We start from the raw sequence: 112,601 nt of genomic DNA, 5'->3' as shown, positions 1-112,601 counted from the left end.
AATTACAAGAAACATAAGAGAACTCAAGAGTACTTTGGAAGGTAGAAAGAATCACTGGACTTTTGAACAATTGGTCCTGTGAGAGCTGAGATGGCCTCCTAAGTTTCCTGCCGTCAGTGGTTGGTGTTACCATCTATGAGATAGGAAATAGAGGCAGAAAATCAGATTTAGTGAGAAAGGCACTGAGCAGAAGTTCAGATCTATTTGCGATAATTTGGTCTGGAACTCAGGAGAGAAGCTTCTGTTGGAGAACCTCCTGGGAAACACTGACAAGTACTGATAGTTGATACCTGTGGATGGGATCAGTTAGAAAAGGTGCAGAGAGAAGGGTGTTTTTTTTTGTTTGTTGTTGTTTTGGGGTTTTTTTTGAGATACAGAGAGTAATGAGAGAGAGAGAGAGTGAGCAGGAGTGAGGTGAGGGGCAGAGGGAGCAGACACCCTGCTGAGCACGGAGCCCCATGCGGGGCTTGATCCGGAGACTCCAGAATCATGACCTGAGACACTTAATCAACTGGGCCATCCAGGTGCCCCAGAAGACTTTTTCTTAAGAAAAAAGTCCTAGAGATTCCTGCAATTTAGCACAGGTGAACAAGGGAGACTGAAAATAGTCAGTTAGTGATCAGACAAGAAATTGACATTGTGATCAATTTGAGAATGGGTTTTAGTGTATTCGAGCTGCTTTAACAAAGTACTATAGATGAGGTGTCTCATTAACAAACAGAAAATTACTTCTCACAGTTCTGGAGGCCGGAAGTCCAGATCAGGATGTCAGTATTGTCAGGTTCTAATGAGAACTCTCTTGCAGGTAGCAGACAACTGATTACTTTGCCTTGTATCTTCCCATGGTGGAAAGAGAATAATCAAGTTCTCTGGCCTTTTATAAAGGGCACGAATCCCATTGATGAGGACTCCACCCACATGACCTAATAGTCTCCTGTAGGCCCCACCTCCAAATACCTCACATTGGAGGTTAGATTTCAACACATGAATTTTAGGGGAACACAAATACTCAATCTGAGAGTTGATGAAGATATAGGAAAGGACGTCAGTAGAGTGCATAGCATGAGAAGCCAAACTGAAGAATAAGAGGCATTTCTTCTTTCCTTACATTCACCTCTTCCTTCACCCATCACTCTGTTGCTGCTACAGCTGCTCAAGGCTCTCAGGATGGTGTTCTTTATTTAACTGGCCACTTTCAAGAAAGAGGCCTGTGTAAAATGGCCTGACTCTACTCTTGCTTAGCAAAACTTACATCATTTATGTCTTAGGACTCTGAGGTTAATGAAAAGCCCACTGTCAATAAAGATGAGCAAGAAAGGGAACTGGTATAAATAGCCAAGAGCATTCCGTAGTATATGAACCCTTTGCCTAAAGAAACTCTAGGTCTGTTGACCATAATTTGGCCCCAATCACAGCTGTGTCTTGTCTTCACAGGCTCATATGAATTAAAAGAAAAACATCTAAAATAGCTTTGAGATTTATTTGTGTTTTCTATATGAATCTCAGCGCATATTCTAGACTTTATCTGTTAGCTTTTGCTGCTTAATAAACCACCCTAAAAACAAAGCAATGGAAAATGATCCCTGGAGAGTTCTTCTGGGCTGGGCTATTTAGGCTGAGCTGGGTGGTCCAGGATGCCTACTCATGCTGGAGAGGACAGGCTAGGTGGTCTAGGGGGACCCTTGTTCACAAATTTGGACATTGGCTCCATGTCAGCTGAGCAATGGCAACATAAGTCTCATCGTTTATCAGTCTTGGCCAAGCTCCCTCCCATGGTGGCCAAAGGGTTCCCTGCAGCAAGGGAAGGCAAGTCTCAATGTACAAATGCTTTGCAAGTCTCTGTGTAAGTCAAGTTTTCCATCATCCAACTGGCCAAAGCTAAGTTGGCCACACAGCCAAGCACAAAGTTAGGGAGGGGATTAACCAAGGGTGGGATGTAGAGAGATGTGAACAAGTTAGGGCCATCATCACCATAATATACCACAAAGAACGCATGTGCATTAATACCTACTACAGAGTTGAAGTACCCGTTTCTTTGAACATTTTTTTTTGAGAGACTTCATTTTTGTGAATTTCTGCAATTCTTCTTTTGTATAATTAAGATAAGGCTCTTTAAAAATCTAGAGAAATGAAGTTTAAGTCCAAAGTCAAAGGCTATTTAGCAGGATCTCAATCTGACAGTGAGAACAGATAGAACAAATGTGATTTGTTCATCTTTATTTTTATTTTTTTGAATAAAGAATCCACTCACACAGTTCAAAATTCAAGTACCAAAGAGTGAAAAGCCTCTATTCTCTGTCCACCAGGTCCTCTTCCCAGAGAAAATTGTTAGGACTTTCAAAGGGCCTTCTAGAGATGTTTTGTACACGTGCATGTGAATATGTATATACATTCCCTTTCAGATATGATTTAGAAACCTTCTCAGTTTAGTTCCCAGCAAGGCTCTCAGGATATCAGGAGAAAGAAGGCAAAATGCCAAGAGGTCTGTCTTCTAAAGAGTGTTACATATGAATTAACAGGTAATTGAAAATGAGTGTGGCATCAGAGTTGTGGTATTATTAATCTATAATACTAACCATGCACAAGTCAGGGAATGAGATTAACAACTCAGTGAAAACACACCTGAGCTTCTCCTATTTATCATCTATTTTATAAAAGCAAATTGGTGGATATATGGCCAAAATGATAAATTATCTAACATTACTTGAAAGTGATTTTAGATTTAAAAAAGAAAAGGAAGTTTTCTAAAAAGACTAAGACAGTTTCCTGTTACCAAAATGTTCTTTCTGAAACTCTAAGTGTAAGAAGCACATGTGGGGTGCCTGGGTGGCTCATTGGTGGAGCATCCGCTTTTGGCTCAGGGTGTGATCCCGCAATCCTGGGATCAAGTCCCCTATTGGGCTCCCCACGGAGAGCCTGCTTCTCCCTCTGCCTATGTCTCTGCCTCTCACTTTCTGTGTCTCTCATGAATAAGTAAATAAAATCTTAAACAAACAAACAAACAAAAAAAGCAAATGTTCCATAGAGTTAAAGCTTATATTTATTATTTATTTATTTTTTATTTTTTTTATTTTTATTTTTTTTTATTTTTTAAATTAAACTTGTCCTTCAGGTTAGACAATGGTATATGGGAAAATGAACTGTATAGTTGCCTACTGGTTGCATATAAATGTCTTTCTGCAAGGTCTGAAGAACCTCTTCCATCTTCCCTACTGGATTAGGATCTCCTACGCCTAGCATATGGTATAGCTAATCAATAAATATTTCTCCAGTGAGTGACCAAATAGCTAATACATAAAAGATCAAAGGAGACGATCAGTGTGGTGACCTGTGCTCTCTCCTCCCCAAGGGTTGGGAGTGTGTGCAGGACGGGGGTGCAGACTCTGGCCTGACCTTCCCCTCCTGCCCTCTGTGTCGTGGTGTCAGAGGCCTGGTGCTCTGTTGCAGTGGACACTGGTGCTGCCTCTGCCTGCTTCCCCCGAGTGGCCCTCCCGGGGGTGGGGGTGGGGGGTGAGGGCTGTCCTGCAGGTGCTGCTCACCACCTGGGCTCTAGCTCTGTGGTCCCAGGCAGCGCTCCAGGTGGATTGAATTCAGGTGTGGGAGCCCAGTGCTGATGTCATTTCCGCTCCCAGTGATACACCCTCACCCTCACCCCCACCCCGGGATTACCACTGATGCTGGAGTGCCCAGGAGTTGGATGTACAGCTGGTAAGGGAAGAACACCTGGCCCCTTGCCTGGCCAGGTGCCTCATAGTCCTACTGTGTGTGTGTGGGGGGGGGGCATTGACTTGGGGGGGGGGGCGCACTCTGTGTACCTTTGTAAGGTTGCATGCCCACCTAAATTTCAGAAAGACCGGGTGCTAACCCTTGTCTTCTTCGACCTCCCTGAATTTTAAAGGCGTAGTGAAAAAAATATTGATGTTGGTATTAGAGCAGTGGTCGAATTCTGGGTTTACCACTTAACAGCCATTATGAAGTCAAGTGCTTCTTACTTACCCTTCCGCATCCAGAAAAGGATAGTGATGTTTCTTACTAATGTTAGGTGGTTGTTTTGGGGCAGGATGTCTATAAAATTCCTTGCAGAGGGGCGCCTGGGTGGCTCAGTCGGTTGAACATCTGACCCCTGGTTTCGCCTGGGTCCTGATCTCACAGGTTCGCACTCAGTGGGGAGTGTGCGTGGGATTCTCTATCTCCCTCTCTTTGTGCCCCACCCCCCACTCTCTCTCTAAAATTAATAAATCTAAGGGAAAAAAACCAAACTCCTTGCAGAAACAGATCCTTAATAAATGGTAGTTACTGTTGTTACTCTAAGGGGTCAGAAGAAAGTGTGAAAAAGGAAGGAGGACATACCCCAGTCTCAGGCAGGAACCTTGGAAAATTATGAAGGGCTTCTAGCAGGAACTGAGACGGCACTTTGTCTAGTACTTCCCACAGCAATTTCCTCCAAAATGTGCTATCAAATAAATAATCTTCAGCTTTTTTTCCCTTCATTTAACACTCCTGCTTGAAATCTTTTTATCTCCCTCAATGTCTCAATAGGAAGTTCATGTCTGTTCATAAGCTGTTATTTTATTTTTTTCAAATTTTGCAGTACAAAATCTCTATTCCTGCTGATTGGCTTGTAGGAACTCTTTTCTTGGGGCCCCTGGCCGGCTCTGTTGGTGGAACATGCGACTCTTAATCTCGGGATTGTGAGTTTGAGCCCCACATTGGGTGTAGAGATTACTTAAAAATAAAATCTTAAAAAAAACAAAACCAAACCGCACAACAAAATTCTTTTTCTTGTCCACTTCTAGGCTTCCGTTCCAGCTGTCCTCCTGCCTTGCCCTGTGACCTTCACTAACCTTTCCCTGCCTCCACCCACTCCAATAAAAAATACCAAACAGCAATGCCCTCCCCCCATAAGAGTTGAGAACTGCTGCTTGTTTTCTTTTTTTATTGATTAATCATTTTTAAAAATTTTTTTAACGTAGAGTGCAATATTGGCTTCTGGAGTAGAATTTGTCTCTTGTTTTCTGAATTCTTATTGACATACTGACTTTTGTTGTCATTTAACTTCACTGGTCTTTTCTTTTTTTTAAAATTTTTTTTTTTAATTTTTATTTATTTATGATAGTCACACAGAGAGAGAGAGAGAGAGGCAGAGACATAGGCAGAGGGAGAAGCAGGCTCCATGCACCGGGAGCCCGACGTGGGATTCGATCCCGGGTCTCCAGGATCGTGCCCTGGGCCAAAGGCAGGCGCTAAACCGCTGCGCCACCCAGGGATCCCTTCACTGGTCTTTTCAATAAGTTTTTCCTCAAGGCAATGATTGTATTGTTATACTTTTGGTGTCCAACCAAGATGCTAATATCTGTAATTTATGTTCCTTAGAGAATTCTACAAAAGGAGTCTGCAGGTCCAATTACCCCTTCACTGATAATTCTGATAATGCATCTAAGGAATTAGGACTTTCTTAGCTAAAAACCACATGGGTCTATGGTTCCCTCAGCTATTTCTGCCAACAGTATTATTTTTCCCAAGGGATTATTCCTCTGTAAATCACTCTATTTCAGGAGCGCCCCCTATTGGGTAAGAGGCTATCAGGCGTCATGTGCTACCTGAAATTCAGGGGCAGCCTGACTTCTCTATACCAGAGTTTCAATCTACAAGTAAATGCAAGATGCTTAAAACAATGATGCAGCCTCAATATAAATTATAGGGCTTCCCCCCCGCCCTCCTAATCCCATTGTGCCCCTATGGCTCTTGATGACTTTTTAAAAAGAACCTTATTCAAATAATGTCCTTGAAACACATGGATTCCAATCCTTGTTTAATTTTCTTGACTTCAAAAGTTGACTCAAGTAAAGCCAGGATTCCATTCTTACACTGCACTTTTCGTCCCCTAGGACTATATAGTCAATTAAGCGATCCTTTCAAGAATGCTAAACACTCATTAACATTGTTAATCATTTTTAAAGTACCAGTGGTTTGATTTCCCCTGGGAAATACTGTGTACTGCTTTCAAGTGATTCTCCTATCAGGTCTACTAAGAAACCTTTCCTAGGGCCACATGCCTCTGCTCAGTTGTCAAATGTGCCGAAGCTCAAAGTCTGCTGCTAATGGAATGATGACTTTGGGTTTTAGGTAGTTTTGTGGCTTCATCAGTCACTTGAGACTCAAGATTTGGATATGGTTCTTTTTTCATTTTTTAAATTTTTTTTTTTTTTTTAATTTTTATTTATTTATGATAGTCACAGAGAGAGAGAGAGAGAGAGGCAGAGACACAGGCAGAGGGAGAAGCAGGCTCCATGCACCGGGAGCCTGATGTGGGATTCGATCCTGGGTCTCCAGGATCGCGCCCTGGGCCAAAGGCAGGCGCCAAACCGCTGCGCCACCCAGGGATCCCTCTTTTTTCATTTTTTAAAAAAGATTTTGTTTATTTATTTGGGAGACAGAGAGGGTGTGAGCATGCATGCCCACCCCATGAGCGGGAGGAGGGGCAGAAGCAGACTCCCACCTGAACACAGAGCCCCAGTGAGGTGGCTCCATCCCAGGACCCTGGGATCATGACCTGAGCCAAAGGGCAGACACCCAACCAACTGAGCCATCCAGGGCTCCGATGGCTCTTTTTTAAACAAAAGAATATGGTTATTTTTTAAACAAAATTATTTTAATCATAACTGAGCAAAAAGAATGTTCATTAACTAGAACTAGATTAAATTGGAAAATAAGATATACAGTTGCCAGTAGCAGCAGTCATATATTCCTTCACATCTCGCCATTTTACTGATAAGAAACTGAAACTCAGAGAAGTTCAGTAATTTACCTTAGGTCACTCAACTATAAAGGTCTGAGCCGGATCCCTGGGTGGCGCAGCGGTTTAGCGCCTGCCTTTGGCCCAGGGCGCGATCCTGGAGACCCGGGATCGAATCCCACGTCGGGCTCCCGGTGCATGGAGCCTGCTTCTCCCTCTGCCTCTCTCTCTCTCTCTCTCTCTCTCTCTGTGACTACCATAAATAAATTAAAAAAAAAAAAAAGAAGAAGTATGTTTAAAAAAAAAAAAAGGTCTGAGCCACAGTTCAAATCCCAAGGTGGGGCCCTTGGCTGGCTTAGTTGGTAGGGCCTGTGACTCTTCATCTTGGGGTTGTGAGTTCAAACCTCACCTTGGGCATAGAGATTACTTAAAAAACAACAACAACAAAACACCAAGGCACTGTGGACCGAGAGTTATTTCTCTTAAAAACGGTACCGGCTCAGTTGGTGAAGTGTCTGCCTTTGGCTCAGGTCATGATGCCCACATCCTGGGATGGGGTTCCCTGCTCAGTGGCAGCCTGCTTCTCCTCCCTCTGCCACTGTGCCGCGCTCTCTCTCTCTCATTTACTCTCTTGCTCTCTTTCTCAAATAAATAAAATCTTTTAAAAGAAAAACGGTGCTGGAAAGGGACATATCTGTGAGATAATAGACCAAAATTTAGATATCTCTGCAATTTCACGTGTACTATATTCAAAGGTAAAATTGAGGCCACCGGCACCTCCTCAGCTTTTGAGCAGAGACTTTAAGTGGTTAACTTTCTAATGGAACTGATTTAATGTAAACATCTCATTTGTTCATGGTCCTGCCTGTGAAATATCTGCAAATAAACACACCTGGAGATGCCAGTTGACTGTGCCAGGTGTGAGTCTCTAGTACTTAACTAGAGGCAAGGTTGAGGGATGCTGGGGTGGCTCAGCGGTTGAGTGTCTGCCTTTGGCTCAGGTCATGATCCCGGGATCTGGGAGCGAGTCCTACATCAGACCCCCTCAGGGAGCCTGCTTCTCCCTCTGCCTATGTCTCTGTCTCTCATGAATAAATAAATAAAATCTGAGAGGCAAGGTTGAATAACTTTGTGACCCCTTTTCCCTACACTCAACATCACATTAGCCCAAGTGTTTCCAATTCCCACTCTAATTCAGATCTTAGGGCATACAGACTTTCAGAATTTGTTTTCTGACGCATCTAATTTCTGTATTTGTTGATTTTATTAGTTTAGGAGATCATGGTAACTATTTTGTTATTTGTTGTCCCCTCTGTAAGAAGAATCATGTTTAAAAAATTATATTACACACTGAAATTATAATACCATGCAGCCATTAAAAAAGAGTGAGGGAGACTGATCTAGGCCCTGCTGCCACTACTGTTACCTACTACCTACCCTAGTCCCGCCTCCACCTCCACTACTATTGTTCATATTGGAAAAGTCTTAACATGGCATTGGGTTGAGTTAGGCAATGTTCTAAGCGCTTCACATGTGTTAACTCTTGTAATCTATAGGCTGTCTCTCAAAGGAGATGTAAGAAATGGGTAGTTGTGGTTCCCGTAGAAAGGGAATCTAGCGTAACTAGAATCTGGACTAGGGACTTAGGTTTCACTTTGTCCCTTTACATTGGTTTGAAATCACAAGGACACGTTGAACTTAATATCAACATAATTTTAATGTAATAACAATCTCATGAATATTAAATAAGATGGAAATACAGAATAGAAAATGGTTAAGTGGGAAAATAACAGCAAGCAGCTGTTTATCATGCATCATGTGCATGATGGCTGCAACTCTGTTTTATAAAGAAATAGCCAATTACTGAGAGGCACAGCTCCAGGCTCCTTTCAAGAGAGACGCCCTGGGGACGCCTGGGTGGCTTGGTGGTTAAGTGTCTGCTTTTGGCTCAGGTCATGGTCCCGGGGTCCTGGGATGGAGTCCCACCTCAGGCTCCCTGCAGGGAGTCTGCTTCTCCCTCTGCCTGTGTCTCTGTCTCTTTCTGTGCCTCTCATGAATAAATAAATAAAATTTTAGAGGCAAGGTTGAATAAATAAAATAATAAATATATTCATTTATTTATAATAAATAAAATCTTTAAAAGAAAAAAAGCACTTGATGGGATGAGTACTGGATGTTATACTATATGTTGGCAAATTGAATTTAAATTAAAAAAAAAAAAAAGAAAGGATGCACTGTCCAGCTGCAAGGAGAAAGGTGAGTTGACCACCTCCGCGAGGTGTCCAAGCTGATGCCATCCCCTGTTCCAGTGCCCCCGCTGATGACCAGGTGGTAGAACAAGGGCCAGGCCACTTCCCCCAGGGTCAGACTCTTCTTGACCCTTGCTCCAGAGCCCCCCACACTTGGCAGAGGGGAGACTTGTCTGCAGAGCTTCCCTCAGCCCCATCCTGCCTTCCCCACTCTTCTCTCACAGGTCCCCCCTCCCCCGCCCTCCGCCCTGTCCATCACCATTGGTGCTCCTAACTCACTCTCAGTTTGCGTGTCCCAAACACCTGAACCAGCACATATATCCATGAGGACACAGAGGAGGAAAAATTCTCCTCCTAGGGTCTCTGGCTGGGCCTGATAATTAGGTCGACATGGACAGGCTGACAGGAGGACAGCATAGGTCCTATGACACGTTGACGTGTCCATGGGGGTCTGTGTAAGGGGGTGAAGGCCCAACGACGTGCCCAGAGCAGAAAGCTTTCATCCCTTTTAGACAAAGAGATGATACCTTTGTGAGGAAATGCCAAGACAAGAGAGTTTGGGCTGGGGACAGTAAACTGGGAGGAGTGACTCTGAGATAAATAGGGGAGAGGCACACCTAGCGGAGGATGAGGGTGGTTTTAGCAAGGTTTTTTGTAAGATCCATTCCGGGGTCAGTTCCCAGGCTCTGGTGCTGAGATCCTCCTGGTACAGGGAGGGCACCTTTCCTGTAGGAAATGCCATGGCCTGTTTTTAGGTAGAAAAGGGGGGCCCATGAGCCCTTGGTGATCTGTGGTTTCTCACATGCCTTCAGCTCAAAATAATCACTATGCCGAAGTGGCGTATTTTGAGGTGGCATGTCCTGAACTCCTTCAAGGACAAGGACAGAACTGGAAGAAAATGTACAGGATTCCTTTTGTTCCTTAAAATGTGTTCATGTTTTTTTTCTTTTGCAATTTTAATTTTAATTATATAGTTTATTTTGATTTTTTTAAAGATTATTTATTTGAGAGAGAGAGAAAGACTGGGGGGATGAGGGCCAGAGGGACAGGGAGTGAGAGTCTTTTTAGGCAGAGTCCAGGGATCCCTGGGTGGCGCCGCGGTTTGGCGCCTGTCTTTGGCCCAGGGCGTGATCCTGGAGACCCGGGATCGAATCCCACATCGGGCTCCCGGTGCATGGAGCCTGCTTCTCCCTCTGCCTGTGTCTCTGCGCCTCTCTCTCTCTCTCTCTGTGTGACTATCATAAATAAATAAAAATTAAAAAAAAAAAAAAGGCAGAGTCCACATTATATGTGGAGCCCTTCCAGGGGGCTCAAACCTACGACCCTGAGATCATGACCTGAGCCAAAACCAAGGGTCTGATGCTCAATCACCTGTGCCACCAGGTGCCCTCGATTTATATAGTTTAAATACACGCACATAGTTCAATTTCATAGATGTAGTTTAAAGAATCAGCCGGTTCCAAAAAACTTGCTGAGATAAACTGAAGTCTCTTCTCCTTTCACTCCATTTTTCTTTCCCTAGAGGCCACACTTTCAAGTACTTTGATTCTTGATTTTAGCTTCCATATTGCTAATTGAACATGCTTTTATTTTTTCACATTAGACCTGGCTTTCCACTATGAAAGAATTGAGCTCTCTTCCTTCTCTCTCCCTGTCTCTACTATGCATGAGCACCCCCTAAATCTCCCAATATTTTATTTTATTTTTAAAGATTTTACTTATTTATTCATGAGACACACACACACACACACACACACACACAGAGGCAGAGATGCAAGCAGAGGGAGAAGTAGGCTCCCTGTGGGGAGCCCGTTGCAGGACTCAATCCCAGGATCCTGAGATCACACCCTGAGCCAAAGGCAGATGTTCAATTACTAAGTCACTCAGTTGTCCTTCTCCCAATGTTTTAAAAATCACTATAATAATATTGTTTAGATTAATATTTAATATTCATATTATGACTATGAAAATTGTCATTCACAGCCCAATCATATAGAAAACTATACTTTTCCTTCCTTATGCCATTTTCTATTTTTCCTAAAGTTGATTTTTCTTGTTTTTCTTAATTGGTGGCATTTCTGTGCCCTTGGGGAGTCAGGATGGAATTATGGTTAAAGGAAGTCTCTAGAATCAGATTGCCTGGGTTTCAGTCCCCTTGCTGCCTCTCACGAGCTGTGTGACTCGGAGCTAGCTGGTTAGTCACCTTTGCCTCTTTCTAATCTGGGAAATAGGGGCAGCATATGCATCCATTGCATAAAGCTCATGTACCATGAAGAGTGTCTGCCTACGCAGTCAACACACCATGTTGTCTATTATTGATCACTAGTTCAGCCCCAAACATGGTCAGTTTGCTGGAGTCTCTTAATCTGATGTCTCGCATTAGGGTGGTTGTCAATCTGATCTTTGTGGAAGTGTCTCCCAGACCCTTCCCGCCTGCCCCACGCAGAAGTGCTCTCTCTCCCCTCCTAGGACAGATGGGGCAAGTGTATTCAGAATTTCCTTTTATCCTCTCATCCCTGCTCCTACTTTTGGTCTTTGTCTTCTGGACTCTGTATCTTCTTCTCTTTGTGGCTTATGTCTGTATTTTAATTAAGCTTATCTATAGCTTCCTGAGAAATAGCTTTTTGGGAAGTATCTTTTTTTTTTTCAGTTGTGTGTCTGAAACTGTCTGTATTTTATCTTTATGCTAGCTCATACTTTGGACATAGGATTCTAAAATAAATGCAACGTGTCTTCAGAATGGGGAAGTCATTTTTTCACTGTCTTCTTGTCGTTGAGAGATCTAAATCTGCTCTAATTCTAGATCCTCAAGTATGACCTGTATTTTCTCCTTCTCTAGGCCCTTCTCTTTGATTCTAGTATTGTGAAATTTCATGATAATGTGTTTAAATTGGAAAAAAAAATTGTGGGTTTCTTCTATAAAATATAATTCACGTTATGGACTGTTCTACTCTTTGTGTTTTGCATGTGCGCATTTTGATTTGTTTTGTTTAGTTTACTGAGTCTCCTGAGATCTCAGCATATCCGCTGTCCTTGCAGGAAGGCCTGTCTCACAAAGCATGGTAGGCAGAAATGAAAATTTTTGTTTTTAAGATTTTATTTATTTACTCATGAGAGGCACACAGAGAGAGGCCGAGACACAGGCAGAGGGAGAAGCAGGCTCCATGCAGGGAGCCCAATATGGGACTTGATTCCAGGACTTTGGGATCACACCCTGAGCCAAAGGCAGATGCTCAACCACTGAGCCACCCAGGTGTCCCCAGAGATGAAAATTTACTTTTAGGGAAAGCTCATCATGAGTGGGGCAGGGGCGGGGGAGTCTTTAAATAATAAAAATTGTTTAAAAATATATTTAGTAAAGGGATCCCTGGGTGGTGCAGCGGTTTAGCGCCTGCCTTTGGCCCAGGGCGCGATCCTGGAGACCCGGGATCGAATCCCACATCGGGCTCCCGGTGCATGGAGCCTGCTTCTCCCTCTGCCTGTGTCTCTGCGCCTCTCTCTCTCTCTCTCTCTGTGACTATCATAAATAAATAAAAATTAAAAAAATATATATTTAGTAAAAAAGAATGATAAATTGTATACACCAAATATGTGCAGTGTTTTGTATATTAATTATACCTTGATAAAACTTAAAAAATTTAAGGATTTTGAGCTGACTTCAAGTCAGACTTGATTTGCTTGTTATCGTTTTTGCCTTGAATGTGACTGACAGAGAGCCTGCAGGACGGTAAGTGCCTACTCTGCTGTTTTTGTCATCACTATCCTTGTATTTGGATTATCTTCACTCTGCGTTTCTCTTAAAGGAATCTTTTAAAGTCATTTGGCCATTTAGTCACAGTCACTTGGCAAGGCACACATAAACTGCAGAGAATTTCAATAAACGAAGAGTATTGCTACTGTCTCATGCACTATCTGGTATGCAGACTAAGGAGGTACCGATGTCAACCTGAATATTAAATATTAGTATTGCTCCTTTTTTTTTTTTGAAGATTTTATTTATTTATTCATGAGAGACATAGAGGAGAGAGAGGCAGAGACACAGGCAGAGGGAGTAGCTGGCTCCCTTGGGGCGCCTGATGCAGGACTTGACCCTAGGATCCCGGGATCACCACCCAAGCCAAAGGCAGATGCTCAACCTCTGAGCCACGTAGGTGTCCCAGTATAGTGTCCCATTTTCCTTTAAAAAATGTGAATAGAAGTTCTAATTTCTCTCCCTATGTACCAAAGGACTATTTTGCAGACATCCAGGGCCAAACACCTCAGTGTGAAGACAGGTATGCTGGACTATCCCATTCTTTGTCATACAATTATGGTGTGTTGCCAGAAAAGTACAGAATTTCTGATATGTGCATGTTATTATAGTGCTTGTTTTTGACCTTCCTCTCTTAACCTGTTAAATGTTTCGTCTCTCAGACCTATACACCTGATAGAGTCACAGTTTATCAAGTCTGTGTTTGAGGTTAACACAGGTAGTGGATTTTATTGGGTTTATGGCACTACGCTAGTGCTATAGAGCATTGTTTCTTACATTTTAATCACATTGAAAGCACTTGGAAGTTTAAATGTAGATTCTGATTTAGTGTGTCTAGGATGAAGAGTCCTTTTTTTTTTTTTTAATGAATTTGAGAGAGAGAGAGCATGAGAGAGTGTGCACAAGCAGGGAGAGGGGTAGTGGAAGAGGGAGAAACAGACTCCCTGAGCATGGAACCTGAGGGGTTGCTCAACATGGGGCTTGATCCGGGGACCCTGAGATCATGACCTGAGCCAAAGTCAGATGCTTAATGGACTGAGCCGCCCAGGTGCTCTAGATTCTGCATTTCTCATATGCTCCCAGGTGATGACAATGGTGTTGGTCTGTGAAGCACACCCTGAGCTCTATGGCTGGGATGCACAGAAGTGTACAATCTGGTCTCCACCCTTAAGGGATTTATACTATAGTCAAGGATGAGTACAAACACGAATAATTAAACAGCATAGATTTATGTAATTGTGATATAGCTCTCTGTTTTTAGTGTCCTTATAGTTTCATGCTCCTCAAGGCCACCAAATTTTATCCATTCTCTTGGACAAAAGCAGCATGTACTGTATGTTTCAAAACTCATTTGTGCTCCCTAGGGGCACCTGGCTGGCTCAGTTGGTTAAGTGTCTGCCTTCAGCTCAGGTCATGATCCACGAGTTCTAAGATAAAGCCTGCATCAGGCTTCCTGCTCAGCGGGGAGTCTGCTTCTCCTCCCTCTCCCTGCACTTGTGTGCTCTCTCTCTCTCTCTCTCTCTCTCTTTCTCTTGCTTGCTTGCTCACTCATTCTTTCTCTCAAATAAATAAATAAAATCTTTAAAACAAAACCCTCATTTGCATTCCCTGATTATACTCTTCCTGAGGTTTTGCCCTTTGAGAATGAATATATCAACCTATTGCTTTAAAATGTGTGAATGTCTATTAATATCTCTTAGATATTATATTGAAATTTGTATCACATGAATAAAAGTTGGCTAATTGCTCATGGTGAATTTTTTAAAGGGTTATGTATTATCAGATGACACAAACCAAGGATGTCTCCAGGAGGAGAAATTATAAGACTGGGCACATGCTGGAAAATAGGTTGTGAGACAGTTCTGGGAGCTGGGACAAATCTACCATGCAGTCCCCTGATTAAATACTTAGGGACACAGCATAGTCCCAGAAAGTAAGCATTTCCCAAATGAGCAGGACTGTGGGCGTGATCCACAAAGAACAAAGAATGCAAGAAAAGAGCTCTGTTAACCTCATGAAAGGATTAATCATCAATGATAAATGTTCATGGTCCCCAAAGAGCTGAATGTGTTGTGCTATTCTGAGCAAATTCCATCCATCACTGTTGACCCATAATAGCTATCCATCTATTATGCTGACTAGTAAGGATCTGTACCCGACGGAGGCAGCTTTATGACTTGCTTGGCTCCAGATTACCACAGTGGGTGTCACACTGTTGCTGTCACCAAGCATCCTTTTCTTCACCATAATTGCCAACACACAAACACACTTACCTCTTCTTCATTCCGAAGCAGAAAAGAGAAATGTAGTTGCATGGTTCTCCCTGAGTCTGCCTGTCAAATTTAACTGAGTGAGTAAAATAAAGGCTTTCAAGTCTAATCAATTATTGAACACTGATTACTGACTTTGTTAAAGAAAAAAAAAAACTCTCAGGCTCCTTGGGGAATATAAAGATACATAATACATGGTTCATATCTTCACTGAGCTTATATTCCAGTTCTGATAATTCATAATCTTTTGAAAATTCACTATGAGCAATTGACCAAGTTTTGTTCACCTTTGCATTTTCTCCCTGCCTGGGAAAAGTGACTGGCAAATAGTAGGTGACCAAGGTGTGTACTGAAGAGGGGTAATTAAATGATGAAATTAAGCAACAGCTTTAGCAATAATGAAGAGCTCTCACAGGTCGTGACACAAGTATTTTCAAAATGGACAGTGCAGACAATGTTATAGGAATAGTGTTTCTCAAACTGGGTACACAGGTTTGTTTCAAGAATATTTTTTATTTTATAAATAGATGAGTCATACACTTGAGGAATTTATAACTGGTTTCAAGTTTGTATTTAATTGACAGTATAATAAAAATGATTTGAAGTAATATTAGAGATCCTCAGAAATATTATCTTTTTAATAGAAAATTATTCAATGAAAACTATAAATCTTTTTTGAATATTCTTTCAAACTGCAAAATATTTTATTTTCAAAAATTTTTTTAAAAATATTTTATTCATTCATGAGAGAGAGAGAGGCAGAGACGCAGGCAGAGGGAGAAGCAGGCTCCCTGCAGGAGCTCAATGTGGGACTCGATCCCAGACCCCAGGATCAGGCCCTGAGCCAAAGGCAGATGTCCAACCACGGGGCCACCTGGGTGTCCCAAACTGCAAAATATTTCAAAAATCATGATAGAATAAGGGAAATCTATTTACTGGATAGTTGATAACCTTAAGAAATTATTGCTATTTTTTATTGTTTTTTTTTTTAAAGAATTCTTGTTTTAAAAACATGTACTGAGGGGTGCCTGACTGGCTCTGTCAGAAGTATGTGTGGCAGGACGCCTGGGTGGCTCAGTGGTTGAGCATCTGCCGTTGGCTCAGGGCGTGATCCTGGGGTCCTGGGATCGAGTCCAGCATTGGGCTCCCCACAGGGAGCCTGCTTCTCCCTCTGCCTGTGTCCCTGCCTCTCTCTGTGTCTCTCATGAATAAATAAAATCTTAAAAAAAAAAAAAAAAAAGTATGTGTGGCTCTTATCTCGGGGTCATGAGTTCAAGTCTCATGTTGGATGTGGAGAATACTTAAATAAATAAACTTAAAAAATAAAAAAAAATACTGAAATAGCTATGAGTGAGATGCTGTGATGTGTGGGACTTCTCTGAAATAATTCAGGGCTGGGGTGATAGTCTGTGGAGGTATAGATTGTGGAAGGCAGAATAATGGCTCCCCAAAGATGTCCATGTCCTAATCTTCAGAAATCAAGGCAGCGGTTAGAATTAAGGTTGCTAATCAGTTGACCTTAAAATAAGGAGATTATCATAGATTAACCATGTAATCACAGGGGTTCCTCGTATGTGGAAAAGAGAGGCAGAGTCGGTGTTTCAAAGTGAGAAGGACATGGACTGGTCATTGCTGGTTGAAGGTGAAGAAAGCCACAGACCAAGAAATGGAGGCAGCCTGTAGAGTCGGGAAACAGCAAATAAAAGGGTTTTCCTCTAGAGTTTTAAGGAAGACACTCAGTCCTTCTGAAACCATGATGTTAGTCCAGTGGGACCCATTTTGGATTTCTGACTTCCAGAGCTGTGAGATAATAAATTGGGGTTAAGGTTAATATAACCCTTTTACCAAATTTAGAGTGTTTCCTTCTATTATCACTATGCTTAGAGTTTTTGTTTTTGCTTTTTAATCATGAGTACTGAATTTTGTCAACTGTTTTTTCTACATCGATGGAGATAATTTCATCCCTTTTTTTGTTGTTTTGATTTTTTTTAAGGTTTTTATTTATTTGAGAGAGAGAGAGAGAGCATGAGTAAGGGGTTGGGGAGGCGGAGGGAGAGGGATAAGCAGGCTCTTGCTAAGCAGAGAGCCTGACATGGGGCTCGATCCCAGGTCCCTGGGAGCTGAAGGCAGACGCTTAACCGACTGAGCCACACAGGCACCCGTGTTGTTTTGATTTTTAAGTGTTAGATCTTCCTTGTACTCTCTAGATAACTCCATTTTGGTCATGATATATTATCCCTTTATATACTGTTGATTTCAATTTGCTTGTAATTTATGCAGTATTTTTTGTGTCTATGTTCATGGGAGCATTATGTTGACCTCAAAAAATGATTTGGGACAGGTTTCATCTTCCTCTATTTTTCTAAAACAGTTTGTGCAAGGTTAGTATATTTCTTACTAGATAGTTGTTTAAGTTGATGTTTCTGGGAGGAGATGAGCACCAGAAATTCCCATATTGCCAATTTGCTAACATCACCCTCTTTTCTCTCTTGGCTGCTTAAATACTTATTTCTATTTCATACTTTAATAGTTGTTTAGGGTTTACATTATGTATCTATGATTTGTGATAGTCTACCTCGAATTAATGCATGACTTCTACTAAGTTATGTATAAGAACAATATATTTCCACTTACCCCACCAAACTTTGCAGAATTACTGTCATATATTTCAAATCTACATATGTTATAATTCCTAATATATAGTATAGTAGTATTATATTTGCATTAAACAATCTGTTGTCCTTTTACAAAGAATATCTCCAGGGCAGCCCCGGTGGCTCAGTGGTTTAGCGCTGCCTTAGGCCCAGGGCATGATCCTGGAGACCCAAGATTGAGTCCCACGTCAGGTCCCTGCATGGAGCCCGCTTCTCCCTCTGCCTGTGTCTCTGCCTCTCTCTCTCTCCCTGTGTCTCTCATGAATAAATAAATAAAATCTTTAAAAAAGAAAAAAATATCTCCCGTGTTCTTCATTATATGCTGTAGTACTAAGTTTCTATCTGGTGTCATTGCTGTTCAGTCTGAAATTTTCCCTTAGCATTTCTTGCAGGATAGTTCTGTTTGTAATAAACTCTCTGTTTTGTTTTGTATTTTTTATTATTGTTAATTCTCCAAGTATATGCTGAGCACAAATATGAGCAAGGCACTAAATAATTGTCTAATGTCTTCGTAAGGAAAGCGGTTGTTTTGATATTGTTTTGAAATTCTATTTTAAAACACTTTGCTTTTAGTATAGACTGAAAAATAAGCAGCAGCAATGCCAGCTGAGAAACTGAAATTCAAGTAATTTCATGGAAAGGAAAAGTGATTCATCCAAAGAAATCTGAGTTAACAACAACAAAACTTAGTTCATTAACATTATCACTATCTGTACACTTAAACTTTATGATTTAGAATTAGAACAGTTGTTTTAACAAGTTATTTTCAAAAAGAAGCTGTAAACAGTTACTGATTTAAGGCCACAATGGCAAATAATTGGTTCAATAATTTTAGGATTATTGACATTTCTACGTAAATAAGAGATAAGCAGTAATTTCAAAGTGTGTGTGTGTGTGAGAGAGAGACAGGGAGACAGAGAGAGAGAGACAGCAAGAGAGAGAGAGACTACTAAAATATGGAAGAGGCAAAAGAATATGCCTATAGCACCTTATTTTTAGGTTAGGAAAGTTGTGTTGTTGTTTTTAATGACCAGGTTTTTATAAATGTTTGGGTTTTGTCCCCTCCTACTCACTATAGAAAGTAGAAAAGCATATAAGAGTCATAGTAATCACTACCAATCTTTTTGGCTTACTCAGTTCATTCGTTCTTTTCTTTTTAAAGATTTTATTTATTTATTCATGACAGACACGAGAGAGAGAGAGAGAGAGAGAGAGAGGCAGAGACACAGGCAGAGGGAGAAGCAGGCTCCATGCAGGGAGCCTGATGTGGGACTCGATACCGGGTCCCTGAGATCAGGACCTGAGCAGAAGGCAGATGCTCAACCACCGAGCTACTCAGGCGTCCCTAATCAGTTCTTTCTTAAGGCATAAAGCCAAATCTGACAGTATCTGCTACTTTATCTTGTCAGGTATATTTTAGTTTGAAGTAAAACAAACTTTATGTTTATGATGCAGAAGTTTTATGGTACATCATCCCAAGAATTCTGGCTGCTTGCCACTACACAGAGTTTTAGGGATTGGAAGTAACTGGCTTAGACACATATTCATTCATTCATTCATTCATTCATTCATTCATTCACAATCGAGTCTAGTTTTAGAAGTATCTTTGTAATTTCTTTTCTCATTTTTATGACCATCCAATTATCCATTACATTATTATCATTATTTTTTGAACCATGTATGTTGAAATTCTGATTTAAATTTATGTACAAGGATTGAGTATTGAACTGGATGTACCCTCTCACATAGGGATAAATTATGCCACATAGGAATCGAAAACAGAACTAACCCAGAGAGTGATTTTTGACATCTGATTTTTTTCTAGAGGTTTCTTTAGTCCTGGTCTTTGGAGAGAAGTCAGAACAACTCAGGACAGCTGGGGGATATGGCAATTTTATAATGAGTAAATTCAAATTTTATATTGAGTATCCAAGCTGATCACTTGTTAGTGGGAACTTCTGAAAAATCAGATCATGTTCATCAATCAACATTTAACAAGCGTCTCCTTTGTTGCCTGACACTGTTGCAAATACTGTGAGAAACATAAAAATCTGTAAGACGAATAGAGGACCCACATCCTGTTGGAAAAGAAATACAATTGTCAAGAACAATCAAATGCTAAATGTTGTAGTGATATACTAATCATAGGTTCCATAAAGAGACTCTGTGGATTGGAAAAATTAATGAGGTTTCACAAAAGGAAATAGGGAATCACTTGAAAGCTTATTAACCTTGGTTCTAATCTGGATGGGATGACTATGAAGCAAAAACAACCAACCACCCAGATTTGTTTGTAGAAATGACTTAGAAAACCTAAGGAATGAGTGGCGTTAGCCTCAATTTGAAGGAGAGATGTTCAACAGATTAAATTCTGGCCTGTGCTGAGCTATTGCACTAGTTTTCTATTGCTGCATAACAAATTACTACAAATTTACCGGCTTACAACAGCACATATTTATTAGCCTATAGTTTCTCTGGGTCAGGAGTCTGGGCACAGCTTCCCCCTGTTCAGAGATTCATAGGGCTGCAATCAAGATGTTGATTAGGCTGCATTCTTGCCTGGGGGCTCAAAGGGAAGTATCTGCTTCCAAATTCAATTAAACTCTTGGCTGAATTCTATCCTTGGGGCTTTGTGACTTTGGGGGTTGTCATTGGTTGCGGGCTGGAGGTCCAAGAGGACACCCAAATTTCCTGCAATGTGAACCTTTCCGCAAGCAGTCACAACAGGACCGTTTGCTTCAAGGCCAGCAGGTCTTGGTCTTGGTCTTGGTCTTGGTCTGCTAAGAGATCATATGATCTTAGTGATTCATCTGTGTATCTATCTGTGTGCCACAGGTCTCCTGAGATACAGATAGACAGACAATAGCTAGCTGACTAACCTAGTCATGGGATAACATCCTAACGCTTTTGGCATGTATTTTTTGGTTAAAACCAACTCACAGGTCCTTCCTGTATTCCAAAAGAGGAAAACTCATTAGCTGTCACCTTAGGGTGTGTCCACCTACTATTAAATATGAAATAATATATTTCTATCATATTTTATTGTGATATAAATAATATCTTAAGTTGGTGATCTTAAATAATCTCTTTCTCCTCCCTAAATCTCAATGATCTTAAATAATCTCTTTCTCCTCCCTAAATCTCAATGTTGAAAGACAGTTCAACATGTGTCTCCTCACACTTCTGCACATCTTCTGAGTAAGGCATTTGTTCTGTTTGCACAGATGTTTGTATAGCTAATGTCTCCCCTCCAGGGCAGATGACAGATTTGCTTCTTGACCATGGTGATAAGATAATTTTTCCTTCCTGGAAAACATTAGGCAGGTTTGTTAGTATCGTCACTGTAAGATTGAGAAATTCCTAAACTCAAGATTCCTTGGCTATGACACAAATCCACTGCATGTGCAGCATCCACCAGAGTACATCACCCTGATGAGACTTGGGAAGCAATGGGAATCAATTTGGACATGAAGTTCATATTGCCTGCTGTGCCCTGGATACTAAAGTGCTTTGTCTCAGACACAGGGGTCTTGTGTCTTTGCCAGCATCTATGAAACTTTGGGCAGGCTAATGCTTTAATGCTTGTAAGCAGGGCAAAATCTTAAACCCTTCACAATTCTTGGCACTCGTTTTTCCTCTACGTGATTTAAGAGATTAGGGTGAAGTTATTTCTAAAATTCTTTTCTTTCCTTCTTTCTTTCTTTCTTTCTTTCTTTCTTTCTTTCTTTCTTTCTTTCTTAGCAACTTCATACTTCTTTTTTTAAAGTTTATTTGTTTATTTTTTAGTAATCACTACACTTAACATGGGGCTCAAACTCATGATCCTGAGATCAAGAGTCACATGCTCTACTGACTGAGCCAGCCAGGTGCACCCAAGATTCTTTTCATGTTTAATCTTTGATATTTGGATACTCTAATTGGTTCTGTCATTTTCATCATTGTCATGGAAGAACTCAACCATTTTTGTATTTGATTTCCTTAATGAGGTGTTTAACTAAACACTCCACAATAGTCTGAAGATAGTCAAGATTATTTAAAGCCACCTTTTGCAAATAAGGAAATTAAATTTATTTTAATTTACTGGTACTGATGTGATGTATTGACCATTTGGGAAAAAAATCTGTTAGCATACTGTTTGATTGGGAATCAGGTATTTATCCCTTAGCTCATGTCTTTGTTTTAGTTTTTTGTTTATGGCAATGTTCCCAAATTGCCATGAACAAAATTCCATCCTCTGTGCTTTTTGTAAAGTCATGTTTAAATAGAAGTCACTGAAATATCCTACATCCTGTATTTTGTTCAAACTTTTCCTCTCTCACATTTTCAAACGTTAAATTGTCTGTTGTTAATTAGCATTTCTTAATTGATCTTTTTTGTTTATTATGAAAAAAATGCTTTGGCAGGAGATCGAATTGCAGTGAACCATAGAACAGGGTTGGGAGCCTGAGAAGGCATCCTGAAATAAACTCATACCGGCAGACAAAGTACATAGATATGGCAAATAGGTGTTCCACAAAGCTTATGTACCTTGCCCAAGTTCAAACAATTCTTAAGTGCTGTCAGAACTTTATCCTAAAGATAAATAACTTCTCAGTGGATTGGGAATTTTTTTTCAGTGAAGAGTCACACAAGAGACAGAAAAAAAAAATCTTGTGTTGAATTTATAAAAATGAACCTTAAATTTTAAGAAATCTATTACATTTCCACTCATCATTAATTTGGAACAACGAACAAAATAAGAAATCATCAAAGAAAGATAGGTAAGATTGAACAGAGAGGGACAGAGACCAAGAGCTATAAGATTCTTTGAGGACACCCCCCTCTTTCTTGCATCTCACCTTCCTGCTCTGTCAGGTTAGTTCTAGAAGCATTTAGCATGCCATCATTCGTTTTGTGATTGAAAGCCCTCTCTTGACTACACATTCCTCTTGAAATACCTCCCCATCTCTCTGCTTCCCTTGCCAGGAAAAAGTCTCCAAAGAGTTGCCTATGCCTATAGTTCTTTATTTCTTCTTTCATCTCACTTCAGTCAGGTTTCCTGCCCTGTATCCACAAAAACTGCCTTTGCCCAAGTCATCAGGGATGCCTGTGTTGTCTTCTTCAACACATATTTCTGGTTCTTATCTTACTATACCTCTCACTGTCATCTAACAAAGGTGATGATCTTTTCCTTCAAAAAACACTAAAACACTTCTCTCTATAACATCATTCTTGACCGATTGGCCTCCTCTGTCATTGGCCTCTGTTTCTCAGTCTTTCCCTGGCTTCTCCTGGATGAAGCTAGGGGAGAAGGTTTTATTCCTAAAGGAGAAAATGAACTGAGGAAGAGAAAAAGATGAGTTTCAGGAGATCCAACACAAATGAGAGGGAAGGGAAATCCCCTGGAAGAGGAGTAAGGGAGATATTATAATGATGGCTGGGCAGCAGGCCCAGAGATAAAGCAGTCCAGATTGGATCAGGAGGGCAGAGCACAGCAAGAAGATGAATGGTAGAATGTGCTTCTGCCAAGAAGTTGAGTGTGATAGGCACGTAGAAATCCAGGTTAATTAAAAAGAGGTGGTTATTGAATATAGGTAAAATGAAAGTTATATGAAAAGAAAGAGAGCATCATAGCTAAGGTATAGATAGTATTTATACTTATAATAATGTAAATACTGAGTATTTATTTGAAATTGTTTTATGTCTGTAGGAAGGATGAAAGAAACAGAAAACTGCTTGGGGGACAGGGAATTAATTCTCATGTTCTACAGAGGATATTCATTAAAAAGTGGCTAAAACTGAAAAATTACCAAGTAGCATTATAAATATGTTATTTAGAGATGGGAGTTAAATGCCAAATGAGAAAGCCAAAATAGTTGGAAATGGTTGCCTCTGTGGAAGAAAATGGAGGGGTCAAGTGGGTACTGCTTTTTGTAATAAACCACAAAGAAATATTTGGAATTAAGCATACATGTTAAAAAAGAATGAAATTAGGCAGAAGAGAGGTTAAACAATGTCATTAAAATGAATAATCAACACTGGTTTCAGTGTTGATGCTAAAACCCTCGCTTAAATGTGGGAGAGTTTTATAAAGAATTGGTAGGAAGGTGGAGGGCTTTTTATTCAATTAATCTTTATAAAAATAATTCTGTCACTTGATACAATCTTAGGTGATGATGTGACCATAGGCAGACCAAACTGGAAGCACAGAATACCTGGGTCATGGTCAGTGATGGTGAGAATCACAGCTTTCAGGGCTATTCACATTCATCTCTTGGTGGTAAACTCAGAGACCACATTCTTAGTCTAATATGGTTTATATTAAGCATGTATTATGTGTTATAGCCAAGCTTGTAAGAAAATTCTATTTTACTAAAAGCCTTTGAGGAAAATCATTCTTTCTCTGAAGAACTCTGTATTCATAGTTCTCATGTTACAGAATTCATTTTTAATGAGGAAAAAGTCATCAAGCAGAGGTGACCTATTAAAGTTAAAACACACCTAGAAAACTAGGATTATTTTAGAAATGTTGTTACAGGGGGTATCTGGGTGATTCAGTCGGTTAAGCCTCTGACTTCAGTTCAGGTCATGATCTCAGGGTCCTGGGATCAAGCCCTGGTTGGTCTCCCCTCACAGTTGGGAGTCTGCTTCTACCTCTCCTTTATCTCCCCCCCCCCCCCCCCCCCCCCGCTTATGTTCTCTCTCTCTCAAATAAATAAGTAAAATTTTAAGGGGCGCCTGGGTGGCTCAGTTGGTTGAGGATCTGCGTTTGGCTCAAGTCATGATCCCAGGGTCTTAGGATTGAGTCCCATATCAAGCTCCCAGCTCAGCGAGGAGTTCGCTTCTTCTCTGTCCCCCACCCCACTCCTGCTCTTTATCTCTCAAATTAATTAATTAATTAATTAAATTAAAAAGAAATGTTGTTACAGGATGATAGTAGCACATACCCAAGATTGTAAGTCCACAGACTTAGATTTAAATAAAACTCTTCAGTTAAAATTCCAAAATTTAAAGAAAATTCCTCTGTTAAAAAATGAAAGCGTGACAGCATATGATTTGTGATTGGCAGGAGATAATTTTCCTATAGCCTGTATATGTCTGTGGGGTTGAGCTCTGGGTTGAACTCTTTTTAAATGAACTTAGATGGGGAAAACTATTCTATGGAAAGAGTCTTGCCTGGTTGAGTTTCTGCAGAGCTGAGATCTGATAAGGGCTAGACATCCATTTCCAAAATGGTTCTTTTCCTTCGTTGCATCCTAGGAACCTTCTGACTGTGCTCCTTTAAGAGACTTAAAACATGACTCTTTGAGGAAATGCCCTTGTTTTCCAGCCAGTCTTGCCAACCCTTCCCTTGGAAGAGGGAGAGCAGCAATCGAACTTGTAGAGTGGGTTGGATGGTGTCCCCCCAGAAGATATGTCGACTTGGAACCCGTGAATGTGATTTTATTTGGAAAATGTGTCTTTGGAATTATAGCTAAGTTAAGCATTTCCAGAAGAGATCATCCTGGATTCGAGTGGGCCTAAATCCAATGAGAAGTATTCTTGCAGGAGAAGAGAAAGGGAGGAGAAGGGAAGAAGGTCATGTGAAGACAGAGGCAGAGGATGGAGTGATGCACATACAAGACAGGAACACCCAGGATTGCCAGCAGCTCCCAGAAACTAGAAGGGAGGCATGGAACAGATGTTCCCACAGTGCCTCCAGAAGGAACTAACCCTGCTGAGACCTTGATTTCAGACGTCTGCCCTCCAGAACTGTGAAAAAATAAATTTTCGTTGTATAAAGGCACCCAGTCTGTGGTAGTTTTTAATGATAGCCCCAGGAAACGAATGCACAGCTGCTCCAGTTTGACTGTTCCCAGCAGACTACCACCTACCCCCTCACCCCCCACCCAGCTAGGTCTGCCCTCTTCCTGCTACCTGTCTAGCTCTCTTCAGGAGACAGGGAAGTCAGCCAACATGTAATACTTTTCTAAATACTCACGTGCTACAAAAAAGCTTTGTATTTTTTTAAGCATTTCTCCCAATTTGACAAAGGTTATTAATTTAACAAACATCTGGTGAAGAGATGGCTTAATCTGCAGAAAAAGCCAGATCTCAGGGAAGCTGCAGTAAGGCAACGGGTGTCTGAAATCATAGGAAGATCAGTGCTGCCCATTCAGGTAATAGTCGTCGTGGATCTAAGATGTACCAGGCACCAGGGAGACCACGAGGCTGAGTCGGATGTCATTTCTGCCTTCAGGGTTATTAAGTCTTGTAAAGGAGGGAAGACATAATTTTAAACAACCTTCAGAGCAGAAAAGGCTTGATGTTATCAAGGACAAATAAGGTTCTGTAGGAAAAGTTTTTTTTTTTTTTTTTTTTTTTTAATGTAGCCAGTGCAAGACTGCTTTATAAAAGGTTTTTGTTTTTGTTGTTTTGTGTGTATCCATTTTTTTTTTTTAAACTAAGTTGCTTCTTTAAGACCCAGGTCAATCATCATTCCTACTGGGAAGACTTCTCTGACCATCCAGTCTTCTGTGATCTGAGACTTTAAGGTTTCCCTATTTCAGCAATTAGGACATTTAATCATGAAGGTTTGTTTCCACATCTTACTTCTCTCACTTGACTGTGACCAGATTTCGAGTGTGTGCATGTGGCTACTTTTTATAGCACAGTGCTGGGCACATAATTGCTATACTAACAAATAAACGAATGCTTGCTGTTAGAGATGGTTGGAGGACAGGCAGCCCAAAGAGAAGCAATGGCATGAAGAGAGGCACAGAGTAAGAGGTAAAAAGGTGTCTACGTTGAACAATGTCTTCTTTACAATTTTGCCAGAGGCTGATTTCACTTATACATGTATGTCATCAAGGATGCCCTTCAGCTGCAGGTAACAGAAGTTAACCATATTGGTTTCTAAAACAGAGGGAATTTTTCCCCCCTTACCCGAGACTCTAGGTATAAGCAGCTGAGGGCTGAGTCATCAATGTCCCAGGCTTTCTTCCTCTTCTCATCCCACCATCTTCAGTAAGCAGCTTTACCTCAGGATAACTTCATGGTCATAGTCTAGCTTCATATCTGTGTTCTAGGCAGGACAAAGAAGCAAAAAGAAGGAAGAATCATGCTCATGTCAGGAAAATAAAACTTTCTCGGAAATCTCCAATAGATGTCTATGTGTCATCGATCAAAACTGTATGTAGCTAGCTGTAAGGGAGGCTGAGAATGCCTATCTTTTAGCAGGACTCTTTGTTTTCATAAATCTTTTTTTTTTGAGATTTTATTTATTTATTCATGAGAGACACACAGAGAGAAGCAGAGGCATAGACAGAGGGAGAAGCAGGCTCCCTGTAAAGAATCTTATGTGGGACTCAATCCCAGGATCCCGGGATCATGGCCTGAGCCAAAGGCAGACGCTCAACCACTGAACCACCAGGTGCCCCTATTTTCATAAATCCTATTGGAAAATTGGTTGTGGAAAATGAACATTCGCTAGATTAGCACAGTCTCCTATGACATGGATGGAAAGCAGAGAAGGAATCTCATTATTGCCTAGGGTTCACTGTAAGAGGCGACGCTTAAGCATCTTGACCCATCCCAGTTCAGGAGACCATTTACCACTGGCCTCACATCGCCCACTAGGGCTGCTTTTTTCGCAGTATCATGCATAATGGAATAGAGTCTTTGTGTTCCTTTTAAGGAGGTTTCTTCAAAACTCCCACAGTCCTGAACAGGAAAACAGCCTACAGACCAAAGATGGAGGAAAGGACATAATTCCATGCACACTAAGTTTCTGCAGTCTGTCATATGGGTCACTATGTAACCATTGACATTTCTGAGGGCCACCAAGATTCCTCTGACTTTTTGGTTTATGTTTAGTATTTCTAAATTCGGACAATTTGAGACTTTTTGCACAAAGAATTTTGTTTGTGACACTGAAAATTATTTTATTAATGGACTATGGACAAATCCTAAAATAATCATAGAATCCTGAAAAATGTCACAGATAATTAGCCATATTACCCATCATACATATGGATTCTTGCCCTTGGATTCTGTTATTCTTTACTAATTGTATTTTCTGTATCTCCAGACGCTATTTATGACCCTCTGAACCCTCCTAAGCCAGAAATTTATTCACAGCAAGAATGCTGTAAAAACATGGTTCATTTTATTTCTCCTACAAGTGATGTACCTCCTGGAATGATGCTATAGCATCATGAAAGCTCATCAAAATAATTGTAAAATGTGTATCAAATTATGTTTTGAACAACATTGAGCACCATATTTAACAATAATGTTACATACAATTGCTCCCTAATTCTGTTTTTTTAATGTGTGCTATAGATTTTCTTGTAAGATACTGTTCAGTATATATTTTGGGGTCACCCTGTGAAGATATAGCAGGAAAGAAGCCATCTGGAAGCTGACACCAGAATTGGCCAACACCTTGATCTCAGACCTCCAGCCTCTAGAACTGTGAGAAAATAAATTTCTGTTGTTTAGGCCACCCAGTCTATGTATTTTGTTATGGCAGCCTGAGATGACTAAATAGGAAAATCTGTCCTTGAAGTATCCTAGTAAGTTTTGCTTTAAATGTAATTGCAAGAGGGGTGTCTATGTGATGTGTCAGTTAAGCATCCAACTCTTGGTTTCAGCTGGGGTCCTGATCTCAGGGTTGTAAGATTGAGCCCTCATTGGGCTCCATGCTCACTGTGGAGTCTGCTTGGGATTCTTTCTCCCTCTCTCTCTGTCCTTCCCCCCAGCTTTCTCTTTTTCTCAAATAAATAAATCTTTAATTGCCAGGAAAAAAAATCATATAGCCATGGCTAGCTTCATGGAAAGCTGGGAAAGTATATGGCCAAATGCAATGAGAAGCACTACTGGCTTATTTCAGTCATGACTGATCATGTTGTCTGGATGCATCATTACTCCTAACAAATCTTCTGTTGACGGGGAAGGAGGGTAGTACCTATCAGATAGGTGAATGACCTTTCTGCCACAGAGCCTGGAACAATTAGAGAAATTTACACAGAAATTATATCCAAGAAAAAAAAAAAGAAATTATATCCAAGGAAATATATTGATAGCAGTGACCTTCACATATCTTCAGAATTAGAGAAGCAAACAGATAATTGTGGAATTACAGAGATGATAATATGGAGCAGATAAGACTTATGTGCTGGAGGATCTTGCCAAGCCTCAAACCTGTGAATTCCAACCATATGCATATAGTTTATCCTGCATTCTCAGTGAGTGCTGCATCCGTACAGTCAGTAGAATGAGCCAGAATCCTGAGAGCATTCTTGGCCTCTCTGTCACCCCCACCACATCTAGTCAGTCACCAAATTATGATGATTCTATTTCTAATATCCTTTGTATATATCTTTTTCTTTCCCCAAACTACTTATATTATCTTGAATACAGGCCTTCCTTCCATCTCTGGATAAGAGGCTTCTCATGTCCCGTGTTTTCCCCTGTAGTATGACTTCCATGTTGTAGCCAATGTATAACATGAAGCTGGTTATCCCCATTTACCATTTTTCCATTGTCCCTCAAGACCTTCTGGATAAGGCCCAATGTCCCTTAGAATTTGACCCCAGTTGGTTTTCCCTGTCTCATCTACTCCACCACTGTTTGTCCAGCCATGCAAATCTACTTGCAGTTGCCGCAGTGTCCAGCTCTCTCATACTCCAGCCTTAGCATATGCTACTCCCTCTTGACACTGAATACAATCACTCAGCTTCTTCACTTGGTAAACTCCTACAATTTATTCTTCAAGATTTATCTCCTGTGTCATCTGATCCTTTAGACTGAGTTAGATCTCTTTATTCTCTGTTTATCTTTTTTTTTGCTATAACTCTGTGGCAAAACCCTTAATTATAGTGAAAGGAGAGTTTTGTTGAGAACCTACTCTGTGCTATACATTAGTTTGTGTACTTTTACAGACCATCTCATTTAATCCACAAAACACCACACTGTAAGAATTGTTACAAATTCCACTCAGCACAGAATGATTCCATTAGATATGGAAAGGATAACTGTATTTGTATTATATGGGATTTTGTACAGCAAAGGGCTATAACAATGTTTTCCCCAATATCATATATTAGTAATCACCATTTGCTTCTTTTCAAATCAGAAGTTGTGACGTATCTCCAGCATAATTTCTGCAGACTGCTATAACAACAATTGATGGTTACCTCCTCCAAGACTATTTTAAAAATTGTTTTAAAAGATTTATTCCTTTATTGTAGAGAAAGAGAGAGAGTGTGCATGCATGCATGAGCTGGGGGAGGGAGGGAGGGAGAGAGAGAGAGAGAGAATCTCAAGCCTACTCCACCAAGCATGGAGCCTAAAGGAGGACTTAATGCCATGACCCTGAGATCACAACTCAGCTGAAATCAAGAGTTGGATGCTCAACTGACTGAGCCACCTAGGCGCCCCTTCCAAGGATATTTAAATTGATCTTCGTATATCAAAGGACCTCCTCCCCAACCCCTTATTGGCTGCTGAACTTTATCATTAGTTATGTCCATCAGGTGTTTGAAGGTGCTCACTTACCATAAAATGTGCATTTTAACATTTGTTGTGAAAGTTGGTTGTAGCATCTTGCAGCATCTCTAACACTGTCAATTTGTTTGCCATTCATCAGCCATTAAGAATTCACAGTAGTCAACAAAACATGAAATAATAGCAGAAACAAAGATCATGTCAGAGTAAACAGATCAGTTGGCTGGGAGCATATGATATTGCTCAGTCTGTGTGTTGGTTGATGAGTCATGAGAAAAATATATATTAATTTTACTGTTCAATGGAGTAATAAATACATTCTTCTCTTAAAAAATATAAAACTTTTTTCTAAGACCGACAGCCTCTAAGAAACCAGCACTCTACAGGACAGAACTAGACAAGGGGTATTGTGCTTACAGGAGATATAACTGATCAGAGAGACTGAGAAATGGCCCAAATCCTCTTTCCTAGGATCAGTTAGAATTTGAACCCAAGTCTGCCTTGCATTTGGTAGGTGTTCTTTTCACAGTACCATTCACCCTCTCTGTAGCACTTGCCACATGCTATTGTGATTATTTTTAATTAATTAATTAATTAGAATTGGGGGAGCAGAGGGAGAGGGACAAGCAGACTCCCTGCTGAAGACAGAGCCTGACGCAGGGCTGGATCCCATGACCCCAAGATCATGACCTGAGCTGAAATCAAGAGTCAACGCTTAACCAACTGAGCCACTCAGCTGCTCCTCATTACTTTTTTTTTTTTAACTGTCTCCTTTTTGAAGTTGAGGAAATCCTGAATGTCACCATTTTCATAGCAACCAAAAGGTAGTGTTAAACATCTGACCACTTGATTTGTTAAAATTTGTTATTATACATCATGATCATACTGTGCATATGTTTTATTATTACAGAATTAGAAAGACTGCCTCCAGCTAGTCCAGGAAGTAGGATCACAGCTGAGAGGAGCCAAAGAGAGTTTCTGAACAAGTCCAGGAAAACACTATTGTATTTTGGGCTACATGACTGCTGAATTGTCAGTTATACTTTTCAGTTGCACTGCTGCTACATTGAAGCAGTATAACCTAGAGGATGTAATCATAATTGACCTTCAATTAATTTATTAATTTATCTCCAATTGCTCCATTAAATTTATTCTTTGGAGTGACTTCCTTTCCCTGAGTGAAACTGTGATTGCATTAAAATATTTCTGGCTATTCATAGGTAAAACAGTCCAGAAATCAAATGTCCACTTCCATTTAATAGTACAGATTCCAAACTGAACTTAAAATTGAGGGTTCTCTTCTCTCTTGCTAGGGTTTGTTTCGGGCAGGAAGCCTAAAGTAAAGTAGAGGTACAGAGTTGGCTTATTTTATCTTTGCTCATATCATGCCTATCCCTTTCCATTATTTAGCTATCTCACTGGGGTTTTGGAATCCTGGGGAATTGAGGCAGGGTGATGGAAGAGAAGTAAAGGATAAAAGTACTTATGTGACCAAAACCCTTAAGGATGGGCTTCTAAGTCTCTGGGACAGCAGTTATTTCTCTTCCTCAAAGCATTTAAAAAAATAGTTTTATTGATATATAATTCACATACCAATTGCTAGCCACAAAAAGAAACAAACTGCCGGCACATGGGACAACATAGATGGATCTCAGAAATACTATGATGAGAAAAAACATTATGCTGAATGAAAGAAGTCAGATATAAAAGGGGACATATGTGTAATTCAATTTATATGATATTCAAGAACAGGCAAAACTAAACTTTAGCGATGGAAATCAGATCTCATTGATTGCTTGTAGCAGAGATGGGGTAGATTGACTGCAAAGCAGTGGGGGTGGGTCATGGATTTTTTTTGAGGGGTGGAAAACTCTTCTGTTTCTTGATCTGGTCAAGGTTACATGGCTATACATGTGTCAAAAGTCACAAAATTGTATACTAAAATCTTTGTATTTTACTGTATGTAGATTATATGATAATAAAAATTATTTTTTAATTAAGAAAAAATAGAATTCATATAACCTAAAATTCATCACTTAGGAGTGATTTTTAGTATATTCTAGAGTTGTGCAAATATGTTTAAACAGCTCCAGAAAATTTTCATCAGCCCAGAAAGAAATTCCATGGGACAGCACAGAGAGCTCAGAAGTAAACCCACACATATACAGTCAACTAATTTTCTACAAAGGTGCCAAGAATATTCAGTGGAGAAAGGAGAGTCTCTTCAACAGTGGCATTGAGAAAACTAAATATCCACATGCAAAAGAGTGAAACTGGACCCTTATCTTATGCCATATACAAAAACAACCCAAAATGGATTAAAGACTTACACACGAGACCTGAAACTGTAAAACTCCTAGAAGAAAGCATAGAGGAAAAGCTCCTTGACACTGGTTTTGGTGATGCTTTTTTGGCTCTGACACCAAAAACACAGGGAACAAAAGCAAAAATAAACAAATGATATCTACATCAAACTAAAAGGAAACACAGGAAATTAACCAGCAAAATGAAAAGGCAACTTATGAAATGGGTGAAAATACTTGCAAACTATGTATCCAATAACTCTGTATCCAAAATATATAAGCGAACTTACAACTCAATAGCAACACACACACACACCCACACACAGACACACAATTAAAAAATAGGCAAAGGACCTAAATAGATATTTTCCAAAGAAGACATACAAATGTCCAATAGGCATATGAAAAGATGCTCAACATCATTAATCATCAGAGAAATGCAAACCAAAAGCACAATGAATATCATCTTACACCTGTTAGAATAGCTTTTATCTAAATGATAAAAGATAACAGATGTTGGAAAGGATGTGGAGAAAAGGGAACTTCTGTGCACTGTTGGTGGGAATGCAAATTGGTACAGCCCTTACGGAAAACAGTATGGAGATTTCTCAGAAAATTAAAAATAGAACTACTATATTGTTCAGCAATCCCTTTTTGGGGTATATATCCAAACAGAATGACATCACCATCTCGAAGAATAGCTGCACTCCCACATTCATTGCAGCATTATTCACAGTAGCCAAGTTATGGAAACAACTGAGATGTCTGTGGATGAATGGATAAAGAAATAATATATCTAATGGAACATTATTGGGCAGCCCAGGGGTCTCGGCGGTTTAGCGCTGCCTTCAGCCCAGGGCCTGATCCTGGAGACCCGGGATCGAGTCCCACATTGGGCTCACTGCATGGAGCCTGCTTCTCCCTCTGCCTGTGTCTCTGCGCCTCTCTCTCTCTCTCTCTCTCTCTGTCTCTCATGAATAAATAAATGGAATCTTTTAAAAAAAAATTCTCTCTCTCTCTCTCTCTCAAAAAAAAAAAAAAAAAAAAAAAAAAAGGAACATTATTTAGCCAAAAAAGGGAAGGAAATTCTATTTGCAACAACATGTATGAATCTGGAGGCCATTATGCTGAGTGTAATAAGCCTGACAGAGAAAGACAAATACTGTGTGGTATACTTAATATGTGGAATCTAAAAAATAAATAACAAAAAAAGGTGAACTCATAGACAGTAGAATAGTGGTTGCCAGGAGCTAAGGGAGGGGGAAATGGTGAAATATTGATCAGAGGGTACAAACTTTCAATTATAAAATGAAGTTCTGAGGATCTAATGTACAGCACAGTCGCTATAGTTAATACAACTATATTGTCAATTTGAAATTTGCTCAGAAAATATACCCTAAGAGTACTTATCAAAAAAAAAAAATAACAATGGTAGGTGATGGGTGTGTTAGCTTGATTGCAGTAATCATTTCCCAATGTATACAAATATATATAAAATTATCATGTACATTTTAAATATATGATAATTTTGTCATTTATACTTCAATAACGGTGGAAAAAATCGAAATAAAATGTATTTGAAAGGAAAAGAAAAAAGAATATAAAGTTAGGAAAAGACCAAAAAAAAAAAAAAAAAAGGAAAAGAAAAAGAAACCCCATATTCTTTAGCAGCCATCCCTTATTTAACTCCTCTCAGCACCAGGCAACTAGGAATTTGGATTTTGGATAAACATTCTGGGCAAGAATAGTTTATAGGTGATGTTGAGAACTTTATATTTCAATTCCTCAGGTTGAAGGGGAGGAGGCTGGATGATTCTTAGTTTAATCACTTGATGAAGGTGGTGATGGTAAGCTCTTTCCATTACAGAGGTGAATTTTTTCATTGGCATTGAACAAATAATGAGCAAATAATCTGCAGGGTGTTAGGTAGGTGGATACCTACTCAAAATATCACCCAAAATAATTTCACCCAAAGATTTTAGCATCTATTAATAAGCATTTCCTCTACTAGTCATTTTATGGTATGTTATAGATTGAGGATTTTCTATTTTTACCATTTTTCTATATTTATTATCTGGCGTTCATCTATAAGAGTTTTTCTTGCTTCTGAAAAGTCAGGGTAGAGGTTTAACTTTTTCCCTTTAACTACCAATTTTCAGAATAAGGAGTTGGTTTGGTAATCACCTGCGTTGGTGGTAAATGAGGTTTTCCTGACTTTCTCTCTCGTTTTTCTTTCTACAGTTAGTTTCATCTATTATTATTTATAATAATTATGGGTTCAAAATTTCTCAAATTTAATATATAAGCACTTTTCAAGGTATATACTTTTGACATGACCCTATTGATAATTGAATTCTCCTTTAACTCTGGTATAAGATATCCCAGGCTAACTTTATATGCTTCCTGTCCCAAACCTGAAATCTGTAAATCTTCAAGGAGATCAGGCTCTTCTTATGAGGAATAATATGTAGAAACAAATATTTGGGCATTCATTGCATTAATTGTTCCAAGGATGTCATTGCTTTTTGTTTTTTTCATGTGTGTGTGTGCATGCATATCCATATATTTTATATATAAATATATATATTTATATGTATAATTTTTTTTCTTGTCCAAGATTCAGCCTTATTCCTCAATACATGCCCTATCTTTGGAACACTAATATAAAATGTTTTATATTTTAATTAAAAATACAGTTTAGGGATTCCTGGGTGGCTCAGTGGTTTAGCACCTCCCTTCAGCCCAGGGCATGATCCTGGAGTCCCAGGATCGAGTCCCACATCAGGCTCCCTGCATGGAGCCTGCTTCTCCCTCTGCCTGTGTCTCTGCCTCTTTCTCTCTCTCTCATGAATAAATAAATAAAATCTTTAAAAAAAATACAGTTTAAAAATATTTATTTGCCTGCATTTTCTAATTTGAAGATGGAAAAATTATACTGTGAAATCCAATCAGTTTTACATGTCACTATATCTCTAGTTAACAAAAATCAATCTCTTCCGTTGCTTCGAAATCTTCTGTGAAATATTCAAAATTGTTGTCTTTAATGGAGAAAGGATGGGAATCCCCATTAGTTTTAAACTCCATATACGTTTACAACATCCCCTAGAGTGGCTTTGCAACCTTCAAGATTGTTGCTCACTTGCTCAGCAGATGCACCTCTGTAAAGCGTTCTAGGAAACGGATGATGTGGAGAGGAAGCCTGATGCTCAGATGCTTTGGGTCTCCTGGAGCTCCCTGACCAGTTTAGTGGTTTTATTAGGTTTCCTTTGGAACACCACAGCATCTTCAGTCAAAATTGTCACCTGGAGTTCTGTACCTCCCTGCATTCAGTGCTGTGAGCCTGTCCTATTTGAGTCAGAACAACCTAGATCCATTTCTAGAACCCCCATATTTTTTATGTCAATTGTCCTGTAATGGCCTTCATCTTTAGGTGATGGTGCTTCCAACTTCTGCAAAGTATTAACATGACTCTTGTGAGAACATGCACTAGGGACGCCTGGGTGGCTCAGTGGTTGAGCGTCTGTTTTTGGCTCAGGGTGTGATCCCAGGGTCCTGGGATCAAGTCCCACATCAGGCTCCCAGCAGGGAGCCTGCTTCTCCCTCTGTCTATGTCTCTGCCTCTCTCTGCATCTCTCGTGAATAAATACAGAAAAATGCACTAAACTATTTGTATTGTGTATGAATAATCTTGGCATGTGGCCAAAACTCAAGGCTACTGAGATCCTTTGGAAGATGAATCTCCCCTATGAATCAAATCGATTACAACAAAATGACCCTTGCCCATATTTATATTAAATACTATATCATAGTGTGCTCCAAGAAACTGATGTATCACTAGTGTAGCACTTTATTCCTTTTATATTCTTGCATCTTCTTCATTCCAGACTGACATCTTTCAGTTGTTACTCCCAGTCTTTTTTTTTTTTTTTTTTAAAGATTTTATTTATTTATTCATGACAGTCACACACAGAGAGAGAGAGGAAGAGACATAGGCAGAGGGAGAAGCAGGCTCCATGCAGGGAGCCCAACGTGGGATTCGATCCCGGGTCTCCAGGATCGCGCCCTGGGCCAAAGGCAGGCGCCAAACCGCTGCGCCACCCAGGGATCCCAGTCTTTTTGTTTTTAAGTTTATTTATTTAGTAATCTCCACACCCCATGTGGTGCTCAAACCCACAACCCTGAGATCAAGATTTGCATGCTCCTCTGGCTGAGCCAGCCCTGCCCCCTGTTATTCCCAGTCTCCAGAGCAGTAGCCTGGTTCTCCTACTGGTTCATCTCCTATGATTTTATACATGTAATACCTTTATTGTTAGTTTCCTTTATATATAGATCTTCATCTATCTATTGTTGTGAATGTTGTTATACAGAAAATGTAATTTATTGTTCTAACGGATAGCCAGTTGTCTCTAAATCTTTAGTAAATCGTGTGTGTCTCTAGTGATTTGAATTATCTTCTTTATCATATATTATCATATTTATAGTCTGTTTATGAAAAATCAATTCTGTTCCATTGATCTGCTGTGCTTATTTCGCTACCAAAATCACACTGTTTCATTGATGGTAGCTATATAACATAATAAAATCTTATTTAAAACATAAAAAAAAAAAAAAAAAAAGGATTCAGGATTCACAGGATTCACAGACCAGAAAAGTACCATTGTCTTTGTCCCATCTGCTTTTCTTTAAATTTTGACTGTTAAAGTTTTCTGGTCACTTTTTCCTCTACAGTCTTTAACAGTGTCACAATCTGTTACTGTTCTCTTTTGGTTATTGTTTCTATATTTATGTTCAAGCATATCTTCGTCCATTCTTAACTTAATTTGATTTAATTTAAGTTTGTTTTCCTGACTGCCACTTGTGAAAATGTTGGCATCGGCTTCTTCATCATCTCTTGTCCTCCCTAGTCTGCTGGGCGTTGCTTTATGTTTCTGCTTTTGAATTCTTCGCACCCATGCTCTGCTTCAGGCTCTGTATTCTTTGAGAACTTTTATTTCTGCCTGTAATAGCATTTTGCAGCTTCATAATAAATAGTGTCCAGTTTGTTATAAAGTAGGCATTAATACACATCCTCCACTCTTATGAGTCATCGTTTTTGATCTCTTGATACTAAAATCCAGTGGGTATTGAATGATCATGGGGTAACTGGGAACAATAAAATCAGTCACAGGAAGTGAACAGAAAGCAGTTTCCTTTCCTTGCAGTGCACTCATCTGTTGATCCCAAGGTTCTAGAAAGGATTCTGTTCTCATGGCTCTGCTGAGGTGCTCTTGAGAGGCTTCTCAGGAGCATCCATTCTCACTGGAGCCTGACACAGAAGGTCTCTCCCTGCCTTGTTCTCCCTTTTCATGTTTCATAAAAATGTTTCTGTACTTTTCTCTACCTCCTCTCCCACCTCCCACCCCTCTTCTTCCCCTGGAAACTGTTTTCTTTCCTTTTATTTTTTTTCAAGATTTTATTTATTTATTTGAGAGAGAGCGCGCGCAAGAGTAGGAGCAGGAGCAGGGGGAGGAGCAGAGGGCGAAGCAGACTCCCCTCTGAGGAGGGAGCCTGATATGGGGCTTGATCCCAGGACCTTGAGATCATGACCTGAGCCGGAGGCAGATACTTAACCAGCTGAGCCACCCAGTGCCCCCTGGAACCTGTTTTCTTTTTCCTTTTTCTGTCCAGTGTGTTATGATCAATTGTCTTTTGTTTCCAAAGAGACTTGAATTGTATCCTGAGCTGCCAAATATCTTTTTCTTAAGCTTTCAGAAACTCTCCCACCCCCGAGATCCAAGACAGAGATGCATATATTTTAATCATGAACTCACGGCAATATCTGTTACTCAAATTTAATAATACAGGTTTTTTCTCCTCTGAACTCCTTTGATTTTATAATTGTACCTTTCTGTTACATAGTAAATCTTACCTTCAAATTACATGAACAAAGTTTATCATTTGCTGTATCTTAAATAGAAAATGGTTTCAAAATTGTAATACCAATATTCTTACTAATAACAAGCCCACCAAGTGAAGTTGAAAGCTTACTTATACTAGGCCATATCCCATGTGGGATGAAAAGACAGATTACTTTTTTTTTTTCCAAAATGACTTGGAATAATTATTTTTCTATATGGTTATTTGACCAATTTAATGTAAAGTTCAGTTCATTCATTCTACTTTGCTTTCAGTGTAGGAGGTGCTTTTTAACTGTAATTGATTTTATGAATATATAAAACCTTTACATAATTTAAAAGCTAGAAGTGTCTTATGAGGTATCCTCAGTAAAGTCTTGCTTCCATCTCATCTCCAACACCTCATTCTCTGTCTTCATGGGGAGAAAGCATAAAAATAAATATTTTTATTTTTATTCCTCTAGTAGCTGTTTTCTTTCTTCAAAATTAGGCAAATAATATATATTCTTATTTTCTCTCCTTCCTTATATCAAATTTATGGTAACTCGGCACACTGATTAGTACTTTAGCAAAATTTTAAGCTTACTCTTTTTTCTTCTTCTAAATTCCATTTTGGAAAATTTTCAAGGATATACAGCAGTAGAAAAGCTTCATCAACCACAATGTACTTTTTCACTCAGCTTCAACCATTATCAATAAATTGTCAATCCTGTTTTCTCTACTTCTCTATCCTCCCAAATTCTTTTGAAGTAAATCTCACAGGTATTGTTTCATATTTATAAATATTTCAGCATATTTCTCTGAAAGTGAAGAATTCCTTTTAAAAACATAAATAACCATAATATCATTATCATATCTAAAAATTATTGATTTTCTAATGTGATAAAATATTCAATCAGTATTCAAATTTCTAATTATAGAACTGACTCTATTTTGGATACTTTGGAGTCCCCATCTCAAGGGATCTCTTACCTGCAGGCCTTACTATGGGCAAAGGCATCTCACTTCAGGGGTGGGTTAATCCTTCCACCACCAGCTACATGGAATCTGGTGATGTCTTCAGCTTCTCTTTGCTGAGGTCTGTTAGACCTCATAGACAGATTCTAAGATAACCCCACACAGGTTGTCTTGCACATGGCTTACATCACATCCACAGGAAATACCCCTGCATGTTTTTCCCTGAAAATTCTGGGGTTTTAGCTATCTAATGCCATACTTTCTCTCCCTTTCCTATCAGCTTCTAGATGGTGTTCCTCTTCCCACTTAGATTTCTCAGATGACAGTCTGGCACTAGTCCCCAGTGTTCCCCAGGCTGCGGGGACATATAACAGTCTCCCCAGGTGGTTCCTTGGAGCCCTCTTGCCAGAAATGATAAAAGAGTACCAGTTTGTACATTTCACATAAGTGAGAAGGTTTAAGAATGAGCAAAAATAAAAATTTACACAGATTTTACTACAAATTCTAAAGGTTGATATTTTTCACAGCTATCTTTGTTATCTGATGTCTGTCTTTAGTCTCAGCAGAAATTTTTATCTTAATATTCCTTTACATACTCAACCATCCAATCAGGCAATTCAAATTTAAATAAAGTGGTATCTTCACTTTCACCTCTGTGCACTGAGGTGGCCAAATCTGAAGATTGATAAATTTTACATCATCTTAAATTTTATATTCTTCAATTTAGGGTATGTGAATTTCTTCAATTTGCAAAGAGAACTCTCAGCAAACATTAAATCCCATTAGGTGGTTTTACACTTGATTTTGCTATTCAAGCAAACTTCTCTGCTTCAGGTGAGCCAAGACCCTGGCTGCAGTGTCACCAGATGCATGTGAACTTTAGTTGTCCAATCATGCACCTCATCCTCATACAGTAAGTTTCTTTCTGTTTGTGTATGTGTGTGTGTGTGTTTTTTTTAAGATTCTTTCTATCTATCTATCTATCTATCTATCTATCTATCTATCTATCTATCTATCTATGAGAAAGAGAGCACAAGTGGGGGGAGGAACAGAGGGAGAAGCAGATTCTCACTGAGTGGGGAGCCTGACCTTGGGCTCAGTCCCTGGACCCTAGGATCATGACCTGAACTGCAGGCAGATGCTTAACCGAGTGAGCCACCCAAATGTCCTACACATTGAGTTTCTGATTTCATTTTGTTAGAGTTTTCTATTTGGGTAAGAGGAGGGGCCCTCATATTACATCTTCTTTCAGCTATATGTAAATATTTATTTGTAAAAAGTTATGATTACTTTGTACAAAAATACCTCCTAAATACATTGGTTAACTGAATTCTAGATAATTGTGAGGCCTATACAGTGACAGGCTAAGCCACTGGTTGTTTCAGCTTTACTTTCTGGTGGTGTAAAGTTTACTGTTTCCACAGCATAGCATTACAAGTACTTATTAGCAATATTAGCAACTTTTTTTTCCATTCATAGAAACACTCCAAAATTTGCATTTTCCGTAATGAGAATCTGTGTTACTTAGACAAGTTTTTGCCTTTGAGCAAAAGCTTTTAACAGATTACCCATAAGGCAAGAGATAAGTGCATAGAAAGAGAACTAGACCAGGACTCCAGAGACCCAGATTAAAGTTTAGGAATGCTTGCAAGAAGCTAGGAAACTATGTTATTATCCTAATTCCTAATATTATTTTTAGTGACTTTAAAATCTTTTTTTTTCCTGCATTTTCTCTTTTAGAGTTCCTCAAAATAATGTGGAATATTATTTATCACTAATGCAAATAGATAATCCCATAATTTATTTATGACTTTACAGTTTTCAAAGAATTTTCATAAATATAAAAGCTCAAAAATGTCAAATCTTTTGAAAGACACAATGTTTATAAATCTTATCAACTTAACTCTTTAGGAAAAAATCCAACCCAACATTACAGAGATATTAACATAAAAGAGAAAAAGTATTCATAGTCCTTGTATGAACAACTGTTTAATAAAATAAAACGTGTACATTTCCCTGAGCTTTATTTTTCTAAACCCGTACTTGTTGGGGTGATATTTTTCCTTTTTAAACAAAGATAGAATAATATTACCCATGCTGTTTTACCACTTTTTTCCTGTATCAATAGCTCTTGAATATCTTCCCATGTTTATTTTATGCCAAATCTACTCCCGCATTTAAATTGCTGCACCGTATTCTCTAGTTCATTCAATCAGTCACTTACTGATAGATTAGGTTGTTCCCAATGTTTCTCTAATATGAACAACACTGCGAGAATATTCTCACATATCTTTGAAATTTCTGCAAGTACATCTGAAGGATAAATTCTCGTTTAGGATAGTTGCATCAAGATATCCCATATTGTCTTCCAGCAAAAGTTAAACCAATTTCAACTTCCATTAACAATGCATAATAAGAGTTTGATAAACTAATTTTCTTATCTTCTTTTCCACCTATGTAAAATGAGAGAGCTAGAGCCTAAGCATTTATATTCTAATTACTTTATTGTCTCCCACCATTGACTGCAAGTTCCTAAGGTCAGGCACTCTACGGCTTACTTGACATTAATTCCTTAGTGGGAAGCACATTGAGTGGCACATACTACGTCATCAATAAATATCTGTTAAATTTTGAAGGCATCTGTGGATCTCTCTCGATCTCTTATTCTATGGATTAATGACATGTCTTGTTGATGACATGGCTTAATGATATGATATTGATGATATTGTGTGCTTTTATGGGTAGCTAAATTTGAAGCATGAACTGCTGGTAATAAGTGATAAGGATGTGTGAGATACTGGAAATATAAATATATATATATGTACACACAGTATATATAATATGTTATTTATATTATACTATGTGTATTAATTATATATATAATTATATATATAGTGTGTGTGTATAGTTCTCTGCCTCTTGCTCTAATGAGGTGATCCTTGGTGGGTTCCTGAATGATGAGGGTAGTTACCAAAAAGACCAAGCCATTATCAGAAGCCTGGAAGTTTTAGTTCTATACCCTTCCCGCCCCCCCACCCCCCATTTTCCAGAGAGGAGAGGGAGTGGAACTAGAGTTAATGATCAATCATGCCTCCACGATGAAGCTTCCATAAACATATCTAAAGTATGAATTAGAAGAACTTCTGGGTTAGTGAGCAAGTGGAGGTGCTATGAGAGTGGTGCCTGGGAGAGACCATGGGAGCTCTGTGGCCTTCCCACATACATTGCTCTCTGCATCTCTTCCATCTGGGTGTTCTTCTTGGTTTTTATTCTATCCTTTTATAATAAATTGATAAATAGTAAACTTCTCCTGAGTTCTGTGAGCTACTCTAGAAAATTAATTGAACCTGAGGTGGAGGTCGTGGGAACCTCTGATTTATAGTCAATAAGTTAAGCACAAGTGACAGACTAGACTTGGAATTGGCATCTGAAGTAGACAGTGGGGGGCTGAGGAGAGACAGTCTTGTAAAACTAAGTCCTTGGCATTAGAAACGACAAATACCCACGATTTGCTTCAATGTGGATGGAACTGGAGGGTATTATGCTGAGTGAAATAAGTCAATTGGAGAAGGACAAACTATATGGTCTCATTCATTTGGGGAATATAAAAAATAGTGAAAGGGAATAAAGGGGAAAGGAGAGAAAAGGAGTGAAAATATCAGTGAGGGAGACAAAACATGAGAGACTCCTAACTCTGGGAAACGAACAAGGGGTAGTGGAAAGGGAGGTGGGTGGGGTGACTGGGTGACGGGCACTGGGGGGGACACTTGAGGGGATGAGCACTAGGTGATATGCTATATGTTGGCAAATTGAACTCCAATAAAAAAATAATAAATAAATAAAATGTCCAGGTAGTGTCAGAAATGAGTTAAATTGTAGGACACCCACTGGTATCACAGAATTTCTTGATATGGGGGGAAAAACCCACACATTTGGTCACTAGAAGTGTCAGAAGTGAAGTGTTCTCTGTGAATCATAAAGGAGAGACACATAGAAACAGTGAGTGTTTCCTACTCAGGATGGTTCCAAAGTTCCTTTATTTTTCTTAAAGATTTTATTTATTTATTCATGAGAGACACACAGAGAGAGGCAGAGACACAGGCAGAGGGAGAAGCAGGCTCCATGCAGGGAGCCCAACGCGGGACTCGATCTCTGCACCCGGGATCACATCCTGAACTGAAGGCAGATGCTCAACCGCTGAACCACCCAGGTGTCCCCGTTCTACAATTCCTAAAGCTTTTTCATAGTCTCTTTCAACGTCAGATTTCACAGGCTAAGGCCTCAGTTTTTTTTTTTTTTTTTTTTTTATTGGAGTTCAATTTGCCAACATATAGCATAACACCCAGTGCTCATCCCATCAAGTGCCCCCCTCAATGCCCGTCACCCAGTCACCCCCCCTCCCACCTCCCTTTCCACCACTCCTTGTTCGTTTCCTAACATACAGAGTTAGGAGTCTCTCATGTTCTATCTCCCTTTCTGATATTTCCCATTCATTTTTCCTCCTTTCCCCTTTATTCCCTTTCACTATTTTTTATATTCCCCAAATGAATGAGACCATATAATGTTTGTCCTTCTCTCTGCTCTCTCTTTCTCTCTCTCTCTCTCCCAAATAAATAAGAGCTTAAAAAAAGGACTTCTTCCTCTTCTCTGATTAAATCTGAGATTATTTGAACAATTAAAGGAAATATTTCCGGATACTTATAATGACCTTATTAGAGCTACTTCTCACAGCAATAGTTTTTATTCTATAATACGTGTAATATATTGAGCTTTCTTGAGAATTTCTAAGAGTATATGGCAGAGATATGTGCCAGCAATTGCATTCTCTTAGCTGAGTATGGTGACAATTGTAAGAAGGGAACGATGTGTTGTATTGTTAGATAAGTAATGGTAATAACATTTTGTGACTTGGAGATACAGGCAGAATATTTTTCTCAATCTTCAGAGAAAAATAGAAAATGTATGACGCTGGGATTAGGTACATTTGGTCCTGTCAGTTATCAGCTCTGAATCAGAGTATACCCATGTCCTCATCTATAAAATGGGCATATTTATGTAACCTGCTATTGGGGATTGTTAGAGATTATTAGGAAAATCAACTCTTTTTCATCCTTGAGGTTACAACGTAGCCAGGACCTCTGAGCAGCTATTCTGAATTCTCTTCTCCCACAACATAATATAAATGCCTTGTCCTACGCCAGGACCCCATGTCACCACTGCATTTCTCATTGTATTGAAATCGCATCTGTATATGCCTGTCACTCCCACCAGACTGTGATATCCTTATAATCCCTTTATCTTTAACACTGACTAGGGTAACTGCTTACTCAGAGTACGAGCTCAGTAAATATTTGTTGAGTAAATTAATGATTTATTTCAAGTGCTAGCCTAATACTTAAAACATTGGACATTCTATCATTTGTTCTTGACTTCTTTTATAAATTTGAGTCCCCAAACTTTTGTGAAAGATAAGCTGTATTTCTTACCCATGTTGCTGTAACTACTAAAATGCAGGATTGGGGCTGTTTTTGGATTCATTCTAGGTTAATTAGATACAGTGTGAGAGGCATGGTTCATGGAAGGTTAAAATTTACCAAACTTGATGAATAACAGGATGAAAGTTGCTTCAGACCTTTAGCAATAGCCTGTGCACATACATCCAGAAAAAAATTAATTGGCTCTTTGTCCATATTTTTTATAAATATATAACTTGGTGATAAGAATTTAGATCATCAAAGCAATGTGTTGGAGACCCTTTTGCATTTGTCTCAGCTGCCTTATTTAATTGCATTACAAATGATGTTAATTCTGTGCTTAATTGTGCTTAACATTATATATATGCAACCCAGTGTTTATCAGTTGGACATAACAAAAGTGCTGTTGTTTCTTCCCATCTTCCTTCTGCTTATCATTTGTTGATTTTTGAAAGCAGCTGGAGTTGTTCCATGTGGATGGAAACAATCACAAGGCTGTACAATAAATGCTTTTTCTCTAGGAACTATCTTATATAAACTGTGGTCTTTGTCTTTTAAAGTTTTTGTGTATGTTCTCATGCAAACTTTTATTTTTTTATTTTCAAAGATTTTATTTATTTATTCATGAGAGACACACAGAGAGAGAAGCAGAGACATAAGCAGAGAGAAAAGCAGGCTCCCTGCAGGGAGCCTGATGTGGGACTCAATACCGGGAATCTGGGATCAGGCCCTGAACCAAAGGCAGACACTCAACGACTGAGCCACCCAGGGATCCCTCTCATATAAACTTTTAATCTTATCTTTGCCATCTTCTCAGGATCAAAGAAATTTCCCCTTAGATTAAAAAAAAAAAATTCACCTTAACAGAGATTATCCAAAAACACACATATTTCATCCATTGAAATAACAGCCATCTCCAAATTAGCTAGTATAGTCTATTAAGTATGTGTTAATTCAGGTTTACATAAAGATCGTGTTAATATAATGACTGGGTATTTGTGGCTTAGGTTCTTGTACTTTCCACTATTACATGTGACTTAGGAGTTGGAATGGGAGTAGCTTTTGGTTAGTATTTATTTTATTTATTTTTGTTTTTTTGAGAATAGTTGACACACAATGTTACATTGGTTTCAGGTGTACAACGTAGTGATTTGATAAGTTATACAATATGCTGTGTTCACCACAAGTATAGCTACCATTTGTTCCTATACTTTGCTATTCCATGTGACTTAGGAGTTGGAAAGGGGGTAGCTTTTGTGAGTATATTTAAAAAGAATATTTCAGGGGTGCCTGAGTGGCTCAGTTGGTTAAATGTGTGCCTTTGGCTCAGGTCATGATCCAGGTCATGACCCTGGTCACCATCCCAAGAGTCCCTGCTCAGTGAGGAGCCTGCTTCTCCTTCTCCTCCTTCTCCCTCTGCTTCTCCTCCTACCCATTCTCTCTCTTTCTCTCTCACTCCCTTGCTCTCTTTCTTAAATAAATAAAAAATCATTAAAAAAATATTTTGGGGATGCCTGGGTGACTCAGCGGTTGGGCATCTGCTTTTGGTTCAGGGCATGATTCCGGGATCAGAGATCAAGTCCTGTGTCAGGCTCCCTCTGCCTGGTCTCTGCTTCTTTCTCTCTGTGTCTCTCATGAATAAATAAATTTTTTTTAAAAACCCAAATATTTCAGCTAGTTTGTCCAGAAAAGATGAATTTATTTTAAAAATGTTCTTTTAAATTTTTTCCATTGGAAGATCAAAACTACATTTAGAGCATAAGTGTAATTATTTTTACATTTTTTGTAGCATGTGTGTTTTTTCCTAAGACTTGTAAGATTAAAGTTCATGAAAAATATTTTTGGTGGCTATGAATACTTATTAAAAATTAACATCTTTTCTGATAGTAATTTTATTTTTTTCTTCAGATTTTATTTTTAAGTAATCTCTATATTCAACATGGCGCTTGAACTTACAACTCTGAGATCAAGAGTTCCGTGCTCTTGGACTATGCCAGTCAGGTGCCCCTCTGATAATAGTTTTATAAATAAAATTTAGGTCATTGTAAACCATGAATTATGCTCTAATAATATTAATTAGCTATGCTTATTATCCAACTATTCTGGGTCAAATACATTATATACATTATAATTATCTCATTTACTCCCTAAACCAATCCCATTTGAAGGATAAAGACTGGAAAGTTAAGGATTTTGTTCAAATTTAGTAAGTAGAAGGAGGAAAATTGGAACCAATGTTTGCATGTGCAAAATTCTTGCTCTGTCTTAATCTATTGATTCCATAAGAATCTCCCTTCATTGGGATCCCTGGGTGGCGCAGCGGTTTGGCGCCTGCCTTTGGCCCAGGGCGTGATCCTGGAGACCCGGGATCGAATCCCACGTCGGGCTCCCGGTGCATGGAGCCTGCTTCTCCCTCTGCCTGTGTCTCTGCCTCTCTCTCTCTCTCTCTCTCTGTGACTATCATAAATTAAAAAAAAAAAAAAAAAAAAAAAAAAAAAAAAGAATCTCCCTTCACCCATTTTTTGAGGGAACTTAGGAGATAGAGCCAAATAAAGCTCTAGCTAAGTATCCATAGTATACTGAACATTGCTGTATCTTAAATTTTGCTATCTTTCCTTCTCAGTAAACACACCAGGAAGAAATTTTTTGGCTCACTTTGTCTCTTCCCCAAAGGTTTCTTTTTTTGTTCTAGCAAATTCTAAATGCTGGAAAGTCTCTTCTTTAAAGGTGGTAAGAATAATGAAGTGCCACAGTCCCTTCCTTTTTTGTCCTCCCTACCCTTCTGATCCTGTCTTCTTTGCCACACAGACTGTTTGGAATATAGTAAGTGCTCAATAAGTGGCAGCTATTACTATTTTCTAGGCTCTGGGGTTCCTTCCTGAAGGAATTTTTAATAATAGTACTAATAATCACAGTTAATATTTGTTGCACACTACGTGCCAGAATTTCTTTCTAGTACTTTAAATGCATGTGGTCTATTATTTGTCTATCTTTATTAAGCAAGGAAAAAGGTGAGGCTCAGAGAGTAAATTACTTGTCTAAGATAACATGGATAGCTGGTTGGCAATCATAGTTCTGGAACTCAAAATTTCTGACTTCTAGTCCTTTATTGACTTGTGTGGTTGCAGAAGTGTGCTTCTCAAATCTCTTTCAAGAGAACTTGGCATGAGGAACATAGTTGATGACAGATTTCAGCTGCCAACCTCTTCACAGTGCTGTGGTGTTCATACCAAGACCATACTTCCTTCTCTTGGGCCGCCCGACTGATCATAGTAGGAAAAACAGTATGGGCTTATTTCAAGGAGAGGAAAATAATTTGACATTAGCAACTCTGTTAATACAATTCACCTGGAAGAGAACAAATAAGAGAAATCATACAATCATAAAAATGAAGTATTAGAAAAAACTCAATAAACTAAGTACTATATGGTCATGTTTTAAACTAATAGTTGCCATCTAAAAGCCAGAATCATGTTTAATGAAAACACACTGGAAAAATTCCCATTAATTCAAGAGCAACACCAGAGTGTCCATCGTCACTATTGCTTCTTAAAAATGGTTTTGGGGCAGCCCAGGTGGCTCAGCAGTTTAGCACCGCCTTCAGCCCAGGGTCTGATCCTGGAGTCCCAGGATTGAGTCCCACATCAGGCTCCCTGTGTGGGGCCTGCTTCTCCCTCTGCCTGTGTCTCTGCCTCTCTCTCTCTTTCTCTCTCTCTCTCTCTGTCTCTCATGAATAAATAAATAAGATCTTTAAAATAAATAAAAATAATTTTTTAAAAAAATATTTTATTTATTTATTCATGAGAAACACAGAGAGAGAGGAGAGACACAGGCAGAAGCAGGCTCCATGCAGGGAGCCCAACGTGGGACTCGATCCGGGTCTCCAGGATCACACCCTGGGCTGAAGGTGGCACCAAACTGCTGAGCCACCCGGGCTGCCCCATAAAAATGGTTTTGAAGGTACTTGTTTAATGCAATGAGAAAGGAGAAGAAACAAGGCATATATATTTGAAAAAGAAGATAAAATTATCATTATTTGCAAATGTTATACTTGCTTACATGAGTATACAAAAGAATCAACTGAAAATTGTAACAAACAATAGAGGGATTTATAAATGGCAAAGAATAATAATAAACAGTAATCAACAGCTTTCATGAGTACAGACAATAACCAATTGGAAGATTTAATAGAAGGGAAGATCACATTTACATCAATAAAAAAATAATTTATAGAAGTAAATTTAACAATAAATATGCAAAACCTCTTCAAACAAGGAAATTATACATTTTCTTTCTTTTTTGGAAAGTATACATTTTCTTAAATAGGAAGATTCAATATAAAGGTGTCAGGTCTTTCTAATATAAGCAATAAATTTAATTCTATACCAATAAGTACGATAGGATAATTACTTATTCATTTATTTGTTTTTGAACTGAAAGGTTGATTCACATGGAAAATAGAAAAAATATTCAAGAATATTCTGGGAAAGGAAGAATAATAAGTTGCAAGCCCTCTCATATCTTAAAATATATAGTTACAGTAGTTATACTCATGTAATAATGCATGAATTGACATGCAGAATTGGCAAGAGAGTCTGTAAGTAGGCCCAAATATATATTAGATATTAGTATATGGCAAGAAAGGTGTAGCAAATCAGTGGATAAGTGAATTATTGAATAAATGGTATTGGAACAACTGGATAGTCATCTGGAAAATGAAATTATTTTTGAATACTTACCTCATTACTTATATCAAAGTTCCAAATGTTTCAAAGATTGAAATAGAAAAATTAAAATATAAGTATACTAGGGAAATATTATGTATATGTATACACACAGACGTGTATGTTACATGTGTATCCCTGTGTATAAATAACTTTGAAGTTGGAAAGACATTTCTCAGGTTAATCCAAAACTAAGAAATCATAAATGAAAAGATAGACTAATTTGACCATATAAAATTAAACTAAAAATTTCACAGCATTGAATACCATAAACAAAGGACAAACCACAAATGACATACCAGGGAAAAGTATTCGTGTGCCAGCTCATGACATAGACCAAAGGATATGTTTCTCAGTCTATACAAACAATATGGAAGAAAAATATCAAAAATCCTACAAAGAGATGAACAGTTTGTGTCAAAGTAAATATAAACAGATCTTAAATGAAAATACATTCACTTTAAACATAGTAAGAAAAATACTGATTTAAAAATTAAAACCATAATGAAGTGCCATTTTCTCCTATCAGTTTGGCAAAAATAAAAGAATTGTGAGAGCATACTGTATGGACAGAGGTATGGGGAGAAAGGCATCTAATTTACTGCTCTTAGTTTGGTGTAAACTCTATAAAACGCTATTGAGCAATAGCTTATCAAAATCACAAATGCACATATTCTTTGATCCTGCAATTCTACTCTACGAATTTACCCACAGATATCCTCACCATGTCTTAAATAACAAACATACAAGGATGGTCATCATAACATTCTTTGAAACAGTAAAAAAAAAAAAAGAAAAAGAAAAAGAAAAGAAAGATTGAAAATAGCTTAAGTATCTCTTTTAGGGGACTGGTTAAAAAGTTATGTACATGTATGGTATGGGATACCATGGAAACTTCATAATGAATGAAGCTGTTCTATATGTATTGATTTCAGACAATTTCCAATATATAGTGTTAAAAGAGTAAAGTGAAGAAAATTGTATACAGTATGTAATTATTTGTTTTATGCACATATGCTTTTATATGCACTGATTATCTATAAACTGATGAAGTTACTTCTAAGGAATGAAACAAGGAAACTAAAGGAAAGGAGCAGTGAAATAGACTGAATTTTTAATCTATAAACTTTTTTTTGAATCTTTTACTGCATGCTGTACTACATATATAGTACTGAACTACAGCACTAGTAGACTATTCAGTTCAGGTGATCATTTCTTGGTACCAAGATTTTCTCAATGGAGGATGCAATGTTCATTTACAGATGGCACAAGCTTTTATCTTGTCCAAGTTTTTTATCTTGGTTAGTTTGTGGACAGGCTGCTGGTCTAGACTGTTTCTGAAACAGGGAATGTGTGCTTATATGGACTGGGATGATGGTGACTTGACCTGTGTTGGTGATGCTGGGCATTAAACCTAGCCAGTAGTGGGAGGGTGAGACCAGGAATCGCAGAGAGTGTGGTGGACATAGCTGCCAGATGTTAGGAGAAGAAGGTAAAACTTGCTAACAACTTTCATCCCTTTTATTCAAGCATTTATCTTAGATGGAAAAGGGCCTTTTGAATACCTACTTTGTAACCTGCAGAAATAGAAAATCATGCCAGAAAGTTAACCAGAGCCCGGAGTTCTCTCTCGGGAAGCAAAGTGGCTAAGAAAGTACAGCAGTAATTTAATGTTTATAAAGAATGGACTGAAATAGCTACAGTATATCAAAAGCAAATAACTGCTGAGGAAATTGGCATATTTTAATTTGGTTCAGACTATATTTTACATGTTCTGGGTGTACTGTAATGTACGAGTTTGTATGTAGAGCTTAAATGTATAATTAATATAGCTTTGAAGCTAGTTCTATCCACATAATTAAAATTTATCATGGAATTAGCTTTCAAATAGAGACTTTTTAACAAGTTATAGTCAATGCTATAAATTAGATTTTCTCTGATGAGCTCTGAATAAAGGACTATCGTTTATCTCAATGGTATTTTATTAGAGACATTTTAATTGCTGTGGCAGGTGAAAAGTACCATCCAGTATCTTGGCTAAACACTTTTGTTAATGAAATCATTTTTCTTCCTAGCACTACTGGTTTAAGGAGTATTCTGTTTCACTGCAAATGAACTAAAAATATTTTATAAACATGATTCAGCCTCATATTGAATATCAGGCAAATCCACTTTGTGGGGAGTTTATCCCATAAAGGAATAGGGAATCTTTTAGCATCCATGAGGGAAACGATATACCATTTCTTGTTAGTGGAGGTCAAAAGGGGGAAATTCCAAATTTCCCTGCCAGTCATTTAAAAGTAAAGATCTGGGGGTTGATTGTTAGTGATCAAATTATCGGTGTGGTGTTTTTCCTGCTTTATAATTATTCATATTTTTTCTTATGATGCATATTTAGTAAAAATTCAGAATTATAGAAATAAACAATTAAAAAATCTCCAATAATCCTTTCTTTAAGAGAGAACTACCATGAATGATTTGGAATACATTTTTCCAGAAATTTTCCACAGAAATTATTTATTTTCTCCTTAAAACTGTGGGTCTGTTGCCAACAATGTTTGCATTCTTCTTGCTCTGCCTGCTGCATTTTATCAAATTTGCCCACCCCTGCAGTTTCAATCACTTTGTTGGAATGACATATTATGTAAATGAAGCCAAAATTCCCAGTTTCTGGGCCTAAGGACAAATTGTGTGCCAATGCATCTGTGCCTAAGAGCAGATTTTAGATTGTGTGCCTGTGCCCAAGTAGGGTCTGGGTGCCAGCCTGTTCAAAGCTTAGCGGAATACCGATCCCCACATGGAGTGAGGCTGCTTCTGGTGGCTTCATTTCCTCTTCCCCAGACACAGGAATCTGGTGAAGTACAGCACCGAGGGGTGGTGTCTTTATCACACTTCCTCACGTTTGGGTCAATGGATTAAGCAAGGTCTCTTCCTTCAATTTCACCCTTGTCAAAATAATTACCAAATTTATTCCATTTTGGGTTGTATATTTCCCAGCTTTTAATGGATGATTTTTATGGTTTAGTTATTTGACCACTAATTCAGTAGACACCAATGAGAAGCTCTAAAAAGTGTTTTTAGAAAGTGATCTTTATTTAATGTGATAGGTCATTTGGAGTAAATACCCACCCTTTAAAGAGGGGCTGAATTTAACAGTCTAAAAGCCATGCTACATTTACTGTGTGATTGAATTTTAACATATCAAATGGATTTACTAAAGCCTAATAAAATATTCTATGGAAATTAGAATATTAATTCTGAAAAACCTTGGGTCCAAATGCATCAGAAGCTGTTAAGTGTCTTACTGAATTTTGTCAGCTTGCCCACCCTCCTTAATATGCCATCTTCACAGTAGCAAAACAGAAAGTGTACCTAGTTAGGGAGGCCAAATCTGTGCTTCTAAATTATTTTTCAAAGCTGTCTGTGATGTTTCTTCTTCAGAGAGAATTAGGGTAGAAAATTTAAAACACTAGCTTTTTAAATTTTCATGTTGGATATAACTCCTGTATCTTAGACTATGTGAATTTGATGTATATGTCAATATATATAGACAATTTTTATATATTAACATTAATTGGAGACTTACTTTGCAATAGACATGTTACGAAGCATTTATATGGATCATATGATAAGCTATAAGCACCTCTCTGGCTCATTAGTGTTTATAGAAGATCAGTATGCTCTCATATTAATCAAGCCCCCCACCATTTTCATGTAATAATAAACAATGAAATATCATCAAAGAAGATGGAGACAGGAAGACATTGATATGAATTCATAATAATCTCTCTATAGCACTTCAAGGACTAAATTTGCTAGGAACTTTCCAGAAGCAGAGTCCAGACTTGTGGTTTAAACCTCTTGTCTGAGGAGACTTCCAGGAGTCTTGAAATATTATTGTTTTCATTTTATTGGAAACAGAAGACCAGAGTAACTTGCTTATTCATTTTTGCATCCATTCCATCATCATTCACTAAGAACAATCTATAGGCTTGACTCTCTATTGTATCCTGTGATCAAAAGCTAGTAAGTCATGGCTCACTGTAGTGTCCAAATTTTGGAGCTGTTTCTTTTAGTGGGAGAGGGAGTGAAAGAAGCACTGCTGTCATGGGATTAGGTTGAGTCTTGAGTCTACTTATGGTAGAGTCCACAATTCACCATTAATTTTTTTGAGCTCCCACTATGTGTCAGGCATAGAAAAATTCAGAGTAAGGAAATTAGACAAAGCCTCTACTCTCATGTAGTGTACAGCCTCAACTGAAGAGATAGAAGGAAGCAAACAAACAAATGAAAAAATTACAAATTGCGAAAATAAACAGGGTGAAGTGATAGAAAACTAGAGAGCATATTCTAGTTAGATAATTTCTCTGAGAGCATGTCACTGAAGAATGCTGAGACCAAATGAAGGATCAAGTCAGGACTCAGGTGTGATCTGGTGTTGTGTTTAGGTTGTGATTGTGAAAAGCATAGTGCCCAGAGGAAGAGGGGCCCCAAAGCCATAATGTGGAGTTGCAATTATATTTGAAGAGCAGTAAGAAACTATCAAAGGGTGTTTAGCAATGGGGATTGGAAGTATGTTTTTTTTTTTTTTTCTTAAAGACCACTCTGCCTGTTGAGTGGAGAATGTATCAGAAGAGAGCCAGCATAAGAGTGGAATATGCAGTAGAAGGTTCTTTGCAAAGGTGAGAGATTGTAAGTGGACGTCAGTGGCAGTGATGCAGAATAGTGCATGAGATGAGATATTTTGGAAAGCCATATACCAGGACCAACATGTTCCTGGATTGAATGTGGGTACCATCAAAGACTATGGTAGACTAAAGACTATTTCTGACTATAACACTGAATGGATGACAATGTTGGTGCATTTACTGATATGAGGAAAACTGGGTAGGATGGGAGCAGATTAGGATCTTTAGGGACCTCATACAATAAAAAATATCATATTGCCTCCTTTCTTTAAACATAATACAAAATAAAAACAACAGTAAATTATAACAAATGAAAAGCTAATTGATTCCTAACTGTAATGGCCATGTATCTTGTTTTATTTTTATAATATTTCCTATTAAATGCTTTCTTTTTTTTTTAAAGATTTTATTTATTTATTCATCTCTCTCACACACACACACACACACACACACAGACACATACACACAGAGGCAGAGACACAGGCAGAGGGAGAAGCAGGCTCCATGTAGGGAGCGTGACGGGGGACTCTATCCCGGGTCTCCAGGATCATATCCTGGGCTGAAGGTGGCGCCAAACCGCTGGGCCATCAGGGCTGCCCTATTAAATGTATTCTTTAAAAAATTTTGGAGTGGTTCCCCTATTTTGTTGATGTCTTATCCACAAACTTGTTCTTTTTATTCAAGTACCAATCCCTGAGAAAAATCAAGTATAGTGAGATGCATCCAAAACTGCTAAGAGACGTCAACTAGGTTGTTGGATATACAACTGTGGAGGCTCAGAGAATGGAACAGAGACATAAATTTCAGAGTTGTCAGCATATAGATGGTTTCAAAAGTTATGTAAATAGATGAGATCACACAAAGAAAATGTATAAAGCAAAGAGAAGAGATCCAGGTGAATTTCTAACTTTTAGATGAGGAGCAGGTGAAGGAGACTGAAATAAAGTGGCCAGACTAGGAGAGATGATGTCAGGGAAGCTAAGAGGAGAGTACTTCAAGAATGAGACAGTATACAGTGGTGTAAGTGCTTCTGAGTGGTCGAGTAAGATGATGTCAGAGAAATGGCTGCTGGTGACCTTAGCATGAAGGCATTTTGGGTTATTGTTGAGAATAAAGTAGATTGAGAAGGTAATGGAAGGTGAAGACGTAGAAATGATTTATGTAGAAAATGTTTGCAATCTGTTTTCTTGTGAAGAAGAAAAGAATGTTGGTGTAGTAATTGAAGAGGATCTTTGGGGGTGTTTTCTTTAGTTTTGTTTTTAAGGATGGATGATAGTAGCACATCTTTGCATGAGAGGAATGATCCAGCAGGAGGAAAGTTTGGTTGATGCAGAAGAGAGAAGGGATAACTGAAGGACCAAAGTTCTTAAGAGGATGAGAAAGGCTGGGATTCAGAGAAGGAAATTTAAAGAGGATGGGGACTTCTTGTTTAAGAATTGGGGGAAAAGGTCTTAAAATATTCATCTTTGTGCTTCCTTAGCCAACATCCTTGAATGAAATCTTTCCCTTGATCAGATCATACATGTTACCTTGAGAAATAAGTATTTTTTATAGCATGACTAAAATACTAACTAGTTGTGAAGAGTCAAAAGGGAAGACCTGAAGAAGAAAGGTACAGAATTTATGTCAGAAAGATGCACCTGGAGAGCAATAATGAGCCTGAGCTACTCCTCCTTCCTGGGACTGAAGGCTGAGTGGAGGTCCCTGGGGAAGAGACTGGATAGGAGACTTCAGAGAATCACATAGAAGAGGACTGGGTTAGAATTAGGGGACTGCTGAACATGCTGGTAGCCAGCATCCCAGAGTTTTATGGGAGCCTAGAAGACACCTAGCAATAATAGTGACTCACATTTATTAAGTACTTGCTATATGGCAGGCATTGTTCTAAGATATATATATATATATATATATATATATATATATATATATATATATATATATAAAACCAAGTTGTATAAACCCAATAATGTGTGAGGTAGGAAGAATTATTTCCCCATTTTATAAACAAGGAAACTGAGGTTTGGCACTTAGATAACTTTCCCAGAATCATACAGCTTTAAGTGGGGTCAGAGATTTAAAGCCGGGCTATCTGGTATTAGAGCCTCATTAACCGCCATTTATCATTATTGCAAATATGTATAGACCTTTTATTAACAATAGAGGAAACTTCTACATGATGGTGAAGGGTTAACCAACAGCATCAGCCATTCCTCTTTTTACTGTAGGGTGAGGACTTTCCACCAAAAGTCACATATATGCTATCTGGATGCTGAGGGACAGAAGGCACTAGGCAGGTAATGTTCAGATTCTAGAAACAGGTTGGTATTGCTTGGACCACTGGTAGGCTGAAAATACTCTAAACAAACCTCGCTTTAAGTTTCACTATATAGGATCTGAGCAATACCCTTCACTTCTCTAACTTTTTCTGGTTAATAATGTTGGCCCAAAAGGAGAATGATAAGAGAGCTGCGGCCAGGTGAGAGGAATCAGACAAAGACATCTTGGAAGAGGGCAGTCAAAGTCTAGATATTGAGGATGTGAGAGTTAAAAGAACACATTTCGTAATTGCAGCTTCACTGGATTTCAGAGAAAGAGCTCTGCTATTAGCCTCTCAAGAGCTAGGCTGCCAAGATATAGTAGACTTAGTACTTGCTCACAGTAGACTGGGGATGCTGCCTTTTGTGAGGGCCAAAAGGTACATAGGAGGGATAGGGATGAGAAAACGGTATAGAATCTATTTTGGAGGCTGGGGTCCAAGAATTAAATCAGGAAAGGGCAAATGGGTCCATGACCAAGACTTTTCCAGCCTCTTCGTGAGTAGTCCACACCTGGTTAGAGCACTAGTGTTCTTACCTCATAGACTGATAGGGCCCAATGTAAAGGTTACTGCAAAGGCAGAAGGGGAGCAGGCACTGGAGATCCTTGGTCGTAACTAGCAGATTATGAGAAGATGGGAACAAATCTTTCAATGAGAAACAGCGGTAGATTTATATAAAGTCAATGAGGTTAAAATTTCATGTTTTTTTTCATTCACATGCCTTACCTTCTCCAAATTAGTATTCTTCTCTGGAGATGCATAGAGCCCCACCTGGGACCACTTCCCTAGCCTGATGGTCCTGGGCTCTGGGTGCAGCCAAAGGGCTATCAATACCACCTCCACCCCTGGTGGGCCTCTAGCAACTACTGGTTCCCATGGACTGCAACCCAAGGAGAAGCCCTTAGAATAAGATTTGCTCCTAGTTGGGGACCACTATGACCAAGGACTCATCTAGAAGTAGGGAGGGTAAAAATATGGTGGGGGTGGGCAGGACCAAAGACTTGACTTCTGGTGGAGCTGGACCAGCATCTCTGCAGCAGCTGGCAATCTGAGGCCAGATCAAATGAGATCAAAAGTCTAGAGTTCAGGAATCCCTGGGTGGTTCAGTGGTTGGGCGTCTGCCTTTAGCCCAGGGCGTGATCAGGAAGTCCCAGGATAGAGTCCCGCATTGGGCTCCCTGCATGGAGCCTGCTTCTTCCTCTGCCTGTGTCTTTGCCCCTCACTCTCTCTCTCTCTCTCTCTGTGTCCTTCATGAATAAATAAAATCTTAAAAAAGAGAAAGTCTAGAGTTCCCTCAAGGATTGGCCCATGGTAAGAAGCATCATCTGACGAGAAACTGTGGGTGAAGGTGGACATGAAGCATTAACTCAAGTCGTGAAGCTGAAAGCACATTTACAAAATTATAAAAAATAAAAACCAAATTTTTATCAGTCATGTCATAGAAAGATCTATATTGGTTTTTGTTCTTGTTATAGAATTGATATTATTAAATTCCCATAGGAAGAGGTGATCAAATAGAATATAGGCCAAAAAGGTAGAAAGAATATTATAGGGGTATGTTAGATAGTTAATAATAGAAAAGATGCATTATGATTTTTCTGGATTTTATAATATTTATCAGTGTTCTAGTTATCTATTGCTATAAAACAAATCACCTCAAAACGTACTGGCTTAAAACAACAACAATAAAAACATAAACATTTCATTTCCTCCTAAATCTTCAATTTGGGCAGAGCTCAGGAGGAAATAGTTTTCTCAGTTTCAGGTGGGGTGGTTCACATGGGCTTAGAGGGTCCATTTCTATGATGGCTCAGCTCACATGGCCTAGCAAGTTGGTGCTGGCTGTTGGTTGACAGCTCAACTAGAACTGTTCAACCAGAAGCCTCAGTTTTGTCCCCATGGGCCTCTTGGGGATAATTGTGGGACATCCTCTCTTGGGGATAAAACGTGGGTGGATGAGTGGGTTCTAAGAATAAGTGTTCTAAGAGGCCTGAGTGAAAGTGCAGGGTATGTTTTGAGCTCTAATTTTACAAGTCCTAGAATGTCACCTCCACTACAGTGAATTGGTCTTCAAGACATTAAAGCTAGTCCACATTTAAGGGAATGGAACTATATTTCACCTCTTAATGGGATGAGTAGCAAAGAAATTGGACCATCTTTGTCTAACCACAGTCAGTTTTTTGAACTTTTTAATTCACTGTGATTTTTTTTCTCATTCTAAATAAGTACTCCCTTTCATATTTGATTTTGCGTATGAATTTTTGAATATTCCTCTTGGGGGCATGCAGGTGGCTCAGCCTGTTAAGCGTCTGCATTCAGCTCAGGGCTCAGGTCATGATCTCAGGGTCCTGGGATCAAGCCTCCAGTGGGGATTCCTGCTCAGTGGGGAGCCTGCTTCTCCTTTTCCTCCTGCCTCCCCTCCACTACTGTGCTCTCTGTCTCGCTCTCTCAAATAAATAAATAAAATCTTTTTAAAAATTCTTCTTAAAGAGAGCTCCTAAATTGTATAAGATTGAATTCCCTAAAAACCTGAATCCAGGCCCAAGGGGCAATATTGATGCCATCCCACAATGCAGAGGGGACACTGTGAACCTGTGTGACTTAAGTTCAGAGAATTATTATCTTTTTTTTGTTTGTTTTTAACTTCATTTTTTAAAGATTTATTTATTTACTTTAGAGATAGAGCTTGAGCAGGGGCAAGGGCAGAGGGAGGGACAGAGGGAATGGGAGACAAGCAGAGTACCACCCCCCCCAACCCCTTGCTGAGCAAGGAGCCTGGGGCTTGATCTCGGGACCTTGAGATTATGACCTGAGCTGAAATCAAGAGTTGGACACTAAACCAACTGAGCCACCAAGGTGCACTTTTTTTTTTTAAGATTTTATTTATTTATTCATGATAGACACACACAGAGAGAGAGAGAGAGAGACAGAGAGAGAGAGAGACAGGCAGAGGGAGAAGCAGGCTCCATGCAGGGAGCCCGATGTGGGACTTGATCCCGGGTCTCCAGGATCGTGCCCTGGACCAAAGGCAGGAGCCAAACTGCTGAGCCACCCAGGGATCCCTGCACCTTTATTTTTAATTTTAGACTAGATTTTGTCTCAGTGGCCTTGGTTCATTTAGGTGGTAGATAATCTAGAATTATAGGCATCAATCTAGGAAGCCTGTTGGGTGTGTCATTACTTATGAGAATGAATTCCAATTTTTATGGAGGCAGGTCAGTAGTGTCAGCAGCAGACACAGCTTGCATATTTAAGTGTACTTTTCTACTCGTATTTACTTGCTGCTATTGAAAAAAAAAAAAAAAAAGATAGGGGACACGTTGGCCAAACAGGATTATGTACCAAAACCCTTGCCTTTCTAATTAGAATTTCATCCATAATATTTCCTAAATTAAAGCCCCAAATTTGATTTTGAAGATTTCTTAGTACCTAATGAGGGGAAGGAGAAAATGGGAGGAAAAGTTTTTCAGACAGGAGCAATTTTTGTCCTTCGAGTAAGAAATGTGTTGGGTTCAGAGTGACAGTAAAGAATAGAATAAGGGACACCTGGGGGGTCCAGTGGTTTAGCGCCTGCCTTCTGCCCAGGGCATGATCCTGGAGTCCCAGGATCGAGTCCCACATCAGGCTCCCTGCATGGAGCCTGCTTCTCCCTCCCTCTGCCTGTGTCTCTGCCTCTCTCTCTCTCTCTCTCTCTGTCTCTCATGAATAAACAAATAAAATCTTAAAAAAAAAGAATAGAATAAAAACGATCCATGCGCTTTTCATATAGGTTGTAAGGTGTGAAATTAAGCACGTATAGGAGCATATTAAAGTTTGCCACCAAAAATACTGAATATGGGTCCTCCATGGGTTTGAAAGAAATCTGGAAAAGTATAATTCCATGGGTTACAGCATTCTGAGGAAGTGCATTAAAATAAACCAGTACCTTGCCCCTGGACTGTCTGCCAGGAAGACACTGGAGGTCACACCTGGACTTGAGAATTAAGAATGATCAAAATCTTTAGCTAAGGTGGACCAAGAAAAAGATGGACTTCATCTGCCTGTGTTTGAAAAGGGGGCGGGATATTAATTTGAAAGTGTGTCCAAAAGTGTTTCCAGGGCTTCTGGCAGTTTTCTGTGTTTAATGGAGAAGGTAATTGGGGGAATATAAATTATCTAGAGGCGTTTATCTATTTAGATGACATAATCAATTTTGGCAGGCTTCTGGAAAAGCCAGAGCAAAGACTTCTTAAAGTTAGGAAGGGCAGGTTTGATGATGTTCCCTGACAAGTATTCGTGCTGACAAAGCTTCATGAATTATGATAGGCAAGAAGTGACACAGCATGGTGTGCACTGTTCCCGAAAAAAATACCTGCTCGCCCCCAAGACATCAAATTAAAATCTTTCTTTGAGGTTAGTGATGACCACAGGACACTGTGAAGAGTATTCCCTAATTGCAAAGCTATTAACAACTTGACAGTTAACCCCATCAAGAAAGGTTCAAGGCAGGAAAGGCCTTGGGTCTCCCAGCATGCGGCCATGTGGCCTCTACAATTTTTCAGGGATTACCCGTTGAAAGCCTATGACCAGGCAATCACAGAAACCTAACTAGGCTTTCACACAGCCTGCTATGCCTTTATTACCTATTACCTACTTATTACCTATATAGATGCTAAGTGTAGGTTCAGGCACTTTCCACCGAAAAAGAGGAAACAAGGCTATGGGGTTTACTAGCCATCGTCTGTTAGGTTGCAACCTGATACACACTCACACGTTTCTGTTTTCTGGTCCTAAGATGGACCATTACTGACAAATTTCAGGAATGTGTAAATGGGGTAGCTTTTGAGGTATGGGACATGAGCAATATGCTCGTTCAGGCTAAACTGGACTCCATGGCGGGTGGTTCATGAAGCCAACACATTCCAATGTTTATTATAAATCAGGCCTTGGCATCAAGATACATGAATGCACATCTCCAAAGACACTTTATAGAGGATGATAAAAGTACTGCTTGAAAAGAGCCAAAGCAATGTATGATTCAGAAGGGGCTGGAAGTCCTCTTGAAGGGATTATGGTCAAAATTTGGATGGTTTTTCCCTGTCCCCAATAATTCAATGTCTGAGGCAAGCCTCACTACCTTAAGGCAGGCAGGGTGGAGCAAAGCCCCAAGAGGTTCTACTTCATCTCCAAGGGTCTTCAATGTTTCCTGCAAGCCTGGAGCGGAGCAGAACCGTGTGTGGCGGAGGCTGTACTAAGCACCGACAACAGTGCTCTATCGGAGGGTAACCCAGACAGATGGGGGCTTTGTTTGTTCTTTCAGAAATGTCTATCATTACAGAAGTAGTATGTTTGTGTTGCAGAAAGTTAATATGGGCAGGCACAAATGAAACCCTTACATTCCCTCCTCCAGAGATCCCTTTGTCACACCTTCATGCTTGTCCCCTCAGAACTTTCTCTGTGTATAAAATATGTACGTACATATGCTTACATACATGTGCATAGAATATATACATATATAAAATACACTCATGCTATAAACTTGCTTTTTACAATATGTTATTTAGAAATAATTTCAAACTTACAGGAAAGTTACAAAATAAAGATATTACAAATAACATCAATATACCCTTTACCCAGATTCACTTACCGTTAATTTTTTGACTCAGTTTGCTTTATAATTTGTACTACCTATCCAATGATCTAGCTCCCCTTCCCCCACTCCCTGAACCACTTGAGGGTAAGCTTTGCACATCCTTTGTCCTTAAATACTTCTGAACTGTATTTTCTAAAATGTTCCTTAGTTTGAAGAGGTCTAGAAGGTAGATGACTTGGATTTTTTTTTTTTTTTTTTGGTGACTTGGATTATTGGGGAAGGAAAGTACTAGAACTAATCTAGACTTGAACTACAATGCTAGAAAATACTAAATCCAAAAGCAAGGCTTGTACTCACCGTGTCCAGCAAGGAGCCAGCCCATTCTGGCTGCTTAACTGGAGATAATTTAAAGCAGAAGCCACTGAAATGAGTGCACATTGATTTTCTGACCTTGGACCCTGGTACTTGTAATCTGATCTGGTTACCTGTTTTTTTTTTTTACAGGCTACCTTAAGTGGGAACACATATATCATAAACATGAGCGTTTGAAGCCCGAAAAGTTTGACCTTCCTTCTAAAAACAAACTTGTTTGTTTTCCACCCTGCAGAAAAGGTGAGATATCTAGATAGCTGGTTTGGAGGGAAGAGGAAGGGTAAATTTACTTGGAGTAGTGAAAAGAGGGAGGAGAGAAGGATGGCTGAGTGATGAGATACAAAAGATATGTATACAAATGTTCTAATTTTTCTTAAGTCAGTTTTTACAGTGTGGCTTTATTTTCTGGTTTCAAACACGGTGACTTCCCCCAAAGTCAATTACACAAAAGGAAATTAATAATTCTTAAGCCAGATGGAAATGACTTTTGATTATCTACACTCCTGTTCATCTCTGATAGCGCCAATAATCAGGAGCTACCGAATGAAAGCAGGCTCAGATCTCCAGCTACAGAAAATAGGATCAAGGAAGATGCAGCCTATCAATTAAGGTCTGGTGCTAAAATAATAATAAACTAGGAATAAAACGTTCATATTCTAACTTCTGTTAGAGTCACTAATTTTCACCATGTTTCTAATGAGCACTGATTATTTTAAAAATATAGAAGTTCTGCTCTTTCACAATGCTGAGCACGCTGCTGGCGGGCATTGTATTCAATGTATCACTGGGGCTAGAAATGAAAAAGTCCGATTAGGTCATCTTGTCCACTTCCTGGGGACATGACTATGTCTATTCAACTGCAATGGCTCAGCTGATGAAAATTTCATTGTGGGCTGAGAACTGATTGCCCTGGGAATCAGGCTGAATGAGAAGATGGAATGGGCTTATTTTTAAAAAGAAAAAAAAAAAAAGAGGAAGCAGATTGGGAAAACACCAGAGTAGATCATTTGTAGGATCACAGCTCTGTATGTAATGGTTAGAGGTCATAATTCATCTGTGGACAAGACTGTTGAGTTTATTCTAACTAAAAATGAAAAGTATTGTGTATCTTCCTTAGGAAGACTCTTCAACAGAACCAAGTTCCTGGCAGTCCCTGAAATCAGTTCTCTTTGGTTTTATTCTCATAGCTGAATTTTATATCAGGATGCAAATAAAAAGGTCTAGCAGAAAATGGATTTTTCCCTGACACACAAAGAAATTTAGCTCCCTGAAGTTTGTGTGGCTTTCCATGACCTCAACCTGATACCTATCTTCTGCATTTGTAACCTGCTAGGCCATTAGAAAAAATATATTATGAGTGTCCCTAACAATCGGAGGGAAACCCCTCAGGCTTCACTTTAGCTTCACCTGATGGCAGTTTCTGTTTTGTCACCTCTTTGGCTTTAACTTTACCTGCTCACCTCCACCACCCAACTCTACTCCAGCTGTGTGGGCCTCCTTCCTGTTTCTCAAGCATGTCAGGGACTCTCCCACCTTAGGGACATTGTATTTGCCATTCCCTCTGCCTGGATGGCTTTTTCTTCGAATACAGGCATCACATCCTTCAGGTCATCTTCTCAATGAGACTATTCTGGGAAATCTTGTCTAACATTTTAGTCTTCCTCTGTAATATCTATACTCCTTACTTCTTGTGCTAATTTTTTTTCCTTTAGTACTTATAACACAGAATATGTAATTTACTTATTATTATTTTTATCCATGAATTTCTTCCACACTAGAATATAAACCTTGTGAAAATAGGAGTCTTATCTTTTAATTTTTGTTCCATTTCCCAGAACCTGGGAGAGTGGCTGATACATGAAAGGTATTCGATATATATTTATTGGATGGATGGGTGGATGGATGGTTGGATAGAGTTGTCTTTTGAGGCAAGAGCCCCATAGCTGGAAGGACTTTCTAACATTAACTCCAAATTTCCATACCTCAACTTCACCACTCACAGTCTACACTTAAGATCAGAAAAACCCTTGCAGAAAAATTCAACCGGAAATCTCAAGGAAAAAATGTACTTGAAGAAACAAGTAGTAATTGAAAGTGCTAGAGTCTAGATTTAGAGACATGAGTCTGAAAAGACAGAGACGTCAAAAAAAAAAAAAAGTAATCTACAAAATCTGAGTTTTTATAAGGAGAGACCCCATGTTAGATTTTAATTTCAAAGATTTATCTATTTACTTGAGAAAGAGAGAGAGAGAGAGAGAACTCAAGCAGGGGAGAGGCAGAGGGAGAGGGCCAGGGAGAGACTCGCAAGCAGATTCCCCGCTGAGTACAGAGACCATCATGGGGCTCAATCCCACAACCCTGAGGTCATGACCTGAGCCGGAATCAAGAGTCAGACCCTTAACCCACTGAGCCACCCAGGCATTCCTAGATTTTTATTTCAGATCCTTTCTAATGAGCAGAATAAGAAGTGTGAGGACAATCTATTAATCTCCATGACATTGATTTGTTGAATGTATTTTTCCCTCCAGCCATATTGAGTGAGCTAAATCATGTTTTTTCTTAGGAGCTTCAACCTCTAGAAAATTATTTATTAGTCTGTTTTCTTAATGACTTGTATGAATCCATTGATTTGCTAATGAATGGGTAACTTATATAATTTTTTTAAAAAGATTTAATTAATTTATTTTTGAGAGAGAGACCACAGTGTGAGGGGAGGGTAGAGGAGGAGGGAGAGGGAGAGAATCCCAAACAGGTTCCATGCTAAGCACAGAGCCAAACTCAAGGCTTGATCCCATGACCTGAGTCAAAACCAAGAGTCAGATGCTCAACTGACTGAGCCATCCAGGCACCCTAACGTATGCAGTTTCTAAAAGAATAGGATCAACTAAGTTTGTGGATACTTCCTTGGATGCTTTGTAGGAGACGTGCATCTTGGTACATTGAGATGAATCAGCAGCTTCTGACCCTTGAGATGTTGCCTAACACAGCACCATAGGAATTTGACTGTTTTGTAAAACAGTGAACTAATTTTTGAGGGGAGGGATGGGAGAGGAAGAGAGAGAGAGAGAGAGGATCTCAAGCAGACTCCACACCCTGTGCAGAGCCCAACCTGAGGATCAATCTCATGATCCTGAGATCATGACCTGAGCAGAAACGGATGGTGGGCAGCCCTACAGATACCTCAGCTCCACAGTTCTCTGTCTTCTGTTTTAGCACTGTCAATACGTGGCCTCCATATGTCTTAAGTCCAGGTGGCTTCTAGAGCCGTAACCATCATATCTGAATTCCAGGCTGATATGGGGAAGAAGAAAAATAGTCCTTCCTTTTCCTTTAAGGAAACTTTTCAGAAGTCTCACATCACCTACACATAGGACAGACTGCTGAGTAGAGTTGGGAAAGATGCAAAATGTAGATTCTGAGCTGGGTATTTTGCCAATTCCTCATAAATACAAGGTTTTTGATAGGAAAGAAGAGTCCAACTCACAACTTTAAAAGCCAGCTAAAATGCCTTTCTTTGTTCCTGAACTTTCCCGTGCTTACCAAACATTTGGTATTTATCTCATATATATGAGAAATACATATATCTAAACTTCTGTTTCTCTTACCATAGGAAGCCTTTATAAGTAGCCTTTTTAAGATTTTATTTATTTATTCACAATAGACAGAGAGAGGCAGAGATACAGGCAGAGGGAGAAGCAGGCTCCATGCCAGGAGCCCAATGCGGGACTCGATCTGGGACTCCAGGATCGCACTGTGGGCCAAAGGCAGGCACCAAACCGCCAAGCCACCCAGAAATCCCTATAAGTAACCTTATACAAGTTGACATCTGGGCAGCCTGGGTGGCTCAGCGGTTTAACGCTGCCTTCGGCCCAGGGCGTGACCCTGGAGACCCAGGATCGAGTCTCACATCAGGCTCCCTGTGTGGAACCTGCTTCTCCCTCTGCCTGTGTCTGCCTTTCTCTCTGTGTTTCTCATAAATAAATAAATAAAATCTTTAAAAAAAAAAGTTGACATCTACTTTATAGTAGTCTTTATAAAAGTTGGCACTTTTGATCTTGGCATCTAGCGCACAGTGAGCCTCTGGTAAATGTTTGTTGAATCACTGCCTGCCTGTGTGCCTAAAACGACTGCTCCCGAGGTGGTGGATGAATGGCAGTTCAGGCCGTGATAAGTCCAGGCCTTATTTTTGGGTGGGAGCCGAACCCGAGGCTGGCGAGAACCCCAGGGTCAGGGTCTCTGTGCACGGTTGTGCTGGTTGTTTACTGCATCAAAAAACCAAAGGATGCCTGAGGTCTGAAATTCAGCCCTTGCTCTTTGTCCCAGAGGGTTACCCTGGAGCAGGGCTGCGGGGGCCTAGATGGGCCACTTTCTTTGGCCGAAGTCGCCCTGTGGCCACCGCACCAGGCTGCCCAGGGGGATCTCAGAGGCGTTGGAGGTCACTCACCCCGGTGCGCGCTGCTCCAGCTGGCCCTTCCCTGGGCTGCGGGGAAGGGACAATATGCTGAGCCCGGGAAGCAGGAAGCAGAATCTCGTCTCCCCACCTCTTCTCTTCCTCTTGCCCTCCCCGAAGCACACCCTTTTCTTACAGTTCAACTTCCAGAACACAGGCTTCCACTGCTAAAAGCCAGGGTTATTATCTCTCTTTGGGGAGCCAGAGATTTAAGTCAAAGGAGGGGGGGAGGGGAAAGCATATGAAGACACAGGGGGTAACTGGATGCGGAACTGCCTCTTGACTCAGAGGCACGACAGGTGGCAGGAGGGCCTGGGGGGCGAGAAGCACACCTGGGGGGTGGGGGGCGCACCTGGGGGGAGGGCACACCTTGGGGGGGGGGCGCAGGATCCTCCCGCCTGCCGTCGGGGGCCAAGAAGGGGCCTTCTGCGCTGCCTTCGTCTGCTTCTCTGGCATTGGCGACCCCTGTGACCCTGAGTGACCGACGCGTGAGCGGGGGCGGAGGCCTGTGCCCCCTCCTCCAGGAAGCCGGCCCTCCCGGAGTGCGTTGGGACCTGGAGACCCGGGGTCGAGTCCCACGTCGGGCTCCCTGCATGGAGCCTGCTTCTCCCTCTGCCTGTGTCTCTGCCTCTCTCTGTGTGTCTCTCATGCATAAATAAATAAAATCTTAAAAAAAAAAAAAAAAAAAAGAAAGCTTCCTTTCAAAGGCGCACCTGCCAGCTTCCCCGGTGGCCTTGGAAGGATGCGCACCCGGGACTCCTCTGACAGCGGGGCCTCCGCTGACCCCCGCGGCCTGGGATGCTGATTGTGGGGGCGGGGGTGGCGTTTGGGGTCAACAGGGCCGAAGGCGACAGCATTCTGAATCCCACGGAAGGAAGGGAACTCAGTCATAATTTCCAATTTCCCCTCCCAGTTTTGTTTTCATTTCTGTTCTTTCTAATATGATGTTCATTGATTCAGAATGACAAAATAAACTCATTACAGACACTCTGTAAGGTGCAGCTGGAGATTTGGGGAAAAAAAAAAGCATCTGTAACCCCATGTACCATGGTGAGAACTACGATGTGTTTTATTGAATATCTGTTGTCACTTTTCCCTCTTGGCAACGTTGAGTTCACCCTCTCTATGATGCAACTTTCCTATTTTACTGTTGCGGCTTTATTTTTTTTTTAATTTTTATTTTATTTTTAATTTTTATTTATTTATGATAGTCACTCAGGAGAGAGAGAGAGAGAGGCAGAGACACAGGCAGAGGGAGAAGCAGGCTCCATGCACCGGGAGCCCGACGTGGGATTCGATCCCGGGTCTCCAGGATCGCGCCCTGGGCCAAAGGCAGGTGCCAAACCGCTGCGCCACCCAGGGATCCCCCCTGTTGCGGCTTTAAAATGTTAAAGTTCAACAAATACAAATTTTTTATTTTATTTTATTTTATTTTATTTTATTTTATTTTAAGATTTTATTTATTTATTCATAGAGACACAGAGAGAGAGAGAGAGACACAGAGACAGAGACAGAGACACAGGCAGAGGGAGAAGCAGGCACCATACAGAGAGCCTGACGTGGGCCTGGATCCAGGGTCTCCAGGATCACGCCCTGGGCTGCAGGTGGCGCTAAACCACTGCACCACCAGGGCTGCCCAACAAATACAAATTAAAAAAAAAAAGATTTCTGTTGACCATTACAGTGCATGGTAATATCTTAATTTACTTAGCCATTGTCTAATTGCTGAACAGTAAAATTTCTCCAACATTTGCTCTTTTAAATAATTCTATAATGAACATCTTTGTGCATAAAACTTATTTCTGTATTTTAGATTTTGTCCTTAGGATTATTTCCTTGAGGTAGAGTGACTACACCCATTTTAAGGAAAATTTATTGCCAGATTGCCTAAAAATATATAGAAGCACCAGCTTCAGAGTTTCTTTAACAATGGATATCCTCTTTCTTCTTTGAAATTTTAGCTGATTTGGTGTATTTTCCCACCTCAAAACTGTCAAGAATTAAAAGCTAGATATGGGTTGAAGCACCAAACCTACTCTGCTGCACCAAAACTTCATTTTACCACGTTCCAACCAACGGATCTAGGAGTACCATCTAAGCAAGATTCAGAAGTAGGGATGCATTGTGAGGCCCTGTGCCTGAAAGGGATGTGCTATGCTCAAAGGCCCAGCGCGGTGCTCATCTTTGAATGTTGCTTTCTCATTGGCTCACCTCCATTAGCTGGCTCTGTGGCAGTCATTGATAGCCCTAGGTCTTTAATGGCTCCTTCCCGAGGCCAGGTGGCCCTACCTACCGGGAACAGCATGAGTGCTCTGCAGAGTGGGGAGTTAGTGCCAAGTTGGGCATGGTGGTTGGCTCTCCGAATAGAAGTTCAGCAGGAGAGCTGGAGTCCTGCTATGAGGCCAGGCTGCTTCGGAGGCACTGGGGTGAGAGGCCAGCACACCTGGCTTCTCTGGACTTAAGTCGATGCCCCCCCCCCCCCCAAGAGCTCAGTGGGTGGTGATGTATAATCCTGTTAGCCTATTGTTATTCCATCCATCAATAGCCTCAGTTCTGTTTCTTTAATTCTATCTTTCCTGAGCCTCTAAAATCTCTCACTAATTAGTACAGCTTTTCCGCCACTATCCTTGTTCAAATTTGTGCTCCTTCTCCTCCTGACACACCAAATCTTTCTTATCTTCCCAGGGCACCTCCAATCCTATTTTAGGTAATGTATCCCAGTAATTCTGAACTGCCGTTGTCTCTCTCTTTTCTATGTCTCCAGAGCTTTAAAAATTATTGCTGTTGACAAACGTTTTGGCATTTGATCACCTGCCATCTTGTATTTTCTTCTGATTTGTCTCTACAGGCAAGTCTTACGGCCTCAAAAATATGACTATTTTTTAGAAGAGAAATCTGAGTCTTTGTTTTATATTTCTAGTTTATCCTGGCATACTCAAGCTTGGATTTGTTGGACTGACATCCTTCTTAACTCCCTAGCTCTCACCCCAATCACCAACACAAAATTTACATACCTGAAATTCAAATTTACAAAATGTGTCCATCCCCACTGCAAATCTAACTGGTCTACTCAAACCTACTGGATCCCATCCAGTCTTCTGCAACCAGTGATCTTTGCAAACTATCAATTTGATCATGTTATGATGATCAACTTCTACACAACCTATTTTAAACCTGTTAATAGTGGCTTCTTTTTTTCTTTTGAAATTTATTATTGTAAAGAATATATAGACAACAAAATTTGTCATTTTAACCATTTTTAAGTGCAAATCCAGTGAAATTAAGTACATTCATGCCATATAGACCTTATTTCCAAAATTTTTCATCATCCCAAATTGAAACTCTGTAACTATTAAGCAATAATTCCTCATTGTCCCTATCCCAGTGCCTGGAAATGTCTAACCTACTTTCTTTCTCTATGAATGTGCCTATTCTAGATATTTGATATAGGTGGAATCATATGATATTTGTCCCTTTGTCTGGCTTTTGTTTTTTTTTTTTTTAATTTTTACTTATTTATGATAGTCACAGAGAGAGAGAGAGAGAGAAAGAGAGGCAGAGACACAGGCTCCATGCACCGGGAGCCCGATGTGGGATTCAATCCCAGGTCTCCAGGATCGCGCCCTGGGCCAAAGGCAGGGATCCCACCCAGGGATCCCTGGCTTTTGTTTTTAAACTTAATATGTTTTTGAGGTTTATCCATGTCATAGTACCTATCAGAATTTCATTATTTTTTAGGGCTGAATAATATTCTGCTATACAGATATAGCACATATTGTTGATTCATTCACCTATTGATGAACACTTGGTTTGTTTCCACTTTTGGACTATTGTGAATAATGCTGCAATGAAAATTGGCCTACAACTATCTGTTGGAGTGCCTGTTTTCAATTCTTTTGCCTTCTTTTTAATTTACTTTTTAAAAACAAATTTTGTAACCTAACCTATTAGACTGGCCTCTCCTATGTCCCATGGCCAGCACCTTCTATTCTCACATTTATTTGAATCCTTATTCCTGTATGCTTTCTTCTTGCATCAAGGCCTTGGCACAGGTCAGTGCATGTGTCTGTAACCCTCTCCCTTCCTGCATTTTACAAGTTAACTCATTCTTGCCCTTCAGACCTTCACTTATTTATTTATTTTTTTTTTAATCTCAAGGAAGCCTTTGTTGATTCACCTGAGTGAATGCTCAGCTGAGTCCAGTGCTCCTGTTACAGGGTCTCAGAACATTCATATTTCTCTTTAGTAGAACTTATAACATTTCACATTTTTATGTATTTGTCTTTTCCAGAAGTTTTAAAATTCTTCATGGATAGAATTCATCATCAGGGTTTAACTCATCCTTGAATTCCTACTGCCTAACACTGGTGAATGGCACTTGCTAGATAATAAGGAAATATTTATTAAAGGACAGAATAAATATATATTTTTTCTAAGTCTCTTATAGATCTTATAATAGCCCATGGCATGTATCATAGATTCAATAATATTTGCCTTTCTCAAAATTCAAATTAGCCAACATCCATTTTATTTTGAATAAATAGGATGTTGAATATCAGAAGAAGAAAAACAGAGTTTGGGATGCCTGGGTGGCTCAGTGGTTGAGCGTCTGCCTCTGGCTCAGGGCATAATCCCAGGGTTCTGGGATCGAGTCCGGCATTGGGCTCCCCACAGGGAGCCTGTTTCTCCCTCTGCCTATGTCTCTGCCTCTCTCATGAATAAATAAAAAAAATCTTAAAAAAAAGAAAAAAAGGAAAACACAAAGTTTCTGGAATGCAAGAGGTGATAGTAATTTAAATATCTTTCTTTAGAGACAGTTGTAACTTCATACCTGCTGGATGAGATACCCTCTGTCAGGTGCCAGAGGGGTAGTGGCTGAGAAAGAGCATGGATTCCAAAAGGGGTTTAACACTGAGTTACCATATGAGCCAGCAGTTCCACTCCAACATATATACTCAAAAGAAATGAAAATACATGTCTCCATAAAAACTTCTACACAAATGTTTATAGCAATGAAATTCAATATAGCCAAAAAGTAAAAACAACCCAGTGTTCTTTAACTGTGAATGGATAAATAAAATGTGGTATATCTATGCAATGAAATATTCAACAATACAAAGATCTGGAGTACTGATACATGCTATAACATGGGTGAATCTTGACAACACTGTGTGTGCTAAGTGAAAGAAGCCCATTACGAAAGACCACATATTGTATGATTCCAATTTATTTGAAAATCCACAGAAACAGAAAAAACATTAGTGATTGCCTTGCTGGGGAGCTAGCAGGGAAAGGGAAATGATCTCCAAGGAGTTTAGAGTTTGTTTTGGAGTGATGAAATATTCTACGGTTGACAGTGTGCAACTCCACAATATTAAAAATCATTGAATTATATATTTGAAAAAGGTGAATTTTATGATATGAAAACTGTCTCTAAATATATTAACATCTTTTTGAAAAGTATAAGAAAGTTAAAATCTTAAAAAACAAAACAAAACAAAACAATGTGGGCTCTGGAGCCACATTGTCTGAGTTCAGCTCTTGGCCCCTTGACTTCCTAATTATGTGGCCTTGGGCAGGTTACTTAATCTCTCTGCCTCTCAGAGATAGTGATATCTTTTTGATAAAGTTATGGTGAGAATTAAATGAATTAACATCCATAAAAGCCTCAGGTAAGGACCTGGCACATAGCCAGCGTTCAATAAAAGTTAACGTTATTGTTTTTTCACTGTTCTAGAACTAGGATTCCTCTGCAGGTGCCTAGATCTTCAAATGTGCAGGTTAGTTTTGACTTACTCTGGAAATGGTTCACTAGTGATTACTTTTCTATAGTTTATCTTATTGGTGGCCAGTTTCCCTTTCCCCACCTCTCCTACCAGAAAATTCACCTTTCTTCTGATTTTAATCTGGAAAATAGATCTTTTTTTTTGTTGTTGTTGCTACAACCCTCAAGTCTCTAGAGCATCTTTAAATGAGGTTATTATTATTATTTTTTTGCCATTGAGTTATAGACGTACTTTATATATTTTGACAATTAATCCCATATCCAATAAATGGCTTGTAAATATTTTCTCTCATTCTTTAGGTTGTCTTTTCACTCAGTTGATTGTTTTCTTTGCTGTGCAAAAGCCTTGTAGTTTAATGTAGCCCCATTTTTCTAGTTTGGCTTTTGTTGCCTGTGCTTTTCATTATCATATCCATAAAATCATTGCCACAATGAATGTTATGAAGTATTTTCCCTGTTTTCTTCCAGAAGTTTACAGTTTTAGGTCTTACATTTAAGTCTTTAGCCTATTTTGAGTTGGATTTTTGTATAGATGGTGTGTAAGAGAAGGGTCTAATTTCACTCCCTTGCTTGTGGATATCTAGTTTTCCCAACATCATTTATCAAAGAGACTGTCTTTTCTCCACCGTGTATTGGTAACCTTCTTGGCAGTTGACTGTTATGTGTGAGTTGGTTTCTGGACTCTCTCTTCTATTGAATTGGTCTATCTGTCTGCTTTTATTCTGATAACATACTGTTTTAATTACTGTAGCTTTGTAGCATATTTTGAAATCAAGAAGTATGAAGCCTCCAATTTTGTTCTTTCTTAAGATTGATTCTAGAAATTGTTACATTCATAAAAACATACAATCTACCAAGACAGGGCCATAAAGAAATAGAAAGTCTTGGGATGCCTGGGTGGCTCAGTGGTTGAGTGTCTGCCTTCAGCTCAGGCTGTGATCCTGGTCTGGGATCGAGTCCCACATCGGGCTCCCTGCAAGGAGCCTGCTTCTCTCTCTGCCTATATCTCTGCCTCTCTCTCTCTGTGTCTCTCATGAATAAATAAATAAAATCTTAAAAAAAAAAAAAGAAATAGATAATCTTGATAGACCAATAATGATTAAGGAGATTGAGTCATTAATAAAAAATCTTACAAGAAAGAAAAGCATGGGACCAAATAGCTTCACTAGTAAATTCTACCAAATATTTAAAGAAAAATTAATTCCAAACTTTATCAAATTCTTCCAAAAAATATGAAGGGCAGGGAACACTCAAATACATTTTGTAAGTGCAGCATTACCTTGATACAGAACCCAGACAAATGCACTACAGGGAAAGAAAATGCAAACCACATTTTTCAGCTTCCCTTGTGATTGCTACATATGGTTATCTGTAAGCTTTGGTCAGTAAGATATAATTAGAGGTGTACATGTCCTTAAAGATAAGGGGAATGCTTTTCCCTTTCCTTTTTTTCTTCTGAAGGAGGAGGAAAAGGAAGAGGGGAAGAAAACTACAGGCCAATAGCCCCGATGAATACAAATGCAAAAATTCTCAACAACAAGATACTAGCAAACCAACTCCAACATCACATTAAAAGGATCACACCATGACTGATAAGAATTATCCCTGGGGTACAAGGGTGGTTCAACATACACAAATCAATATACAACATTATCAGAATAAAGGATAAAAGTGACATGATTGTCTCAGTAGATATTGAAAAAATATTCTTTTTTTTAAAAAAAGGATTTTATTTATTTATTCATGGGAGACACAGAGAGAGAGAGGCACAGACACAGGCAGAGGGAGAAGCAGGCTCTATGTAGGGAGCCTGACGTGGGATTTGACCCTGGGTCTCCAGGATCAGGCCCTGGGCTGAAGGCGGTGCTAAACTGCTGAGCCACCCGGGCTGCCCAGAAAAAAATATTCTTAATACCTTCTCATGATGAAAAACTTTCAACAAACTAGGAATAGGAGGAAAGTACTACAAATAATAAAGACCTTATATGAAAAGCCCATAGCTTAAAATCATACTCAATAGTAGAGAACTGAAAGCTCTTCTTTAATATCAGGAACAAGGTGAGGATGCCCATTCTTGCCACTTTCATTCAACATACTATTGGAATTCCTAACCAGAGCAATTAGGCAAGAAAAAGAAACAGAATCCATCCAAATCAGAAAGGAAGAAGTGATCAGAAAGGAACTAAGAGGTGAGTTGTAAACTGAGAACTACAAAACGTTGATGAGAGAAATCAAAGAAACAAATAAAAAGACGTCCTGTGTTTATGGATTAGATTTAACATATTAAAACGGCAGATTTTTAAGTTTCCCTATGGCTGCTTTTTTGAGAAAGGGGACAAGGTTAGGACACTGTTTCTATAATCCTCATAGCACATCACAATTTTATAACAGTGTAAGTGTTGGTAAACATTTAGATTCTGGATATATTTTGAGTGTAAATTTAACAGAATTTGCTGATAGATTGGATGTGTAGTGTGAGAAATAGGAGTCAAGAACAAAACCAAAAACTATCAAACTCTTTTCAAAAGTGGCTGTATCATTTTGCATGAGCACAGCGATTTATGAGTAATCCACTTTTTCTGCAGCCCTGCCAGCATTTGGCTTTATTACTGTTTTTTATTTTAGCTCTTCTGGTAGTTCATTATGGTTTCAATTTGCATTTCCCTTTTAAAAAACTCTAAATAAGACAAACAACAACAAAAAAGAATGAGTGAAATGTAAGTAGACAGATGATGGCTTCACAGCTTTGTGACTATACTAATAGCCACTGAATTATATACTTCATAAGAGTGAATTTTATGGCACATCAATTATATCTCAACTGAGAGGTAGTGATTGCTGAACTCTTTTTTTTTTTTTTTTTTGTATTAAACAACTGGAAGAGTCTATCAGCAATCACCGAGATAGGAAAGAAGGGCAAGAGAGAAGATTTTTGCGGAAAAAGGAAGGGAATAGCAGTTGTAGATATATAGTTTGAGATGCCTCTTAGCATGTAGTTGGATGTACGAATCTGAAATGCCAGGGCAAGTTTCAGTTTGGAGATAGGAATTGGACATCGTCAGAATGTGGCAATTGTTTAAAGCCACAAGACAGGATGAAGTCACGTGGGGAAAGAATGCAAATGAGAAGAACTTGGCCTATGGGCAGTAGAGCACATAGAGGTCAGAGGGATGTGAAAAATCAGCAAAAAGAGACTGAAAAGGGGGTATTTGTTTTTTTTTTTTTTTTTTTAAAGGGGGTATTTGTGATGTAAAAAGAGAACCTGATGTCCCAAATACTATCTAAAGACCATGCTTTGTGAAGCAGAAGTCATCAATTCTGTCAAATGTTGCTAATGGGTAAAGTAAAATAATCACTAACTGACCATCAGATTTACAAATTGGTGATCATGACAAAAACTTTTTTGATGGTATTGGGAAGGAAAAGCCCACTGAGAGTTTCATAGGTGAGAAAGAGAGGAGGAATAGGAATTAATGGAAACAGAAATGGAGAAAGGAGAGGGAGAGAAATATGGGATCAACAGAGGTTTTTCTCCCCCTTTTGAAATGGGAGAAATGTATCAGGTTTATAGGTTGATGGTAAGAATCATAGAAAGAGACAAAATTGATGAAGCAGGAGAAAGAAAAGAGAATGTCTGTAGTGATAGCCTTGAATACAGGTGAAGAGGATGGAGTCCAGAGGCAAGTGAAGGGCTGTCCTTGGGTAGGAGTCCAGACAGTTTATACCTTGCGTAACAGGAGGAATGAGAGTGTACAGGGGCATGGATCTCGGTAGGCTGGTAGATGTATTTAGGAGTGTGTAGTTTTCTTCATATTAATTCTATTTCCTTAGAGAAATAGAAACCAAAACCAGTGGCCAAGAGTAAGGATGGAGAAGGATATCCTGGAGGTTTGCCAAAGAGGAGGATATTAAAAGCCTAACTAGGGCAGCCCGGGTGGCTCAGTGGTTTAGCACCACCTTCAGCCCAGGGTGTGATCCTAGGAGCCTGGGATCTAGTCCCACATCAGGCTCCCTGCATGGAGCCTGCTTCTCCCTCTGCCTGTGTCTCTGCCTGCCTCTCTCTCTCTCTCTCTTTCTGTCTCACATGGATAAATAAATAAAATCTTTAAAAAAAAAAAATAAAAGCCTAACTAGAAGAGTGAGAGAAGGAAGGGATAAGGGATATGTAGTTGACTTTTTAGGCAGTGCCATGGGCCCATGTGAGAGATTACTCATCGTGAATTTATTTATTTTTTAAAGTTTTATTTCTTTATTCACGAGAGAACAGAGAAAGAGGCTGAGACACAGGCAGAGGGAGAAGCAGGCTCCCTGCAGGGAGCCCAATGTGGGACTCGATCTGGGGACTCCAGGATCATGACCTGAGCCAAAGGCAGACGCTTAACCCTTGAGCCACCAAGGTATCCCTCATCATGAATTTAAAGTGAGATCTATTGGCATAGTTCTGTGTTTTTTTCCTCCACCACAACACAGGTACAGGTGTGGAGTAAGCAGAGAGTTGGGTTCATCAGAATTGGGAGATATTTTTCAGATGAGTAGCCTGGGAAAGCATGTGCAGAATTGTGGGTATAGATGAGGAAGTGTTACAATGATGGACCCTGACTTCTAAGCCTGGAAAAGAGGGAAGCAAGGAGGGAAGGGCAGTGAATACAGTAGGCATACCAACTCTGCTTCATCTCTAGACATCTAAATCCAGCAGCACAAGCCTACTAAAAACTCAAGACTCATTGTAATATCTTTTACATGAACTCAGATGATGATATTCAAAGTTACAAATTAAAATCCTTTTACACATTTTTTCTTATAGGGAACAACAATTGGATGTGTGTTATCATTGCTCAAGGCAAGAAAACAGCAGTAGTCTGTTCATGACTAAACATGTTGGTGCTTAAAAGGACTCTGAGTCAATATTTAATGAACAAATTGCCATGCTCATTTCACAGATGGCATGATATGAGAAGGTTATCTATAGAATGAAGAACTAATGAATCCCTGTCAGGAAAACATGGGAACTTTATATATATATATATATATATATATATATATATATATATATTGAGCTGCAGCTGCTGGAAACATCCTCATGTCAGAATATCTAAAAAAAGCAGTTTGTGCAGAATGCAGGAGACTTCTCTTCTGTGGTCTAAATCTGGAATACAATAAAATATCCCATACACAGTAGGCATAAAACAAGTATTTGTTCAATGAGTTGAAGGAATGAATACACAAATGATGATGAGTCATCTTTTTTAAGATTTTATTTATTTATTTATTTATTTATTTATTTATTTATTTAATCATGAGAGACATAGAGAAAGAGAGAGAGACAGAGACAGAGACACAGGCAGAGGGAGAAGCAGGCTCCATGCAGGGAGCCCGATGTGGGACTTGATCCCAGATCCTGGGATCACGCCCTGAGCCAAAGGCAGACACCCAACTGCTGAACCACACAGGCGTCCCATGAGTCATTTTTCCAACATGACATTTGTATATAACAAAATTTCCTGTTTTGCCTGCCCTGTGTAGGTTCAATGTCTTTTTGAGATTTTTGGTCCAATTTCTGGTTGGTGATTGAGGATGGTAGAAAGGCTGGTCAGAATGAAGAGGCCTCTAGTTGTTCAGGCATCATGATTCCCCAGCCAGGCAGGGCTTGTGCAAGTACTATTCTTTGGAAAATTGCTTGTTGTGAACCCTCAGCATTGTCAGCCTCACCACTGCTCACCTCCCTCCAGCTTGTCCACCTGGAAGCGGCTTTCTTTCCAGCAGTGATGCAAGCTCACCTCCACTGGGAAGCCGTTTCAAATCTACCTGTCTCTGGCCCTGGTACCTCTCCAGATGTGCCGGACTCTTCTACTTTGTAGGCCTCAGTTGCTTGCCTGGCTGAGAGCCTTTCCTCTACCATCCTCTGTACCTCCTCTGCATGCAACCCCTGGCCCTGCCATCTTTCTGAGCCTTGCCCAGGGGAGGGCTGGACTCTGGCATGGCTCCATGACACCCACCATGAGAGCACAGGGAAGACCCTGGAGCTCGGGCCCAACACACTGTGCCCTCTCCCCTCCAGCTGCTCTGGCCACTCCCAGAAGCAGATGAAGCACCGTGCAGTGGGGTCTGAGTTCTGACCCCCTCAGTCCTGGTCCATGCTATGTAATTCAGAAGTACAAGAGAGGAGATTCCCTCAACTGTAGCCAAGGAGAGACCGGTAGATTCCTACCTCTTCTTCCCTGTATGCCAGCCCTACTCAGACACTCGACGGCACCGAGGTTTTCATACAGCTGTCTGGAGATGTCTAGTGTGACCATACAGCATCCGTGTTTTATTGTAAATGCATCACCTTTGTTTCCTCCTCTTCTTGGTGCTCAGTAAAGGGTTAATGCAGGAGCTTTGGCCTAGGTTCTATTTCTGCGGAAGTGTCCATCCTCCAAAATTCCATAGCAACCAAGGCATACCTCTAGCTTAACTTTCAATAACCTTTGTTGTGAGCGTTAGTTTACTTTTAGAGAGATTCTCAAGGGCAGAGACTTCTGTTTCCTTCCATCTCATTACCAAGGGCCACGTTTGGAACATAGTAGGCAACTGAAGAAACAACCGTTAGTTAATGAATGGCCGTAATATCAAACTAATGTGTAATGCACTTAGTGCCAGAAGGTTCCTTAGGTATTTTTATTTTAACTCTTTACTACATTGAGGAACAAAGCTGAGGCTGAGAGAAACTGAGGGACTTTTTCCAAGGTCATGCAGTCATGCAGCACCTGAGTAACCTGACTAGAGCCAGAACATTCCCTTCATCACATAGCACTATTTCCTTAATTGAAAGTGATTACTTCCATTTAGATGCCAAGTAAACAATACCAGGACCAATCTGACAAACCGGGGTTTCTCCCAGCCGCTTTAAGCCTCTGGATTAAAATATAGAGTTGGGGTGCCTAGGTGGCTCCATTGGTTAAGTGTGTGCCTTTGGCTCAGGTCATGATCTTGAGGTCCTGGGATAGAGCCCCCTGTCGGGCTCCCTGCTGAGCGGGGAGTCTGCTTCTCCCTCTGTTTCTGCCCCTCCCCCTGCTTGTGCTCTCCCTGTATCAAATAAATAAATGAAATCTTTAAAAAAAATAAATAAAATATAAAACTGGTTAACACTAACAATAGGAAACCATTTCTTTGGCTCTGTCCCCACCATACTACAAAGTCCTTGGGGTCTCTTTTTACTGGGTGTCTCTAGGTGGCATCTTTTTACTGGGTGTCTGTAGGTGGCATCGTCTGAAACGGTGAAAGTCTCCTGCACCTCCTCAACTCTAGCACCATGTTCTGGATCTCAGGGGACAGAGTATTGCTGCCCCAGCTCCTGGAGTACAGCAGAATTATCTGTTAGTTTTTTTTTTTTTTTTAAGATTTTATTTAGTTATTTGAGAGAGAGAGAGAGACAGAGATAGCAACAGAGATAGCAAGATGTGTAAGATGTGTAGAGATGTGTAAGATGTGTAGAGATGTGTAAGATGTGTTTGCAATCACACAGTCCTGCCAACTCCCACAGGGCACCTATCAATGCATTCCTTTCTTTCCTTTTTTTTTTTTTTTTTAAGATTTTATTTTTTTATTCATGAGAGACACAGAGAGAGGCAGAGACATAGAAGGAGAAGCAGGCTCCCTGCGGGGACCCCAATGTGGAACTCGATCCTGGGATCATGACCTGAGCCAAATGCAGACACTCAACCACTGAGCCACCCAGTGCCCCTGCATTCCTTTTCTACTTCAATTTCTAGCATGGTGTCCACAGCCAGGGCTTCCTAGTGCACGTCTGCAGGCTTGGCACACCTGCAGAGCCTCAAGTGCTCCTCCTGCTGCTGCACAGCACTCAGGCCTGCTGTAGGCCCGGCTCTATTCCTCAGGATACCTCTATACTGATTGGCTCCTGGCCCAAGAGTCAGTGTGTGGAGGCCATTCTCCCGTAGTGACCTGAAACAGCAAAAGTCTCCTGCACCTCCTCAACTCTAGCACCACGTTCTGGATCTCAGGGGACAGAGTATTGCTGTTCTGGCTCCGGCTCCTGAAGTACAGCAGAATTATCTGTCTACTCTTTTTTTTTTTTTTTTTAAGATTTTATTTAGTTATTTGAGAGAGAGAGAGAGAGAGATAGCAACAGAGATAGCAAGAGAGCATGGGCAGGGAGGAGAGGGAGAAGCAGGCAGCTGGCCGAGCAGGGAACCTAATGCGGGGCTCGATCCCAGGATCCTGGGATCATGTCTTCAGTCAAAAGCAGATGCTTAACTTACTGAGCCAGCCTGGTGCCCCTCTGTTTATTCATTCTTAACCACATCTTGAGGTCTCAGATGTGAATCTCCAAGATTGGATCAAGGCCACTGGACAATCTGAGTAGAGTCATGATTGTGGAATAGAGAGGTCCGGTGGAAGGGAGGCATAACAAGCCCCTGGCCCCATCACAACATGCTCCCCAGGATACCCAATGTCTGGCGCAGAGGTCGGCCCATGGCCTATCTTTGTCCGACCATGAGCTAAGAATGAGTTTTATGCTAAGGTGGTAAACACAAAGGACAAAGAGGAATATGCTCTAGAGACCCACGTGACACACAAAGTTTAAAACATTTAATCTGTCCCTTTACAGAAGGAGTTTGTGTACTCTTGTCCTTGAGAGAAAACAAAATGCAACAATTAGAAATGGGAGCCATAGCAATGCACGGTATGGACTATGCAATCATAAACTATATATCGCTTTCATATGTTTTGCAACTATACTAAAATCTGGCATTTTCCAGCATGGTGGGAACCAAAAGCATCGAGAAATAACTTTCATCTGATGATGACTTATCACAGCCACAGTAGATGACGGCTCTGCCTCCAGCCATTCTGAACTTGCGGGGCCTCCAATCTTAGAACCTGACCTGGCATCGGAGGGAAACTCCATCCTCTCACATTCTGTCCCATTCTTCTTCCTCTTCTTTGTTTTTTATACATTTATTTTCTGTGATTTTTCAGGGGAGTGGCTGAGCCTATTGCATTTTCTATTTCTTAACTGAATATAGTTGAAAACCGTAATAGGGAAAGTAAGTATCATCAGTATTCCCATAGTCAGGAGATGACCACTGACAACACATGGCTCTATATCACACTCAAGGCATTTTTCTACCCATATTACATGTGTTCATATATACTTTTCAAATGCTACAGGTAGTTTAATAAGTGGAGCTCTAGGACCACCAAGCAGGAGAAAAGCACAGGTGTCACACAGGTGGTGACATAGTGGGGACCAGGATGGGCTTAGCATGGAAATGGGGGAAGGGGCATCTGGGAGATGTGGCTGTCTCCTTATTCTGGAACCAAAAGGGAGTGCTCTACATAGGATGAGTACTTAGGATGAGTAGCCCTCTCCTCTTCAGGCTTGTCTGTAGATAAGACTCTTGGGTCTTAGACCACAGGTTCTTCAGCTCTATCAAGAGAGGAATTAATCTAAAAACAAACACAGTTGAGAGTCACACTGAAGCCCCTGCTACACATAAAAATAGATTTGATTTCTGTTTAACTTTATCCCAGTTGGGTTTAAAATAGACTAAAATTATAAATATTTGTTTCCTCTTCGTTGCAAACTTCCTTCCAGGCCTGACCTAAATGAAAAATTTAATATTTTTTGCAAATGTGAGGATGATTATTTTCCATTTATATTTACTTTGCCTTTGAAATTTAAATTCCTGAACCCTTTTTGGCTGGTTGTTTGCTAGTTCATCATTGGTAGATAAAGGTTCCATACGCCAAGAAATATTCTAGGTGCCAGGAACACAAGAAAAAGAAAACCTTGCCATGTGTTACTGGTTTATTTATTCATTTGAGCTTATTATTCCATTTCTGTTTTCTAAGTGTCAATTAAAAATAGCAACAAAGTAATGTCTTCTTTTGGCTAAGGAGAAAAAGAGACTTCAACCCTATTTCAGGAAATACCGCAGCTTACTGATGTTAGATTAAAATAATAAAGATTGTGACACTAGGGTCACGAATGTGCTTAACTTTATCATGTGTTGCTTTTTTAAAGTGGAATGAAAAGAGGAGTTTCTGTACCAGTAGCACCAAGCTGTTGTGAGTGAACTCCTGCTGGCTCTGTGGTCTGGTCTCTAATTAGCCAATTTCTTCTGTGAGCCTCAATGTCTTTTTTTTTTTTTTTTTTTTTTTTTGGTAAAACACAGTGTCAAATTTGTTATTTATCAATCCCTTTTGGAAGACATTTAAAGAGAGAAATGAAATAATGTCCACAGCGTGTCATGTTTTATGTTTCTTGGAAGAGAGGTTCTTGGTAGCATTTTAAGGACAAGTTCCCTGGAAAAACATGAAGATTCACCCGAGCTGGTACTGGAACCCCCACTGAGAACACAGACTGGGCAAATGAACCTGCCTAGGTGGTTGACGATGGTAAGCAACCCAAAGCCTTGTGCCACTAGCTTTTCAGCTCAAACATCTCTTTAGTTATTCTTCAGTCACGATCCCCTTTTAAATCCTAGATGAAAGAAGAGATTTGATTTGATACCACATATTGGTATCTTGGACACCACGTACTCGGAATAAATACATCTCACAGTGGTACCTGTATCTTACTTCAGCTTCCTGGAGACCTCTTTCTTTCTTTCTTTCTTTCTTTCTTTCTTTCTTTCTTTCTTTCTTTCTTTCTTTCATTTTATTTATTTGAGAGAGAGAGAGAGAGAGAGAGAGCAGGGGGAGGGGCCGAAGAAGAGAGAGAAGCAGCCTCTGAGCAGGGGAGCCTGACATGGGGCTCCATCCCAGGATGCTGAGATCATGACCTGAGCCGAAGGCAGATGCTTAACCAACTGAACCACCCAGGCACCCCATGGAGACCCACTTTCTATCTCTTCTCCATCCTAGCTTGTTGTGGAGCTCCTCTCACTGAACCACAATAGAACCTAAGCAAATCAGACCAAAAAAAGAATCAAATTGTTTTAAAAAACAAGCAACAGAAAAAAACTACTGGAGAAGTTTTCTCAGATGATTCTCTGGATTAACCAGCGTTCATGTTCACTGTGCAAACAATCCCAACTGATGTCCATAGCCTGCTGAACACTTGCTGTTCTTTATTAAGTTTATTTACTTCTCCCACCAATTGAGTTGTATGTTTACCAAGATTCTTTTTTTTTTTTAAAGATTTTATTTATTTATTCATGAGAGACACAGAGAGGCAGAGACATAGGCAGAGGGAGAAGCAGGCTCCATGCAGGGACTGATCCCCAGGACCCCGGGATCATGTCCTGAGCCAAAGGCAGACACTCAACGGCTGAGCCATCCAGGTGTCCCTGTTTACCAAGATTCTGTTGTGTTTACCTTCAAACTGGATTAGGCTCCTGGTATTTGTTATTATAATTACCTAATTTGATGAAATTTTGCTAAAACTTGTTAAAATGAGTTTGAAAATTGTTTTTCCCAATAAAAGCTATAGATACTCAGGAATATAAAAATGAATCTTAAAAATAATTACTATTGGATTATATTTAGACAAGTAGCTATAGAAGATTGGGGTGAAGTAACAGAAATCTGGGATAGCAATTGAATTGTTTAAAAAACACGGACAGCCCAGGTGGCCCAGGGGTTTATCTCCGCTTTCTGCCCAGGGGGTGATCCTAGAGAATTGAGTCCCACATTGGGTTCCCTGCATGGAGCCTGCTTCTCCCTCTGCCTTGTGTCTCTGCCTCTCTGTCTCTCTCTCTCTCTCTGTGAGTCTCTCATGAATAAATAAATAAAATCTTTTTTTTAAAAAAAGAGAGAAAAACATCTACAAGTTCTTGTTTCATTAAAAACAAACAAACAAACAAAAACCAGAAACATAAAGCTGGAAATTATAGAGGTGAATTATAGATATGCTATAAGAAAGAAAAATAATATGGAACTCCAATCAGAAGAAGCATAATTAAAGAAGATACCAGTAAAAGAATAAGAAAAGATAGAAATCATTCGATATACACACAGTGATGTGGCTGAAACTCAAAAATATGATGCTGAATGAAAAAAGACATTGAATAAGAACAATAAAACCATACCAACTGTAAAAATTTAAATTCATAGACATGAAATAAAATTGCACATTTAAAATTTTTTTTTAAAGATTTATTTATTCATGAGAGACATGAATGGTGGAAACTAACCAGAAGCAAGCTGATTCTTGCTATAGAAGGTCAACAGACTCAGCAACAAGAGACCCCACGTATGTCTGGAGGCAGGGATGCAGGTACAGTTGGAAATGGGATTGATTGAAATTTCACTCAAAGAACAGATTCAACCTTGGGTCCCTTCCTCCAACCTATGCAGTCAGACAGCTTCCCTTCTTTCAGTGTCAGGGAAGCTGAGAAGTTTTACTTTCTAGAATGGAAGATCACAGTTGATTGGAGTGAGAATAAGACCATCTGAAAACTGGTAAATAGAGAAAAATAGTCTTATTCAATGGTGCATCTCTTCAGCTTCCTTTCTTTCTTGTGTTCTAGGACCCTATCAACTGGGTTTATACCTATACCTGCATCCCCAATTAAGACATTGGAGAATCTGACTCAGCAAGAGAAAAGACCCCTGGATAGTGACCACTGGGGAATCTGTCAGTGAAATGGTCAGGTCCTGCCCTACCACCTACAGTGAGCAAGCCAACTTGTTCCCGAAACACAGAGCTTTCAATTGGCTTCTTGGCAACTCACTCTTGACTACATGGGTAGTCAAGGATCACCAGAAATCCATTTTGGATAGTAATTTTACATTATAAAAATAGATTCTGGATTATTTGCTGTTCTGAATTATCCATGCCTTTGTCCTCTTTCCCTTGTCTAAGATTTTGCCTCTGATCTTTACATGAATGAGGATCCATGTCAATCTTCACCACATTCCCTAATATTAGTGTCCTACATCTCCTTGGCTAAAATGATCTCACAAGTGTTCACTCCAGGAGAACAAATGAAACTTAAATATGGAGGAAAATGTATTGTATTCTTTTTTTTTTTTTTTGTATTGTATTCTTTTAACTTCAATTCTGTAGCAGGTGGCCTGTCCTCATCACATTTCCATCAGCTGAGAACCTCCTGTAATGATGTGGGGCTTCCAGTTGGACTAAAACAGGAGACAATTGTATTTGGTTCAGACACATTTTGATTGGGGCCAAAGTTGGAATATTCCATCATCTGCCATTTTGAGTAGGTATATATGGGTGGGTGTTTGTGAGTGTATGTATGTACATACCTATACACCCAGGTGTGCACACATAACTATGCCCCAGTGCAAATGAGTGAGTGCTTGTCAAGCTTTTTGAAAGGAAATACACCAGCCGCTGGTGCACCTTGCCTTTTTTCCCTAAGAAATCAGGAATTTAACAAAGCAGTCAGAACCCCAGAAGAAATGCCCTGTTTGATGAACATGGAGCCATCCATGTGGTCATTCAGCAGGACTCTGCCAGTTTTGTCATCAGTGAACATCATGGCTGATGAATTAAGGCCTGGATACAATCTCTAAAGAGTATCTCTAGCTTTACTATAGGATAAAAGAGAGAGAGTGAAAGAAATGCTTGAAGAAGGACTTTCTTATCATAGCTTTGGTTTTCCCATTAATCTTCCTTTCCACCCATGATGCCCTTGTGCACTGTTATCTTGAAGAGTGTAAGCTGGAAGTACTCCTGCAGGATGATTGAATTGTTCAAATTTCCCTCTCTTAGTTTCCTATGGAAAGTATGGAGACAAGTGTTCCTGCTGCAGACTAAGACAAAAGCACTACTGAGTTTCTTGGAAGTACATTAACTCTGCTTTCTGTTTTCTGAATTCTGATGCTTTGACATTTAAGGTCTTGCAGACCCTGGAGGACTGCCCCTTGCAGGGCTAGACAATTTAGGCAGAGTAAGCAACTGGCCTGTGAGGATGCCTTTCAAATGCAAACCAACCACTTCAGAGCCCAGAGTCCTAATCACTTCCTTTATCAGCCTCTCAAACTATGGGCCATTATCTACTAATCACCTCAGGCCCAGATACCAGACAAGGGAGAGCGTCTATACCCCAGAGCCCATTGAAATTATTCAACGTAGTGGATTCTAAGCCTGTTTACTCTGCTTCTCTTGTTCCTTCCCATGGAAGCCATAATAAAGACTGTACCCATGTTTTCCACCACTCCCTCTGCCTCCTAACTGACCCTGGTGCTTCTCCATGTAGCCCTCCATGACGTGGCATGTCCCTTCTCCTGAGAATTATGAGTAACTATCATTTCAATGGCTATGGTCTCCTAATCTGTTGGCCTAAGCATCCCTAAGTAATAATAAAACAATTTAAAACAGGAATGCATGCTATACTGAGTGGCAAATCACAAGAAACTATATCTTGAGGTATAGTTCTTCCACGAGACTTTCTCTGATCCCATCAACTTACAATGACCTTATCCTCTTATGAACATCTAATATCACTGCCTATGACTCTCATTTAGAGACATATAGACATTTAGATATATGCCACTTCACAATAATGTTGTTTAAATTTCTTGTGTATGTTCTTGTTCTTCAGATGAAATGTAAATTTCTCAGGTGTACAATTTCTATCTTCCAATAACTAATGAACTAATGAATGAATGAACAAATGTAACTTACTAAATTTGACCCAAAACTTACAAAGATCTTACTTTGTTTTTCCTGAACTTTCTCCCTTTTTTTTTTTCATTTTTAAAGAATATTTTATTTATTTATTTACTTGAGAAAGAGACAGAGAAAGAGAGAGAGTGAGCAGGAGCCAGGGGGAGGGGCAAAGGGAAAGGGAGAAGCAGTCTCCCCACTGATCAGGGAACCTGATGCAGGGCTTGATCCTAGGAACCAAGGATCATGATGTGAACCTAAGGCAGAAGCTTAACCAGCTGAGGCACCCAGGTGCCCTTTTTTTTTTTTTTTAAAGTAGATCCCATCTCCAGTGTGGAGCCCAATGTGGGGCTTGAACTCATGACCCTGAGATCAAGAATTGAGCTGAGATCAGAGTTGGACACTTAAGCAACTGAGCCACCCAGGCACTCCTGAACTTTCTCTTTGCGGATCACTTTGTATGACTGTGACAAGCCCAAAACTGCAAATCTGGCTGTTTTCTTCAAACAAACAAACAAACAACCCAATAAATACTGAATTATTTCCCTGTACTTGTAATCACATATAATTGTCATGAGCATCCATAGTTATTTACTGTCTGTAGGAATAGCATAGCAATATTGGGTGCTGGTTAAGAGTGCTGTTTTGGATTTAGACAGACTTAGTTTAAATACTAGCTCTATTACTTATTAGTTACATCTTTGGTCATTTTAGATCTTCAATTTCTTCATCTATAAAATGGGGATAATAATACCTATCCTAGAGGGATTTTATAAGGATTACATGTGTAAAGTTATTAGCATAGTACTGGTGTATGGTAGGTGCTCAGTAAATAGTATGATTATACATCTTGCTTTGCTTGGGACACTATTCCTGTTGTTCTAACATCATTATTAACACACTTTTTTCCCCCCCTAAATTTTGAAGTTTAGGCAATAAATTGTTCTATTATAATAAATGTACTTTTGAACTTTTTATACTGATCACTACTTAAATATGTGTGAAAATAAAATATATTTATAAATGAATACATGGTTATGTTGGGGCTGTGTTGTAATCCTTTGCAATACAGTCCACCCCATTCATTTGTCTCCATTGTGGAGAAGCAGAATACAGTATAGTGTCTAAGAGCACTGACTTAGGAGTCAGACAGCCTGGACTTAAATCCCAGCCATGCTATGTCCTACCTGTGTAAATTTAGATCATTTATTTACCTAGTATGTCTTAGTTCCCTCACCAGTAAAATGGGAACAATAAAAATGGTACTTTTATCATAGGGTGTCATGAGGCTGAAAATCAGGACATGAATTTTAAAATGCTTACAATAGTGTCTAGCACATAGTAAGTCCTCTGTTAATCTGAGTGGTTATCGTTGCCTCCATGTCAGTGGCACCTAAATTGAAGTCAGCTTGATTCTGTTTCCTGTGAATTGCCACCGGTATAGAAAGCAACCCTAATATTGCCTTCAGTTTAGCTTACGAGTCTGCATAAGTGTCTTAGATGATAAAGTCTTAGAGGAGTTTTGCACAATAGTGTGTGTGATTCTACAAGATATAAATATGTTTTACCAATGCCACGGACTGAATTATAGCCCCTCCATTTGTATGTTGAAGCCCTGACCCCCCGTGTGACTTTATTTGCGGGTAGGGCTATTAAGTATCTAATATTAAATGAGGTCATAAGGTTGGGACCCTAATATGATAGAACTGGTGTCCTTATAAGAAGAAGAAGAGACGCCAGAGATCTCTTTCTCTCTCTGTGCATACACAGAGAAGAGGCCATGTGAGAAGAAAGCAAGAAGGTGGGTGTCTACAAGTCAGGAAGAGAGTCCTCACCAGAAACCAACCCTTGAGCACAATAGCTTTGGAGTTCTAACCTCCAAAACTGAAAAAATAAAATTTCTGTTGTTTAGGCCACTTAGTCTGTGACATTTGTTATGGCAGTCTGGGAATTTAATACAGATAATAAAGGTTGTGCTCCCAAGATTAAGCATATAAAAAAAATCTGTGTATAATTTGGGAATTAGACTAAAAACAGTAGAGGAGCCCTCTGTTTATGGGAGAATTAGATCAAGGGACATCAAATAAAACATTGATATTGTACATCTGTGAATCTGCTCAAGGATGAGAGAACTGTGGTCAACCAGACAGTACACATCCTGTTTAAAGACACTAAAATCTAATCTTCCAAAGTCCCCATACAGGCTAAACAGAACACATCAAGAGGATACTGGTCCTGTGGCCCTGCTCTAGCAAATGTCTTTGGAAGTACTGATGAGTTGGATCGTCCTCTGGAGAGCACAGATATGGGGGTTTCGTGAGTGAATAGAATCTACACAGTAGAGAGATGAGGACGGAGGGTATGAGAGAGGCAGCCTGGTAGGGAGGAGGCTGCCGACAGAATTGACTGCTAGGGCTGGAAAGGGATACAGATCCATTTTGTCAGAGGAGAGGCATCATATAAAGAAGACTGGAAAACACGGATGGAAAGGTTCAGTCTGCATTTGGCTACAAGTTCTAAACTAATAAATTTGGATATCAAGTGGTTCATTTGAGAGAAAGTTATCATGAAAACATTGTTTTTAAATAAATTGTAAGTGCTTGTTAGGATGTTTGGGAGAAAGAAGGAATTGGAATGAGTTCCTGAGACTGCACACACTCACCTAGAGGCTGGTTTGCCACTTGGTGGGCAGTGGTAGATGGCCGGAAGGCACATCACCTGGGGATTTTGTTAAGCTGTAGAGGATCATCTCAGCAAGTCTGAGATGAGGTCTGAGGTTCTACATTAAATAAACTGATGCTGATGATCCTGCTGGTACCTAACCACACCGCAGATTGCAAGGAAATGGATGACCTCTAAATTTACTGGTAGCTCCTTGATTTTACTACCTATCATGCTGAGAAAACTGACTGAAAATTTACATTCAGCACCAGCTTGAGTCATTCTGCCCGTCCCTAGTGATGAAATTGGGTATTCTAGAATGCCAACTCAAACCTTGCAGAAAAATGACTACACACACCTCCTTGCTTTGCAAAGACAGCACCACATACTGTGGGTTAACAGGAGCAAGGAGAAAGTACACACAAGATTTTGGAAAGAATGGAACTAGATTTGGACTTAATGATAAAAGAAACATTGTAATCTCTGGATGGAAAGATATAAAGGGAAGAATTATGGGACTTAACGATAGATTACTTTTGTTTAAGAGTACAGTTTGTATGCGGAATATAAAGAAAAAATGGTCAAAATCAGAGAAACAAAGTAGAAAAGCGGTTGCCAGGGTTGGGGAAATAGAGGTTGGTAAAAGGTACAGACTTTCAGCTATAAGATGAATAAAGTCTGAGGATCTAATAATAATGTGCTGACTATAGTTGATAACACGGTATGTACAATCGAAATTTGCTTAGAGAATAGAACTTAAATGTTCTCACCAAAGGAGGAAAAAAAAAGATATGTGTGTGGGGTGATGAATGTGTTAATTAACTCAGTGGGGGAACTCCTTCCACGATGTATACGTATATCCAATCACCATTAGGTACACTTTAAATATCTAACAATTCTATTTGTCAGTTATACTTCAATGAAGCTGAAATTTAAAAAAAAAAGAATATTGCTTTCTCACTGACTATAAAACTTAATCTCACTATATCATCATATAATCTGCATTAAGCTAGATGTGAACAAAATATTTTCTCAAATCATTTTTCCTAATAGCTCCTTTTAGACCTTGAAAGTGTAGTTATACAGAAAACACTTCATCAGCGGCATGCTAAAAAATATTTAAGAATCACAAACTTTCATTTTTTTTTTAAAAAAAAGGTTGTATGGATTTATTCGACAGAGAGAGAGAGAGAGAGCGAGAGAACCAAAGAGCACAAACAGGGGGAGGAGCAGAGGGAGAGGGAAAAGCAGGCTTCTGGCTGAGGAGGGAGCCCGACTTGGGGCTCAGTCTGAGGACCCCAAGATCATGACCTGAGCGGAAGGCAGAAGCTTAACCGACCGAGCCACCCAGGTGCCACACAAACTTCATCCCCCTAGCTACCCCTACCACCACTCCCCATCCCCGGCTGACGGAGAACCATTTATTACTTTTATGTACAAAAAATTCGACAGTGTCCACTCAGCCCAGTTTGGTGGCCAGTTCTTTGGCCTTTGCTCTTTCCAGCTTGGTGATGAGAGTTACTGAGGTCGGACCCAGGACGTTGCCTCCCCAGTTGCAGCAGATGCCATCATATCTGTCACTGTAATTGGTCCTGATGACTTAGCCCGAGCTCCTCTGTCTTCCGAGCTAACCTGTGTGAAGGCAACAGTGGTGCAGGTCCTCCTGTGGACTAGATGCCCAAGGCCTTCCGCCTGATAACAGAGTAGGGAACCCTCTGTCTTATGATACAGGATGGGCAGGAAGACCAGCAGCTCAATGGGATCCACAGAATGGGTGATCATTCCCAGCTGAGCCTTCTTGGTTTCCACCAAGATGGTGACAGTATTAACCCCAGCTTGAAGGACCGACAGCCTCTCCTTTGCCTGCAGCTTTCCTCTCAGCCCGGAACAAGCTCTGCTTTTTCTCTTGCTGTCTCTGGTCTGTGTTTGTGGGCCAGTTTAAGCAGTTGGGCTGTTGAAGGCCTGGGTGAACTGGTTAATTGTGGGAGGCACTTCTAGATGTTTATAGAGAATAGCCCTTTGCAGTTGTAGCTGGATGTAGTGGGGCCATTTGACAAAGCGGTTGAGGTCCCTCTTGGGCTGGATGTCCTGTCCGATGCCAAAATACTTGGGCCTTTTCTCACACAGGGGATTGACCACCTTCTTGGCCTCATGTTTCTTCACAACAGCAGGGGCCAGGGCCGCCGGCTTCTCCTTTCCCTTCTTTCCTTGGGTTGCTGGAGGATTGAGTCAAACTTTCATTTTTTAGGAGTTTTTCACCTAGGTACTTTTTCCCTTTTAATTCTTTGAGACACGATCACTTTTATAAAGTTAGTTAAAAATCACTACTTTAATACTTGCTTAATCCACTCTTCAAAAGTGCCTATCCATCGTTTTATCATATGGAAAGGTATGAAGTGGATCTTACAGAGGAATTGAGATGAAGGCTGATGATGGGCCGAATTATATTTAACATGGAATATTATGAAAAGGTGAATATAAAATAGAACATGGTGATAGTGACTTGTTTCTAAATCAAAAGGATGTTGAATTTTTAACAATAGGAGTAGTTTCTATGATTTTTGTTTATATAAAGTACCTCAACTCTAGAAAAGTAGAAGTTAAGGAATGGAAAATATTCTTTGAAATCATGTGTTTCATGACCTTCATTTTACAAATGAGAAAGTCAAGGCTCACAGCATCACAGTGACTTGCCCATGACCATTCAGTATATGAGTAGCAAAATTAGGAGTGTGGTTCTCTCTTTGCAGTAAAAGAGCTGTTTCCTTGATACCATATTGCTATCTTTTGGACAACCAGTAATGTTACCATTACTAAGATTAAATATTGTCCCTCAATATGCTTTGTCATTTTGGGAGAGACATGAATGATACCTGTGTGCATTCTGAGAAGATTTTATAGAAGAAAGAGGCCTTTTTCTTTCTAAAAAAAAACCTAAAAAAGAAGGTTTTTAGGACCCAGAGATGGCAATGTTAGCTCAAGCTCCAAGAGCAAAAGTAGCAGGAGATAATCCTGAGACCTGAGGACAGTGAGTACCTGGAACGATTGGTCAGCAAAATTGGGTGAGAAGGTGGGGCCAGCAATAAAAAATCTAGGAAAGCCAGGAAAGGAGTTGGACTCAAAGTCATAGCTCAGAGCCAGAACCGGTGGTGAACTGGGAACCAGTGGAAACCAGCTGTCAGAGCTTCTTGTCCCAACTTAGAGTTCAGTAACATCACATCAGCAGCTTGAAACTGGCCATGGTGGGAGTATTTACACCATGGGACTCGGCAAACTCTACTAACAAGGAGTTTTTTTTGTTGTTGTTCCTGGAGAGCCAAGGCACCACCATATCCAGACAAAATGAAAATCTACACTCCAGTAGCTGTCCTAGAGCCTGCAGGAGGAAGGAAAAATTGATAGGAGGACTGGGGAGATGGGAACCTCCACTGTGCAGTCTGTTGAGAAGTTTTCAAGGCATGTTTTCTCATCCAATTTTCATGGTAAATATTACGTATATGTCCATGGCCCTTTAATTTGTAGAACCAAGAGATCCTAATTTCCAGATTATTCAGTCGGGTGCTATCCATAGCATTCTGGATTTTTCAGACTTTGGCTCAATTCCAAAGTGCTTCAGGTAGGAAGAGAATGAGGATCCCCATCAAGACAAGAATAAGCTATGGGACTCCTAGGTGGCTCTGTGGTTGGGTGCCTCTGCCTTCAGCTCAGGGCATGATCCTGGAGACCCGGAATCGAGTCTCACATCAGGCTCCCTGCATGGAGCCTGCTTCTCCCTTTGCCTGGGTCTCTGCTTCTCTCTCTGTGTATCTCTCATGAATAAATAAATAAAATCTTTTTTTTTTAAGAAAAGAATAAGCTAAGAAAAAGAGAGTCTAAAGACTGAAAATAATTTTGTATTACATTAAACTCTAACTCATATCTATCATGCCTAAGGCAAGGTAAGATTTTCATCAAAAATTACCATTATATTAACTTCAATCAGGTGGAAAACTCCCAGCATACCATACCCCACATCATGATTTTCCTTGTTACCATCAACACATCACCGCCACCAGAAGCAATAGCACTATCATTTATTGAGCAACTACCTTAAGCCAAGCCTTATGCTAGTCATTCAATAATTATTTATTAAATGGTTATCATGTGCCAGGCTTGTACTAGATTAGTAGTTCTCAGTTTCCTTGGTCCCAGGACCCCTTTACACTCTTAAAATTTGTTTAAGGCCTCAAAGAGCTCTGATAATGTAAGTTATAGCCATTGATACTCACTGTATTCAAAATTAAAACTGGGATATTTAAAAATATGTGTTAATTCATTTAATTATAATAATGTAAGCCCATTACATGTTAACATAAATAACATATTTTGTATGTAAGATAACTATATTTTCCAAAAGGAAAAAATTCTGAGAAGAGTGGTATTTGCTTTATAATTTTGCAAATCTCTTCTGGTTTACAGGAAGGCAGCTAGACTTTTTCATATCTGTGTCTTCATTCTATTGGTTGCAATATCTCTCATATGTGGTTTCTGGGAAACTCCATTTTACACTTGTGAGAATGGGAGTGGAAAAGGCAAATAATGTCCTAATGTTTGTACTAAAGGCAGTTTTGACCCTATGGGTCCCCTTCCAAAGTTTAGGGACCCCAGGAGTCTGCAGACCACACTTTACAAACTACCATATTACATTGGGTATTTAACCGTAGGGACCTTACATTGTAAGGCTAAGTCTCTCTTATGATGTATTTAAGCCCATAATCCTATAAGATAACTACTTCTATTGCCTCTATTTCTAACATGGGGAAACCGAGGAGCAGAGAAATATATAATATGAAGGTATTATTGGTAGGATTAAAAGTGGCAGAGCTGGTACTCAGCCTAGGTGTGTCTGATTCCTGAGATGATGCTTGTATCTGCTATACAAGCTGCTTCCTAATGCACACACAAAGAGCAAACAAAGTTCATTAACTACTTTTTGAAAATCCCACCTAGCCAGGAAAGCTCAACCATCTTTTGAAGAGATTCTTTACAAAACAAGTTCTAATCCAGTAGCTGCTACTATTCTTTTGTCATAACTGAAAATATGATGTCTAGGCAGGCCTTTTGTTTTGGTTTGGTTTGGTTTTTGAAGGATGGCAAGTGTCTGGGATGGCTGATGTACTCTGAGAATTTGGAAGTGAAGAACATGACCTGACCAGGAGATGACAGTCTTTGAAACAAGCCTAGCTGTATTGAGATCAAATAAGGAAAAGGTTGGTTTGGAGTTTTCGGGCAGTGAGAATAGTGAGGTGCCATGGTCAGCAGAGCTCTCTATTTCCCCAAGGATTCCTTTCTGGCTGCAGAGGTGTAGTGGCACAAATTAATAGCTTTTCTTTACTGAGACCAGGTAATAAATCTGGGTGCCATCCATGATGGTACTTAAGGGAAAAATGGGTTACAGATGTCATTATTGTCAGATGGCCCAGGGATGGTGCAGACAATAACTGTGACATCATCATAATCTATTGACAAAATTTCTCAGGGGTTTTATAAAGGAGACTCTCTTTACATATAATCTCTACTTTCTACTACCTCAGTAGTGTAGCTACCACAGAATTCTTTCAAGAATTATAAGGTCTGGAAAGAATGTTCAAAGATCACCTGGCTTTTCTCCAGCATTCTAATACTACAGTAGAAAGTGCATGAGCTTTGGAGTCATAGAGATGAAGGTGTAATTGCAGGATCTGCCAGTGATGAATTGTATGGTCTTGGATAAATGAGCTCCTGAGCTTCAGCTTTTCCATCTGCAAATTGGGGAAGACAAAATCATCCTCGCGGGAACATTGTGAGGCTTAAATGAGACACTAAGGAAAGGGCATAGCCCAGTTCCTCGCATTCGAAGACAGATGTTAAAGAGACATTACTTCCCTTTTTCCTTCTAAGTACAGCGACTGTAATTTATCATCCCAAATGAAATATTTCTGAGAACAAGGAGAGGCTCAGTTAATAATTATACCTGAATACCTGATGTAAGCTGAGAACATCTTGGGCAATCCAGGTGCATGATCGCCCTTTCTTTGTGTAAACTATTCTGGAAGGCAGCTGCGCATTGGTACTGACATAATTTTGTAATGTCAGAATAGTGCTTTTTTTAATTAATAAAAATTAATAGACCAGTTTCTAGAATAGTTGTAGATTTACAGAAAATCAAGGAGGTAGTAAGTACATAGAGTTAGTTTCCATATACCACCACCCTATACACCAGTTTCCGCTACTAACATTTTGCATCTGTGTGGTACATTTGTTACAAGTACTGAACCAATGGTGATATATTATTGTTCACGAACGTACATGATTTACACTAAAGTTCACTCTGTGTTGAATAGTTCTATGGATTTTGACAGATGCGTAGTGTCATGTTTGTCTCCTATGTCAATATCAAACAGAATGGTTTCAACATCTAAAAATCCCCTGTGGTTTACCAATTTATCCCACTCTGTCCCCAACCACTGGCAGCCACAGATCTTTTTGTCTCATATAGTTGAAATCATGCAACATTATAGTCTTTTCACACTGGCTTTTTAAACTTAGCTATATGCATTTAAAATTCGTCCATGTCTTTTCATGGTTTGATAGGTTCTATCTTATTGCTGAGTATTATTCTACTTGTTTATCCACTCACCCATTAAAGACATCTTGGTTGCTTCCAGTTTGGGGATATTATGAATAATGCTGCTATAAACATTCATATGCAGGTTTTCATGTGGATATAAGTTTTTAACTTGGGAAAAAAAAACCCTAGGAGTGTGATTGCTGGATCACATAACAAGACTATGTGTAAGCTTTGTAAGAAACTGTCAAGGGGAACCTGACTGCTTCAGCTGGGTGAGTGTCCAACTCTAGGTTTGGCTCAGGTCATGGTCTCATGGGTCATGAGATGGAGCCTTGGGCTGGGCTCTGCGCTCAGTGAGGAGTCTGCTTAAAGATTCTCTCCCTCTATTGCTCCCCTGACTCATGCACACATACATACACACACACACACACACACACACACACACACACACACACATACTCTCTCTGGAATAAATAAATAAATCTTAAAAAAGAAAAGAAACTGTTTTCCAGTGTGATTGTACCCTTTGGCTTCCCATCAGCAATGAATGTGTCTCTGTTGCTTGATATCCTCACCAGGATTCAAACTAGGCAGTTCTCTCATTCTTTTTGTTTCTCACAGATCATCACTAATTCATGCAGTCCTCAATATACAACTAGCAATTCCTTAACTGTATAAATCATTTTGTGCTTAAGCTAGTTGAATCCCCTTCCCTAACTTTGGTTCCCTGAAATGTTATCAATCATGATTAATCTAAAAAGCCAGTTTTAAACATCAACAATAAGGAGGGTCATGATTATTTTTGCTCAAAGAATTGCATACAAATTTAGTGGTTTCTATGAAACTATTGTTTTGGGGTTTTTTTTGTTTTTTTGGTACAAGAGTGGTTTTATTTATTTTTTATTTTTTTAAATAATAAATTTATTTTTTATTGGTGTTCAATTTGCCAACATACAGAATAACACCCAGTGTTCATCCCATCAAGTGCCCCCCTCAGTGCCCGTCACCCATTCACCCCCACCGCCCGCCCTCCTTCCCTTCCACCACTCTGGGAAACGAACTAGGGGTGGTGAAACTATTGTTTTTAAAACAATTCATTTTTCTTAAACCGGAAAGTAATAGAATCCAAAACAATTAATATTTGAATTTTCACATATTTTATTAAATGTTCAAAATTAATCAGTTGAGAAATGAGAGACAAAAGGAGAGAGGTGAGGGAAAGGTTTCGCTACTTATCAAATACCTTGGGTTTTTTATTTGTTTGATGTCTGACCTGTTCTGCTTTCGCCAGAGTAGCACTAGCCAATTGTGCTTTTCATATGAAAATTTTGATTAGGAAGTGAGTCTATAACTCCCCAAATCTAACACCTGTCTTTGTGCTTAATATGATCTGAGTAGATAGTAGAACGAAATGAGAATGGAGCATGAAACCAAATGTTTAAAACCGAACACATCATCTCCTGACCTCATGAACCTATCAGAGTTTCCTGCTGTCATTTCTCCGTTCTGTTTTTGAAACCTCATTACCCATGTCACCCGCATTTGAAACTGTGCTGTCATCTTCGACTCTCTTCTCTCTCCCTTACCACTTAGTTATAAGCTGTCTTTGTACAGCAATGTTGTTTTGTTTTGATTATACCATTGCATGGTTGGAGCAAATGAGAAAAAGACAGCTACAATGTCTTGCCAAATGTAACTTTGGATGACATTGCTAGACTGGAACATATAAAACTGAATCTTTTAGTTCTTTCTTTTTTTTCCTCTCTCTCTCTTATATACCCTGTCTTCTTTAAGATTTCAGGAAATCTTAAGAAGGCAACTGAATATGCTTCCCCAAATCTTGCCCAGTTGCTAGGGGAAAGAAGAAAATGATCTCCAATAGTCACTATTATAATACACATTACCTAGAAAAAAGAGATGGATTTTCTACTAACAATTCTCTGTTAACACTTTGGCATTCATTCATTTGTCAGATTTATCAGTGAAAACCATGGAAAATAGGACAAAACTCACTTTCTGGGCTTCCATTTGGCTTTCCTCCAAATGATCTTCTTCTTCTTCTTTTCTTTTTTTAAGATTTTAATTAATTAATTTATGAGAGACATGCAAAGACACAGGCAGAAGGAGAGGCAGGCTCCTCACAAGGGGCCTGATGCAGGACTCAATCCCGGGACCAGGCTCATGCCCTGAGCCGCAGGCAGACGCTCAACCACTGAGCCACCCAGGCATCCCCCAAATGATCTTCTTTGACAATGACACCGGTGACATAGTATCTTTTCAAATACAGAGGCAATCAAATTACTCCTCCATCTAGAATCCTTCAATGGCTCTCATTACATGCAAGATGGAGTCTGGAAAGATTTTGGTGATTTGCCTCGGACTCATTTTTTCCAGCCTCTCATCCTTGGCTTACTCCTTCAAAAGCAGTGCTGTCATTCTCTGATGAGTCCGCTCTCTCCTGCACATGCTGTGAAGTTCACTTGACAATCCCCTTATAATCAGGACTTAAATTAGGCAGCGTGTCCTTTCTATAGCTTGTGCCAATTATGAAGGCAGAGTTTACTTACTCACTTAACAAGAATTCACTGAGAGCCTACGCTGTGCCAGATGCCACTCCAGGGCCTGGGGATGCTGCTGTGATCAAGGCAGACAAATTCTCATTCTCAAGAATATAGACTAGTGTAGAGGAAATGGGTGGAAGGGGGGAATTTTCACCTAATAAAGAATACATGCTAATAAGTAAATTATAGGTAAATAAATAAACAAGAGAATTTCATGTAGTGCTATAAAAAATAGCAAGAAAGTAAAAAGCATAACAGACAGAAACTGCTAGAAGTTGAAGTGTGGCCGGTAGAATAATGAGTCCCTGAAGATGTCCACCTCCTAATCCTGGGCTGTATGTTATCTTGCATGGCAAAGAGGATTTTGCAGACGTGATTAAGGTTAAGGACCTCAAGATAGGGAGAGCATGGTGGATTATTCGAGTGGTTCCAATCAAATCACAAGTTCTTAAACAAGGAGGAGCTTTCCCAGCTCTGGTCAGAGAAAGAGAATGGTAGAAAAAGGAGCAGAATTGCTGGTTATGAAGATGAAGGAATGGCACCATGAACCATAGAACAAAATGTCCTACACAGTGGAAGAGGCAGGAAGCGGATCCTCCCCAGGATGGGCCTGAAAGCAATGCAGCCTGCTGACATGTAGCACCTGTGACACCAGTGTCAGTCTTCTGGCCTACAGGAATGTAAGATTATAAATGTATGTTGTTGAGGCCACTAAATTGAGCTACTTATGACCAGGTAATCAGGGATGTATTCTCTGAGGAGGAACCCTTGAGCTGAGAGCTGAATGATAGTGGGAAACCAACTCATGAACTTCAAAGGAAGTGTAGTCCAGACACAGGGAAGCCTAAATGTCTGAGGTTGGAGCAAACTTGGTATGCTTAAAAATGACGTGGAGGCCACAATGGCTGGCATGTGTTCATGAGAGGGAGAGCAGTCCAGGATGAGATCGGAGCTCCAGGCGGGCCCAGGCTGTCAAGAGCCTTTTGCTGCTTTAACTTCCATTGTGGTTTTGCCATCATGGGATTGTGCACACATGGAGCGTCCCCAGTTCACTGTGAGTCCCTTGAGAGCCTGAAGAGCAGGGACCAGTCTCATTCATTTCTGGACCCCCCACCCCCCAGCATAAAGTTGTTGTAGCGCCTCAAACATACAAGCTCAAATGTACAGCTGTGGGATAGATGCTGGAGATTCTTTAGAAAAGCAGAACAATAGTAAGATTAATCTGTTTGGCATTACCAACTACTGAGAGTTCCCTGAATTTTAATTTCTTGCTTGTCATCATTGGGTAACCATTTTAGGGCATATTAAGGAAAAGTGATTTGTGGTAGTATGGTAGATCAAAAAGCAGCAATTCAGATGATAAAAAACAAAATTGTTGTCTGAGGGTCCCTGGTGGGATTTTCTTTAACACTGCTATCATAATCAGGTTTATTTCTAGTTTTAAAAAATAGCAATAGCCCTTGGGTGTTTATTAAATAAAAAATTTTCCTAACAGAACTATTTTGAAAACCAAAGTGGAGATAATGTGCATTCTATTATTGCAAGCAAGTATTTGTAGAGGGCCTATTATGTGCCAGAAGCTTATCTCAAGCAAGCCCCACTCCACTCGGCTGAGGCTGAGGTTGGTGCTTTTATCATTTTCATTTCAGAGATAGGAAACTCAGCCACAGGGGGGAAATATGACCCAGGTCTCTTGCTCCAGAAGCTACATTCTTAAATACCAGGTTACTTCCCTCCCTTCCCCCAAGAAAGGGGTAGAACCAGAAATTTTTTTTATTTTTTTAAATTTTTTTTAAAATTTTTATTTATTTATGATAGTCACACACACACAGAGAGAGAGAGAGAGAGAGAGGCAGAGACACAGGCAGAGGGAGAAGCAGGCTCCATGCACCGGGAGCCCGATGTGGGATTCGATCCCGGGTCTCCAGGATCGCGCCCTGGGCCAAAGACAGGTGCTAAACCACTGCGCCACCCAGGGATCCCTAGAACCAGAAATTAACATAAAGTCTCTCAGGAAAATGTATGGTATTTAAAGAGATTTAAAATTTCAACTCTACAAGTTCTGTTAATTTTTTTCTCTCTGTAGTTACTGTCTGTTTAAGATCATCAAAGAATCCCTTGTAAATATACTCTATGATGGAGCAAAACAGGATAGGGCTATGAAGGCATACCTTCCCTGAAATTGTCTGTTAAAAAATAATTAGCTTGGGTTTTAATATTATGATCAGAAGAAGAAAAATGCTGCTGCTTTTGTCACTGATGGATGGGATGAAATATTTTGAATTCAGATAATTTATTTCTTTTTTACATTTGAACTGCCTTCTAAGACAGTTCCAATTTGTGATCTAATCTCCAAACATTTATTTTTTATTTTTTGTCTCTAATTGAAAGAGTCTGGCAATATCTCTGCTTCAGACTGGTAGTTTGTATATTTAACCAGTCAATGCTAAATTACTTTCTATAAAATTAATTCAGGCTGTCACTATCATTGAAGATAACAGTGTGAGATATATATTCTTTGCCTGGTTCAGTTGCCTGAGATGTTTTAGATCAATTTGGGGAAAATAATGGAATAAATAAAATCAACAGATGAAAATAAATACCTTCATTTTTAATTTGTTCTATATGTACGGTACTCCCATCCATTAGTTATTCTATTTAAATTACAATGAATTGGTAGAGGAAGATGGATATCTTTTAAGATTGGGTCTGATGTGTTGGTGAAACTGAAGTCCAGAAATGAAAAATATTGAGTTCTTATTCAGTTCTTTTATCGATTCACTGGACAGCATGTGGATAAATTATATCACATCTATTTGTTTGTCCTGCTACTGATATAAGAAAGTGTCTTAGTGTGTTCACGCTGCTATAACAGAACACCATAGACTGGGTGACTAATAAACAATAGAAATTTATGTGTCATAGTTTGGGAGCTTGGAAGTCCAAAATCAAGGTGCCAGGAGATTGATGTCCAGTGAGGGCTACTTTCTGGTTCATAGATAAGTGTCTTTTTGCTAACTCCTCACCATTGTGTAAGGGTCAAGGGAACTCTCTGGGTTTTTAGTTTTTATCTGTAAAATGGGATCTGTAGGACATGCCTTAGCTTGCTCCTCGTTAGACCTCAGAATGGAAACTTACTTCAGAAGAATTTCAGAGTCACCACAGCATTGTGTTCTGTTTTGAGAGAGGGAGAGCACAGGCAGAGGAATCAGGACTTGATACCAGGCTCATGACCTGAGCTGAAGGCAGACACTTAACCGACTCAGCCACCCAGGTTCTGCAGGGGCATTTATGTTTGTTTTATAATATTTTATTTATTTGTTGACAGAGAGAGAGAGAGAGAGAGAGAGAGAGAGAACCAGAGGCACAAGTGGGCAGAACGGGAGAGGGAGAACTAGGCTTCCCCACTGAGCAGGGAGCCCAATGTGGGGCTCCATCCCAGGACCCTGGGATCATGACCTGAGTCGAAGGTGGACACTTAACTGATTGAGCCACCTAGGCAGCCAGAGCATTTATGTTCTTCTTTCTTTTCTTGTTCTCTTTTTTTTTAATACTGCAGTAGAACCTGAGAACATCCTGACTGCAGAGGCTGTATAGTCTCAGGAAGTGAGAAAAGGGGTAGCTTCTGATCCTCTCTATTTTTACTAATATTGTGTGATTGCTGTAATTTGTTCTGGGCTCTTAAAAAATGTTGAATGTGTCTTTAGTCTTGAAAAAAATAGATTTTACATGGAGTTTATAAATTAGATACAGATTAGAGCAAATCAGAAGACACTCCCCACCCCCCCACAAATCACTTACCATTTTGAGAAAAAAAAAACATCCGTTAAATTGAGTCAGCCAGATAATTGGTCCCTCAGTACAATCAATGTCTTTAAACACTGAATTAAAAATTGTTCCGGTCGAAACTAAATTTGCATGCAGACACTAAATATGTGGCACTTAGGTTTTCTTAAATCCTAAAAAAAACTAAATACCCTAAAAAAAATGGAACACTGCCCATTTCCTGCTCAGCTGCGTGGAAGTTTAACTGCTGGATTTCTAGAGAAATTATCTTATGTAGACCAAGATTCTTTTCATTTGTTTGTTTTCTGATATCATATAAATTTCCAGTAATTTCTTGTGAAACTATGTTTGGATAAGAAACTTCCTTTCCATGCTTGTTTAATCCGATAACAACCTAACTGTAGAACTACGTTTTAGTGCTCGCTAAGTCAAAATTACCTTGGCAGCTGATTTATAATTTCACATTATTGGTGGCCCACAACTCACCCAGCATCTTCCTTGTTTTATGCTGACCAAAATGCATGAATTAAAGTCCTTTTCTTTTTCTCCTCCACATGTTGCCTTCATCACAGCTTCGTGAGTGTGTATGTGCGTGTGCACATGTATTTAAAATAGGTTGTAATGGTTAATGTATGTGTCAACGTGGCTGAGCCACTATGCCCAATGTGAGTGAGGTCAAGCATTATTCCGGATGTCTCTGTGATGGTGTTTTTGGATGAGATTAACATTTAAATTGGTGGACTTTGAGTAAAGCATATTGCCCTCCATAATGTGAATGGGCCCATCCAATAAGTTGAAGGCCTAAATAGAACAAAACACTGACCTTCCACAAGAAGGAGGAATTCTGACAATACAAGGCCTTAGGACTCAAACAGCAAAATCAGCTCTTGACTGGAGTTCTGGTCTGATGACCTTCAGACTTGAACTGTGACAATGGTTCTTCTCTGGTTTCCAGCTGGCCAGCCATTCCTACAGATTTTATACTTGCCAGCCTCCATAATCACATGAGCCAATTCCTTAAAATAAATCTTTTTCTCTGTATATACACATTCTATTGATTCATTCTCTGGAGAATCCTGATCAATACATAGGCATTCTGAATGGAACTTTGTGGCAGCAAATGTATATTATCTTTGAAACCCTGAGATGTATTAATATACAATCTCAACTTTCTTACTACAAACCCAAATGATTTATCTTCTTTCTTTTGTCCATCCAGTTGTGTTTTGATTGAAAAATCTATGTTTATATATTGGAAATGGGTAACAGTTAAATGGATAAATTATGTATCAGCCTCAACTTTCTCACTGCAAATTCCTCTAGGGCATGGAATAGGAAATGGGGAATACCAAATAGCTGCCAGCGTCCTCTTGAAGAGGAGAGTGCTGGGCTATAGTCTTCACATTGCAGCCTCTTAATGTTTGATTTTTCTGACATACTTGCTGCTGGAAAAGTGCTTAGGACTATTGTAAACCACATAAGACCCCTATGGTCTTGGGGGGATGCTTCTGTTTACCAAAAGAAATCCTCAGAGAACAATTGGCCTAGGTACATAGAGAGAAATTGACTTTGAGAAAACAAAATTTCCATCTACTCTGTGATTTTGGCGGGCAATCTAAGTTACTGGTCATATCATCTCCTCAGTCCTCAAACTAGAGTACTGAAATGGTTATGTTATGGGCATATGGAAACTATAGCATAAATATAGTCCACTTTTCTTTAGAGTCAATTTTTCACTTTTATTGAAAACCATAATAAATATCCCTAGCCAGCAAGTTAAAGTGTTGTTTCAAATTGAAATAAATATCAATATATTATGGACTAGACTGCAAAACTTGCAAAATTTTACAAAACTCCTAAGGGCTTTGCACTTACGATGAATGTTTCCAATGGTTTCCCAGTCTCTCTGCTCCCAATATGGATTTAAGATGATATTCTCTACTGCCCTCAGCAATACACCTTTGATGGAAAAGTTTCAAAAAGCACTATTTAAAATAGGCTGCCTTTAGAAAGTGAAAAGTATTGAAGAAAAAGGAGAGAACCAACTCCATTTGAGAGTTCTCTCTTCCTTTAATTAGTGAACTCTCTCAAAAGGAAGCAATGGAAAGTAAACTATCAACAGTGAGTTTTAAAGACATTATGGTTTGTTTTTAATTTCCTTCTCCAGTAAAAGCCCCCTTTTTATAAATGTTATTTTAGTTCTCATTTAAGAGCTATAATTTATTGAGGACTTTTAATTCTAGGTTTTCTATAATTTATTGAGAACTTCTAATCTACTTGGGTTTTCATATTTACTCCTTTCAACAGCTCTATGAGATGGACATTATAAATAATCTTTAACAGCTCCATGAGACAGATGTATGAAATAATCTTGTGAGTGGCTGGATTTGCCTCCAGGTCTCCAAAGCCCATGGTTTGGGTTCATTGCCATGTTGACTTCCCCTATTTTTTGCTCTCCTGGTTGAACCATCAAAGCACATTTACTGGGCAGTGGATACGTCAAGAGTGAAGGAATTCATATTCAGATAATACTCTGCTGTTGTTTTTCAAAGCAGTCCATGTTTCATGAACCTGCAACAAAAGAAACTTCAAGTCATGATCTCTGAGTATGGAGAGTGCATGTTATATCAATTGTGTTTGGGTTATTGTACAGATAATCCTAAAAGATTAGGAAGTAGAGTGGAAGAATAATACCAAATAAGGTTTGGTTAACATACTTTTAGTGACCTGTATACTTGGTGCTTAAGTGTTTTCCAGTATTTTGGGGCCACTGTAGGAACCAATGTGGCAGTGTCCTATTATATTTGTCAGTTGATCATAGCACTGGCCTATAATTATAGGCAGGAGTACACTTGAAAATTTCAGTATTCCATAAAGAAGACACAGTCTACCCGCTTATGTAATATTTAATTTGCCAAATAAACAAATGTCTGGTTTTAATATCTCTAAATGATGCTTGTTGGAGAAAACATGCATAAAACTAAATGCATTATTCAAGCTGGTGGTTTGCATCAGCAAATGCTAACCAGCAATGAGCCAATCCTGGTAGACCAGTTAAAACTCAACCATGCAGAGTAAGGACAGGACCCAGGCCCCAGAAAAACAAAAACAGTCATTTTTTTTTAAATGACTTTATACAACCCTCTAATGTAATGATAGAACCTGATACATGTGTAAAAGGGCAAACAAGTGAAGGGATTAATTAATTTGTTATACATTTTTATTTTCTGAACAGCTCAATTTTAAGAGGGAAATCATGAATAATTGAAATACTCAGACAATTCAGCAATTTCATTTGGCCTGGAGTTTCAGTGTTTTCTTTCATCAAAAAAGTAAACATGGAATAAAACTGGCTAAGGTACATTTCTTCTTTATTTCTCTTGAAGTGAGACTTCCAAATGAATAGAAAACTGTACAAAGGCAAGCAAATGAAGGATTCTACAACCCTCATACCCCACACACCCAAAAATCCTAGGCGCACAGGGAACCCTTAACTCTTCCCCACAGAGCTAATCACGTTCTCTGTCCCCAACTACGAACACAATCCACAAGAGGATATAACTAAGTTCAGATATTAAATACACTTATCAGGTGTCATGTTACAGCAGAAGGTATGTAGGTAGTATCCTGAACAGCACCTGGGTTTCAATAATTCTAGTGGAGATGCATTCATGTGGATCCTCCCAGATGACTTTATTTCTTTGTGCCATTTGAAGTCATGCATGTGCGTGTGTGCGCGCACACACACACACACAGAAACTCTTCTGTCTGCACACCAGATATACATGCACAAAAGATATACAATGAATTGATTGGCACCTGACATTTAAAAATTAATGGGTTTAGTATGTCTTTTCTTTTTAATTTAAAATTAGATAAACTGAATATCAAAAATGCAAATGAATTGACCTGTTTTATTCTTTTGTCTAATAATAATGTTGATGATGATTTGCATAAGTCATTCTTTTCTCCAAAAGATTTAGAAAATACTTTATACAGATATTTTCTTTTCTGCTTCTATGTAAGTTATGAATACACAATATACCATATTTATTTTAGAGTAAGAACCCGAGCACTGAACCGTGTAATGACTTAAAAAGGCAGAAAAGCAGGATTAGGGTTCCTAATTTTAGAACCAGATTTTGCATTTGAGGTAGAAGTAACTATGCCCAAAGAAACTTTTCTACGTTCTTGGTCTTAATCAGCTTACTTGCTTTCCAGCTAGATTTTAACACCTCAAGAAATCACAAGAAGGGATTATACTGAGCCAGGAAGGGAAGGGGATAGTGCCCTCCCTCTTTGGCAGAGCTGGTTTGATAAGAAGAAAGTTTGGGAGAGGTGCCTGGCATGGTTTCGTTTCTTTTTTTTTTTTTTTTTTTTTTTTTTTTTTTTTTTTTTTTTTTTTTTTTTTTTTTTTTATTGGGTTCAATTACTAACATACAGAATAACACCCAGTGCCCGTCACCCATTCACTCCACCCCCCGCCCTCCTCCCCTTCTACCACCACCCCTAGTTCGTTCCCAGAGTAGCAGTCTTTATGTTCTGTCTCCCTTTCTGATATTTCCCACACATTTCTTCTCCCTTCCCTTATTTTCCCTTTCACTATTATTTATATTCCCCAAATGAATGAGAACATATAATGTTTGTCCTTCTCCGACTGACTTACTTCACTCAGCATAATAACCCTCCAGTTCCATCCACGTTGAAGCAAATGGTGGGTATTTGTCATTTCTAATAGCTGAGTAATATTCCATTGTATACATAAACCACATCTTCTTTATCCATTCATCTTTCGTTGGACACCGAGGCTCCTTCCACAGTTTGGCTATCGTGGCCATTGCTGCTAGAAACATCGGGGTGCAGGTGTCCCAGGCGTTTCATTGCATTGTATCTTTGGGGTAAATCCCAACAGTGCAATTGCTGGGTCGTAGGGCAGGTATATTTTTAACTGTTTGAGGAACCTCCACACAGTTTTCCACAGTGGCTGCACCAGTTCACATTCCCACCAACAGTGTAAGAGGGTTCCCTTTTCTCCACATCCTCTCCAACATTTGTTGTTTCCTGCCTTGTTAATTTTCCCATTCTCACTGGTGTGAGGTGGTATCTCATTGTGGTTTTGATTTGTATTTCCCTGATGGCAAGTGATGCAGAGCATTTTCTCATGTGCATGTTGGCCATGTCTATGTCTTCCTTCTGTGAGATTTCTGTTCATGTCTTTTGCCCATTTCATGATTGGATTGTTTGTTTCTTTGGTGTTGAGTTTAATAAGTTCTTTATAGATCTTGGAAACTAGCCCTTTATCTGATATGTCATTTGCAAATATCTTCTCCCATTCTGTAGGTTGTCTTTGAGTTTTGTTGACTGTATCCTTTGCTGTGCAAAAGCTTCTTATCTTGATGAAGTCCCAATAGTTCATTTTTGCTTTTGTTTCTTTTGCCTTCGTGGATGTATCTTGCAAGAAGTTACTATGGCCGAGTTCAAAAAGGGTGTTGCCTGTGTTCTTCTCTAGGATTTTGATGGAATCTTGTCTCACATTTAGATCTTTCATCATTTTGAGTTTATCTTTGTGTATGGTGAAAGAGAGTGGTCTAGTTTCATTCTTCTGCATGTGGATGTCCAATTTTCCCCAGCACCATTTATTGAAGAGACTGTCTTTCTTCCAATGGATAGTCTTTCCTCCTTTATCGAATATTAGTTGCCCATAAAGTTCAGGGTCCACTTCTGGATTCTCTATTCTGTTCCACTGATCTATGTGTCTGTTTTTGTGCCAGTACCACACTGTCTTGATGACCACAGCTTTGTAGTACAACCTGAAATCTGGCATTGTGATGCCCCCAGATATGGTTTTCTTTTTTAAAATTCCCCTGGCTATTCGGGGTCTTTTCTGATTCCACACAAATCTTAAAATAATTTGTTCTAACTCTCTGAAGAAAGTCCATGGTATTTTGATAGGGATTGCATTAAACGTGTATATTGCCCTGGGTAACATTGACATTTTCACAATATTAATTCTGCCAATCCATGAGCATGGAATATTTTTCCATCTCTTTGTGTCTTCCTCAATTTCTTCAGAAGTGTTCTATAGTTTTGAGGGTATAGATCCTTTACATCTTTGGTGAGGTTTATTCCTAGGTATCTTATGCTTTTGGGTGCAATTGTAAATGGGATTGACTCCTTAATTTCTCTTTCTTCAGTCTCATTGTTAGTGTATAGAAATGCCACTGACTTCTGGGCATTGATTTTGTATCCTGCCACGCTACCGAATTGCTGTATGAGTTTCTAGCAATCTTGGGGGTGGAGACTTTTGGGTTTTCTATGTAGAGTATCATGTCATCGGCGAAGAGGGAGAGTTTGACTTCTTCTTTGCCAATTTGAATGCCTTTAATGTCTTTTTGTTGTCTGATTGCTGAGGCTAGGACTTCCAGTACTATGTTGAATAGCAGTGGTGAGAGTGGACATCCCTGTCTTGTTCCTGATCTTAGGGGAAAGGCTCCCAGTGCTTCCCCATTGAGAATGATATTTGCTGTGGGCTTTTCATAGATGGGCTTTTAAGATGTCGAGGAATGTTCCCTCTATCCCTACACTCTGAAGAGTTTTGATCAGGAATGGATGCTGTATTTTGTCAAATGCTTTCTCTGCATCCAATGAGAGGATCATATGGTTCTTGGTTTTTCTCTTGCTGATATGATGAATCACATTGATTGTTTTACGGGTGTTGAACCAGCCTTGTGTCCCAGGGGATAAATCCTACTTGGTCATGGTGAATAATTTTCTTAATGTACTGTTGGATCCTATTGGCCAGTATCTTGTTGAGAATTTTTGCATCCATGTTCATCAGGGATATTGGTCTGTAATTCTCCTTTTTGGCGGGGTCTTTGTCCTGGCTTTGGAATTAAGGTGATGCTGGCTTCATAGAACGAATTTGGAAGTACTTCTCCATCTCTTTCTATCTTTCAAACAGCTTTAGGAGAATAGGTATGATTTCTTCTTTAAACGTTGTATAAAATTCTCCTGGAAGCCATCTGGCCCTGGACTCTTGTGTCTTGGGAGGTTTTTGATGACTGCTTTCAATTTCCCTCCCTGGTTATTGGCCTGTTCAGGTTTTCTATTTCTTCCTGTTCCAGTTTTGGTAGTTTGTGGCTTTCCAGAATGCGTCCATTTCTTCTAGATTGCCTAATTTATTGGCGTATAGCTGTTCATAATATGTTTTTAAAATCGTTTGTATTTCCTTGGTGTTGGTAGTGATCTCTCCTTTCTCATTCATGATTTTATTAATTTGAGTCTTCTCTCTCTTCTTTTTAATAAGGCTGGCTAATGGTTATCTATCTTATTAATTCTTTCAAAGAACCAACTCCTGGTTCTGTTGATCTGTTCCACAGTTCTTCTGGTCTCGATTTCGTTGAGTTCTGCTCGAATCTTTATTAGCTCCCTTCTTCTCTTGGGTGTAGGATCTATTTGCTGTTTTTTCTCTAGCTCCTTTATGTGTAAGGTTAGCTTTTGTATTTGAGTTCTTTCCAGTTTTTGAATGGATGCTTGTATTGCGATGTATTTCCCCCTTAGGACTGCTTTTGCTGCATCCCAAAGATTTTGAACGGTTGTATCTTCATTCTCATTAGTTTCCATGAATCTTTTTAATTCTTCCTTAATTTCCTGGTTGGACCCTTTTATCTTTTAGCAGGATGGTCCTTAACAACTCCTGTGTTTGGGTCCTTCCCAAACTTCTTGTTGTGATTTAGTTTTCTTAATTTCAAGGCATTATGGTCCGAGAACTATGCATGGGGACAATTCCCAATCTTTGGTAATCGGGTTCAGACCCGGATTTGTGACCCCATATGTGGTCTCTTTTTGGAGAGGAAAGTTCCATGTGCGCTCTTGCGAAGAATGTTGTATTCAGTTGAGTTGGGATGTTACAACGTTCTGTAGATATCTCGTATGAAATCCATCTGGTCCTAGTTCGTGTATCATTTTTAAAGCTCTCGTTCTTCTGGAGATGAGATGTTTTGCTTAGAAGACCTTACGGGTATAGAAAGAGCTAGACTAGATTGAAGTCCCCAAGTATAAGTGTATTACTTATCTAAGTATTTCTTCACTTTTGTATAATTGATTTATATTATTTGGCAAGGCTCCCACATTCGGACGCCTATACATTGAGGATTGTGGTTAAGTCCTCTTGCCTTGAATAGATCCTTTAAGTATGATATAGTGTCCCTCTTCATCTCTCACTACAGTCTTTGGGGTAAATTTTAGTTTATCTGATATAAGGATGGCTACCCCTGCTTTCTTTTGAGGACCATTCGAATGGTAAATGGTTCTCCCACCTTTTATTTTCAGGCTGTAGGTGTCCTTCTGTCTAAAATGAGTCTCTTGTAGACAGCAAATAGATGGGTCCTCGCTTTTTTATACCAGTCTGAAACCCTGCGCCTTTTGATGGGGTCATTAAGCCCGTTCACATTCAGAGTTACTATTGAGAGATATGAGTTTAGTGTCATCATGATATCTATTCAGTCTTTGTTTTTGTGGACTGTTCCCCTGAACTTCTTCTTAAAGGGGAATTTTAAAGGCCCCCTTAAAATTTCTTGCAGAGCTGGTTTGGAGGTCACATATTCTTTTAGTTGCTGCCTGTCTTGGAAGCTCTTTATCTCTCCTTCCATTTTGAATGAGAGCCTTGCTGGATAAAGTATTCTTGGTTGCATGTTCTTTTCATTTAGGACCCTGAATATATCCTGCCACCCTTTCTGGCCTGCCAGGTCTCTGTGGAGAGGTCTGCTGTTACCCTAATACTCCTCCCCATAAAAGTCAGGGATTTCTTGTCTCTTGCTGCTTTAAGGATCTTCTCCTTATCTTTGGAATTTGCAAGCTTCACAATTAAATGTCGAGGTGTTGAACGGTTTTTTTGATTTTAGGGGGGGATCTCTCTATTTCCTGGATCTGAATGCCTGTTTCCCTTCCCAGATTAGGAAAGTTTTCAGCTAGAATTTGTTCAAATACATATTCTGGCCCTCTGTCCCTTTCGGCGCCCTCGGGAACCCAATTAAACGTTAGTTTTTCTTCCTCAGGCTGTCGTTTATTTCCTTAATCTATCTTCATGGTCTTTTAAGTTTGTCTCTTTTTTCCTCAGTTTCCCTCTTTGCTGTCAACTTGTCTTCTAGGTCACTCCACTCGTTCTTCCACCTCGTTAACCCTCGTCGTTAGGACTTCTAGTTTGGATTGCATCTCATTCAATGGGTTTTTAATTTCTGCCTGATTAGCTCTAAATTCTGCAGTCATGAAGTCTCTTGAGTCCTTTATCCTTTTTTCTAGACCACCATTAGCTGTATAATAGTGCTTCTGAATTGGCTTTCTGACATTGAATTGTAATCCAGATTTTGTAACTCTGTGGGAGAGAGGACTGTTTCTGATTCTTTCTTTTTGAGTGTGAGGGTTTCCTTCTAGTCATTTTGCTCAGTGCAGAGTGGCCAAAAGCAAGTTGTATTGGAAAAAGAGAAAAAGAGAGGAGAGAAAGAAGGAGAAAAGAACGAGAAAAAAAAGGAAACAGAACAAAAAAAAACAAAAAAAAAGAAGAGAAAAAGATAAAGAAAAGAAAGAAAAAAAGGGGTGGGGGAAGGAAACAGATCAAAAAGCACAACAAACCCTTCGCGTCAAGATTGGAGGGGAAGGAAGCTCTTAGCAACAGGAAGGCGCGAAAGGCGCGGTGGCACTACATGAACGCTGAGGCAAGGAGGTCCCGGGCTCGTGGACTAGGCCAGGCGCCAGTGC

The 112,601-nt window shown here is 39.5% G+C and overlaps 2 long non-coding RNA genes and 1 pseudogene across 6 annotated transcripts; 1 reads left to right on the top strand and 2 right to left on the bottom strand.

Annotated features, from left to right (window-relative positions):
- Window positions 1-19,398: 19,398 nt before the first annotated feature.
- Window positions 19,399-39,404, bottom strand: LOC102155445. Of its 5 annotated transcripts, none has more exons than XR_005383260.1 (4): window positions 39,298-39,404; window positions 30,180-30,244; window positions 26,565-26,703; window positions 19,399-19,738 (listed from the first exon to the last, which is right to left on the bottom strand). It is a non-coding gene; the product is annotated as an uncharacterized LOC102155445 (long non-coding RNA). The 5 variants fall into 5 exon arrangements; XR_005383263.1 differs by lacking the exon at window positions 19,399-19,738 and adding an exon at window positions 19,826-20,966; XR_005383264.1 differs by lacking the exon at window positions 19,399-19,738 and adding an exon at window positions 24,815-24,928.
- Window positions 39,405-39,474: 70 nt separating this feature from the next.
- Window positions 39,475-63,067, top strand: LOC119867295. The gene is made up of 4 exons (XR_005383069.1): window positions 39,475-40,010; window positions 40,117-40,195; window positions 62,562-62,669; window positions 62,950-63,067. It is a non-coding gene; the product is annotated as an uncharacterized LOC119867295 (long non-coding RNA).
- A 28,301-nt stretch (window positions 63,068-91,368) lies between these two features.
- On the bottom strand, window positions 91,369-98,058 carry LOC607153 (annotated as a pseudogene).
- Window positions 98,059-112,601: the final 14,543 nt, after the last annotated feature.

Source organism: Canis lupus, chromosome 33 (assembly GCF_011100685.1).
Source record: "Canis lupus familiaris isolate Mischka breed German Shepherd chromosome 33, alternate assembly UU_Cfam_GSD_1.0, whole genome shotgun sequence".
Lineage (NCBI taxonomy): Eukaryota > Metazoa > Chordata > Mammalia > Carnivora > Canidae > Canis > Canis lupus.
The sequence above is the reverse complement of the archived record's forward strand: the minus strand, read 5'-3'. Positions and strand labels throughout refer to the sequence as shown.